This window comes from Apodemus sylvaticus, chromosome 1 (assembly GCF_947179515.1).
Source record: "Apodemus sylvaticus chromosome 1, mApoSyl1.1, whole genome shotgun sequence".
NCBI lineage: Eukaryota > Metazoa > Chordata > Mammalia > Rodentia > Muridae > Apodemus > Apodemus sylvaticus.
The window spans coordinates 96,991,158-97,133,580 of record NC_067472.1 but is presented as its reverse complement, the minus strand read 5'-3'; the positions used below and the strand labels follow the sequence as shown (position 1 = coordinate 97,133,580).

At 44.8% G+C, this 142,423-nt stretch overlaps 2 protein-coding genes and 1 long non-coding RNA gene across 4 annotated transcripts; 2 read left to right on the top strand and 1 right to left on the bottom strand.

Annotated features, from left to right (window-relative positions):
- Positions 1-37,808: 37,808 nt before the first annotated feature.
- LOC127663575 (uncharacterized) lies at positions 37,809-39,495 on the top strand. The gene is made up of 3 exons (XR_007972994.1): positions 37,809-37,908; positions 38,505-38,663; positions 39,337-39,495. It is a non-coding gene; the product is annotated as an uncharacterized LOC127663575 (long non-coding RNA).
- An 18,548-nt stretch (positions 39,496-58,043) lies between these two features.
- Tub (TUB bipartite transcription factor) lies at positions 58,044-80,205 on the top strand. Its single transcript, XM_052155215.1, has 12 exons — positions 58,044-58,159; positions 66,912-66,963; positions 67,307-67,469; positions 69,080-69,223; positions 70,393-70,560; positions 71,515-71,633; positions 72,437-72,634; positions 72,827-72,939; positions 73,571-73,688; positions 75,284-75,382; positions 75,577-75,748; positions 76,145-80,205. The coding sequence occupies exons 1-12, from the start codon at positions 58,122-58,124 to the stop codon at positions 76,276-76,278; spliced, it is 1,518 nt and encodes a 505-aa protein (XP_052011175.1). The 5' UTR covers positions 58,044-58,121; the 3' UTR covers positions 76,279-80,205.
- A 42-nt stretch (positions 80,206-80,247) lies between these two features.
- On the bottom strand, positions 80,248-130,457 carry Ric3 (RIC3 acetylcholine receptor chaperone). 2 transcript variants are annotated; one of them, XM_052155192.1, is made up of 6 exons: positions 130,315-130,457; positions 103,378-103,604; positions 102,331-102,403; positions 99,319-99,412; positions 95,961-96,106; positions 80,248-84,756 (listed from the first exon to the last, which is right to left on the bottom strand). In XM_052155192.1, exons 1-6 carry the CDS (start codon positions 130,436-130,438, stop codon positions 84,317-84,319), a joined length of 1,104 nt encoding a protein of 367 aa, XP_052011152.1. In that variant the 5' UTR covers positions 130,439-130,457; the 3' UTR covers positions 80,248-84,316. The 2 variants fall into 2 exon arrangements, with proteins under 2 accessions (XP_052011152.1, XP_052011161.1); XM_052155201.1 differs by having other exon boundaries at positions 95,961-96,103.
- Between the last annotated feature and the right edge of the window lie 11,966 nt (positions 130,458-142,423).

The window sequence follows — 142,423 nt, the reverse complement described above, 5'->3', positions numbered from 1 at the left end:
GTGTGTGTCTCCACGTGTTTTCTTGGGCTTGTTCATATTGTGACAAAAGGGTTCTCAGGTAGGTAGATACACACCTACATCATGTGGGGATCTCAGGTAGGTAGATACACACCTACATCATGTGGGGTTCTCAGGTAGGTAGATGCACACCTACATCATGTGGGGATCTCTTTTACTCCGTGCTTAGCTTCACTTCTGTTGGCCATGACAGCTTGTGATGCCTTCATCAGACTCAAGGCCTCCCCTCTCATTTGTTGGTGATACTGCAGTCACTAGGGATTGAACCCAGGGCCCTGTTTGTGCCAGGCTAGAGCTATACCACTGAGGTGTGAATACTTCAGTCCTCCCTTTAAGTTTCCTCTGAGTCAGGTCTCACAAGGCTGCCCTCGAGCTCGCTGTGTGGTTCACTGTGCAGGCCTCACATTTCCTTCAGTTTTCCTGTCTCAACTTCCTGAGAAGCTGTGATTGATGTCCTGTGTCACCTGACCAGACTGGGAGCCCTTTCTAGGTGACCCTGATCCCTAGCCCCAGATGCTAAGCAAATGGCCTTGTCTCATGCAGCTCCTTAGAAAGACTGATCATGACACGCGTGACTTCCTGTTTCTGATTTCATGTCATTTCCAAACCCCAAAGTCACTCCATTTGGGGGACTTTTGCTGCTGTTGTTTCCTTTTTATTTTGGCTATTATTAACAATTCTATGATAAACATCCATGTTTGTGTAGAACTTTCCCTCGTGTCTCATGTCTGATTATTTGATTAGCGCAGACACCTTGAAGAAGGGTTGCTAGCTTTAGACTCTGGCTATTGAATTGTTTTCTGTTCTCAGGATCACTTTGAATGCCTTCCCTGATAGCTGTTCACCAGTTTAGCCTTTTAGACTCTGAGTCAAAGTGACATAACTACATGGAATTTTGGTTTTCAGAAGTCAGCATGATCTGGCTGAAAAACCCAGCTCCACTTACTAGCTATGGGACAGATGGTGTGACCCCCCACCTACAAAATAGACAATAGTATCAGTCTTTTAAAACCATTCATTCATTAAATATTTTTTAGCAGTGTCCTAGAAACTGGAGAAACAGCCAACAAAACAGAGCCCCAGTCTCAGTGCTTGCTGATCATTGGGACTGAAATAGAAGTGGACAAATACCAAGCGACTTGTGTAAGTGCACAGAAGAAAAATAAGATCAGAGGCTGATGGCACAGGCAGGTGGAGGACGGAAATGTTCCACCAGGCAGTGTGGGGCAGCCCCTCCTGGCAAGGTGATGCTTCAGCGGCCCTGTGGGGAAGCTGAGAATGAATCCTTTGGTGCATGGAGAAGAGCGTCCCCTAGGGGGCAGCACTGAAAGGTCATGAGGTCAGGATGTGGCTAGAGTGTTGCAGAGCAAGCAGGCAGTGTCCTGCTCATCTTTGTAACAATTCTTTCCCGTTTCTCCCCAAATTCTGTATCTCATGCATCATTCTCAGAGAACCACTGATTTCATTCGATGGTATGTTCTAGAATTTTATATAAATGGCATCACTCAGTATATGCCGTCACACATGCCTTCTTTCACAGAGCCATTCGGTGTTTTTCCTGGTTGCCCGAGTCAGTAGACCATATTGTTTTTACTGCTGAGAAGCTTTTCATTATACCGATATACTGCAGTTTGTCTAGTCACCCACTGGCAGACTTCTGGGTTGCTGTTAGTTTGGGGCTATTATAAATATAGCTTTTGTGACTGTCAAGCACAAGTGTGTATGAGTGTGTGTTTTTATTCTTCATGGGCAAACATTTAGCAGAGGAATGTCTAGATTATATGGTTATCGTACATTTCACTTTTTAAGAAACCTTTCCAAAGTGAGCGAACCATTTGACACTCAGGAGCTGTGGTTGGGAGTGCTAGCTCCTCCACATCCCTAGGACAAGCCAGTACAAGGAAAAAATTTAACTTCAAGTATTCCAATAGGTATGTAGTGGTATGTTGTTGTGACTTTGTTTTGCATTTCCCTAGTAACTAATGACATTAAGACAATTTCTATGTGAGTATCTACCATCTGTATGTCTTTGGGAGGTAGTATATTGTTTAAGGGTTTTCCCTATTTTCAAACTGAGTGTCACCACTTGTTAGAATTTAGGAGACCTTTTGCTATTTTGGCTGTGTCATGTGTGTGTGTGTGTGTGTGTGTGTGTGTGTGTGTGTGTGTGTACCTCAATTGGGCATGAATAAGTTCTCTCCTTCCACCACGTGGGTGCCCAGGATCAAACTCAGGTTGTCTGGAATGGCAGCAGATTCCCTTGCCAACTGAGCCATTGTGTGTGTGTGTGTGTGTGTGTGTGTGTGTGTGTGTATGTGGTGTGTATGTGTATGTGTTCAGACAGGATCTCATGTAGCCTCAGGATCTATGTAGCTGAGGCTGGCCTCCACCTCCTGATCCTCCTGCCTCCACCTCTGATGAACATGTACCATGCCTGCTGGTTTACTGTCCTTCATCGGCAGCATGTCTCTCAACGCCATCACTTCCTTTCCATCCTCTGAGGTGTTTTCTAGAGCAACTCTTTTTACTTGTGGTAAAATCCAGTTTATTAATTTTTTTCCTTAATAGTTAGGGATTGGCCCTAACTATTAAGGACTCATTGACTAACTAAAAGTGAAAAACTGCTAGACCTATTCCCCAGCCCTAGACTACACTGTGTCCTCCCTGTTTGAACCACAGTTCAAAGGTTTGCAGGCCTCCAGGGACCTAAGGCCAATGAAACCACAGTGAAGGGTTTCCCGTGATTTAAATAAATGAGGAATATAAAAGTGTTCCTAGAAATGTCTCCTCCTCTGTGTTAAATTTCGGTCTATCCTACTTTTGAGTGTGCAGTGATTTATTATTATTATTATTTATTTATTTTATATATATGAGTGCACTGTAGCTGTCTTCAGACACACCAGAAGAGGGCATCAGATCTCATTACAGATGGCTGTGAGCCACCATGTAGTTGCTGGGAACTGAACTCAGGACCTCTGGAAGAGCAGTTAGTGTTCTTAACCACTGAGCCATCTCTCTAGCCCATGGTGATGGTTTTTGTTATTTTGTTTTGTTTGTTTGAGACAGGCTATCTCTGTGTAATTGTACTCCCTAGGCAGACCAGACTGACCTTGGCAGTCATCCTGCCTTCCCCTCCTGTGTGCTAGCATTATGGGTGCATGCTGTCATGCCTGGCTATATAGATAGATAGGTTAAGAAACAAAAAACAAACAAACAAGCAAACAAAAACAGATAGAGCTATTACCAGTGGATAAGACACCTGCTACTCTTCCAGAAGACCTGAGTTTGATTCACAGCACCCACTTCAGGAAGGTCACAGCCACCCGTAACTGCAGCCACAGTACTGACACCTTGAGTGGGCTTCCTCAGTCACCTGTATGCATGTGGTATATATACAAATGCACACACAATGCACACATATAAATAAGAAACAATGTTTAAAAGTTCTAAAGAGATCCAATTGCTCCAGTACCACTTTTTTAAAAAAAATTATTTTTTATTTTATGTGCATGAGTATTTTTTTTTCTGCATACATATATGTGTACCACATGTGCCTGGTGCCACTAAGAGCAGAAAAACATATCAGATTCCCTGGAACTGGAATTATAGGTGGTTGTTAGCTTCCAAATGAGAGTCAGGAATTGAACCTGGATACTGTGCAAAAGCAGGCTGTGCTCTAAACTACTGAACCATCCCTCCAGCCCCCATACCACTTCTTAAAAAAGACTCTTCCCGAGTCTACTTTGAGCTTGTATTGAGCAATCAAGGTCAGCATGGTGGTGTTAACCAGCCATTCAGAGGCCTAGAAAGGAGGTCAATCCAGCCCAGGCGTTCAAGGACACCTAGACAGCATGGTGAGTTCTAGTCTTAAAGCGGAGGGAGGGGAGCCAGAGACCAGAGGGCAGTCAGTCACCAGGTCAGGTGTCCTTATCATAAGTTATGTCTAGTCTGGCCTGATGATCTGATTCTTTTTGCTGCTGATAGCACACTGTCTAGATTTCTGTAGCTTTATTAGTTTTTAAGTCAGATTTTTTGAAAAGCTTTAACTTGGTTCTTTATCAAAGCCACATTGAGTTTGATAGGTACTTTTCAATTTCATATTAATCTGGTGCATTTTAAGGTTCAGTGCAAGCAAACAAGTCAGACTAGCTTAAATTTGGGTTGAGATAGTTGGGTTTATAGGACAAGTTGGACATAAGTGACAAACTAACACTTAAACTCTTTGTAGTCCAAGAGTATGTGTTTCTCTGTTTATTCAGACCATCTCCTCTCGGGCGTGTTCTATAGTTTTCAAGGTATAGGCCATAACTCTAGTGAGATTTATCCTTGTTTGTATATTTTCACTCAGTTTTATAGTCTTTTTAAGAACTCCAATTTCCCAGCTCTTGGGACGTCCCACGGCCTCTGGCACAATCCTGATGACCTGAGTCCCATCTCTCAAACCATGTTGAGGTGGAAGGAGAGAGCAGGCTGAAGCTTGATCTTTGACCTCCACATGGCCACCTGGCACACCTACACACAATTAATATGTGTTAAGATCTACTGTCCAGTTCTTTGTTGATTTGTCTAGCAACACGGCTGTAGGATTTTAGCAGTGCTGAGATGCATATAACACAAGATGAGCGATCTCAGAGGTTTCTTTTAGTTCAGAGCCAGACATCAGTTACACCCATCAGTAATCATTATCACTGTCTCTAAACCACAGCATCCTGAAGAGAAACTCTGTCCGTAAGGAGTAAGTCTTCCCTCTGGTCCTTGGTACCGCTAATCTATTTTGGATTTCTATGAGTGCTAAACATTCTATAAAATTGAATAACATGGTATTTTCCCTCATGCCTGGCTTTTCCCCCTTAGTGTAGTGTTTGTGAGGGTAGTCTGTGTTGTTGTGAGTGTGAGAACTTCACTCCTATTTTTGCCAGAACAATATTAGGTTGTATACATATACATTTTGGTTACCTGTTCGTCGGTCTCTGGGGCTTGGGTTGTTCTGGTCTTTTGTCTGCCGTGCAGCACAGGCCTGAACATTGTTCTGCATATGCCCAAGTCTGTTATTTAGAATGTACTTGGTATTTGTTAATTCTTAGCTTTTTTTTTTTTTAGGACCAGAGCTGTCTTCTACTGAAGCTGTACTATTTTTCTATTTCTGCCAGCAACATGTAATGCGTTCCCACTTGTCCATTTTCACAAACTCCTGTCCACTTCTGCATCATTACCACCATTCCAGACTGCTCAAAATGGTATCCAATTATGGCTTCAATTTGTGTTTGAAAAGAGAAATGACATTGGGCTTCAGTAACAACACTTCATGTGCTCCTTGGCCATTCACATATCTTTTTTTATGCATTTTTTATTTTATTTAATCTTTTTTTTCTTTTACACTCCAGATTTTATCCTCCTCCTGGTCCACCCTCTAACTGTTCCACATCCCATACCTCCTCCTCCCTGCCCCTCCCCCCTCCACAAGGATGTCCCCCACCCCCTACCCCCACCCTCCCCACTCCCTAGGGCCTCCAGTCTCTTGAGGGTTAGGTGCATCTTCTCTTACTGAAGCTAGACCCAGGCAGTCCTCCCCTGTATATGTGTTGGGGGCCTCATATCAGCTGTCTGGTTGGTGATTCAGTATCTGAGAGATCTCCAGGGGGCAGGGAAGAGGGTCCAGGTTAATTGAGACTGCTGGTGCTCCTACATGATCGCCCTCCTCCTCAGCTTCTTCCAGCTTTTCCCTAATTCAACCACAGGGGTCAGCAGATTCTGTCCATTGTTTGGGTGTAAATACCTGCATCTGACTCTTTCATGTACTTGTTGGGTCTTTCGGAGGGCAGTCATGATAGGCTGCTTTGTGTGAGCACTCCATAACCTCAGGAATAGTGTCAGGCCTTGAGACCACCCCTTGAGCTGGATCCCAATTTGGGACTGTCGCTGGACCTCCTTTACCACAGGCTCTTCTCCAATTTATTCCTGCACTTCATTCAAACTGGGACAATTTTGGGTCAGAGTTTTGACTGTGGGATGGCAGCCCATCCCGCACTTGATGCCCTGTCTTTCTGCTGGAGGTGGACTCTACAAGTTCCCACTCCCCACTGTTGGGCATTTCATATAAGGTCCCTCCCTTTGATTCCTGAAAGTCTCTCACCTCCCAGGCCTCTGGTACATTCTGGAGGGTCCCCCGGCCTCCTACCTCCCGAGGTTGCCTGCTTCCATTCTTTCTGCTGGCCTTCAGGGCTTCAGTCCTTTTCCCCACCCAATACCTGACCATGTTCGCCTCTTCCCCTCCCTGTCCCCTTTCTCACCCAGATCCCTCCCTCCCTTCCTCCCTCCTGTGGTTGCTTTCTTCTCCCTCCCAAGTGAAACTGAGGCATCTTCACTTGGGCCCTTTGACTTGTTAATGTTTTTGAGTCCCGTGGGTTGTGTCTTGTGTATTCTGTACATTTTTGGCTAGTATCTGCTAATTAGTGAGTCTATACCATGCATGTCCTTTTGGGTCTAGGTTAACTCACTCAGGATGATATTTTCTAGTTCTATCCATTTGCCTGCAAAACTCAGGATGTCCTTGTTCTTAATAGATGAGTAGTTGTGCAAATTGTATAAATGAGCCACATTTTCTGTATCCATTCTTCTGTCTTGGGACATCTGGGTTGTTTCCAGCTTCTGACTATCCCAAATAAGTTCGCGATGAATATAGTGGAACATGTGCCCCATTGACATGGTGGGGCAACATTTGGGTATATTCCCAAGAGTAGTACAGCTGGGTCTTCAGGAAAATCTATTTCTAATTTTCTGAGGAACCTCCAGATTGATTTCCAGAGTGGTTGTACCAGTTTGCAATCCCAGCAGCAATGGAGGAGTGTTCCTCTTTCTCCACATCCTCTCCAGCATGTGTTGTCACCTGAGGTTTTGATCATAGCCATTCTGATGGGTATAATATGGAATCTCAGGGTAGTTTTGATTTGCATTTCCCTGATCACATATCTTAGAGACAAGTCTATCTATTGCCCATTTTTATATCAATTCTTCTTTATATTGTTCAATTGTAGATGCTATTTACATATTCTGGACATTGAACTCTTTCATATGTGTAGTTTACAAATATTTTCCCATTCTGAGCTTGTTTTCCCACTTCCTTGATAGGGTTGTTTAAATGAGTTTTGATGACATTCAATTTATCTATTTTTTATTGTTCCCTTTACCTTTGGTGAATAAGTTAATTTCTGAACTCTCTATTTCCACCTATATGCATATCCTTATGCACACACCTCAGTGATTTGATTATTGTGGCGTTGTGTAATTTTGAATAAAGGATCAGAAAACAGGAACATAGCAAATCCCATGTCTAGGGGTAGCTGGTGCTCCCAAGAGACTAGATCCATGATATGGACAAAAGGACACTAGGCTTCAATCTAGTCATCATATCTTGTTCCTGTGGCAGCTGCCTCATATGCTGTAAATACAACCTAGTGAAAGAAACTCCTTCCACTTTACTGACTTAAAAATCACATGTACTTGTAAAAAGAAACAAGGGGGCTGGAGAGATGGCTCAGTGGGGAAGAGTACTTGCTGGTCTTCAGAGGACCCAAGTTCGGTTCTCAGCATCCATGTCAGGCAGCTCACAACCACCTCTAACTCCAGTTACAGAAGATCCAACCTCTACTGGCACTTACACTCATGTGCAACACACATACACACACACAACACACACAAACTAAAATAAACTAAACTTTTAAACAACAAAGAAACAAAGGCAAAGCAACTCAGCAGTGTATCCAATGGATACACTTCCTCTTCAACCTCAGTTTCCCCATCTATAAACTGGGAGTGGTGACTTTACTGACATGGCTGGGCCACTGTGGGACTCTAGTGAGATGGTGTTTGCCCACCTTGTCAGGTGGGCTCTGGATTAGCAGACAGAGATCATGACTGTCCTCTGTAGGACTAGGCCAGACGGAGCTCGTGATGATCGGAAGCTTAGAGAGGACAAGAGAGCAAGCCTGGCCTCCTCGCTGTGTGTGTTGGTGTGGCTTTCTCTCGGCCCTTGGCTTTCAGAGTACCATTGCTGGTTCTGTTCTCTGTGAAGGAGTTATTGTGGTGCTTGTTTGTTGGTTTTTGTTGTTGGTGGTGGTGGTGGTTGGCTGGTTGGAGTTTTGCTTTTAGACAGGTTCTCATGTATCCCAGTGGACCTGATTACCGTGGTAGCCTTCAGTGTGACCTTGAACTTCTGATCTGTCAGTCTCCAAGTGCTGGGGTCCCAGGAGACCATACTTGGTTTTTGCAGTGCTGGGGATGGAACCTCAGGCTTTGTGCACACTAGACAGTTTGTCTGCCAACTGAGCTTCATGCCCAGAGGAAGTAGTTACATTCTTGTCGTGGAAGTCACACCTCTACACTAAGGCTCACTTTATCAGAAAAGCTGAACACTAATAAGATGTGTACTTCTGTTTTCAAAAATTGAGTTCTTTGTGGCTGGAGAGGTGGCTCAGTAGTTAAGGACACTGGCTGTTCTTCAGAGGGTCCCAGAACTCACATGGTGACTCGTAACCTTCTGTAGTTCCAATTTCAGGGAGTCTGAGATCTTTTTATGGCTTCCACTGAAAGGTTATACTCATGTATACAAACATCCCCCACACCCAATTGACATAGTTGGAAATAAATATTTTATTTTTTTTGTAGGATACTTGAGCCTGACTCCCCACTAACAAGCCCATATGTATTTGGCCAGGAGTCAGTGTGGGGAGAGATGAGAAACCAGATTTCAGAGATGTTTCAACAATGGTTCTGACTTCTGTTTTCTAATGTTTCAGAGAATGTTCCTTTCAGAATATTCACAGCACTCGCACGGAAGTGGTGACCTTGGGAGAACTGTTGGCCTGCTATGAGCTCCCGCAGCCTCATCAGTGCAGCCCAGGACACAGTAATCCTGCCTGCCTACAAGGATGGCTGTGTGGCTTAGAATAATTATTGTGCCTAAGGCTTAATAACTAAATGCAGTCTGACTAGGTCAGGGCCTGGCACTGACTGCAGTTTACCTGTTAGCTGTTGTGATTGTGGCCTGGCATGGCAGGGCCACGATCACCAACATCAGGACTTGTCTCTCCAGTTGACTCTGTAAGGCAGGCGGTTCCCAGATCCAGGGATAGGTGTGATGACTCCAGGAGGCCCCACCACCGGTGCTGCTCAGGAGCTGTTGGAGGCTGGGCAGGAAGGGAGGACCTGAGAAGGCTGGGGACATAGAGAAGGAGAAGGAGGCACTCCAGGACTTGACGCTGTGTGGTGAAGGAAGATCAAGATGCCACCAGTTGGCACCATTTGTGTGAGCAGGGCACAGTTTGGGGGCCTTGAGCACAGAGGAACAAACTCACAGGGACCTCAGGTGTCCGGATCTTCCAGTGCCTGAGCCTTGGATAACAACGTTTAACTCATCAAAGGAAGGATGGGGAAAATTCACAAGCGTGTCAGAACTGAAACAGAACCCCTTCCGCAGGACTTGGACCTAATCGTAGCTTTGAGGGATCTCTACACAGAGACCCAAGGGTAAGCCCAGCTAACCAACTCCACCCATCGCTGCTGCTGGGTCAGAACCCACAGAGAAGCAGAAAGAGACTGAAGCAGCAGCAGAGAGCAGCCCGACCAGGCCGAAGGGCATGTGAGCCGCTGTCTACTTGGTTTATGAATTAGGAAGGTGTGGTGAGAGATCAAGACAGAGTCGGCATTCTGGGGGTTACCTATGGCCCCCCCACCCAGGGCCCTCACTGAGAGTCCATCCTGGATGTGGGCAGGTCGCTAGCTCCATGGACTTGTGGTCACTGAAGCAGAGGGAGCTGGCTGGTTAGGCTGGCATCGTAGCCCTTGTTAGAGGTGGATAAGTGTCCCAGAGGGCACTCGCTAGGATTTGGGTTTGTGTGTGCCCAAGAAGAGATTTGGGCAGAAGCACAGATAGGAACAGAAGAGCAAGTTTATTGGGGGAGAAAGGCACTTGAAGGGTAGCTGAAGAAAGGAGAAAGGCATAGTGGCCCCTTTCCTTCTCTTTCCTTTCTTTCCTTCCTTCCTTTCTCTCTTTCTATTTGTTTGTTTTACAAGACAGGGTTTTTGTGTAGTCCTGAATGTCCTGGAACTCACTTTGTAGAAAAGGCTGGCCTTGAACTCACAGGATGCCTGCCTCTGCATCCTGAGTGCTGTGATTAAAGGTGGACGCCACCACCTCCTGCCTGGCCTGGTAACCTTTTGCAGGTCATTTATATCCCACACACTTCTGCGCATAGGTACTTTGCAGCCCTTGGTGGGGAGCAGTCCAGTCTTTTCCTCTGTCATTGGTCTCTTTCCTATCCTACTTTTTCTCAGGAGTTTGGGAAGAGACATGAGTATCATATGGGAGGCCCAGGGGAGTGAACAGGAAGTTAAAATGGCTCTAACACCACCACGCTGACATGGGACAAGAGCAGTAAGAGGTTGATTTCTACACATGACCAGTGACATCAGGGTTCTGGGATGGTGTTGACAGGGTAACATTGTGGGGACAATAGAACCTTCCTGCGCTATTTATTGTTGGGACTGAGACCAACCGCCTCACTAGAGAACAGTTCAGCACAAACATACTCAGATGCGTCTTCTTGAGCCCCCTTCCCCCTCCGCCCTCCTCGCTCCGGTCTCAGTGTGCTCTGTGGTTGCTGGGTGGTGAGATGGAGCCTGGGAAGGTGGATTGAGACTATGCCTGCGACAGTGCTATCTCAGGACTTACCAGGTGCGGCAGGCCTCCAGAGGCAGGTGATCTGAGACTGCTGCGTTCTAGACGCTTCTCTTCTAGTGGATATTTATCAGGACAGGACCCAGTCCTCTGGGTCAATTAGGGCAAATTGGATTCAATGACAATGGGTCAGTGGGGATCTATCTTTTGCTTCTTTATTTTTTTAATTTATTCACTTTGTTCCCTGCTCACTGCCCACCTCCTGGTCACTCCTTCCCGCAATCCTTCCCCTATCCCCTTCCCCTTCTCCTCTGAGCAGGTGAGGGGCCCCCTGGGAATGCCCCACCCTAGCACATCAGTTCTCTGTAGAACTGGGCACATTCTCTACCACCAAGTCCAGACAAGACAGCCCAGCTAGAAGAATGTATCTCAAGGGCAGTGTCTTAGTCAGGGTTTCTATTCCTGCACAAACATCATGACCAAGAAGCAAGTTGGGGAGGAAAGGGTTTATTCAGCTTACAGTTCTGCATTGCTGTTCATCACCAAAGGAAGTCAGGACTGGAACTCAAGCAGGTCAGGAAGCAGGAGCTGATGCAGAGGCCATGGGGGGATGTTTCTTACCAGCTTGCTTCCCCTGGCTTGCTCACCCTGCTCTCTTATAGAACCCAAGAATACCAGCCCAGGGATGGCACCACCCACAAGGGGCCCTCCCCCCTTGATCACTGATTGAGAAAATGCCCCACAGCTGGATCTCATGGAGGCACTTCCCCAATTGAAACTCCTTTCTCTGTGATAACTCCAGCCTGTGTCAAGTTGACACACAAAACCAGCCAGTACAAGCAGGCAACAGCTTTTGGGATAGCCAGTGGGGATCTAGCTTAAAAGCCAGTGAGTCGAGAGAGATCTGTTTTTTCCTCTATCCTGAATGGTAAGGGTTCTCTTGAAGCCACAGCACCCAATTTGGGGTTCAGCCTCCCTCTGCTATGTCAGGCAGGTATTCTGGTGTCTTAAATGTTGAACAAATAAAATTCTAGGTGTGTGCATTGTGCATTCATGTGGTGTGTGTGTGTGTGTGTGTGTGTGTGTGTGTGTGTGTGTGTATTGTTGGTTTGGGGATGGTGGTCAGCAGGCTTTGGTAACCAACCTGTCAGGGCTATTGCCACAAGAGGCAGATGTCAGATGTGAATCCTGCTGGAGAATTATGTCAGCAGATCAGAACCAATCTAAGATGATAGGCACAGAGTTCAGGTCAGGTGATGAAGTCAGTGCCCAGGGGCATCTTTGCAGTCAGGGAAATCAGGGTGATGGTTGCCCATGATTAACTCCTCACACGTTTCCATTCTGCAGCAAAGACTGGATTCCAGCCTGGCCCTGCTTCTGTACTCCTCTAACACTGTGGGTCAGTGCCACACCATGCCAGGAAGGCCAGGGCTTGCCAGTGGGTCTAAGTCCCTTTCTTCACAGGCTGACATCCTGCATAATAGCTTCCGATCCATCACCAGTAGTCACAGAACAGAGCTGTGAGATTTGGGCTCCCCTGGAAGAGAAGGTTTGTGAGTGTATACACCTGTGCATGCACTGAGTGGACAGCAGTTAGCATAGCTGAGGTATGTGCACACAGGTATGTCTGTGCATCCTTGGAGACAGATGCATGTGCACATGCCACCAGGGTGGCCACATGTGCAAGTGTATATGAGTGGAAATACGTGCCTAGGAAAACAGAAGGGGAGGGAGCAAGGCATAGGACTGGGGAGTGGGACAGTGCAGATACAGTTCCCTTTCCCCGAACCCACAACTGGGTGTGATGAGGGCCTCCTAGCTGGCTTTTCATGGGAGTTTCTGCCTACTGATAATGTCTAAAAATGTGGCCTAGTAAGCAAGGTCCTGCACTCCCAGGGGGGAATCCACCAGAGGGGTCTCATGTAATCAGAAAGCCAAGTCCCCATGTGATCTCAGGGGCCGAAGACCCTTCCCTGCTTGGCAGTCCATCACCAGAAGCTGAGGCCTGGGATCCCACATGTGCTCAGAGGGGCTCTGGGGCAATCCAGGGCCTGCATCAATGTTAGATGAGCCCGTGCTGTGTCTGCATCACCTCGATACCATCTTCCTCAGTCTCACTTTTAGTGTAACGTGAGAACAAGCATACCAAGGCCATGCAGGACTTGTGATCTTATTGCCCAGTGCCACCTACAAGGAGACAGGGGCTGGGGTGGAGAGGCTGGGCAGGCCCCTGCTAGCTGCATGTGTCTCTGATAGGGCTGGGGGTCCAGTGGGGCCCAGCCTCCCAGGACTAATCGGGCCAGCCTGGCATTTTCTTGGCCCCTGGCTCTTGGTGCTAGGTTACACCTCCTCCTCCCACCTCTGGCCACCTCACCTTCCCCTGGTGTCATTTGTCTGTTGATTTGTCCCTGGGGCAGTTCAGCCCCATTCACCCCTATCCCCACCCCTTGTTCTGGGGGTTTCCTGCTGGAGAAGGGATTGGAGGGGCAGCTGCTAGACCAAGAGAGACCCCCTAGAGGAAGAAAGTGGAATAGCAACAGCAACAAACCTTCACAGCAGGTGAGTGCCCCCCTCCCTTCCCCCCCCCCCCCCCAGTCCTATGGGCAAGGGTCAGGACCACAGCTCCTGACACCGGGACTGTTCCCGCTCTAACCCTGATCTTATACCGTGTCTGATGAGATCTCAGTGAGTGTGTTGGGAGTCTGTGGGCACCCTATATCTGTTGGCAGTGTGTACCAAGAGGCTATGTCCTCCAGATGTACTGAATCAGGGCATTATGGCCAGTGTACAAGTGCCTACTTTTGTAAACAGTTTACTGGCACACTGCTAAACCTATGATTTTAGATACTATCAAGGCACCATCACCCTGCAATCGTGGGGCTAATCTCTCTCACAAGTCTAAAATATTATTCCTTGGCCCTTTAAGAAAACCCTTGCAACTCTGAGCTATTCCCCAAGGCTGCCCTGCTTTACCCCACAGTGGCCATTCTCCTGGTGTCTTCCCACAGCTGCCTCCCTCCGCCCTGTGCAATCCCCACCGCCCCACCCGGAACACCCGATATACCCTCTGCTGGGTGTTGCCACTCCTTGGAACATTACCTCAGGGACCAGCCGGCTCTGGTGATGACTTCCCTGAGAAGAAGTGAAAGTGTATAGGAACTGAGCATTGTGGAGCCCAGCAGGGTAACCGAGGGCTGAGGTAGGACCCTTTCCCTGTCCTGGTCCTAGGCTGCAAGGGAGTTTATTCCCAGGACACAGAAGCCAGATAATTTGAAGATGCTTCTCTGGACCCCCAATGTCAATGTCAGTACTTGTAAAGGTGGTCAGACAGGCTGAGATGGGCTCTGGTCACTTCCCGTGGGCCAGACCAGGAGCTGGTACAGCTGAAGTCTTGCTGAGGGAGCAGGGCAGTCAGCAGAATGGAGAACTATTTAGAAGGCTGCAGTATGTCCTGAAAGGGAACCTGGGATCCAGCCCCTCCCTACCTGCTGCTCTGCTGTTTCCATACCATGGGCCCCATGTTATATCCTGTCTTCAAAGCCCAAGCCTTTGGGAGCAAAACAAAATCCATTTCCTAGGCTTTCTGTTTACATTTGAGTTCAGGAATATCATCTTAGACTGGTTCTGATCTTCTGACATAATTCTCCAGCAGAATCTGACATCTGCCTCTTGTGGCAATAGCCCTGACAGCCAAAGCCTGATGATTAGCACCCCCAAACCAACACACACACACACACACACACACACACACACACACACGTTACACGCACGAATGCACACACCTAGAATTTTCTTTGTTCAACATTTAAGACACAAGAATACCTTCCTGACACGGCAGAGGGAGGCTGATTGGGAACATGTTCCTGAACCCCAGTTTGGGTGCTGTGGCTTCAAGAGAACCCTTACCACTCAGGATAGAGAAAAAACAGGGAGGGAAACATCACTTGACTTGAAGCTGCCTTCCTGTTCTGACACCACTAGGTGGCACCCGAGTTACCAGCTCCTTACTGTGTTTCTGATGCCTGCCACCAATCCTCTTACAGCCTGAAAGGCTATGCTCACATGCACTCAGTCCCAGTGGCCTGACCAGCTCTGTCTCCCCTGAGGCTCAGAGGCGATCCTTGGGAGGATCCTTGGGCGGAGATCATCAGGGCCTACCTGTAGTTTTAATTTGCTGCCTGCTCCTCTGTCTTCCCTTAAGAACTGCCAAAGGCATAGGCCTCCTCTGGGCCTCTCAACCAGCCTAGGCCAGGCACAGTGTCGAGAGCAGAAGTCTGTGTCCCGTGTATAAACCACCATTCCTTTCATCTTAGCTGTCTAGCTTCCTTAGTATCCAACAGCCCTGGGGGACTCGGGGCAAAGAACACAGGACACAGGAGTAGCGTTTCCCCCTCTGGCTTGGGTCTGGGTGGTGCCAGCATTCTAGAGGTCCAGATGTGAGATGAGAAGCGCAAAGGCACCACAGGGTGGGCCAGAGAAGGCTGCTTATTTACAGGTACAGTTTTCTGGCCTCTGTCTGGAGGCAGGAGGAAACAGGGATGAGAGGCATCAGCTAGGGGGCATACTAGGGCCTGTCATTTCCACTCCTCCCAGCTGGCCACAGCTCAAACCAATACAAGAGGCTCCCCACCTATAAGTGCCCAGGGGTTCTAGACATCACCTTGGAAGACGGCACTGGTGTCGTGGGCGGGGTGATGGATGCACTTGCTTTGGGCATGGAGGGATAATGCCAGCCGAGATGCTAGACCGAGCAGTAGGGGAAAGGACACTGGGAGTGAGGCCTGATATAGGACTCTTCTTAGAGAGACTAAGGGCGATAGAGAGTCCCTCAGGAGCGGCAGTTTCCAGGAAGAAGGGCGACTAATCCTGTCCACTGCTTCCTGTCATGTTGGCAGAGTTCAGGCCAGCTTGTCCTCTTGAGAGTGGCCCCAGGAAAGAGCCCTTAGTCGACATGGAGGTGCCATTTCCCTGTCTAGAACAGGGCTCCAGGAGAAGACTGGCATCGCTCACCTGGGTAATTACTAGTTTGGGTTCGATTTCCATTCAAAACAGTCATCCCAGCCTGAGCTGGTGTCAGATCTGAAGGCTGATTATTACGAACATTCATCAACAGCCTCTCAGCTCCGAGCAATTACAGCTAACCTGCCATTCCAGGGAAGTCGTGAAAGACTGCAGCCTCTTCCCTGCCCGCCCCATTACTCCCTCCCTGTTTCCCCTCCCCTCCTCTTAGCCAACCTGAGGGAGAGCAGGAAGTGGAAGCTGCCTTATGAGTTCCTGCCACCCTGTTTATAAGGGGCCATGTGCGTGCCAGGCACCTGCTTATCCCAGAATCCCTCTTTACATCACAGAGTCATGCGAATCTGCATGCTATACACTCAGAACTGAGATGAATCTGTGCACTTGGCAGATGGTAGGTAGCTCATCAGCTGGTGATACTTTGTCACCTGATATATTTTCAACAGAGTCAGAGTCCTCTGAGGAGACTCAGACTGTCCCACTCCTTCAGGACCCAGAAAGATGACGTAAGAGAAGCATTTATTTCTCGTGCATAATTAAAGGGATCTCTAGAAAACCCATTAATCAAGCCAGCATGGTAACTCAAATGTCTGTAATCACAGCACCCAAGGGCAAATGCAAGAGGATCAGGATCGCCACAAGTTCAAGGCCAACCTGGTACATACAGTGAGTTCCAAGTTAGGTCGTGCTAGATAGTGAGACACTGTCTCAAAAACCCTCATGCATCAAAATAATTTTAATACTATCTCTGAAAAACAACCAAGACGGAGCGAGGTGGCTCAGCTGGTCAAATTGCTGTGAAACCCAGTGACCTGAGCTGCATGTCCAGGACCTGTGCTGTGGGAGAAGAGACGTGACTCCCCCGAGTGCTCTTCTGGTTTCCACGTGCATGCTGCAGCCCAAGTATGCCCACGAATTAACTAATTGTTTACAATATCAAAACAAAACAAATGCACAAACATCTCCAAGCAGGAAAAGCCCGGGATTAGGCCTTGCTTCCCTAACTCCATTAGCTTCAGACACTGGTTTAAATTTTCACTCTTTAGTCATGGGCACGTTTGTAGTTTTTTCTATTTAAGTGGTACATTTCTTTGTAGAGTGAGTTTTTTAGCATGTCCTTAAATTCTACATGGCCCGGGGCCTTACCACCCTCACTCCCGTCTGGGAACTCACCACTGCTTCCTTCAGCCCTCAAGTCTACCACCCTGAGTAGGGTGGCTCAACTTCTCTTCTGAGTGGGAGCTCTGGGTAGCAAGGATCCAGGGAAACCTTCCTGCCCCACCCCATAGCTGTCTTTGTGTACCCATCCTCCATCCATACATCTGGACCCTGCTTCAGCCTCAAGACCCCTCAAAGAAGGTCTGTAGGTTGCCCTGGTAACTAGAAGACAGACCGTGCTGGTCTTTTGCCCTTCCTGTAAGCATGTCCATCCAGGGCAGTGCAGGCAAGCATACAGCATCCCTGGCACGAGGATCTAAAGCCAACAAAGGTGTCCCGTGTGTGCGCAGAAGTAGAGAAAACTACACTTGCCCGGATTCCTCCCAGGGAGAGGACAGCATATGGCTGACAGAGGACAATGAGGAGGTCTCGTTGTGACAGAGCAGTGAACCACTGGAGTACACATGGATGCACGCTAACCAGCGTTCTGCAGAGGGTAGGTCTTGTTTGTTGAAGGGCTCCCATTGTGGTAAAGAGACTGTCAAAGAAGAACCCCCGTCCACCAGAGAGCCCCCTCTCTGCCATCACCAGGTTGTACTAGATTCATCTAAGGACTGAACAGCATTTCTGAAAGATCACTGTCAATGTGTTGCCAAGATGCTAAGACTTGGGTCATTTGGCCATTCGATGTCAGGCTGCCTGTCTTAGTGAGGGTAGGTGAGCCACAGTCTCAAGTGGCATGTGGGAAGCCTCTGTGTCCTGCCTTCATATTCCATGATCTGCCGTGAGTACCCGCTGTACTGCAGAGCTGACTCATCACCCTCTTGGTGGCAAAAGGTCACCGTGTCCCTTACATGTAGGAGCAGAGCATCATGTTCTGCCTGCCCACTCTGCTACATCCTAAGCGAGTTTCTGAGTCTCAGCTTGTCTGTGAAATCTTGCTAGTACCCTCTGTAGACAGTTGTGCCCCCCACTAAAGAAAGAAATGCAGAATACTGTGACAGCTCAAAGACACAAGTTCTCTGCGACCCTGGAGGACAGAACAGCACCAAAGCTCTTTCCTGGGCTTGAAGACCTTGCAGAGTACAGACCTAGATACTGAGTTATGCAAGTGTGAGGTTTTAGAACTAACTACTGCCCATCCCCTCATGGTCAGGGGAAACCCCTGTGCCTGGGTGGTGTGATCCTGGGAGGTGTGATCCTGGGAGGTGTGATCCTAGAGGTGTGATCCTGGAGGTCTGCAGGTATCTAGCCCCAAGACTCCTTTTGACCATCCTTCCCTAATCCTCCCCAGGGTGTCATGGGCAGAAGCCTCAGTAGCAGCTGAACCTACAGAGCAGCCTCAAGGTGAGAAAGATGAGCACCCCTCCAGGAAACTGGCTTCAGTCGATAAGTTCACCCTTTCTGTGTGGCCTACTTCTCCTGGCTTAACCCTGTGGACTGTAGAAGGGGCCAGGGAGAATTTGAGAAAGTACTGGTCTGAGCTTAGTTCTGGGAGCTTGTTGGTTCTAACTAGAAGTTTCTGTTCTGGTGAGACAGGACAGAAAACATCTGGAATTGGGGGAACATTATGAGAGATGCAATCTCCCCTTTCTGGTACAAGCATTATGTGCTCAGTGGTAGAGGAAGGTGCATAGGGAAAAGCTGAAGCCTTGGCAGGTGCCTTAGTGATTTGCATCATTCACACTCCCCACCTGGAAAAGGCACATAGGCAGTGCAGTGCCTGGAGGCTGGTTCTGGCCTGTCCTCCTGTTTCCAACTTCACATTCTGTCTGTGATACCTAGGGTGAGTGAGAAATCGTCTCAGTTGATGGTCTATGGTGGTTTTGTGTTCTGGAGTGGGTGAGAGCTAATAGAATGGGTCTCACTGTCTGCACCCCTCCCCGGCCATGTTTCTCTAAGACTTCATCTGTCTGCTTTGGGACTACAGACCTGGATCTCTGGAGTCCCATTGTCATGGAATTAGCAACATCTGGCCTCATATCCGGGAATCACCTTTTCACCCTAAATGTGAAGTTAGCCCCCGAAAGATAGATTTCAGACATTTTTTATTAGAAATTCTTAGTTATTCCTAACCCTTGCAGAAATTCAGGATGTGGCATTTATAGGGTGGGTGGGGGAGAATAAGGGGGAAAGGAGTTGGGAGTCAGGGGAGCATTGGGTAAGGGAAAGACAGGAGGCGGTGTCCCTGGGATGGGGCTGAAGATGTGCAGGAGCATCTGAGATGTTGGACAGCAGAGTCTGTCCAGAGGCAGTGGGTGTGTCGGAGCGTTCAGCAGGACACGAGGGTATCTGAAGAGATACATCAGCATCAGACACCTTTCCCAGGTGCCGCTGGAGGATGGAGTTGAGAGGAGTAAATTGGCGGCAGACATTATTCTGATGTTGATCAGCCAGAGAAGAGAGCAGAACCCAGATGTGGTTTGGAGGAGAAGTGGGTAGAGTTCAGAGACACTCAGTAGAGAACATCAGAATGTGCCATGGTAGACAGAAGTGGGTAGGGCAGAGCAGGAAGCCAAGCTGGTGCCAAGGAGGTCTGACTGAGTGGTCAGGCACACAGGACATCAACAAGGGCTCCCTCCAGGAGGAAGTGCTGTGTGGCATCCCGTTGCTGTGTCTGGAAAGCAGGCAAACATAGGGAGAGAGCGTGCAGCCTGCAGGTCTTGCACAGACTGAAGACTGACAAGAGAATCTGGCTCTCAGTGGCTTCGGAAAGGCATGCTGTGTGTACTCCACCCCAGAGTCTGCCCTCCGGCACAGAGCTGCCCACAGAGAGGTCAGCAGTGCCTGCTCCATCTGCCTGTAGACCTTCCAAATGAGGTCTTTTACTTCAGTGCACTTGGTGCAGCCTGGTTTGCCATAGTAACCTACAGACACAGGGACACATGGTTTCTCTGTTGCCATGGAAACCAGCAGTTGGCTATCCCTATGTGACATAGCCCCAAGACCTTGAAAATTTAGTCTGATCTTGAAGAGCTTAGAAGGGATAGGAGACAAAGGGTTTCTGTGTCCCGATTAACCAGTGTTGGTAGCTGTTAGCTTTACTGTGGCCTTGGTGACAAAGGAAGACATAATTGTCAACAGACTCCAGGGCTTTGTGTATAGTCTGATGTCAGGACCATTCCCCAAACTCACTCTGTTCTCTGGCCATCATGGGACTAGGATATCTTTTCTTTCTCTCTGGGTTTGCACTCCTTCACCCAGACAAGAATTTTGTTCCCAGGAGGCACTCCCCGGCCCATGGGATCTCGGCATTCAAAGCAGAACAGGAGACCTGGGCCCCTGAAACGGGGCCATCGAAGAGATAGGTAAGCGCTTGAAAACCCTGCATTTGGCTCAAGGGCCTGCCCTGTGTGAGCGCCACCACTGTCAGCTACACACACTATTCACTGGCCTCACTCCATTTTTTTTACATTCTAATCACTAACCCCCATTCCCCCCACTCATTACTGTTCTGAGTTCTCCCCTTCTCTCTAGATGCCTCTCCCTTAACACACGGGGTCCCCCAGACTCTTACCACAAGCCTGATAGTCTCTAAACACGTGATCAAGGAGGTTCACACTGTAGGATGTGCCCAGCACCTCAGGGATCCTCCACCCCTCAAGTGAGGGCCTCTGCCTCTTCCAGTCACTTCCTTCTGTCCCTCCTGGTGGGCTCCTCTATCCAGCTTCTGCCTCTTCTCCATTACCCCAGCCCAGCTTCACTGCCACAGCCGTCACTGTCCACAGAGTGAGCAACCCTGTAGAAATACCTCTACCCGATCCATCACTTACTCTACTTCCTGAGGCTACTGAAACCAGGACACTGAAGGAGGCCTTGAGTGACCACAGTGTGGCCAGCATGGGTGTGGAGAGTCACCTGTTCTTTTCCTCCTCAGGAGAACATCCCGGAGGAAGTACTGGAAGGAAGGAAGGGAAATCGCTGGGTGAGCTGACTGGGGAGGAGGGAGAGCTGGCTCTGGAGAAGGCCATCCACAGGAGAGACTTGTGGGGAGGTGGGAAGGTGTGGGATGCTTTTTGGTCATGCTGTGGTGTGTGTATGTATGAGGTGGAGTTTAGAGAAGGGTGTGGCCCCTAGGTAAAGTCTATATTACTTTGACTATTGTGAGCTTGATTTGCTCATGTCAGATCTTCTGTGGTCCTTTTGCCCCCTGTTCATCCAAGGAGTGCTGGTGAAAGACCCAGAGGCCAGCTGTTTACCAGCCTTCCCTGGGGCTCTCAGCTGGACCTCTCCAGGGATGAGTTATCATCAGCATTGTAGCCTAGGGCCACCACTGACTGGATCATGATGCTCAAGCTCCCATTCTTCATTGTCCATATCGTAGTCCCCTAGCCCAGGCTGGCCTCTCTACACCTATCTTTTGCAGACAGGAGACAAGTCTTGTCCACGGCTCCTGATCATTTGTAATTTACTGGTGCTGGATTCTTAGGATTCATTTCTTAGACAGAGGGTGGTCAGAAATAACCACCTGCAAAGAAGGGGGCGAGCTCTGTCCATACAAAACAAAAGGGTAGGATTCCCCTCCCCAGCTGAGGAGGGCCTTCCAGGTACACCGTGTACCTGGGGAATCTGCCTACTCTTCCAAGGAAAAAAAGCTAGAGAAATGGCGGCATCTGGGGCTCTCTTTTTCCTCCCTGGATGTTGGTTATAGAACATCGATGGACTGCGAGGTGATAATGCCCTACAAGAGACATTTTATACAGAACCCAGGGCCTCAGGTATGGCCCTGTGGCAAAGATCTCCCATCCACATAGCCTCAGAGCAGGTTAACTGTGTAGCCTTGAGAAAATCTCACGAAGAGCATGGTGCCCCTTGAGCCTGGCCTCTAGGCTCTCGGGGAGGAGAGGAGGGCAAAAGTGTAATAGTGCACCCCAAAGGGACGGCTCTGCTATGATGGCTGATGCAGCCTGCAGGACTCGGCTCATGTGTTTTCTGCAGCTCCTGTATTTTGAGTGATGCAAGCTGACGAGTCTTCTTCCTGCATCTGACACACCATTGACCGCAGGCCTGCCGGTGTCTTTGAGATTCTATATCCAACCCCTTATTTAACAGGAAAAACTGGGGCTTTGGGGCAAGGTCACACTGCAAGTTCGTGGGAGAGTCAGAACTGGAACCCAGCTTTCTACCCAGGGCTCCTTCTAGGCACTGAAGATGAGGGGACAAGACTTACTGTGTGAGAGATTGGGAGTGGCAGTGGCCTTGTGATTGCAATCTTACCTTAGCTTAAGATCCTGGATAAGATATAGATGTCTATACTGGTGTCTGGATTATCAAGGATTCTTGGACATAATATTTTTCTAGGCCAGCTGGGTTCTGGAATTTTGTACGTCTCTGTGATATTAATAACAACAATAAATTTAAATGGTCTAAACAACCCCACTTAATGGCCAGATTGGCCAGACTGGCTCAAAGTAGCACAATATACTGCCTAAAAGAAAAACATTTCAGATATATAGTCACTGAAGTTAAAAGGCAAGGCATGGGAAAATATGCAGAGGACCCAGGTTTCATTCCTGTCACATGAGGACTTACAGCCATCTGTAACTCCATTCCGGAGGACCCAGTGCCCTCTTCTGTGACCCTGCACGCTCCTTGTTTGCTGTCCACTTTTCTGATTATTGCTTCATCTCTGATATGAGAACTTCTGTCTTGGTTTCTTTTCTCCCTTCCCCTTGTTTCTAGTAATCTTGTTAGTGAAAACAGCTTCTGCTTCGGTTTCAGGTTACACCACACCCAAGAACCGAACCTTTCCTTTGCATTTTCCGGTGGATCGCTTCTTGCTTCCTGTGTGTTGACGTTTCCTTCTTAGGATTATAAACATTTGGGATCGTTGTGAGCAGTCAACAAGTTCACTTGTATCATCAGTGTGGACATCCTTGTTGATTCCGGAAGGTGCTGCTTTAAAGTCTACTTAGTCTGTTTTAATCACTGGAGCTTAGTCTTCATTAGTGTTTTCCTGGCATGTTTCTCCATGCTTTTTAGTTTTAACCTCACTAATTTTATACATGAAGTGCTTTTCTTGTAGGGAACAGATAACTGGGTCATCTTTATCCAGCCTAATAAATGTGGCTGTTAATTGGAGTATTTAGACCATTTACATTTATTGTGTTTTTTTATATCATTGAATTCCAACCTACGTTTTTGCTATTAGTACTATATTTGTCTGCCTGTTCTTTAATTTTTTCTTAATTTATCATTGGTGTGTGTGTGTGTGTGTGTGTGTGTAGAGTTTACATGTTCATGCCATGTATATATGTGGAGTCCAGAGAACAAATTTGTGGAGTTTGTTCACTCCTTCCGTCTTTGTGTGAGTTCTAGGATTCAAACTCAGGTCTCTAGGTTTGTACAGTAAGCACCTTTATCTGTTGAGCCATCTTGCTAGATCTAGCCTATTGGTTCCTTTCCTTTCTCTGGTATCAGTTTTTCATTTGAGATAGAGCCTCACTATTCACCTTGGCTGCCTTGGAACTAGCTATGAAGATTGCATTGGCCTGGAACTCACAGACATCCACCAGCCCCTGGCTCTTTAGTGCCAAGATTAAAGGTGTGTAGCACCATACTTATCTGGCACTCAGTTTTTAATGTTTTCTTCAAATTTACTTTAGTTATTTTGTTGTATATACATGTATATGTTTGGGCTTGCATTTGGGACACTGGTGCAAAGGAACCAGCTGGTATTCTGATGAGGGTTACTGTGCTGAGTGTGTAGATTAATTTGGGACTATTGCCATCCTGATATTATTTAGTCATCTGATCCCTAAGTACAGGATGACTTTCTATATATCTGAGGCTTAATTTCTCTCCAAAAGATTAGAGTTTTCTCTTTTTTTAAAAAAAAAAATTGTGTGTGTGTATGTTATATGTATGTTATATGTATATTATATGGTATACACACTCATATGTGAGCAACTGCACACAACCAGAGGAGGATGTTGAATATCCTTCTATGTTGTCTTCTACTTTATCATTTTGAGACAGAGTCTCTCAGTGAACCTGCAGCCAGGACCTTTCACAGCCCTGGGGTTACAGTCATGTGCATGGCCTTACCTAGCCTTTTATGGTTGGAGGATTTGAACTCAGGTCCTCGTGTTTGTACTGCTCTGTTACATACTAAGCCCAGGTTTTCAGTTCTCAATGTATAGCATTGAACTTCTTTTTAAAAACGACTCCTCGGTATTCTGTTTTTTGATGCTGATAAATTGCATTGCTTCATTTTAGGTTGTTTACTGAATGTGTATGAGGATAAAACTGACTTTTTATGTTGAACTTGTGTCCTGAAATTTTTCTGTATGTGTTTATTAATTCTAGAGTATTTTAGAGTGCACAATCAATTTCCTTAAAACAGTGCCATGCCATTTACAAGTAGAAGACAGCTCTCCTCCCTCCTCTCTAGTCCTCTCTTCTCTTTCTCCCTTTCCCTAAGCATCTTGGGTAGAACCTCAAGTGGGTAGTGGATATTTGTCTTAATCTCTGGAGCAGATTTGTTTGTCTTTACTGTCCTGTTAGATGTAGGTGTTTTTCATAGAGTCTCCTTATAAATTAGAAGGTATAAGCAGCATGGGGGCCATGCACTGAATGAACAGTCAACAAAAGTGTCCTTTGGAAAGGAGGAGGACCAAGGCCAGTTGCTCTCAGGGGCCTGGGTGTCCCTGGGCTGTCAGCTCAGGTGTTTTAAATAGATTATCCTCCTTAATAATTATGACATTGTGAAACAGGTGCTAGGCCCCTGTGGATTTGCTGAAGCTAAGGCTCAGAGACTTAGACCTTGAAGTCAGATTTGAGCATGAAGCAAGACCTGAGCCCAGATCTGCTGACTTCTCTGTTTGGTCTTAGGTTCCTTGCAGCCTACCATCTCCATGCTCTCTGAAGCAAACCCTAGACAGGACTCCCCTTTGCACAGCCTCACCCAGGGAAAACCCAGACAGGTTTCCCCATCCTGTGTCCAGTAGGGAAAACTGGAACTTTTATAGTTCAGACCCTGTGATCATTAGGGGGTTGGGGGTGGGGAACGACCAAAAAAACCCGAGCTTTAAAACCCTGGGGTTTTCAATAGCAAGGTAGATTTGGGGATCACTGGCCCAAGTCTGGGGAAAAGACAATAAATACCTATTGGGAAAAGAAGTGGTGGTCTATTGCTACCCAGGCCAACTTCATGACACCTTTCAGAACCATGGTGGCCTCATGTAGTGTATGCATGTTTATGTACATTGTATATATGCATACACATAAATAAAATAGTAGAAAACATATGTTTATTATAGTAAATGTAGATTATCTGAAACAATATAGAACGAAACTACCTATGGAGTTCAGTTCAGAGAACATACATACTGCTCTTAAAAGAGACCCAAGTTCAGTCCCCGCATCCACTTCTGGTAGCTCACTGCTACCTGTAACTCCAGCTCCAGAGGGGTCTGACACCTCATCTGGTATACACACGTACAGGTAATTAAAAATAAAATAAATTTAAACTACCTGTACTCCCAATACTTGGAGGTAAAGCCTGTTGATGGTGATTGCTTTCCATTTTAAACTTGTCACTGGAATATCTATGCTGTACATTAACATGCACAAGGTACAAGCTTCACAGCTTCTGATGGATGTTTGCGGATGTGCACAGTCAGGCTCACACCACCTATACTGATCAGAAGAGCACCAATACCCTAGAACCCCCCCTGACGAGATCTTTTCTGGAAACTTCTCTTTTTTAAAAAAAAATATTTATTTAATTATTTATTTATTACTCCACATTGTATTACCTCCTCCTCCGTCCACCCTCTGACTGTTCTACATCCCATACCTCCTCTTCTCCCCCTGTCTCCACATGGATGTCCCCACTCCCTGCCCCACCTGACCTCTAAACTCCCTGGAGCCTCCAGTCTCTTGAAAGTTAGGTGCATCCCTGACTGAACCCAGACCCAGCAGTCCTCTACTGTCTATGTGTTGGGGACCTCATGTCAGCTGGTGTACGCTACCTGGTTGGTGGTCCAGTGTCTGAGAGAAACTGCTGGTCCTCCTACAGGATTGTCCTTTTCCTCAGCTTCTTTCAGCCTTCCCTAAATCAACAACAGGGGTCAGCTTCTGTCCACTGGTTGGGTGCAAATATCTGTATCTGACTCTTTCAGCTGCTTGTTGGATCTTCCAGAGTGCAGTCATGATAGGTCCCTTTTTGTGAGCATCCCATAGCCTCAGTAATCGTGCCAGGCCTTGGGGCCTCCCCTTGAACTGGATCCCGCTTTGGGCCTGTTGCTGGACCTTCTTTTCCTCTGGCTCCCCTCCATTTCCATCCCTGTATTTCTTTCAGACAGGAACACTTATGGGTCAGAGTTGTGACTGTGGGATGGCCTCTCTCTCCCTCATTTGATGCCCTGTCTTCCTGCTTATAGAGGTGGACTCTATAAGTTCCTTCTCCCTAAGAGGGATTTCTTCTAAGGCCCTTCCCTTCGAGTCTCTCACCCCCCAGGTCCTGTACATTCTGCAGGGTTCTTCCAGCCTCCTGTCTCCCGGGGTTGCCTGTTTCCATTCTTTCTGCTGACCCTCAGGGCTTCAGTCCTTTTCCCTCACCCAATATCAGATCAGATTCCACTCTCCACACACCCCATTCCACCCCCTCGTCCACTTTCCCTCCCATGTCCCTCCCTCCCTCCCCACTTGTGATTGCTTTCTTCTCCCTCCCAAGTGGGACTGAGGTGTCCTCATTTGGGCACTTCAGCTTGTTGGCCTTTTTGAGTTCTGCGGAGTGTATCTCCGGTATTCTATACTTTTTTTTTTTTTTTTTTTTTGGCTAATATCCACTTATTAGTGAGTACATACCAAGCATGCCCTTTTGGGTCTGAGTTACCTCATTCAGGATGATATTTTCTAGTTCCATTCATTTGCCTGTAAACTCAGGATGTCCTTGTTCTTAATAGCTGATAGTATTCCATTGTGTAAATGAACCACATTTTCTGTATTCATTCTTTTGTCATGGGATGTCTAGGTTGTTTCCAGCTTCTGGCTGTCACAAATAAGGCCGCTATGAACATAGTGGAGCATGTGCCTCTGTGGCATGGTGGGGCATCTTTTTGTATATTCCTAAGAGTGGTATAGCTGGGTCTTCAGGATCTATTTCTGATTTTCTGAGGAACCTCTAGATTGATTTCCAGAGTGGTTGTACCAGTTTGCAATCACAGCAGATGGAGGAGTGTTCCTCTTTCTCCACATCCTCTCCAACGTGTGTTGTCACCTGAGGCTTTGATCTTAGCCATTCTGATTGGTGTAAGGTGGAATCTCAGGGTTGTTTTGATTTGCATTTCTCTGATCACTAAGGACTTTGAACATTTCTTTAGGTGCTTCTCAGCCATTCAAGATTCCTCAGTTGTGAAATCTTGGTTTAGTTCTATACCCCATTTTTTAATTGGGTTGTTTTTTTTTTAGTTTTTTTTTATTAACTTCTTGAGTTCTTTATATGTTTTGGATATTAGCCCTCTATCAGATGTGGGGTTAATGAAGATTTTTCCCAATCTGTGAGTTGCCAATTTGTCTTATTAACCATGCCATTTGCCTTACAGAAGTTTTCCAGTTTTATGAGGTCCCATTTATCAATTCTTGATCTTAGAGCATGAGCCATTCGAGTTCTGTTTTGGAAATTTCTCCCATGCCAATGACTTGAAGTCCCACTTTCTCTTCCATTAGATTCAGTGTATCTGGTTTTATGTTGAGGTCCTTGATCCACTTGGAATTGAGCTTTGTTCAAAGTGACAAATATGGGTCTAGTTTTATTTTTCTACATACAGACAGCCAGTTTGACCAGCACCATTTATCGAAGATGCTCTCTTTTTCCCATTGTATATTTTTGTCTTCTTTGTCAAAGATCAAATATCCATAAGTGTGTAGTTTTATTTATGGGTCATCAGTTCTATTCCATTGATCAACCTGTCTATCTCTGCACCAATACCATGCAATTTTTTTTTTATCACGATTGCTCTGTAGTAAAGCATGAGGTCAGGGATGGTGATTCCTCCCAAAGTTCTTTTATTGTTAAGATTTATTTTCACTGTTTTTGGTTTTGCCTTTCCAGATGAATTTGAGAATTGCTCTTTCCATGGTTTTGAAGAATTGTGTTGGGATTTTAATGGGATTGCATTGAATCTATAGATTGCCTTTGGTAGAATGGCCACTTTTACTATATTAATCCTGGCAATCCAGGAGCATGGGAGATCTTTCCATTTTCTGAGATCTTTTTTGATTTCTTTATTGAAACTTGAAGTTATTGTCATACAGGTCTTTCACTTGTTTGGTTAGAGTTACTCCAACATATTTTATATTATTTGTGCTTACTATGAAGGGAGTTGTTTCCCTAATTTCTTTCTCATCCTGTTTATCAGTTGTTTAAAGGAAGGCTACTGATTTATTTGAGTTAATTTTATATCTGCTGAAGCCACTTTGCTGAAGTTGTTTATCAGCTGGAGAATTCTCTGATAGACTACGTATACTATCATATCATCTGCAAATAGTGATACCTTTATTTCTTCTTTGCCAATTTGTATCCCCTTGATCTCTTTTTTGTTATCTTATTGTTCTAGCTAGCAATTTGAGTAGTATATTGAATAGATATGGGGATTGTGGGCATCCTTGTCTTGTCCCTGATTTCAGTGGGATTGCTTCAAGTGTCTGCATATTGCTGTTGGTTTGTAGTAAATTGATTTTATTATGTTTAGGTATGGGCCTTGAATTCCTGATCTCTCCAATACTTTTAACATGAGTGGATGCTGTATTTTGTCAAATGCTTTTTCTGCATCTAAGGAGATGATCATGTGATTTTTCTTTGAGGTTGTTTATATAGTGGATTACATTAATGGATTTTCCCTATGCTAAACCAACCTAGCATCCCTGGGATGAAGTCTACTTAATTGTGGTGAATGATCGTTTTGATGTGTTCTTGGATTCAGTTTGAAAGAATTTTATTATTTTGCATCAATATTCATAAGCAAGATTTGTCTGAAGTTCTCTTTTTTGGTTGAGTCCTTGTATGGTTTAGGTATCAGAGTAATTGTGGCTTCATAGAATGAGTTAGGTAGAGTTCCTTCTCTTTCTATTTTATGAAATAGTTTGAGGATAATTGGTATCAGGTCTTCTTTGAAGTTGTGGTAGAATTCTGCACTAAATCCAATTCAAGAACTCTCAGGTGAGCTGTTGAATTGCTACTGTAAGATCTCTCCAGTTTCTTTACAGGGCACTTAGTGCTATGAACTTTCCTCTCAGCACTGCTTTCATTGCGTCCCATAAGTTTGGGTATGATGTGTCAACATTTTCATTAAATTCCAGGAAGTCTTTAATTTCTTTATTTCTTCCCTGACCATGTTATTATTGAGTAAAGAGTTGTTCAGTTTCCACGTGTATGTGGGCTTTCTGTAGTTTTTGCTGTTATTGAAGACCAGCCTTAGGCCATGGTGACCTGATAGGATGCATGATATTATTTCAATCTTGGATTGTTTTGTGACCAATTATATGGTCGATTTTGGACAAGGTACCATGAGATGCTGAGAAGAAGGTGTTTTGTTTTGTTTTAGGGTGAAATGTTCTGTTATCTGTCAAATCCATTTGGTTCATAACCTCTCTTAGTTTCACTATTATCCTGACTTATAACTCGATATTAATTTCACCCTCTGGTTGACATTCATGCAAATGGGATGATTTACTGTCTTCCCTTTCAAACTGGCTTATTTTGCTCAATAGTGAAATTCATCTGTTAGGCATGTAGTTCTACTGCAGTTCGTTTATTATCCTTATATTCAGGCAGGTGAATGTGGCACAATACAACACCCATTCTGCTAATGGGCATTTGTGGAGTTTGGAGATTATTAGCAGTGCTGCTATGTACATTCTTGTATGTATCTCTTGATTTTCACATATGTTTATGTTTGTCCACATGATATGTACTAGGAGTGGGGTTGCAGAGATGGACTAAGTTCAACTCCAGTGGCTGCTGCCACAGTCCTCCTGAATGCTCCTGCCAGTGTACCTCTCTGCAGGGTGTGAGTCTGGGGGAGACTGTAAGTCCCTGCTGATGCTTTGTCTTTACATTTAGCCATCTCGGTGAATGAACAAAGTGTAGGATTGTGGTGGTCTTACTTTTCAGTCCTCTGGTTAATAACAGTTGAATATTATTCCATTGATGTATTTCTTAACAAATATGTAATGTATGCGGCCAGTTCTTATAGTCCTTCGTTTACTGCAAAGACAGGAAGTGTGAGGAAGCCCAAAGGCTGTTACCATGAAGCCGAAAGATCTCGGCTTAGAAGACTGATTCTGTTTTCCCCTTTGGAGAGTCTGATCACTTAAGAAGCATTTTGTATGCAACTAGGAGAGCTCAAAGGGGAGAGTCCTTTACGGTTGCTCTTGCTAAATGCTTCCCACGTGTCCCAACAGCAGTGCTCATACCTTCACTGTAAGGCAGTTTTATGAGACATTACCCCAGAGTTACTCCATAAGAGGCCAGTGTGAAAAATGGAAGGCTTAGATTCAGAGAGAAGATGGAAGCCTTCCCTGGTGGATTCTTATCTCAGAGCTAGTGTCGGTGCATCCCACCGGGTGGGAACTGTCTCGGGGATGCGCTGGGGAGAGAGATAAGAGCAGGGCACAATGGATCTAATGTAACTTTATTTGTTCTGTGTTGTTTTTTCTTACTGATGTAACTGTTAATTTTTAACAGGTTTAAATCCCCATTAAGTGCTATTTGAAAAAAATCTTGGACATTATGGCTAAAAATATGAAGTCTGAGTTTGTAAGTAGGATTTTTTGTTTGTATGTGCATGCATTCTAGTGAAAAGGTTTTGCCATATAAAGTTTTCATATAATATGTTCTCTAGGAGTATTGTTGAACATATCTTATTTGTAATGGCTGTGTGATGGCTTTGTGGATTTATTGAATGTAAGCATCCCCTTACTTTGGTTATTTCCATAATTCCTAAATCTGTGATGAATATAGTGCATTAATGTCCATGCTTTTATGGTTATTTTCGTACAATGGCTTTAGAGAAAGAAAATTAATGGTTCACAAAGAACGAATGTCTTTAGAGGTCTTTGGCAGTATTTATATTCTAATACTGGCTTCCAAAGGTTATCAGTAGGCTCTCCCTGAAGAGCGGGAAATGGCTCCCTCACAGCATAGCTACCAGATTTGCATATACTCAGATTGTCTGCATCCTACAAGACAGGATTTTTAAATTTTTAACCTAGTAAAATAAAATTATGTTTTTTTTTTTCTTATAAAACATGGTCTCTGGATTTAGAAACAGGATCCAGTGTTTCTAATTTTGGGATACCCACCTCCCTGAAGATGATGGAAAGAGTATTCTCTGATGCTTTTGCCTTTCTGTTTGTTTCCTTTTGTAAATGATGTTTTAACACACCTGTTATTCATGTCAGTGTATAATAGGAAGTAGGGACAGACTTTTGTTCTTTGACAGTGGTGGCAAATTGTTTTCTGAACCATTTGCTAACTACCCAAATTCCTTGAGTATACTTGAAAAACCATCTATGTCACAAGCCACTTATACATTTGTGTGTGTGTGTGTGTGTGTGTGTGTGTGTATACACATACACATGAACACACACTTTGTCCACGGCCTGTCTCTCTGCTACATTGCTGCAGCTGGTTATTCTCATGTTGGAGTTTCCACTCAGTACAGTTTGTGTTGTGCGTAAAGAAAGTGGAAAGTGCACCGTACAGTTAGGGCCAGGGCCTTCATGTCGTGCTTTCACAAACGTTCTCGGGTTGTCTTGGAAATTAGCTTACTCTCCAGATGAGCATGGCGGTAACTCCACTGGTTGTAAGGAAGCCTCTGCTGCGGCTGTTGCTGGAACAGTGAGGTTCTCACGGCAGGTGGGAGGGAAAGAGGCCCTCACTGTCCGCTAGGCTGTTCATGCAGGTGACAAGGGAGCTGGTGAGATTCTTCTCATTGTTTTCACACAGGGCTAAGACATTTTATAGCTATTCTTCACTTAAAGGTCATTTGAGTGTTGTCTTTCTTGCTTTATTTTAACTAGATGTTTCAACTGTGTGGAGAAAGCAATAATTTATGGGGAGCTCTACTGTGGCTATCATCTTCACTGAGCTGTTTGTCAGTTTTAATGGCTTTCGGAGACTTACTAAATGTGTAAATATTAATCAGTTTATCTTCTTTCTATTTACATGGAAATACCTTACAAATTGTGGCATTGGCTAGACCTAACAGGACAATGTTTAGTTGTATCTAAGATACTTTGTCTTGCCTAGTGAATATAATACTGCTCTCGGCTTACTTCCGGCTCCCCTACCTGTGTGTGTGTGTGTCTGTGTGTCTCTGTGTGTCTGTGTGTCTGTCTCTGTGTGTGTGTGTGTCTGTGTGTCTGTCTCTCTGTGTGTGTCTGTGTGTCTGTCTGTGTGTGTGTGTGTCTGTGTGTGTCTGTGTGTCTGTCTGTGTGTGTGTCTATCTGTATGTCTATCTGTCTGTCTCTATCTGTTCTCTTCTCCCCCTGCCCCTTTCTCCAGGATCACACAGTGTAGCCTAGGCTTGCCTAACTCATTGTGTAGCATATTAAGTTTAGAGGTTTATTTATTTTTCTTTGTGAAAAAGTCAGATCTTACACTGCAAGAAACACATATACTATAATGATCACTATGGTGACAGCCATACTCATCATAAAGACTTAGACATTTATAGAAAGTTCATTTCATTAAGATGCCAGTTTCAAAGCCAAGCAGATGTTCATATATGCTCTGTCTCTTCTGTGTCATTTCTGTGCTTGTAAATTCTTTTCTGGTGGCTTCAAGTTCTTTAATGACATTCCACATGTATTTCCATGGATCTGAGCAGATATAAGGTGTGTGTGTGTGTGTGTGTGTGTGTGTGTGTGTGTACGTACATGTATATGTGTGTGCATGTGAAGCAGGAAGTAGCTATGAATATTACCCCATCTATAACTCACAAACTGGGATGCAGGTATTGATCTGTAGCCTTGTGCCTTCCTATCTAAAGCATGTGTCCTTGTGTTCACATCTAGCATTCTATGTGTACACATTCATCTGTGTACCTCAGAAGCTGTGCCAGCATGTATACACAGATAATACCTAAAGCTATCTCTGTCTTGTGTGTACACTGCACACATGCATACAGTGCCTCACACCTTTGTGCACATGCATGAGGACCGCTGTACTGTCTCTGTTCTGCCAGCTCCTGAATAATGACAAAGAGATTTGTGTTTACTCAGGAAAGCTTGGGCCTTCTCTTAGGCTGCTTCCCGACTATCTTGGATAACTTAATTAACCCGTTTATTCTAATCCCTGTTTGCCATGTGGCCCAGTACCTCTCACTAAGTCCTGGTATGTCTGACTTCCTCCATCTCTAGCTGGCAAATCTCCTGCCTCTCAATTCCTCTCCCAGAGACCCTCTCTGCCTGGAAGTCCCGCCTTCCCTATTCTGCCCAGGTATAGGCCATCAGCTCTTTATTAAAGCCAATCAGAGAATGCCTTAAGCAGATGAAGAAGGACAGAGACACGCCTTTACATAGTGTACAAAAAGGTTACCCAACATGGGTGTACGTGTCTATTTGAACACCTTACACATATCTGGCTAAGGAAACGGCAGAGTTACTCAGCAGAGCCTTGGTGCTTGTGTGACCTGCTTTCTGTCATTATAAACAAGCTGTGGAAGGTGAAGTAGAAGCCCTGTAAGCAAGGAGAATCTTCTTGCTAATTGTGGTTCCAGCAATCTGAAGAGGGGCAACCTTGACCTAGAATCCTTGCATCTGAGCAACAGGATTAAAGAGTGGCCTCATCCTCACTGGGCCTTCACTAAGACCAAAGACTTGGGGCTGTGCTCTGTGCCCTAAGGTGAGTCATGACCATAATAAGCCCCGATGCTGAGCTTAAGTCTACTAAAAAATACTGAGGCTAGACTCAGGGAAGCTGACCATTGTTGCTATGGCAATCTGAAATAAGTGTTTGCATTTGGAGCAGCAGGATGTAGAGTACATAGATAACAGGCTGGGGTAAGGTGGAGTTAGTTGTGTGTCTCTGTGTGTGTATCTGTCTGTCTGTCTCTCTCTCTCCTCACCCCCATGGTGTGTGTGTGTGTGTGTGTGTGTGTGTGTGTGTGTGTGTTATATGTGCTGGGAATGGGAAGCATTGTGGGCATGCATGCAGAATATATGGGAAGGTGAAATTAGTATTTCATGGGTAATATATGTTTGTTAAGCTTGTGAGTTCGAGGTACTTGGCATGTTTATTTGGAGTATGTAATCTTGTATATGTGTGTTAGGAAGACTTGGAATGATGACGGTGGTATGTGGGAGACCACTGTCTGCAGGTCAGCTTTCTCTGCTGGGCATATGAAGCATGACACACTATTGTGTAGGATATAGTTTAGGAGCACCAGAAGTGTACATGTACCGAAAGTACACACATGCTATATCCTCCGTAATTCGGTAGGGTTGGGGAAAGAGGGCTACAGACAGTAGGGTGCAGACAGGAAAACTAGTGTATGTATGTGTGTGTATGTCTGTGTCTGTGTGTCTGTGTGTGTGGTATAGTGTGTATAGTATAGTGTTTGAGAGGAAGATGTAAGTGATAGCTCCTTCTATCTCACAAGGTGCACAGATTTCCTCTCAAAGCTGAGGACCCTGAGCCTTACCTGGGTGACACAGAGGGGTCTGTTTGACTTTTTAAAAATAACACACATTAATTGTCCATACTGACAGAGTTCCATGTGATGGCCCCAAGCATGCAGACAGTGTGCACTGTAGCAGCCAAGCCGTGGGTGCTAGAGGGTGAGTGAAGAGGGCTGTCCTCACATGAGGGTGAGCAATGCGTCACATTCAGCTCTTCCGGGTTACTACAGCCGGTTCCTGTGGCCGAAGAGGAAAGCATTCCTGTGCGTTTTCTTTTGTGACAGGGTCTCACTATGTAGTCCTGGCTGGCCTGGATCTCACTGTGTAGACAGACACCTGCCTCTGCCTCTCAAGTGCTGGGATTTATTAAAGATGCATTCCACCACACCTAGCCTTACTCTTATCTTTATTTTATTTTTAAAAGGCTTTTGTATACAATACTGGAAAGTGCAAGGCCATTAAACCTAGATGTTGTTAAGAGTTTGAAACTGTATAAACTTTAAAATGAAATTATAAGTAAAACTCCAACAAGCGCACACGCTCAGCTTCCTCTCTGCTTTAGCTCCATCTGCGTTCTCAGGGCCATGCGCGCCGTGCTGTGTGACGACGGCCGGGCAGCCAGGCTGGGTTGCTCAGTGCCTCTTTCTAACGTTGTGTCTCAGCGTGTCGCAGATCAACCCAGGAGAGAGGTTTCAGAGCAAGGAATCAATCAGCAGCTTCCCACAAAGAATGGACAAGTCCTTTCATTGCACATCTAGACTGGAGAAGGTGATGGGGACGGATGTCACAGTGCAGATTCAATTCTACAGTGCTGTCACATTTGCAGTTGCCACACTGCGAACAGCACTGAGCACTGGAGAATGCCTCTGCAGGGCTGGGAGCTGTCCGCCAGTGCAGCAGGGAAGACGTGCTATTTGTCAGCTCCCTTCCTTCTTGCTTGCTAAATTAAGTGAAAATATCAAGCAACATTTGAGTTAGAGCTAAATCCATTTATCATTTCAGCCACAGGTCAGCAAGGTAAAAATGAGGTGGGATCAACACACACATTGATTTATGGGACAGCTAAGTGTCTGGCTATGTGGGATAGCAGCAAAGAGTATCAGGGTTTCCCCCCTACACACAGCCATCTGTCTGTCGTCTGTATGTATGTGTGTGTTTGTATGTGTGTGTCTGTGTGTGTCTGCGTAGTGTGTATCTGGAAATCAGAGGACAACTTGCAGGAGTCAGTTCTCTTCTGCCGTCATGGGAGTTCTGGGAATTGAACACATGGCATCAGGCTTGCTGGCAAGTACCCTTATCAAACTGAGCCACCTTGCTGACATGAGAATTGGATATTTAATCTGTATTTATAAACTATCCACTGCCCATCATTTATGTCAGCAAAATTATGTAACTTATGTATGTTTGCATGTAAACACCTTCTGGAGAGCTGGATATTAAGTGTCACTATTCGAAGCTGTTCTGTAACATTTTATAAGCCTGGTATTACCCTCACCTTCAATATGCCTCCTTTATGTAGAGCTGATAGAGTGAAGGGGACTAGGGGTCAGGTACCAGTGACAGGCAGCAAGGAGAACAACGTTTCAGATTCCTACAAGCTGTGGCCTGTCACTAAATCATCTGTGACTACCTCCTAGTCACGAGTGAAGGGGCTCACTTGGGGATCTCAGTCATTTAACTAAGTCCCTTTTCTATGCCAGGCGCCATGTGGGAGATACATATAGGGTAAGACAGGTTCAGTGCCTGCAGAGAGCTCACAGCCCAGCAGGAGATAGCAAGCCACTGCCTGTTTCTCTCTTCAGAGTATGCAGGCAGAATAAGACCCAGCTGATGCGGCGGGGCGGGGCGGGGTGATAGGAGTCTGGCCTGGTGGAGCCAGTGTGTGCATTTTATATTAAAAACAAAACACCCCTGGGATCTGAATTGAAAATGTATCAGTCTTCTTTCCAGGGTCCAGGCAGAGTAGTGCCCAAGAACATGGATTATAGGCAAGAGGATGGGGAGAGGAGGAACTCTCAGGGAGCTCTTGGAGAAACAGGCTCTGGAGAGAGATGAGAGAGGGTGTGCAAGGCAAGGGGCGAGGGAGGAAGCAGAGATCTGAGCTGGGTATTTGGAAAGCCGGAGCACAGCTGAGGTGGGGCAGTCTGGAGGAGAGAGCAACAGAAGCGGGAGATGGGATGGGTCCACAGCCTCACCAGCCACAAAGTGGGGGTGAGGGAACCCATGGCTGAGGGAGTCTCACCAGCAAGTGATGTGTTCAGACTGACTTTTTTCAAAGCCGGTATCCCTGGAGCAGGTAGTAGACCTGAGCCTGTGGGGGAGGTGGGAGAGACATGGAGCGCAGGGTCACAGGGCAGAGAAGGGAGCTCACAGGATGAGAGGAGCCTCAGAAGACGCTCCAAGGCCTGATGCAGCAGGGCCAGCTCAGGAGCCTCCGTGGACCTCATTTCTGGGAGGTGTGTCATGGATGGTAGGGCCCTCCATGCCAAAGAACGGATAAGGGGAGAAGGTTAGGGGAGTTCAGAGCCCCGGCGAAGGCTGATGGCTGCCTTAGAGCAGGGCCTGGAGGCCGCAATGGTTAGGCCAGTCCCAGCTCTACTACCAACTTGCTGTGTGACCTTCAGCCAATCTCTGCCTACTCTGAGCCTCAGCTTCTTCTGAAAATAAGGTTGGACTGGACCAATGATGTTCAAGTGACATTTAGAGCCCCCAGGGTCCTCTGAAGGAATCTCTAAGGAGGTGTTGTGTTGGGGAAGGAGATGTGGAACAGCCACTGCTTTCCCCACTCCCAGCTTCATGCAGAGCTGTTCCATTGTTTTTCTTTTGTCCTGCCTAAGAAAGGCTGTACTCCAGCTGTAAACCCCAGGTCAGAGAACCCCAGACACTGTAGCACATAGTGCAGGTGTGCGAATCCCTGTTAGCACAGATACTGATGGAGATGAGAAAGCAGCAAAACACAAAAAGAAAGCCAGCTAGCCTGGCTTCAGATGCGGTGTGAACCTCCAGGCCCATTTCCAGAATGACACTGTCATAGCAATATCCCCCGTTCTGTAGGTCTGTGCTCTGTCGAGGATAAAGGAGTTTGTCTCTTGCCTTGGCTGGTAGGTCACAGCATCTGTATCTGTGGAGTGTCCCATTCCCTGCACAGCGCGGCCCCGCTCCGCTCCTGTGCTCAGGGCAGACTCCGGAAGCAGCCCATCTGACTCCCTATGATTTAACACCTCCACCCCCTTATCTCTGCAAACACGCAGCAGAGGTTCCTGGAACAGGAAACCAAAACTGAGTTTTCAGGCTTGGCCTACGTGTGGGAGGACTCCACAGAAGGTGTCCGTCCTGGCTCTCCTTCAGCCCCATGAAGCTTTCTTCAAGCCTTGCTGATAGATAGGGACCTGGTGGGCGCTGACCAGTGTGTGAGGACCTGTGTTGTGGGATGGGAGGGTGATAGAGAACCTCCCATGATGGAGCAGACAAGCCAATACCTGGCTTACCATCCTCAGGTGTGCTCTCAGATTTGGGGTGGGCTGCAGACCCCTGTCCTTGCCCTGGGGTTCTGTGAGGGAAGGGGAAGATGGAGATCAGCCTGAGGGACAAGGGGTCTGTTACTTGCCTTGTGCCCTTTTAGCCCCAGGTCTTATCCTATTGCCTGGAAGGCAGCTCCATCTTCGTTCTGCTTTCTAGGGAGTCCAGATGTTTATGACCCCGAAGTCCAGGCTCCAAGGTAGTACTTTGGGGAGGCTCCAGGTCCTACCACTTCTCTTGCTTCCTTAGGAATGTCTTAGAGGGAGGGCCCAGAACCAAGCAGTCTCCTTCCTGTTCCCTCATGAGCACCTCAGACGGGGCTCAAAGAGTCACTCCAGGAACCCTGGGAAGACCCTTCCCTGCAGACCCTTCCCATCTTCTTCTGTTCTTTATATCCCAGGACCTCAAGGAGTCTGCCACTGGCTCTCACTTGGCAGGGAGGTTGGATGGGGACAGGGTGACGACTCATGGTGTTTCCTGACAACAGGCCGGGGGACGCAAGCACCAATGTGAAGCTGAAGAGAGTCCTGGAGACAGGGGTCGGTGAGACCGAGTCTGCCCAGGCCACACCAGTGGGCGGGTTGTGGCCCTGGGCCTGGGGAGGGTCGCTGTTTGAGAGGAGGACCCAGCTTTATAAAATGACTCCGTAAGTATGTCTGGGGTGAGTGGGGTCATAGGGCCCCCACTCTCCACATGGGACAAGGGCATGGACTGAGAGACCTTGCAGTGGGGGACTCCAAGGCTTGGGCTCTGGCAGAGGCAGAAACTGACTTTTTTGATCTGGGTCTGTGAAGGTGCTCTCTGGGGCATGTTTCAGATCACTAGCTGAGACATTCCTGATTGGTGCTTGTGTTGCCTGTGTGACAGGGGTGTCTCCAAAGGCTAAGGGCCCTCAGAGCTTAACAGCCCAGCAGAGTGGGCTCATACCCTTTATTCAGCAATCAGGCTCTCCAATGATGGTTTGCACCATGGAAAAACCACTGGGAGAGTTTTTTAAATGCACATTTCCAGTCTTGCTAACAGAGAGCCCAGGAATCCACTTTTCAAAGCTTCTGTAGACCACTCTAGGAGGCTACCTGCCCTGGGTTTGGGGTATTCCTAGTCTGACTCCAGAAGATGCTCTGGTCAGTCGAATGTTTGCATGGGAGACCCAGAGATTCTTCTTGAGGCTCAGGAGAGAGAAAGGTGATGGTTGAAGGAGGAAGGCTGAGCGGAGTCTGGACACCACAGACACGGGGCTGAGTTCACAGAGGTGGTGGCACTCACGGCTTTCCTGAGACCTAGAGGTCCACACAACTTCCCACATTGCTTTTGTCAAGGGATGAGCCTGGAACCTCTTGCAGAAACAAGACAGAGAGAGTTTGGAGAGGACTTCTGGAGTTGAATCTATCGAGGATCACTGGGAAATCTTGGTGGAATTCCTTTCAACATTTTAAGTAACATTTTCTAAGTGCCTAGTTAATTCAAAATGACCTTTGTGAAAGATAAAATAAATGACCTTTAAAGCCCTCATAATTGACATGCAGGCTGCTGTTTGACTGAATTGGCCGGAAGGCTACACACGTTTGCTGTACGTCTCCCCTCGTGGAAGCTGGAGTCAGAGGCAGGCTGGGTTGGTGTATGTCCCGTCTCACAGCCTAGGACTGAGCGTTCATCCCACCTGAGACTGCACATGTCCACGCCTCCTGGCTGGAGAGCTTCTGAAGTGTTCACCCGACCCAGTTTGTTTAGTCAATCCCCGAGGGCTAGGCCTTTGGGTTCCTTCCAACGTCTTGCTATTATAAATATCACAGCTATGAATATCTCTGTACAAATTACTTTCTTAGTGTTTTACTGGGAAGCGTTCCCCCAAGTGGCATCGCTAGGTCAAAGGGCATGAAAAATATTATAGTTCTTGTCACACGTTACTAGACAGTTACTCAGGTATACTGAAGCCATTTGCCATGGCACCAGTTACATGTGACTGTCCCTGTGGCGCTCCGGTATATCAAACCTCATATTTTGGGGAATTGACAGCTATTTTATTTATGGGTTTCCCCTATTTTTTTATATTGGTTAGGAGTAGTGCTATAGAGAATTTATGCATGTGCTAATGTAAGGATACATAAAGTTGGACATTAGAATCATTTGCCTTGTAGCAATTATGACAGTGACCTGATAGGAATCTGTTCTGAGCCAAAGAGCTGGATCAAGACCAACTGGCCATGGTGGTATAGCCCGGTTTTCTCAGCTACTTAAGATGCTAAGGCTGGAGAATCAAACTCACTTGGACAACATATGGAAAGACCCCCAGTTCCCAAACCAAAGCGTGCTGACCTTAGCTGGTACTCAGGTTTCAGTCCTCTCATGAAAGGCCAAGCTCACTCTAAGGCTACGTTTTAAATGCGTGGAGACCAAGTGGTGAATGCAGTTTCCAAACCACCACTGTTTCCTGGCAGAAGACTGACATGGAGGGGAGGGTGGAGAGTCATGTTCCTATGCCTGTCCCCAGCTTGGTGGACTGTGCCTGAGCTCTCCAGGGACCTGCAGAATCCCTCACACAGCTGTGGCCTTCTGGATGCAAGTGTCTACAGCTGTGTCTGTGGAGACTTGGAGTATACTGGTCTCTCCTTGCTAATGACCATCATGTGTCAGTACCAAAAGTTTAGCCAGGGCTTGTCAAATCATTGACTCTGACATTGGGCAGAGAAAACAGTTTGGATAAGGTGGTAGCACTGGCTGGGGTCTGAGCCCTGATGTCTTGGTTGAGGTCTAAGTATGGGATCTATAGGCAAGAGGATTAGGAAAAGCCGGTCTGATTAAGAGCCCAGTGGTGATGACAGGGACGGCTCATCAGAGACAATTTGGCTCAAAACATTGAGACTAAAAGACACAGTAGCTGGGAATGGATGCATGGCATAATGTTGCAGGTGCTGGGGCCTCCTGGAATATCAGGACTGGCAGGTCGGATGAGGGAGGAGAGAAGTCGAGGCAGACATGGCTGGTGGAGTAGGAGGACCTAAAAGAGCGTGGGAGATGAGCAGCTTAACTCCTGGCTACGTGGGACTCAGCAGGCTTCTCACAAATAGACAGATGAGCGCCCTCAAGGGTATTTGAGACAGAGTGGGGCAGCAGAATGATGTGACCAGCGCCAGGGCCTTCTCCAGTTTGAAACCGTGTCTGGGAGCAAGGGGAGGACAAGAGTCAGCGTAGACAGACAGCGGGAGCCCCGCCTCTCAGAGAAATGGTGGAAGCTGGCCACCAGAGCAACCACCACCTAGATGGGCAGAGTTGTCTGCAGAGGGCAGGTTAGGATCAAGGGCATCAGGCTAAGGAGGGAAAAATTATGTTTATATATATATATATATATATATATATATATATTGTCAAACCTTGAACAAAAGAAAATCCTCATTTTTTTTTCCGTCTCTCCTGGCCTGTTGCTTATAGAACCTAGGCTTGGTTGAGGCTGGGCATGGGTGGGGCTGGGCAGAAGAGTTGTGGCAGGCACTTTAGAATGGCAATCAAACAGTTGAGAACTGGTTTGGTACAGCCGTGTAGGTCATAGATTCTGATTCTGACACTGCACTTTATGGTGTGACCTCTGGTTAATGTTTCTGGGTCTGGCATCTGTAACTGAGGAGAATGAGATGAATGCATGGAAATACTCTATAGATCTCTTTCTTTCTTTCTTTTCTTTTCCTTTCTTTCTTTTATTCTTTCTTTTTTTTTTTTTTTTTTTTTTTTTTTTTTTTTTTTTTGAGGCCTGCAGGGTCTTGGTTTATAGCCCAGTATGGCTTCAAATTTGCTCTTCTCCTGCCTCAGTTTTTTGAATGCTGGTATCACAGGTAGGCATGCACCATAAGGCCTGGTTTTCTTGGTCAGTTAATACCAGTTTCTTTCTTTTGCCTGAAAGAAGGTTAGGCTTGACTGAAAGCCCAGGTCAGCCTCCATCTTAGGCAAACAAAACAAAACAAAAACAAAAACAAAGCTGTGACATGAAGTTGGGGAGAGGACATGAAGCACGGAAGGGAAGGGTTTGCATGGTCTGTGGGAGGACCAGAAGCGAGCACAGAACAGACCAGCGTCTGGGTTAATCTAGCCCGGAGGATCAGTGAATTTAGCTGGGTGGATATACACAGCAGAGGAAGGAGCAAAGGCCTGGCAAACGTGAAGTCTCAGTCCTTTCTCTAAAAAGTAGAACTGTGTGTGGGCTAGCCCCTGTGATGGAAAGAGCTGAAAATCATGCAGGCGTGCAGTAGGAGCTCTCTGGGACTGTAGGTACCTCCATCGCCCTACAAATCATATACCTCAGAGCGTCTGATCTGGAGTCTGACAGGCATGGAAGTCTAATCTAATGACTTTCATTTATTAAATCCCATGACCCCTTGATATGCCGTAAGAAATAATCGCAGTCATCTACAGATGAGAAATAATTTAAGGTGACAGAATGAGTCAGTGTCGGAGCTGTGGTTAGGAGACCAAACCAGGCAGCCTGGCTGCAGCTGCTGTCTCCAAAGGACGTGCCCTCTTGTCTGGAGTTCCGGGCACCTCAAACGCCCCTATCCCCAGCAAAGCTCACAGGTATCTCTGCTTCTCTCAGAACTGCTCCGATGGCTTCCTGTGATCTCCCTTCAGATCACAGCATCTCTCGTCCCCTTCTGTTTTCCATTATGCCACTAATTTTTGTCACGGCAGTTTAATTTATTCTTTGACAGGTCCATGCACACATTTAATAACTTCTGATCACACTCATACCTCCTCTCTTACCCTCCTCCCATGCCTACCCCCAACTCTCCATCCCACTTTCTTGTCTTCCTGTCTGTTACTTTGTCACTAGCCTAACCAGGGCCTCCTGCGAGAGTGTGGGTATTGTGCTATCCACTGAGGTATGGACAACTTCCAGTGGCTACATCACTGTGGATAGCGACTTCTTCATCTACAGCAGCCCTTGGTGGTGTTAGCTCTCCTGGTGAGGGGGATGGGGCACAATGAACCCCTCTCCTATCTATGACCAAATATTTCCTGTTTCAGTTTTGTGTGGGGTCTGTGCACAGCAGTTGTGAGTTCCTGGTGTCATGGCTATGTCATGTTCATAAGACAGCATTTCACAGACGTGCCTTCCATCACTCAGCTCCTCCTGCTCCCACTTTACACAAGATCCCTTAGCCATGGAGAGGCTGGTATGGGGAGCCTGTTTAATGCTGAGCTTTCTCTCAGCAGGAATTCGTTTTCAACACCTTGACCAGCCTTGAATCTGTCTTAAACACCATTCGCTGCAAAGAGGCGCTTCTTTGATCAAGGCCGAGGACAACATTAGTCTGTGGATATAAAGAGAATATTTAAGAGAAGTTTGATGTGTTCAATTAACAGCACAAATGTAGCAGAGTTTACCTCAGCAATGAACCTTTGACTGGTCCACTGTACTGGGCATGAGTTCCCTCTACAAAGTAGGCCTCGGATTTAATCAGAGAGGAGTTGGTTACCTCCTCCAATGCTCAGGCCACTATTGCACCAAAAGGCACTGTGCATCTGACATGTTGGTGTGCCGACATACAAGCTGGGAAGATCATTACTGACTTTTTGCCCCAACTACCTCTATAGCAACCTGTGGCACTGAAGGCCAGGCAGCGGGAGGAACCTTTCAGCTGGGTTACGTCATTGTTTTTCTACATTCTGTAACCAAAGTGTATGGTATCTTTAGCAAAAGAGTTCTGTTTTCTTCTTTTTTCTTTCTTTTTTCTCTTTCAGTGTGAGCTGTCTTCAGTCTTTCTTATTTATTTATTTATTTATTTATAACTTATTCTTTGGTTCTTTCTCTTTTTTATCCTTTCTCTCCTCTCCTTTCTCTTTTTCTTTTAATCCTCCTTTTCTTTTCTTTTCTTTTCTTTTCTTTTCTTTTCTTTTCTTTTCTTTTCTTTTCCTTTCTTTTCTTTTCTTTTCTTTTCTTTTCTTTCTTTCTTTCTTTCTTTTTTCCTTCCTTCCTTCCTTCCTTTCTTTCTTTAAAACATTACAGTTCATCAGTCCTCTCCTTGGAAACTTGCACCACAGGGCTGCTGGAGCAGCTTGGCAGGCAGGGGCACTTGTCAAGTTGGGTCTCTGGGATTCACACAAAAATGTAAGGAGCAACCCACTCCAGAAAATCCCGCTCTCCACAAGGGTGCCATGGTGTGAGCATACTTACATCTCTCTTTCTGTCTGTCTCTCTCCATGTGTCTGTCTGTCTGTCTGTCTGTCTCTGTGTCTCTGTGTCTCTTTGTCATTCTGTCTCTTGTTTTTCATGTTTCTGTCTGCCTGTCTCTGTCTACCTCTTTGTGTGTGTCTCTTTGTCTGTCTGTCTGTCTCTCCATGTGTCTATCTGTCTGTCTCTTATACGGAATGAGAACCACATCATCAGAAGTGATGGTGTGACCCATCTTCTTCCTCTGTTTTTTCTTTTGTTTTCCTCTTGTTACCCATCCTCCAGATTGCTTTCTGCTGCACCAATTCCAGCCTCTTCAGTTCCTTGGCCTCCATCTTTCTGCATTTGTCTCTGTTTCCTTGAGATCTTCTGGTACAGGCTGTGTTTGCAAGTCTGCATTTGGACTCACTTTTCTTTGCATAATCAAAGGAATCGTAAGTCACAGTGAAGCCAGTTCTGGATGCAAATACAGCGTGGCATCTGCTGGAGCCATGTGCATTTGGCCACTTTCTCCTGAATTCCCCTTGTAGGTTGTTTGTTGCCTTCCTATAATGATGGTTTGTGTCCTCTAACGTTGGTCATGGACTTCCTGGTCCAGACAGCTACAGAGTCACTCGATGACAGTGATCCTGAGCAACTGGGAAGGCTTTCTCTTTCTTTCTCTTCCTTTCCACTATCCTAGGAATAGTACCCAGGACTTCTTTTGTGCCTGGCAAGCACTCTGCCACCAAGATACAGACTTTTCAGACTCTTTTGCTTCTGTATTTATAGATAAAAGTACTGTAGGCCAGGGGTGGTGGCACACGCATTTAATCTCAGAATTCAGGAGGCAGAGACAAATCTCTCTGAGTTCAAGGGCAAGCCTGGTCTACATAAGGGCTCCAGGACAGACATCCAGGGTTATATAGAAAGTCCTGTCTCTCAAACAAAAGAAAGGAAGAGAAAGGAAGGAAGGAATGGAGGGAGGGAGGGAGGGAGGGAGGGAGGGAGGGAGGGGAGGGAGGGAGGGAGGAAGAAAGGAAGGAAGGAAGAAAGAAAGGAAGGAAGGAAGGAAGGAAGGAAGGAAGGAAGGAAGGAAGGAAGGAAGGAAGAAAGAAAGAAAGAAAGAGAGAGAAAGGAGGAAAGAAAGGGAAAGGAAGGATGGAAGGATGGAAGGAAGGAAGGAAGGAAGGAAGGAAGGAAGGAAGGAAGGAAGGAAGGAAGGGAAAGAAACAGAGAAAACCAGGTAGGCTGGAAAGATGACTCAGGGTTTAATAGCACTAACTGCTCTTCCAGAGAACCCTGGTTCAGTTCCCAGTACCTACATGGTGGCTCACAACCTTCTGTAACTTGGATACGTGATGCACAGATACACATGTAGTCAAAATAGCAACATGCATAACATAAATTAATAAAATAAACTAGGGATGGAAAGAAAGAAAAGATAAAAAAAACAAAGAAAAACAGTGGTACAAATTTGCTGGTGACTGGCACCTACTTTTGGGTCTCAGCAAATAGAGGCAATCAGGTGTCAGTGAGGACAAAGGCTGTTTGGGTGCAGTGTGAGTCTCCTCTCCAATGGTTCACATGTGAGAATGTGGTCTTCAGTTTGGCAGTATTAAGGAGTGGGGCTTTCAGGAAAGGTCTTCAAGTCATCATCGGAAATATGCCATCAGAAGGGCTGAACCTAGGTTCTTGGGGGACAGCTGTCTTCAAAGGAGCACATCAACTAGGCATGGCAGCACTCCCCTATAATTCCAGAACTTGGCAGGAGGATCACAAGTTCAAGGCCAGCATGGGCTAAATAGCAAGACAGTCTGGAAACAGTCCTCTGCCTCTTGAGCATACGTTTCTCACTGCGCCACTTGCCACTACATTGCTGGTCCCACAGTAGGGACCCCACAATGGGTTTGCTTGCATGGTATTCATCTTCCAACTTTCAAAATGATGGGCTTAATAAATTTCTTTAGAAGAATCCAGCTTTGAAATATTTTTGAAAAGTGTCAGAGGTTCAGTTCATTATCGTCATGGCTGGAAGCTTGATGGCCTGCAGGCAGACCCCGGAGTGGGAGCCGGGGACGACATCCTGAGCAGCCGGCAGAGAGACATGCTTTTTCCTTTCTTCTTTTTTCGTTTATTTGAGATAATGTCTTGCTGTGCAACCCAAGATGACTTCGGACTCACAGAAATCCTCTTCTCTCAGCCTCTTGAGTGCTAGGGTTTCAGGCATGTACCACCATGCCTGGCTTCAGATCATGTCATTTCCCAAGCACTAGCAAACCCCTATCATTTCCCATTATTAAGAGATTCAAAGGCTGGGGAGATGGCACAGTGGATAAAACACTTGCCATGTAAGAGTGAAGACTTGAGTTCAAATCCCCAGATCCCTTATAAAGTCAAGTCCATTTGGCACAGGTTATAAACCAGGCACATGTATAGCAAGATGGGAAGCAGAGATAAAATTCCCAGAAACTCATGCACCAGCTACCTTGATGTACACAGCAACAAACAACCAGAGAGGCACTGTCTCAAACAAGGTTGAGGGCAAAGACTGAGACCCAAGCTTGTCCTCTGACTTCCACACATGTGTCATGACATGTGCCATTTGCACACATGCGTGCTCGCACACCCACACCCACACACCCAGTCTCGCACACGCGGCTGACTTCCTTGGCCCTAAATATTTCTTCAAGTCCTCTTTCTTCAATACATCCCCGCCCAAAAGTCTCGCTCTGCCACCCATCCCAGGGTTCTCTTCCTGGGATTTCCTTACCACCCACATTGACGGAACATTACCATATTGAATCCTCGCCTATTCCTTCCTCCGTACCTTCCTGCTGAGCTGGACTGAGACTGCTGCTTGTCCCTGTCTGCATCTATCAATGTCCTTCGTTGACCTTAGCCTTCACAGCCCAGGCCTGGGCTGTGCCCCATTCATTTCTAAATCCTTAGGATAACAGGGCTGAGTATGCAGTGAGCGCCACCAAACAGAAGTCGCTTGTGAGGTCCCTTGATGATTCAGGGGAGGAAAGATCCAAATGTCTTCCCGTGCTACTTTGGGACCTGCTGTAGAAACTGCATCCCAGACAGCTGAGCTCGGAAGGCCCCAAAGGTCACCTGCATCAATCCTTTATCTTTGAAATGTTGGACTGAGGCCCGGAAAGGGGGAAAGCCTGGCCCAAGATTGCTCAGCAGGGAGGAGTTGTGGCAGGAATTCAGACCTCTGGCTAGAAGCCCAGGGATCTTCCTCATCTAACCATTCTATCTTGTCTTCTTTCTCTGCACAAACCTTACCACAGTGGCAAGTTACTTGAACTGAAAAATCAGGCCCTGATCTCATAGTTCTAAATCTTTCTTTGTTCCTCTGCAAATAACAACCATGTATTAATTTAAACTTTTGACATTTTACTAGCATTCTGAGTATGGATGCTGATTAATGATTAAATTCTTATGGGGTAATGAATATTAAAAGCATAATTTTCTAGTTTGTTGTTTTATTATTATTCAATTAATTAGTTAATTAATTTTGTTTTGTTTTTATGTGTATAGATGTTTTGCCCACATATATGTGTATGCACCCTATATGTGCCTGGTGCCCCTGGGAGCAGGAGAGGTCATCAGATCCCTTGGGACTGCAGTTACAGGCTATTTACTTGCCGTATGGGTACAGGAATCAAACCTGGGTCTTCTGGAAGAGCAGCCAGTGCTCTTAACCACTGAGCTATTGTTCCATCCCCGAGGTTTCTTACTTTCATCCATTGACAATCCATGATCCATTTATGTCCATGACCAAAGTGTTTCAGTTATTGTGGCTCTATGCTCTGATAACTGGTGGGACTGGTGTTCCTCTCATTAACCATTATTGTGTCCTTTAGTTCTGACTCCCTTTTACCCCCCTTTCAGATATTATTTTTGGTTGTTAGATGAATTAAGGGCAGGAAAGAGTCAATCCCAGGCTACTTTAATTCAGGTGAGTTAACCATGACTATCAACGTGACAAAGACACCCAATGATTGGGTGAAATGTGTGTGTGTGTGTGTGTGTGTGTGTGTGTATGTGTGTGTGTGTTGCCTGGCAAATGCAATTTAAAGAATAATTTAATTTGGGACAGAATTTAAGAAGGCATACAAGAGACATGGCAGGGACAGCGCAGTGGCAGGGACAGTGCAGTGGCAGGGACAGCGCAGTGGCAGGGACAGCGCAGTGGCAGGGACAGCGCAATGGCAGGGACAGCGCAGTGGCAGGGACAGTGCAGTGGCAGGGACAGCGCAGTGGCAGGGACAGTGCAGTGGCAGGGACAGCGCAGTGGCAGGGACAGTGCAGTGGCAGGAGCAGGAGGCAGCCGGCCACATCCACATTGCCTCTATAGTTAGGGAGCAGAGAGCTATGGCAGTGGGTGCTCAGCCTTTTTTCATTTAGTCAACGGCCCAGCCCATGGCAAGTTGCCGCCCCCACTCATGGCGAGTCTCCTGTTTTCAGTTAAATCTCTCTAGAAAGGCACCTAGCATTGGCCTGTGGCATCCATATGCACCACCGACGTGAACGTGCGAGCAGATGAACACTTCTACAACTCTCTCTCTCTCTCTCTCTCTCTCTCTCTCTCTCTCTCTCTCTCTCTCTCTCTCTCTCTCTGTCTCTCTCTCTCTCTCTCTCTCATCACCAAAGCCGGGCTAAAGAACTCCCAGTACACTCTGGAGCCGCAGAATCCCCTTGGAACTGTTCTTGAGTAGAACAGTCTCGTTAGTAAGAATTATTGTCTTTAAAACAGTTGTTTTAGAAACCTCTCTTGAGTTGTTCACATAAATCTCAATTACACCTGACGGATTTCTTCCTATGGATTCACAACGAGTCTCATTTATATTTTAAAATGTTTCCTTCATAGTCCTACCATTCTAAATGAGATCTTTTTCACTTTGTAATATTTCTCTATATCAGAACAGTATTGGCTGTTTTCTTTTAATCTGACACCTTTGACAAACCCCCATTCTTGTTTTCTCTTTGATTTCTTCAGGTCCTCCTGGGACCCCAATTTCCGTTTGCTGTCACACATATTGTCTGCCTAATACAGTGAGCTAGTGAGTGCTTATCAGCGCTCCCTCAGGAACTTTAGAGAAGTGCAGGTAATTTGGCCCTGTAACCCTTGTAGGTGGTGGGCTATTTCCACTGAACCTCAACCTGGAGCAAGGGGACCCCACCTGGGAGTGTGGGGCTGGCAGGTGGGCTCCAGACTTTTTAAAGAACAGTGAGAAGTGTAGACAGGCCAAGAACCTAGCGTGCATGAAGGCCAGTATGCGCGGGGAGCAGAAACCATCCACTTTGTAGGCACTTTAAAAAAAATGTTGGCCTTGGAGCGTGGAAGTCGGCAAAGGATTTCAAACAGCAGGTGCAAGGATGGATTTGCATTCTGCAAAGATCACTGTCTGCCATGTGAGAACAGACTGCAGGGGGGCCAGAGGGAAAGGGGGTGCAGTTCCTTATATAACAACTCACACAGCCTAGTGGCTTTCCTGTATTAACTCTTCAGCTCCTAGGACACACCAAGGGAGCTCATGGCTGAGTCTGCTTCAAAACCAGCACAGATTATCTTGGGCATGGTGAACAGCATTAAACAGGACCTGATGACGATTGACTGTCAAAGGAAGATGGCAGAGGGGAGGAGATATCAGGTTTTCCACATTTCCGCTGAGCACTGGAATTTTCCTACTGTGTTGTCCATAGCACTTGTCCCCTCTGTTCCTCTCCGTGGGGAGGGCGGAAATTGAGGCCAGTTGCCTGGATGCTTCTTCCCGTTTCCACCTACCTGTTTTATGCATGTGAGGCGCACTGAGGGGCAGCTTGCTGGATCTGAGCTTCCTGCTCTGTCTTCCTACAGCAGTTGATGGCTGAAGGGAGAAATGTTTGTCCTAAACTGTCAGATGGGGACTCATACAACTCTGGCAGGCTAGAGATCTAATCTCCTCCTCATAGGTCCGTTCACCGAGGCCAAGAAATCTGGGCATAGAGGAGGCCAGGAACTCAGGCCTAGAAGTTACATTTCCGGATGTATGAGACACTGGTTGCATTTTCATAGCATGTGCGGATATCAGACAGTGACATTAGCAAATGTCTATGCACCTGCAAGGAGCCAAACGAGGATCCTGAAGTCCACTGGAGTGAAGACAATTAGATTCGGCAAGATAAAAATGAGTGGTAATAGTCCACAGAAATCAGGTGGGCTGACGGAGCTAGAACACAGGGCAGAGCCCCGGGGAGGGGGGGAGCACCAGGGTCATGGAGCAAAGTGTGTCCCAAGCTAGAGGAGAAGGTTCTGACCACAGGGAACAGTTTGAAACCTCTGCAGTTCATTCTGAGGGGACAAAACTCTTCAAACCACCACAAATAGAGAAACCTAGGTGACATCAAAAGAGTGGTCCCTGGATCCCATAAATAGTAGTACCAAGAGGACAAGAAAACTCAGCCTTCTCCCTAACTCTTGCCTGCGTTTGGTACCAGTGTTCCTTCTGTGGAGCATGAGAATTCTATCCTTACTGCAGGCAGAGTTGAGCAAACTCTATCTTTCATCTCCCAACCATCACACTGTAAAAAGTCAAAATGTCTGAGAAAGCCAATTCTGGATAGAGCCTTTGGAATCAGCCTGATTTTCAGGAGGCAGAGAGGATTCCTCAAGGACTAGCTCATGAATGACAAGAGTCATGACAGTTTTCTCCCCTGTGCCCTCAGTATCTATAGGCCTTTTATGTAATGTTCATCCCCCATTCCATAGATGGGAAAACAGAGGCATCAAGGAAACACGGTGCTGCCCTGTGAGACTCAGCATCTTCAACGTCTGGTAGCTTTGGAGTCTAATGTTTATGAATCAGCAGGATTCATAAGGAAGGGGTATGGGCCCCCTGCCCTCTCGGGAAAAATTGCATATCAGGGTATTTGGGGTACTAAATTTAGCAAATAGTTGACATTATATTTCAGAGACTGATTCCTCTACTTAGCTTGTGAATTAAGGAGAAGACTGTTTAAAAATGCATTTCAACCTTTAAATAACCTTGGTTTTCTTAGATAAGGGAGAACAAAAAAACAGGTCAAAAATCCACACTCATGGGCTTTGCAGCAGAAAGGTTATGGAATAAAACGTCCTTTGCTGGAGGATACAAAGGAAATGACACAGCAGAGGCCCCTCCAGATAAATTTTGCCTTATGGACAAATGAGGGCTCCCTCCCTCGATCCCTGATCAGCTTAATTCCCTGTTGTTATCTGCAAATCCAATAATGCCAGTAAAACAAGCACTCCTGGAGTCTGGGCACAGGGGCCTGGACCTCTTATCTTCTATTTGAAACCCCAGCCTCAGTTCCTGGGAGAGCTGGACCAGTCTGTTTAGAGAAGAAAGTGGCAAAGAACCTTAGAACTAGGGACACAGTGCTTCTGCTCTAGGTCTCCTTGCCCACGGGTGCTCAGGCTGTGCCTCAAGGTTGTGTTAGATGAAGAACAGGCACAGTGACTTAGCATCCTTCCTGCACCTCGGTACTTCCAGTAAAATAACCACAGGCTGCACAAGTGAGAGACTCTGCACTCCATTCCCAGCACCCACGTCAAAAGTGGAGTATAGTAGCCTGCACTTATAATCTCAGTGCTGGGGTAGCAGTAGAAGCCTCTCTGGAACTTGCTGGCCAGCCAGTCTCTAGCCTAAAAACAGAGAACCCCAGGTCCCAACAATAGATTAGCTCAAAAAATAAAATACATGACTCCTGAAAAACAACCAGAGGTTGACCTCTGGCCTCTACATGCATAAGTGTGCATACACACGTGTGCACACACACGCAACATCGTTTTAATATTACTGCTGTGCCATATCCCCATGGTGACTCAGAATGCATCAGCCCACATGGTTTCAAATTGCCTTAAAAAAAATACAGTCATTGTGCATAGACAGTGTTTGTTTATCTCCCCAGTCCTGGGACTTGGGATGTTGTCTGCTACGCAGGGATCACTAGGTCTCAGGTGCCAAAAGCTAGGAGCTTCTGCAAGGAGGAACCAAAAGTAATAGAGGATGTGGTCCCTGGGGTGGCATAGCCAATGACACTAGACTGTGCCCTTCTCACGCGGGGCAGTTTTACTTTTAATGAGACCATTAATTGCCAATGTCCCACCACATTAATCTGTTCCTCTGTCTTTAGATGTTTCCCATAAAGGATACTTTGTGATCCATCTGGTGAAGTCAGAATTATTTATTCAATTGAATCCCAATCAATAGACATTCATCCCTACCTCTGCTGATTTCCTCTATTCTAAAATAAAATGTTAATGAATACATTTCTGCGTCAATAGGCATGTTTCCTTTGGCTAGAATTCTGGAACAATTCTGAGTCAAAAACTCAGTCTCTTGCCTGGTTTTCTCCAGAGGATGATAGTTAAGCTTCAGAACTCTCTGCTGCCTGAATTTGGACTTGAACTCTTATTTATTGTGTGCATGGCCTTGAGCAAATTTTATACCCGTTTATTTCTTCACCTGTAAAATGAGGGTCACAGAGTAGTTATCTCAAGTGATGTGGGGAGGATGAGAGGAGCCATATGTAAACCAAGTTGAATGAGTGTGACTCATGAGACATCATAAAACCAATTTATTTTTGTCTCTTTTGGTCTCTTTACATTATCCATGTAGCCTTTCTCCATAGAATTAGATGAAATCCAGTCTTAAGACTAAACCTTTGGGCTTTTATGGCCATTTCAGGCAACTCAGTGTTGTCTGATCTGTCATCTGTCCTATTAGACTAAAAATAGCCATCTGTGTGTGTGATGTGATGCTGGGTTCAAGCCCAGGACCTTGTGCGCGGCAGGGAAGGTTTTACCGTACAATTGCATCCTTTTCGCCCAAAAGACTTCCATTACTTTAAAAACTCCTTTTTGCATCCTGCGGGGAGAGGGCGAGCTTACAAAGAACTATCTGACCCCTCTCCTGGTTTCTCCATGGAAGGAGGGCGATGGAAGGAGAGGGAGTCAGGGCTCTTCTGTGACTGTACTCTGAGGAGCTCCTGTGTTTTTTCCTGGCCTTCCCTCTCCTTAGAGTGCTGTTGGGGGATCCTGGAGACTGTGCTATCACTGATGTCCCTTCTAGCAGGCTCCTCCCTGGAGCTCCTTTTCAAGCTCCTTTCTCAGGCCCCGATAGCTCAGGCTGGCTTCCTCCCTGCTGTCACCACCTCCTACAGTGGAGACTTCTGGGCCTGAACCTAAGCCACTAACACTTGGGTATCCTGGGGTCAGGATGCATCCGAGGAACCACCCCTGTCCCTTTGCCTTGCAAACCTGGGGCATAAGCCAATACTGAGTCCTCACAAGCTCCCTGCCATCAGGGAAGAGGCAGGTTGACACTGTCTCTGTGTATTTGCCATGGATGGTTCTCCAAGACCATCACAGCCACACATTAAACTCCACTGTGGGTCTCTGAAAGCCTTACTCACTGGGTTGAAGATGAAGACAATGGCTTATTCCACACGTTCCAATTATCAGGAGTCACTAGGCCCTAAGGCTTTCTCTGATATTTCTTCTAATCCCCTCCCCCCAGAGCTTCTTCAAAGCATCTCTTGTATGTGCCAAGACGGGTGCTGGCTGGGGCACAGATCCAGGCTCTTCAAAGTCCTGCTTTTCTCTTTTGAGACAAGGTTTATCTGTGTACTGGCTCTGTAGACCAGGCTGTCAAACTCAGAGGTCCACCCACCTCTGCCTCCCAAATGCTGGGATTAAAGACATGGTCACCACCACCTGGTGAACGCATGATCTATTAATTCAGATCTTTGACTGGAACCTGGAGTAGAAGAAATCCATTTTATCATCTGTCTCCCAGATTTGTTTTTATGAACTACACTTCTATGCCTAGCATAGAAGACATTCAGCAAATGACAATCCTGTATGATCCAAACACAGTGGCTCTCTGTTATCACACATTGATATCATAGCTGCTGTATTTGCTCTTTTTAAAAAATGCCTTCAGAGCTTAGAATCTTGAACGCTCTGCTTGTGTGTATGTAATTATTTGCTATTGTGTTCAGAAGTGCCTGGGAAAATAGGCTGTTTCTCTATTAGTTGTTACCCTATATGTTTTCAAAGCCAGCCACACACCTGCTAACCCTCCCTTTCATCACCCACAGTGGAGCTCACAGTCTTTGTGGATCCTCAAGTAGGATAACATGGGGTACTGTCTGATATGTTAACATCTACACCCCAGCTTTGAAAGTACCGGAACATGCTGGGTTGTTCAAAAGGATACCCCACTCACAAACCAGGTCTCATTCCAAGCTCATCACAGACATTTAATATTCCTACAGCAGTTTTCTGTACAATTTATTAGTCTTACATCCCTTTGGTTATCGTGTCCCCAATTATAGCTAACAGCTACTCTTAAGCAGTTCACTCTCAGCTTAGAGCCCTGTGGTAACTCCCCGTTGGCTATAGGATAAAAACCCCAACACACTAGTAGATAATCTAGCTTTACCCAACTTTCCAGGCCCATCTGCTAGCACTGGGACCATTCAGCACACTGGTTAACACCCCAGGGTTCAGGCACACTGCGTGTACTCCTCTGTGTCTGTGACTTTGCTCGTGACACCTAGTTTGGAGTGGATATAATATCTGATATTCATAGCCTCTTGGTAACTATTAACCTCTCCCTTTCCTTTCTTACCTATCAATAAAAAAATCTTTTTCACTCTTCAAGGCCCAAGTCAACCATTACCCGTTTCTGTACATAGAAGACCTTTCTGTGCTCTCCTTCCAATATCATCGGGTGTTCCTCCTCTGGTCTACCCTTGCAAGCTCTTGGTTACTGATATAGTCATCATTTCTCCCTGTTTATACTGCCAGAGTGAAAATTCCCTGAGAGCTGTCTTGCCCCTTCTCCCTGCCACAGCCACCAAACCTTGCATCTGCCTTAGAACCAGTAATATCTAGTAGATGTCTGATTGATTTGAATTGCCTTTGCCACAACTGCAAGACCACAATGCCAAGCCATAAGGCAGGGTTCAGTCTGCGCACATACTCATTTATTATTCATACCCCTTTGCTTCCACAGTTGAAAGAGGTGGCCTTATTCAGTAAACTGTTGGACTAAGCATAGATGGTGTAGGACTCTACATGGCAGTATCAAGGTGCCAGAGTGCAGGCCTTCTTCTCTAGGGGAACTGATCTTGCTGAGGAGAACGGGTATTGGAGTCCTCAAGCTTTGATGGCACACCCCCTTACAGACTGAGATTTTTTTTTAAAAAAAAAAATGTCTAACATATAACAAGAAGAACTTAAATTACCAGCCAATATCCCATGCTAACAGTATTTAGGGCAGTGGTGAGGAAGGCATCTTGGGCTTGCTGTGTAGAAGGGTTTCAGTAGAGGTGACCTTGTTCCTGGGGGTAAGGTTGAGAAGCTTATGACCTTCTTCAAAGTCACTTATATAGCACAACTGTAAAAATGTATAATGTTTAGTCCGTGGCCTGGTATAAAATTCTATATATGGCTTTCTAGAATGTCCCTTTCATTTGGCCACAGGGGTTAACCTAAAAGGTGAACCAGTGATGTCATTCAAGTGGGAAAACCCCTCCACAAGTAGTGAGTTGAGTGTGAACACTACAAACCCTGTAGAACACCCACATCCTACCCTTCTACCTGTTTTTAATATCTCATGTGTAAATACTTACTCATGCAGCAGCAACACGTGTCCTCTCTTTTACACACACACACACACACACACACACACACACAATATGCACTATGCCCTGGCACACAGATCCTTGGCTTCCCATAGCATACAGGTTCTTGGTCCTCCCACATCTCATGTACATACATGTTCTCAGGTACACATATATATACTCATACATGCACTGGCAGTCTTCCTGGCTCTTCTGCATCCCACATGCACACGCAGCTCATAAAAAAAGAGAAGCCAAGGAACGAGTCTAGTTTCTGCACCTCCCTCTACCCCCAGACCTGGCTCCCTCAGGACAGAGCCAGGAGTGTCTGTTTAATGAATTCAATTACTTCAGACTCCAGAGACCTTCCAACTTAATTCTGATTGCATTAAGGTGTCAGATAATTTGGAAAGAAAGGGGAAAAGACAGCCTCAAAGTCTTGACGGGGGAGTCTTCCAGACGCTTGTCATCCTACAGAGGTAGATAACAAATAATTATAACGTTGGCAGAGGTGGTGTGGACAACAGGGGGTTCAGGGGTCAATGCCTCTCACACTCCTTGTATGCAGTCTCTGGAGAAGCTTTACTGCTGTGCTCTGGCTGCCACGGAAGGAGGACCAACTAGCCCTCCTCTGCTGCTCTGAAGGCCAGGTCGCAGCCTTGCACTGCCTGCTGTCGGGGGATTTTCTTTTTCTGGAGGTCCAATGTGACAATAATAGCCCTTAAGAGGTTGATAAATAATCAAAGTTAACAGTGTTTGGGGAGCTAAGACCTCACTCTAGACAGAGAAGGATTTAAGAGTGAACACATGCATATCACGTGTACTACTGGGAAGCAGAGGGTGAAGAACGTGGACTGGGAGCTTGTATGTGAATGCTGACGTCACCAAGGATTACCTGTGCAGCCTCCAGCACCCTGCTTGCCTTCCCCGTGCTTCAGTTCCTCCGATGGAAAACAAACAAACAAACAAACAACAAAAACCCCAAAACCAATGTTAGTGCAGTACCTAGACCAGTCATTAGTGAAGTCATTTAAATCTCACCTAACAAAGCCCAAACTCCTGATAGCTCACCAAGCAGTCCATTTATCATCATCGTATTTGTAGTTTAGGGGACAGACAAGGCTGAGAAGCTGGAATAAGCCCCAGGGGCAGATTCTGGCTTGACTCCGGGGCAGTTGGATGGGACCCACTCTAAGTATGAGGACCATTACCACACTCCTCCCAGTCCTGTCAGATTGCCCCATGGAGGCTCTTCTGGCTATCTGGTGCTGCCGACCCTAGGGTACACCCAAGGAGTGTATAGGGTCTGTGTCCATCTGCATCCCTTCCCTGGTCCCCCACTGCTGGGTACCGGCCTCTCCCTGCTTCCAACTAGCCCTAGTATGCATCGTCCACCCTTCCCTCCCCTCCCTGTTCTTAAGTGTGGGTCCCAGGCACAACCAGGAGCTCATCAGCATTCAAGGTTAGGGGCTCTGGAGATTTTGCTGCCCTCTAAAAGGGCTTTGAGGGATGAGAGCTCCAACACTTTCTTGCACCTTGCCCTTCTGTCAAGCATTTCTCAGACTTCAATCTCTGGGTTAAAACATTTGCTTCTCAAAGCTGTTGTGCCCGCTAATGCTCCGACTTTCTAAGGACCTGGAGTGCAACAGTAAACGGAACTCTTCCCTTGGTTGTGGAAGCATAGATGGGAAGTGTCAGGTCCAAAAGAGGAAACACAAGATCAGGAGGCTGTGGAGGCAGGCACATGAAATGGGAAGTTGAGAATGAATCAGGGAATCAGTCAGTACTCAGACCAGAGGCTCCCTGAGTTGAATCCTGAGACAGTCAAGGACTGAAGGATAGCAGAGGTCCTAGAGGGAGAAACTGGGGCTAGGTGACAGCATCCTTCCAGCAGAGAGTGGGCATCCCGCGCAGTCCGCACCCACGGGCCGGGGTGGGGTCTCCGTCGGGGCGGGGCCAGGGGCGGGGCGGCGGCTGCCACGCAGGGCTCAGCCTGGGGCTCGAGACCAGGATCCTGCGGTGCGGACTGCCTCTCCCGCCTCCAGCGCGCTCCAGCCAGCGCGCTCCCGCGGCCCCGCGCACTCCCGCCGCTTCTCCCTCCGCGCTGCACCGCGCAGACAACCACTCTGGGAGCCCGCGGCCGGGGCCCTGGCGTGCAGAGAGGGCCTCGGCGGGGCCCAGTGGTCGGGCCCGGGAGGATGCAGCCCGGGGCGGCCCGAGAGTTGAGCAGGGTCCCCGCGCCAGCCCCGAGCGGTCCCGGCCACCGGAGCCGCAGCCGCCGCCCCGCCCCCGGGAGACATGACTTCCAAGCCGCATTCCGACTGGATTCCTTACAGGTACGCGGGGCCAGGCTTCACCTTCTCCCGGGCACGTTCGGACTCCCATTCCAACGCTGAGAGCAGGGATGGGGGTGGGGAGGGCGGGAGCGCGCGGCCAGAGCACCTACCAACCCCCGAGTCGAAATGCAGCGTCGGTCGGGGCCATCTGGCCTGGAGGCAGGGTACTGATCCCTTTACATCCTTTCCAACACCGGGAGCGCGGGTTGGAGGTGGCGGGCTTTTCCATCCCAACTTTGAGGGCCTCGAAGCCACCTGCCTTATTCCACCCTCTCTACATCCAAAGGTTCTGAAAATATCTTTAGCCTTGTTGAGTCGGGTGGCACATGGAGAAAGGAACTGCTGTGAGCCAGCCGCTTCCTAGGCCCAGCACCCAGGACGTGCGTCCGGATGGCTTGTGCGCACACATCCCTGCATCTTCACGCTTGCACACACACAGAGCATCTGCGCGCTGAGCCAAATATGCCCCTGCTGTTCAGTTCATATCCCCAAGGCATGGATTCACAGAGATGGTTAGAACCCAGGCCACATGGCAGCTTACATGTACCCAAATATCTCAGTAGACCTTAATTTGGGGGCTGCACAGGGGCATACATTCAATTCTGTGCGTATAGGAATACATCATATCACCTACTCATAAGTACTATTCAGCACCTTTCAGAGATCCAGTAGTAACCTGCTTGTTAGCGGAACTGGCTCACAATACAGAAAATTGCTCTCACACGCTCCTGTGCACCCAAGAGCACTGACCCACCCCCTGTTCCCTGATACTTGGTTGGACAGACCTAAGAGAGGCCCCAGATTTTCTTGTGTGGGTGGTGGGGGAGGGGTGGTCTCCAGTCTCGCACAGGTGCAGGCCTTTCTCCATCCACTCTACTCAATTCTATTACCAGGGAAAAGAGCTCATTGCCATAGCAGCGCCACATCCGTGGCCACTCATTGGCTCTCTAGTTGCCATGGGCTACCGGGCTGTCTCTAAAGCCTCCTGAAGAGGCATGTGTGTAAAAAGGGTGCTGGACTGCCAAGACCCACTTTTTATTGCTGACCCAGGTGCACATTCGTTGGGTTGCAGAATCAGACGCTCAGGACCCATACAGCCTAGGCAAAGATGCTGAGCCCAGTCACTGAAGGAAAGTGATTCTGACAGAGCCCTTCCAAAGAGTCTGCCCAGAGAGAACTCCAATTAGAAACCAGCTCAAACTGCCTGAAGCTTGTCAAAAGTGGGTCTTTCTACCAACAGGCACCTGTCATAGGCCTGTGAATTCAGGGATTTTTCTTGAGAATAATTACTGCCTCTGAGCTCAGCTTCTGTGGGGGTTTTTTGAGTTATTTTCTGTCTTCCCACCAACACACACACACACAGACACATGTAGACAGAGAGTCATACACAGGCTCCTGCAGACATGTGAGCCTACACCTTAATCTCACATGGATAGAGGAGAAAACTCGAATTAGGAACTGGGGCCTAGGTTGTACTAGCCAAAGCCTATGTGCCCTTGACATATCCAGGATGGGGGTGCAGATAGTGTTGGGGCCATTCTGGTATTTTCCTGATTGATGTACAGCCCTACAGAGTATCTCTGGCCATTTGGCTGCCAGCAGAGGCAGAAGACCTATGGACTGAACAGACGACAGTGCTGTGGAAGTATCTTCACGCGGATCAGTTGTTGGGTAGTGGCCAGCCATAGGCTACACCGTGACTGTGGCAATAATGCTGTGCTTAGGTTTTGCAAAATGGAAGGGTTAGCTGGTTTTGGTTCAAGGCTGATTGCACCAGGAACCTGAGGCCTAAAGCAACTTGGCAAAGCTTGTAGAGAAAAAAAAAATCTACCTCAAGCTAAGGAGGGTTTAGTTTGCTCCTGAGAAAAGAGACCTCTGGGAGGTAGGATTGTCTCTGAGAAATCTGTTGCAAGTGCCCAGGGCATTGGTACCGTGAAATGAGTGATTGTCACTAAACTCAGCCCAAGCCTAACCACCCCCCACTCTCCCTCCCACACTCAGCTGAGAGCACAGAATCCTGCCACCCTGAAAGCCCAGCCCTGAAAGCAGCTTGGCACCCTGTGGCCTGCCCTGCTTCCTTTCTCCATTCCTGTCACCTGCCTTCTTGTTCTGTACAGTGAGGAGGGTGGGCTGTCATCAGAAGGAGCCTCCTCTGCCCTGTTCAGTCATTCTGGACATGTATGGAGCCTGGAAAGGCACTGGGTTTGGGAATAGACTTCCTAGTAGGGAAGAACTGCGCTGAGAGGCGATTCAAACGGCCTTTGCATCACTAGGCTGTTGAGTGCATGCAAAGCCACAGGTCTGTCTGGTGGCAGACAACTGGGACAGAAGACAAAGCATATTTCTTGGCAGCTGGGCAGGGGCAGCATGAGGTTTCCCTGATGCCACAGTACATCAGACTGGGATGTGGTGTATTGAGGGGGGGGCAAGACTGATGTGTTAGCTCTAATGAAGGCTCTCCCCCCTCTCTCCCTCCCTCTCTCTCTCCCTTCCTCTCTCCCTCCCTTCCTCTTGCATCCTGCATTCCCTGGGCTCAGCTCATTTTCCTCAAAGCAGTGATAGTTGGTGCTAATCTTCTTAGGGGTAATTTTGGCTCAGTTTCTAATGATCATGGATTAAGCTCACATTCTGACTTAAAAGGGAGCTATTCCATTTATAAAGATCAACAACTAGAGTCATTTTTTCCCATTTCTCTTTACCTGTATTCTTGAAGAGTATTAGATGCCTGTAATGTATGACCCCGCAGTTTTTATAAGTTGTAGGTGGGCAGAGTTCCAAGGAAGGAATGTTGTAGGCCTGTGCAGTTGTCGGTGTGTGTGTGTGTGTGTGTCCATCTGTGTAAGTTTATGTGTACCACCTGCATTCGGGAGCCCATGGAAGCCAGTAGAGGGCGTGAGATCCCACGGAACTGGAGTTACAGGCGGTTGTAAATTGCCATGTGGGTGCTGGGAACTGAACTCAGGTTCTCTGCCAGAGCAGTCAGCACTTTTAAATGCAGAGCCTTCGCTTGAGGCCCATCTTCAGTGTTCTTGCCTGCAATGTCCAGGGTTTCCTTCACCAAATCATGAACCCCTTGGGAGCAGGAACCTCATGTGCTGTCTAGCTGAGCCTCCAGCACTACCCAGCAAAGAGAAAATGCTACCTCTAGAAATCAGAGTGCTGTCAAACCTCAGACAACTTTTAGGGGTTCCTGGACTTCCTGGTCCCATCACAGTGAACCCCTGAAAGGTACAGCTCTGGTCCTAGAGACTCTCCAGCTGCACGGGCCCTCACGGGCCCTCACCACTATCTTGTCCTACTATGCATGTATGTATGTATGTATGCATGTATGTATGTATGTGTATGTGTGTATGTATGTATGTGTGTATGTATGTATGTATATGTGTGTATGTATGTGTGTATGTGTGTGTGTATGTGTGTGTGTATGTATGTATATATGTATGTATGTGTATGTATGTGTGTATGTATGTATGTGTGTGTATGTATGTATGTATGTATGTATATATTCCTGCCAGACATCTTCCATCAGCCCATTATGAATGCAAAGCTCTTCCTTGGGTTAAGTCTAAGCAACACTTTGGGTTTCCTGTCCTTTTGGATCTTGTTGGTACCCCCCCACATCCCCCTCCCCCACTCCTTCAGTTCTGCTGCCAGGGTTAACCTCAGGTGCCTAGTTTTGACAATCTCAAGCAATTCCTTCTGGAAACTACTGTTTTTTTTTTTTTTTGTTTTTTTTATTCTTTGAAGATTACCAGCTGTGGTTACAAAACGTCACTTGCCAGGCTGATATTACTACAGAACCCTATGGTACTTGCTTAAAAGAAGAAAATTGTTTCTGGGGCCTGTCCTCCCAGAGTTCTGAATTACGACGGCCAAGGCCAAGGCCACCGGCAGCTTTAGTTCACCTAGTGTGTTTGGGAACCCCTGGCTGGGAAGGAGGCTGCTGATGGCTCCTCTGCAGAGGCGCAGAGGCGAGAGCTCCTCTCCGTTTATGGAAGTGCCCCCGTTTCCGACCATGTGCCGAGCAGCTGCCAGGCAGTGTGAGCCACCGACATGGACTTCCCTCAGCCTGGCACTTGGCACAGACCTACAGCCTCCTACTCTGGGTTGCTTGTCCTTATAGCCCTTTGCTCTGGTTCCTAGGTTCAGAGCAGCTTCTGCTGTGACTAAAGAGGGCTTGGATACAGATGGCTGAGTCTTGTCCCTACATTGCCCTGTGCCCGTGCCTGTGCCCGTGCTTCTGATAGTAACAGTGGATTATCTGGAGGTTACACAGTGGAATGTAGAATGTAGAGGATGGAAACAGCTTTCCTAATGATAGTGGCCATACTGGGCTTTCCCCAGCATACAGTAGAAGTCCCTAGACTGATCCCTCCAAGGGTGTAAGTGGCTATAGATAGCTTGACTCTATGGGAGTTGAAGTTGCCACCTTTTTGACCCTGGGTAGAGCAGCCAAACTGGGGGTGGGGTGGGAGTGGGAGGCGTGATTCTGAAGACAGGAGCCATGACTGGAACATTCCTTGGCCTTCTAGGTCTGGCTGCCAGGAGGAGGTAACCATAATGAAGGAGCCACCAGGGTCAGCTCGGAGACCCATCCGTCAGTGTCCTGTCTCCATCTGAGCCTCCTGGCGGGGCTGCAGCTGCCAGCCTGGGCTTGGCAGTGATTCCATAATTGGAAGCAGCGTCATTAAAAAGCCATTAATGTCTCCTTGAATGGTTATCATTTAGTGCAGCCTAGAATGGTGCCCATCAGAGAGGCAGGCCTGGGAGGCGCTGTGAGAAAGACAAACCCCAGGAATGGTGTCGCAGTGGAGCTGAAGAGGCAGGACTAGGTGGGTGGGGGCAGGGAGGGAGCTTTGGTTCTGCTGCCCCTTGAGACAACCGTCATTGTTGTCACTGCTCCTCAGTACAAGCTGCTGTGCTGGGGATTCTTTTGTTCTCCACCAGGGAGCTTGTCTGTGCCCAGATGCTTTGTCCTTACTTGAATACCCTTCCAGTACAAGCTTGTCACTGCACTGCGATTGTGATCTTCCCAGGATCCATGCAGCTCTCCTAGAAATCTGGCTTTCTCTTGTGATGTGGATGGGTTATTATGGGACCCCCTCCAAGCGTCTTGCTGGACCTAGAGGGGGCCGTTCCTCTCAGCCACTCCTGCTGCCCACCATCCCTTCTGAACATACCTGACACTGAGTGAAGTGGTGGGTGGCTCTCTGGGCCCTTCTGTATATCTGTGACTTCTAGACTCTCTTGTGCTCACCTTTCTCCGAACGCCACAGTTAAGTTCCTGCTTACAGACATGAGGAGAAAGACCACCAAACCAAATCAGGGCCAAATTATTTAAAGCAAGCTTTAGTCACATACACAGGCTGTCACTCCCTAAGGCAGGGTTCAAGAGATCCGCCTTGGATGCAGAGAAGATAAGGTTTCTGCAGCTCGGGAGTAGGGAGCTTCCAAATGGGGGATTTGGCCGGCAAATAAGTGGGGACTCACAGAAGCAAAACATCAGCATAACCAGGTGGTCATATCAACCTTCTGTAACAAAGGCATGGTTGCAGGGTGGTAATAATGTGTGGTTACAACAACCTCTTGAAACAAAGGCATTTGTAGTTAAGGTTACAGGTGGGGCATAGCCCAATCCTTGAGAAACAGATTTCAGCATAAACAGGAATGAACCTAGTTTGTCTTTAATATAAGATGGCTCATCAGCCCAAGATGGAGGCACGCTGGTTTATCACTACCTATATCTTATCTGCTAGCCAATGGTACTAAAACCTGTGGCTCAGTGTCCCTCTTCCCAACCAGGAAATGTGGAGACAGTGGGAAAGGAAGGACTGTGCTCATGGAAAACAGCCTCTGACCCCAGACACAACCGTATGGAAAGCCCAGGGCTGTGTGACAGGTACTGGAACAGGAAAGCGCCTCCCCATGTGGCACCAGGCCCTGGTCACCACTTCCAGAAACATCTTTTGTTACCAAGATGCCTCGGAGCCTCTTTCAGGAGATGGCTCTGCTGATGTGCACCCTACTTCTCTTAGATGTCTCTAGAGCCTTTCATTGGCACTGAGGAAGGTGTATCCTTTGTTATGCCTAGCTAAGACTAGTACCTGGAATGATACCAGGGGGCTGCCTCTGACCCCAGCGCTGTGCTTGGAAAGCATGTAGCCTGTGGCATACTAGTAAAAGGTAAATATCCTCTCCCACTGTCACAGAGGTGAATACTGACCTGTGGGGATCACACAGGGACTTCTGAGACCAGGATACCAGCACACAGATGCAAGGATCAGAGGCTGCCAACCCCAGCCCGAGCAGCTCTGGATCTCAGACCCTTCAGCTCCTGCTAACAGGGGTCACTGGACAGAGCAAGCATTTTTTCACCCGTATTCTAGAAGCAGCAAGTGAGTGCTGCTGTGGTGGTCAGTGAGGCGTGAGTATCAGTTGCTGGGAGGGCTCCTTCTTTGTGTCACTGGTGTAAGTAGTAGAATGGTGGGAAGCTGTGACCTCCCAGGTCTTTTGAGACCCTTGGTGTTTTGATTTCCTAACACCTCTGCTTTTTCTAGAGACCCAAGAGACATAGGTCTCTAGAGGCGCTACAACACAGGACCGGTGCGCTTTCCATGGCAAATTCAACCACGACAAAGTTTTAGGCAGCTTGTTGAGGCCTTAAGTCCTGGTAATGCATCTAGGGGCACCAGAGGCAGCTGTGCTCTTGGGCAGGCAGGCTATCTGGGGAAGACTGGGGCTTAGAGGCTTGTCTTTGGGCTCTTCTCTCCTGTCTTCTAGCAGCTGAGAGTTTTGTAAATGAGGCCATTTTGCACACACTTCTGCATCACAGTTGGGACTCCTCAGAGATCAGTCCAGGGGTGCCAAGAGAAGGCCTTCTACCCAAGTATCATGTATTTAGGAGATCTGTCAGGTAAAGGGGTGCACAGCAGTCTTGGGTGGCCAGGAAGGCGAGTGGCAGTGGGTGACTAGCTCCACAAGTAGTTTAGGGGGCACATCAGTTCAGCTGTCGGAAGGCAAGCAGGGCTTCACCTCGTTTTTTGGAGTAATTTTGACCTTGTCTTTTGCTGTCTGTCTTAGTTAGGGTTTCTATTGTTGTGAAGAGACATCATGACCAAGGTAACTCTTCTAAAGGGCAACATTTAGCTGGAGCTGGCTTACAGGTTCAGAGGCTCAGTCCATTGTCATCAAAGGCAGGAAACATGGGTCATCAAGGCAGGCATGGCGCTGGAATAGCTGAGAGTTCTACATCTTGTTCAGAAGGCAATCTGAAAAGGCGATTTATCCCACCTCCACAGCGATAAACTTTCTCCAACAAGGCCACACCTACTTCAACTTGACCACACCTATTCCAACAAGACCACACCTCCTAACAGTGACACTTCCTGGACCAAGGATATTCAAACCTCCATACACGTCAAGCATTTTCAAACTATTTACATACTTCCTGTACTGGCCTTTACACAAGCGAGCCTACTTCTTAACACAGGTGTGCACATACATGGAAGCCAGTCATGCACTTCCCTACAGCCCTCCTCAAACCCCATGCACTCACGCCTACCTGAGCATGTGCCCACCTGCTGGGTCTGGTTCAGCTCATCTCTGGCATATAACTATGAGAAGCAGCCTGGGACTTCTGGAACTCAGGTTCCACCGCCACCCCTGGCAACATTCTGCCTTGGCATTTCATAGAATTTGGGCTTGAGATAGCTTGATCTAGCAAGAAAGCTAAGAGATTGAACTACCAGTTCCCTGTTACATATTCTGCCTTCTTTAAGAGGCAGGGAAAGCTTGCATGAAAAGAGGCTGCCTGACCTAAGACTGGTGGGACTCACGGATCTGATGCCCTTGGTACAACCTCCGCTGAGCTAGTGGCTAGCAAGGGCTAACGGGCACTCGCTGGGTGCTGCATTGCCTCTATCCTGCAGGTACTCTCACCTAGCCGTGGCCTTGTCCTGGGGAAACTGGTTGGCATTTTAGCCTCTCCAAATGAGGATGCTGTGTCCTCTTTAGGGGAGCAGGGGCTGTGTCAGTACCACCCCTATCCTTGCCCGGGAGCCAGGAATTTAGGATTGGGGAATGGTCTGCCCCAGAGGACCCAGCTTTTTCTAAGAAGGATAGAGAGGCAGAAGAATCAGATGAGATGATGATAGTGAACTGGTAGAAAAAAGTCCTGGCGTGAAGGCCAGCCTTCTTGGGACTGGCTGGTAGTGACCGATGCCTCTGCTTAGCGTCCTCTGGCTGTCAGTTAGGCCTGGCCCTGCTCAGGGGTCTGAAGGGATTTCATCCCGTTCTTAACCAGGGCCGGGTTAACTCAGAAATTTTCAGGGTAATGGAGGAAGAGAAGATTCTAAAGGGGCCGAAAGATGGCTTGGCTCGCTGTTCTCTGATTTGTTTTGTTGTTGTTGTTGTTTCTCATATGGTCCAGGCCTTGACCTTGAACTCCTGCGCTCCTGTCCCAATCTCCCTAGGGCTGGGATTATAGAAACGGTGATATACCACGCCCAGTCTTGAAGGCTTTGTTTTATTTGTGCGGGTGGTCAGCCCAGGGTCTTTTGTACTCTAGACCAGTGCTCTACCGCTGAATGGCACCCCCCCTTGTTGTCTTGAATTAGCTCCTAGGCGACCACCTCTATTTTTCTCCCATGAATTCTCGGGGAACCATGACAGAGTGTAAAAGGTGGGGCTGGGCTCTGGGCCACGTCCAGGAGCCTCAGTGGGCAGCCCCGGATACCTTTCTCTCCTCCCGCAGTGTCCTAGATGATGAGGGCAGCAACCTGAGGCAGCAGAAGCTCGACCGGCAGGTGAGTGAGGCTGGGGCGGATGGGAAGGCGGACTCTCAGCTAGGCTGTGAGGAGCAGGGAGTCCCTCTTCTTTGGATGGCCCTGTCTGATGGGGTAGAGAATGAACCCTCCTCTCCCTCGCCTGGCCTGTGTTATATTAGCCCTATCCCAGTTCTTGCCTCTTCTGCCAGGCAGGCAGCGAGTCAGAAGATGCCAATAACATGAGTCCTGATCCAGACAGGTCTAGAGACCCTAAAACAACTCCCGGAATCCAGCCGGGTGGCCCTACTGTGGGAACGAACCCCTTCCCCCTAGAGGAGGTAGTGGGCCAGGCCACCTGTGTGCATACCCTGTGCCTCTGCAGCGGGCCCTGTTGGAGCAGAAGCAGAAGAAGAAGCGCCAAGAGCCCTTGATGGTACAGGCCAATGCAGATGGGCGGCCCCGGAGCCGGCGTGCCCGTCAGTCAGAGGAGCAAGCCCCCCTGGTGGAGTCCTACCTCAGCAGCAGTGGCAGCACCAGCTACCAAGGTATACTCTGTCTCTGCCCCAGAGACAGCCAGCCTAGGGAATCCCCTGCATGGGGTGCCATACCCTGGGGTTCCGGATGCTATGGGACTGAGGGTGGGCGGGGCTTAGGGACTCGCCCTGTAGGGTTTGCCCAGGCTGAATGTTGTATCTGGTTCAGGCCAAGTGAGGCTTCCTTGATCTCAGAATCCTGTTTATGTTCAGATTGCCACCTCCTGAGCCAGGTGGTTACCGTGATAACCAAAAGCTCCAAAGTCCAGGTTTCTGACCTGACGCATGTCCCTGAGATTCTGCACCCACCAGCATTCTCTCCCGAGGTGATTTCCTCTCCAGTCTACCTGCCTTACATTGCCTAGGAACTCCTGGGTCACCTGCCTCCTTCCTCTCGGAGCTCTTGCATACTCAGAATGTGTAGCTTCTGACCTGTAGGTCGCTGTTTCTGGCTGAGGACTCCTTCACTTACACGTACACTTACACTTAGTTTTCAGCAGAGCCTAGTCTATGGAAATTCATCTACCCGGGTGTAGTTCTTTTGCACCTGGGTATCCAGGATTTTCTCCTTCTTAGGTTTGGTGCCATTAGGTTTGTGAGAGGGCAGGAGATAGGAGATAGATGGTTTTTGCTGCCCTCTGCTGGTTCTTGGTGTTAATGCAGGGGCTCACTCTCAATAAGGACTTGACATAAGAACTGATACTCTCCGGAGATGTTTGACCAGTTGCCAAGCTCATCTGTGATACACAACCATGAATCTCCTGTGGCTCTGGGTGCTGAGTGAGCATCCAGGTGTGGTCTCCGTTCCCACGGAGCTTCTGGTTTAGGCGGGAGGGAATGTCGGCAGGTGGTTACAATTACAAATAGGCCGTGTGAGGAGAGCAGGGTCCTGGCTCTCATTGGAGCTTCCAGAAAATCTGAAGTAAGACGCAGTCAGACAGGAAGTCCAGTACAGGCGAGGACCCCGTAACATGAATGGAGTGAGGCTCATACAGGGCAGTAGGCCACCCTGGTGCAGCTGGATGCAGCTGGGTGGCAGAGTGTGGTGAGGTTGAGGAAGGACATGGGGAAGCCTGCCGGGGGGAGGCTGCTGGTCTTAGGAGCCTTCGGAAACTCTTCATAGATTTTGAGCAGATTGGGGTCTCACTGTGTGGAGAACATGGAGGACACCAGCTGTGCCTTCCCTGCTGGTGCACCTAGATCTTTGTTTTACAGAGCCCTTCCTCCCTCACAGTGGATCCCATGAGCTCAGCACCCAAGGCCTCAGCAAGCAGGCTTTCTAGAGTGCCTGTCTTGGCTGCAGTCTCTTTCAGAAGATGCGGGCTTTATGTCCTTCCCATCCTCCATGGCACAGCCTTACCACACACACACACACACACACACACACACACACACTGTACATGCCCAGGCTCAGAACAGTTGGCAGAACCCAGAGCTTTGGTTCCTAGCTGTCAACTTCAGTGTAGTGGGCAGAGGGCCCACCCTTGACCGTTGTCTGCTTGAAATGACCAGGTTGATGCTGTGAGTCCCACACAAGGGCTGAGGTGGGAACTGTGGTCAAGTGGGAGCTCTGATCTCACCCAACACCCATTGTTTTCTTTCTTGGGTTCTCTCCTGAGCAGTTCAGGAGGCCGACTCGCTTGCCAGTGTACAGCTGGGAGCCACCCGCCCACCAGCACCAGCCTCAGCCAAGAAAACCAAGGCAGCAGCTGCATCCGGGGGCCAGGGTGGGGCCCCTCGGAAGGAGAAGAAGGGGAAGCATAAAGGTTAGTTAGCCTGACTTCTCCTCACACCTCCCAGAGGCCTGACCTCACTAGGGGGCTGGGGGCGCAGAGCTTATCCTCCTGACTTCAGGATGATACAGTGTGAGCAGTCTCATTGAATGTGACCCTGGGATGCCCATCAGTGGGCCTTGCCTAGTTCGTGAGTACCTTGGCTAGTTTGTGGGTGTGGAAGGCCTCGCTAAACTGCCAGGAAGTGAAATATAGCTAAGCTATGGCCCAGGATCACCCATTTTCTCCCCACCTACCTCAGCTTGAGCTCCATCCATCCAGGATCCAGCCAGCTCCCTTTGGCAGAAGCTTTCTGCTCCCCATCCTGTAGATTTCTCCTGACTTCCCTTCCTGTCCCCAGGATTCTTAGACCCACAGATTAGTATGTTCCCTCTGATCCTCAGTCTAACAGGTCCCCAGATAGCAATGATGGTGATGGTGGCCACTTCTCCAAGTCCTGTTTCCTGGCTACTGTTCATAGCCATTGGTTTCTAGGCTACTGTGTCATAGTTGGACAGTGGGGTGTCAGGATTCCTGGGCTTTGGGAGCTGGCTCTAACACTAAGCAAAGCTCATCCAGGCAGAGGCTGCCACCTATGTGCCAGGCCTTGTCTCTGCTACTAAAGCTGTGGCCTCTTGGGCAGGAAATGTAAAGAAGCCAGGCTCTGTAAGATGATGACAGGGCACGTGGGATGGGAGACCACGTGCTGGGGAAGATGACTATGTGTCGACCACAGTCTGAGGGAGGGCCCTATTTTTAATGAAGTATGTGAGCATACTGTACGCGTGTGAGTGTGTAAAGAGAACTCCAGCATGTGTAATGTGTAACTGGCTGTGTCCAGGAAAGACTGCTGCCTTCAACTATGGTTTGGATTGATCTTGTTTTCTGTCTTGTTCTTTCCACTGTGCAGTTGATTTTGTAGATAGTTGCTGTCTGTCTTAAGGATGTGGAGTATTTCCAACCAACCCCTGGGCAGTTACCTGGGGGAGAGAACGGAGGAAACGAAGCCCATGTCCTTTTACAGTTTACCAGTTATTAACAGGATGACAGCAGTCATTAGTTTTACAGAAGGTCCTGTCGTCCATCCTTTCCCCTTCATGGTCACCTGAGAATCCAGGCTTTCTTCTCCCTCTGGATGTAACTCAGGAGTATCTGGCCTGCAGGCACCAGCGGGCCAGCAACTCTGGCAGAAGACAAGTCTGAGGCCCAAGGCCCAGTGCAGATCTTGACTGTGGGACAGTCAGACCACGACAAGGATGCGGGGGAGACAGCAGCCGGCGGGGGCGCACAGCCCAGTGGGCAGGACCTCCGTGCCACGATGCAGAGGAAGGGTGAGCCCCATGGGGGCCCAGCTGGAACCAAAGCTCAGTCCCAGGCTCTCTTCTCCAGGAACACAGCCTCCTTATGTCTGGTCCAGCCCTTCCCTGGATGTGGGGGAGGAGCACTGTTGGAATCTGATGAGGTTAGGGCCAGAACCCCTGATAAGGCCAAGTTAAGAGAAAGACGTATGAACTGGGGTAGCCTGCCAGCAGCCTGTCCTGCCTTCAGCTCCCACGAGGGCCAGGTTTGCATGTAGATTTCTTTTTCCTTTCGCCGTTTTGGAAAGAAGCTGTCCATTTGTCTGATGGGAAGCAGAGCAGATCCTCCCTGGAAACTCACTACCCAATTTCTCTGTCATGAGCCCTAACCCAACAGAATCCTGGGTATAGTCTTGCAGGTCCACACCCATTATAAAGAACCTACTAGAAGACTGCTTCATGGGGAAAGAAGTCACTCAGAGTGGCATTCTGGGTCAGGCAGGACAGCTGGGATAGGCTCAGGGCAAGCTAGGAAAGGCAGAGTCAGCCCCACCCACAGGCTGAGTGAAGGTGTTAGTAAGAGACTGAGCCCAAGTCTGTAGCCTTTGCCATCCATGGCCTTAAGTCAGAAGTGGAGCATTCCTGTGCAGGCTCACCTTAGCTCAGGCTTTGAAAGATAGGGATGATGTATCTACAAGTGAAGAAGAGACATGAGGTAGGGGCTGAGCTAAAGTGGGGTGGTGGGGATGTATCCCTAGGAGAATCATGATGAGCTCCACCCAGTTCATGTGTGCACCAGAGAACCCATGTCCTTGTATGTGTCTGGATGCGTGGGAGTACTTCCATGTGAGGGTATGTGCACATGGCCCCGTGAATGTCTGGATGTTGGTGAGTCGGTGGCTGAGTGTACACCTACACGGGATCACCTGTACTCTCGCTGTAAAGCCTGCTGGTGTACTCATCCCTGCTGTTCTCTGCTTACCGCAGGCATCTCCAGCAGCATGAGCTTTGATGAGGAAGAGGATGAGGATGAAAACAGCTCTAGCTCCTCCCAGCTCAACAGCAACACCCGCCCTAGTTCTGCCACTAGCCGGAAGTCCGTCAGGGTGAGTGCGGAGGAGCCTTCATGCCCTACCGGGGCTGCCGTCCGCAGTTAGCTCTGCCTGTGGCTGGCACTCCAGCTTGTTTTCTGTTGTGATGAACACTGACCAGAAGCATCGTGGAGAGGAAAGGGTTCCTTGGCTTGCACTGTCAGGTCACAGTCCGTCATCAAGGGAGCTCAAGCAGAACCCAGGCGGGAACACTGACTGCTACTAGCTCACTTCCAGGTTCAAGCTCTGTTAGCTTTCTGATACAGCCCGACCCTACCCACCTAAGGGTGGTGCCACCCACAGTGGGCAGGACCCTCTCACATCAAAGCCATCTGTCATAAACACGGCCACAGGCCAGTTTGATCTGGGCATGCACACCTTTCGGCACCCTCCCCCCACCCCCAGCTCTGCTGTGTCAAGTCAATAACCTAGGCCACGAGGTAGTTCATGTCTGCGACGACATCATAAGGTGCTGGCTTTCCTAGGGCTTGGTGTCTATATAAAGCTTATCTAGCTGTGTTCTTCTGCTTCTCTGCTGTACTTCCTGTCTCTTCAGCAAGGTCAAGGGGCTAGGGTATGGGAAGAGCTGGCTTGGGCAGGATGACCTCCTGACAACCTGCCCTTGTCCCTGACTCTACCTCAGGAACTACTGAGGAAAGGGATAGGCTAGAAGATGAAGAGAGCTGTACACCCTGGAGCAGGATGGCCGCATCCACATCCCAGGGATCCTGACCTGATCCTCTTCTCCCCCTCACTGAACCAGGAGGCAGACTTTTGTCCTAGACCACCAATCACAAGCATAGTGTCCCTTTCCATAGGAGGCAGCCTCAGCACCCAGCCCAGCAGCCCCAGAGCCCCCAGTGGACATTGAGGTCCAGGATCTAGAGGAGTTTGCACTGAGGCCAGCCCCACAGGGGATCACCATCAAATGCCGCATTACTCGGGACAAGAAGGGGATGGACAGGGGCATGTACCCCACCTACTTCCTGCACCTAGACCGTGAGGACGGCAAGAAGGTGAGGTCCTCTGGGCATGCTAAAGACTGGAACATGAGGGAAACTCAGCTCTGAGACTGACCTCTTGGTTCTCCAGAGAAATAAGCATTCTGTGTGGACTTAGGGGCTTGCCAGTGCTTGTGTGTGTCCATCAGGGGAGGGTGCGAGGGACAGAGGCTGGATCTGTAATGTTATTTTGTTTTACTCTTTAAGGTGTTCCTCCTGGCGGGCAGGAAGAGAAAGAAGAGTAAAACTTCCAATTACCTCATCTCTGTGGACCCAACAGACTTGTCTCGGGGAGGCGATAGCTATATCGGGAAATTGCGGTACCAGTGTTCTCCCAGGAAGGCGAGGGAGGGAGGGGACTGGCAAGTCTTCTGAGATCTCTGAAGGAGTCTGCCCAGCCTTGAAGAGTCAGGACTAGGCTGCTCCAGGGTGTTGGGTAATAGGCCCAGCATGAGTGCCAGGTCAAGCCAGGATGTTGCCAGCGATACAGGCCACAGTGGAAGGGTGCCTTGGGTCCCTGGTCACAGCCAAGGGGCAGGCCTGCCAGGAAGCTTTGAGGTGAGATGGGGAGGTCCTGAGTGAGGTCTCATTGAGGAAGAACAAGTAAAGACATGAGAAACTTAAGCTGGATACACTGTAGGCAGGACAGACAGACATTCTCTGTGAGGTGCAGAATATTCCCAGGCCTCCTAGATACCACTTTGCTCACTTTCTAGAAAAAAGTAGTGCTATTGTCCCCTCCAAGGAACCCATGAACACCGACTCCCTGGGTTTTCTTCACTGACATGAAAGTCAACCCTTTGAGTTAACAGCTTGTGGAATACTTCCACTGTGTCCCCAGGTCTGCCCTGGCCCATCCCTTGAATGTTCTGCAGGCTCCTTGTAAGAGAAGGGGCTATCCTGTGCCATGGGAAGAGGTATGTAAGCCTGTTGGGTGTGTCTTTCCTTCAGGTCCAACCTGATGGGCACCAAGTTCACCGTTTATGACAATGGCGTCAACCCTCAGAAGGCGTCATCTTCTACACTGGAAACTGGAACCTTGCGCCAGGAGCTGGCAGCGGTGTGCTATGTGAGTCCTCAGTTCCTAGGCAGATGTGAACCCAGGCCAAGGTGCCTGACTTACCTTGATGGGCAGTCAAGGCTGTGTCTAAAAGGGCTGTCTTCTGTAGAGTGACCGTGTGGGACAGGGTTCAGCAGGCCTCAGTAGGCTAAGTGCCTAGAGAGCTCTGGGAACCATCCTTGCAGCCTGACCCAGGAGGCTCCTGAACAGAAGGAAGTAGAGGCCTGGGTTCCTTTCTGTTCTTCAACCACACCTTGCTGTTGTAGCTGCACCGCCAGCTACTGCATGGATCTGAGGCCTTTCAGAATTGTTTCAGAATGGAGATAGGTTCCTCCTGGTGGGCAGGAAGAGAAAGAAGTGTAAAACTTCCAATTACCTCATATCTGTGGACCCAACAGACTTGTCTCAGGGAGGCGATAGCTATATCAGGAAATTGCGGTACCAGTGTTCTCCCAGGAAGGCGAGGGAGGGTGGGGACTGGCAAGTCTTCTGAGATCTCTGAAGGAGTCTGCCCAGCCTTGAAGAGTCAGGACTAGGCTGCTCCCGGGTGTTGGGTAATAGGCCCAGCATGAGTGCCAGGTCAAACCAGGATGTTGCCAGCGATGGTCTGGACCAGAGCTTGGAGATGCAGCACTTGCTAACACTATCCCAACAAGAACAAGACTGGGGTATACATATAAGAGCAGTCTCTGTTTCTTCATTTTTAAAAGTAAAGGAAGGTGCCCCGGGGACACTTCTTAGGGACAATTAAGACTCCTCAGTTATTTGGGATGATCCCATAGTGCCACCTGCTGGTCATTTTTAAAGAAGCAGCCTGATACCATCTAAGTTTGTGGTACTGTTGGAGCGACTTAGGACATGGTAAATAGAAACAGTAAAAGCCTATGGCATTTAAATCTTTAGTGAGAGACAAGCCATAAAACAGATATAAATGAAACAGGTATGTTCTTGATCAATATTCAGAATTAAAAATCAAGTAGAGATACAGGTATATGTGAAGATGTATGTGAACCTGTGGGAATGACGACAGAGAGGGTCTTGCCAAGGTAATTCTTGAAAAAAGATCAGAAGTGAAAATCAGCTGTATACATGTCTGTGGAGAGCAGAGTGCTTGCAGAAGAGAGTTAAGATAGCAAGAAAACTAAGGAGTGGGGACCAAATCACACAAGGCCCTGAGAGCAGAACACCAGTTCCAACGGGGAGGGGGTGGCATCCTTTATCACAGCAAGGGTGCTGTGTTGAGAAGAGATGGGTGGGGAGAGACCAGGGCAGAAACAAGGAGTCGCGTTAGTGACTGTCTGGTGGTCTTAGATGCTGGTGTAACATGAACGGATAGTCGACAGGAACTGCGGCTAGTTTAGGAATCAGGTGTGTGAGTGATGCTTGTGTGACTCTAGTACACTTGAGTAAGCACACTGTACACACTCTGACCCGAACTGCTACTGACTGGAACAGGCTGTGCTGTGCTAGATTTACAGGTGACTATTAGACCATCAAATGTAGATGCTGCAGACGTTTTATTCCTCATCTTTACCTCCCTGGTTCAGTCTCTCCATGGGTAAACACTTCCAGGTAGCCAGTGCTGAATTCTCTTGTTTTCCCAGGAGACAAATGTCCTAGGCTTCAAGGGACCGCGGAAGATGAGTGTGATCGTCCCGGGCATGAACATGGTTCATGAGAGAGTCTGTATCCGCCCCCGCAATGTGAGTCTCTTCTAATGCTTTCCTAGGCTTCAGCCTCTGTATGAGCTTCTAGGAAGTCCATCAAGGTGTAATTTTAGAAACCCCAGCAGTCCAGGGAACCTTGGGAAGCCTCATTCCTGGGAAAGATCCCTTTTGGGGTGGTTATGATGCCAAGTCTTGGGTCTAGCTCAAGTGAGCTCCCCACACCCCACCAGGAACACGAGACCCTGTTAGCACGCTGGCAGAACAAGAACACGGAGAGCATTATTGAGCTGCAGAACAAGACGCCGGTCTGGAATGATGACACACAGTCCTATGTGCTTAACTTCCACGGGCGCGTCACACAGGCTTCTGTGAAGAACTTCCAGATCATCCATGGCAACGACCGTGAGTGTTGCTGCTCCTGTTTCTGATGCTGTACGCATGGTGCCCAGCCCTCTCCCCACAACCCCAGATCTGGTCCATACCAGCCAGTGATGGGATATGGGTATATGGTTCTTTTATTAGAAAGTTCTAACTGCAGTGATCAGAGCCCTGCCCCCAGCTTCTCTGTGCCCAGCGAGTCTGAGGCTTGGGAACATCCTTTAAATGGATGTCTTTCCTCCCCATGCCCTGCTGCCTGTGTGCATCGCCCCCTTCACCCTCTTGCTCTTTACGCTTCTCATGAACCTTTGTTTTTTCATCCTGTGGCTCTCTTTGGCGTTTCTGCTTTTCCCTTCTCTCATGTGGCCTGTGTCTCACCTGGTCTCCTGTCTCCACCATTACTGCTTGTGCACGCCACAGCGGACTACATCGTCATGCAGTTTGGCCGCGTAGCAGAAGATGTGTTCACCATGGATTACAACTACCCACTGTGTGCACTGCAGGCCTTTGCTATTGCTCTGTCCAGCTTTGACAGCAAGCTGGCCTGCGAGTAGAGGCCCCCACTGCCTTTAGGGTGGCCCAGTCTGGAGTGGAGCTTGCCTGCCTGCCAAGACAACCCTGCCTACCCTCTGTTCACAGGCCCTCAGTGGGCTTTCTGGCCTTACCAACCAGAAACTAGCTGTTCTGCCTCTGCTGCTGAAGCAGGACAGCAAATGGGTATGACAGGAAAAGTATTTCTGTGCCCCAAGGTCAACACACATACCCAATCCTGGGTCAGTCCCCTGCCGCAGTTGTGTTTACCACACTGGAAGGCCTCTTCAGCTGGGGGTACAGAGGGAGAGGAAGCACAGCGGGGCTGCTGTGGCTCAGCCATCCACTCAGCCAACAAGCCAGAGGACAATGGCTGTCCCGGGAAGTAGGGGTACAGTGAGTGTGTGTGTAGGGCACTTGGGCTTTATATAGCAAAGGCTCTGGTGGTCAGCAGAAAGCACTCCCACTTCAGAAGGGCCCATTAAGCCCAAAGGGGATTAGGGGTGGTAGGGATAGGTATGTGGCAGGACCCTGGTAGGATTGCAGGGGCCTGGCTGTGTGTATTAGCTGGTGGCTTAGAATGTTAGCTCATTTGTTGCTTCAGATTTGCCCAGTGCTTACACAAGCAAGAACCCAGCTCTCAAGGCCAAATATCTGAGTGGATGGGGATTCTAGGAGTCATCCAGTAGACTCCCTACATCAGGGCTCTGAGCAGCCCCAGCACAACACCTATCACACACACACACACACACACATACACACACACGGATTTAGGTCACCATTTGAGTGATGGTGTGCTTCAGGAAGAATGTCCTCTCTGGGAAGACATAGTTCCCATTGTTGCCAGCATCCCATGAGGTGAGGGCTATATGCCATTCCTAGGGGATGGAGCAGGGGGAGGGGAGCAGAGGATATTTTAGGGCCACGAGAGCTCAGAGGTGGTAGTACTCCGTATGGTTCACCAAGAGCAGTGCTGTTCCGAGTTCAGGACACTTGTCTCTTGGTTACCTTGCTGGTTTAATGGCAGAGTTGAGAACCTTAAGTTCCTTTGTTCCTACTGTTGCCTGGAAACTACTCTGACCTTCTGGAGTCTATTCTGCATGTCCTTTCTCTTCCCAATTCCAGAGATGAAGACCCTCAGAGTTAATGTATAAGGTTGGAACCTTTCCGTAGGGAATCAGGCAGTTCCCTGTTGAAAATTGTCTGAGTTTTTGTAAACCATTCTGATCTCATGTGGCCTGTGCCTGGCTCCTCAATGAGGACTTTGAGCTGTGCGCAGCACTCAGCAGGATCACTGCACACTTCGTGTGTGTGACTCGCAGCCCGAGGGTTCTGGGGCAGGGCCTGGACATCCCCTCCACTTGGACGGCACCAGTCATCTGGTGGGCTTGGGAACGCCAAGCTCTTGCCCATGTGCCATTTGTGAGAAGCTTCTTGCCTAGATGGAGATGAGAAACCAGTGGGAAGCAAAGAGCATCTAGACATTGTTGCTGTGCTTTGAAATAGGCTTGGAAAGGCTAAGTAGAAATTTAAAAAGTAGAGTCACGTAGAGTCAGGCTTTCAATATGTGAGTCATGCTTTGACTATGAGGCTCTGCAGGTCAGGAGGCTGTATTGATGTAAATGGAAGTAGTACTTAAAAAAAGACCTAGATTTCCTAGGTTGGACACTCTAAGCAAGGCACACCTGCTGCAGCAGGGTTGGACACACCTGAGCCATACATCTCCATCAGAGAATCCTGTGAGGTAGCCTTTGTTTACAGTCTAGTTTCTAGAGGGCAGTAGGACTTCCATGCTGGGGCTGGCCTATCTCCTGATGAAAGATTACAGTGCCATCTCCTTCCCATAGTTCTGTGTCTGCCCTCCTTCCCTCCCTCCCTCCCTGACTTTATAGGCAGCAATCTCCTGACATTAGAGTTGATAGAAACCAAGTCTTTAGTCTGGCCAGGCTGTTTCTCTGGGTTGACAGGTTTAAGGTTGAGCAGGCTGATTTCTGGCATCTGGTGAGTGGAGGGGACCCTGGTGGTAAGAGTGGAACTGGAAGCACAATGGAAAACTCTTGGGCTCGGCTCTCTGCTTTACCACACAAAAAGGGGGGTCTTGGCAATTGGCTATTTGAATGTAAAATTGGTAGAACCAGGAAGTAGGCTGAACTCTATAGCCCACTGTGGAGAGGAGCAGCCTCAGCACAAACCCTCTGTTGGGTACCGAGTGACGAGCCCCACCTCACAGGTCAGATCTTAAGACTCCACTCCTGGTGATTACGCCTTTCCTTGACCACTGGTCCTGTGAACACAGGCCCACGGACTCCAGAGACCAAGGCTCAGGGACCACCTGGGTTCAGCCTCTGCCACAGTAACATTTCTTACCCCTCACACACTCTTCTCGTTGGTCCTTGGCTGGGTAGCAAGTCGATGAGAAGAGCAGTCTAGTCTAAGAGTACGGGGCAGCTGGAACCTTAGGCAGCTCCTCTGTATGCTAATGGCTCCACACCCTAAAACTCTCCACCCTCTGCTCCAAAACAGTTCCCCTGCAGAGTGGTGATGTTAGCTTCCCCAACTCCTCTCTAAGTCTAGCTTTTTCTGTCCTTCTGGCTCCAAGGTGCTCTGTGTCCGTTCATGTGTATGTGTGTGTGTGTGTGTGTGTCCAGAGGAAAGGGCAATCTGCAAACAATGAACAGAAGTTAAAGATCACATCAAAGTAAGGAAAGAATAAGGAGGCAGTGGTGACCACTGTGGATGGTGGCCCTTCGCTCCATGCTTTCTCCCATGGTTCTGAGCAGGGAAGTGTAGTGTCAGGTCACTGGAGGAGGAGCTGAGATGTGCATCCTTTTAAATGAACATGGTGTAAGTGATGGTGCCTTAACAATCTTGACACTAAGGTGAAACAAGCGAGTAAGGTGCATGGGAAGACAGGCATCGGAAGCCAAGGTGTGTGTAACAGGCTGGAAGAGAACTTCTGGTAATCCTACCTTCTTCAGTGACAAAGCAACAATGCTGTAAAGTGGGTTCATTTGGTTTTTCTTCTCCTTTTCTTTCTCCTTTCTGGAAATGGCAGGTCTGTTTGCCTCAAAACGTTATGTAGAAGTAGTTCTAAGTTTAACAAGCAATAGAGATGACTGCTTAGACAGGGTCTGCTCTGCAAGCACAACACCCGTCTCATAGATGGACAGCCTGGTTTCCCTTCTCGGCAGTCCTGGCCTCCCCTTCTCTGTATTCCTTGCCCCAGCTATAATACCCTCATGGGATTTCAGGATGCCAGGTGCCATCAAAGCATGTGCTGCCCAGCACTGTGACTGGGGCCCAACTGCCCTGCAGAGTTGGGACCTTATACTGCCCTAGGCCCTGGTGTGTGGACCTGCATTAGACTCCAGAGCAGGCTATGGGAGAGATTGCTACTTCAGTTTACAGCCACCTGCCCTCCTTCACTCCAGCTTGCAATCTTCTGTCATTTCAAGATCTTAAGATGTTCTGGGATGGGGCTGAGTTTTCAGCACGGAGGTGAGTTGATCTAGGAGCATTTGAGCAAACTATGTAATCTCTGTATGTTTCCTTCCCCACAAGATACAGGCCTGTCAGAGCTTGCTGTAGGAGTTAGGGTAAGTTAAAGTTAGTCCTGGCTCTCGTCACTACCTTTCCTAGCTCATCACTGTGCCTTCTTTCTTTCCTAAGAAAGACACTGCACCCCTCTCCTCTGTTCTACTCCTCCCCCACTGAGGGTCCAGGCAGAGCGGGAGACGAGGCTGAAATGTAGTGTTCTGTAGAGCATCTCAGTAGCATAGGAGGAGAAGCCCAGCTCCAGCCTCCTGGACCCCATACTGGTGACCGGCTTGGTGAGGACAGGCAAAATTTCTCTAGCTGAGAGCACACTTAGCCAGTTTTCACGCCTAGAACATGTATGTCAATTTGCACATGATTGTCTTTTCCTATTTTGGAGTGGTCAGACATTTTATTTTTGTTCAAAATTATCTGGAGTTTTAGACAAACTTGCAAAACTGTGCTTTTATTAAGTGACTTTTTGAATAAACTTTTTTGGTATTCTGAAGCAAATGTATTTATTTATTGGTATGTGCAATGACAAACTTGGTATTTTCCCATAATGACATTATGTATGTTGTAGAATTTAGTGTTTGTCTAAGTACAGACATGTATCAACAAATTAAACTTGAACTGTTTGACTGCTGTGTCCTTGTTTTTCATAGATAGAAGAACATGTCTCTCCTAGAATGTTCTCCATTCCATTCCTTTCTAGGTGCTTCAAAGGGTCAGGTGGGTAAGAGTGACAAAGGACCCAGAGCATGTTGAGAACCAGTGACACACAGGTCAACACTGCCTGTGGGGCCACATCTACAGCACGGGGGAAAAACAGGGTCATTCAGATCACTGAAGGAACTGGCTGATAGTTCTTAAGTATGCTTGGTGGGCACTGCCCTTGTGGGCAGAACTTGGGCTGTAGTACTCAAGGGTGGGAAAGCCCCAGCCGTGTGTCTGTAGGCCTTCTTGAAGCTGGGTCTATTTAAACAGAACTCTTACATGTGTGGGAACCTTTTTCTGTCTGGATTTGAAGCCAACATGATGAAAGCCAGTCGTTCTTAAAAGGAGTCATCACAAAGTTACACGAACCCCACAGGGTGACTCTGGACCATTCTTGGCATGCAGAGTGGCCATGGGGTGGGGGAGATCAGGTTGGGTAGCCCAGCAGCATGAGATTCCAGACAGTAATAGTGCTAAGCACCTACCACTGCACACTTCACTCTGGGGCTGACACAGACACAACAGTCCTGTGAGGCGGACATGATTCCTGTCCATCCACAAGGAAAGTAGTACCCTTTGAAGTAAAGGAATGGCCTGTTTTCTTGATACTAGAAAGTATTTTATACACACTAATGGTTAAGGAGGTTGGTTTGTATCCTTCCTGATCACTGCCCAATAGGTGACACATAAAATGTTCTTTGCAGATACAAATTGTCTAAATAAGGGGGATTTAAGAGCAGGTCTATAATTGGGTTCTACTCAGCTAAGTGTTTTGATGTGGGTCAAAAGCATTCCCTACCTGAACATGGCCTGGTCCCTATAGCGACTGCATTTGTGAAGACCATATACAGGGTGTTCTACAAGGGAAAGAGGTTTTGTTTGTTTAGTCATCGGGCTGAAGAAAAATCCTAAATTATGTAGAACACATGCTAAGGAAAATCTTGTTTTACACCTATTACCTCTGGTGTTTACTCTTGAGTGCCAACATAAGGGGCTTAGAATCACCATGGAAACATACTTGCCTATGAAGGTGTTTACAAGAAAGTTAGTTGAGGAAGACCCATCCTTACTGTGGACAGCATCATACCTTTGGCTGGGGTCCCAGGCTGAATAAAAGGGGCAAAGCAAGCCAAGTGCTATCATTCATCGCTGCTCCCTGTGAGCCAGTCCACTGCAGCCTGCTCCCTGAAGGACTGCCCTTAACTATATGCTGCTCCTGAATTGTTACCTTCCACATAGCATTGAGAACATTTAATTATGCCCTGAGTATTAGTTAGGTTCCTCTTTTCAGAGTGTCTGAGTGCAGACCATAAATTATTTTATTACCTAAGTCTGAATACAGAGAACAGTTCTCACAAGCCATTATTTCTAGAGGTTGAGTCCATCTCTCCCCCACAGTATACCTCCTAGGCTCAGGCCCTGAGATAATGAGGCACAGCCTTGTGTTCCTATATAACCAAGTTAGATCTTCTGGCAGGCAGATCACCCACCCGACTTACCAAGCATGTTCCTAGGTGATGTGCAGTGGCTTCTTAGGCCAGCTACTGCTATGGTGCCCAGAGGTCACTGGGGACCTGATGGCAAGGCCTTAATGAAGCCCTTAATACTGAAAGATGAAGATCTCAACGAAATCAAGTCCTTTGATGTTGGTCACCCTGGGTTAAATATACATGTAAAATCATATCAAAAGACACAATTCTGGAAAATAAACCAAAAAGCCTATATTCCAAATTACTAATAGGTACTTCCAAGTTTCTGGTACATACAAACAAATATATTCCCATATGTAAACTAACATCTAGAGTGGCAGGAACCACCAAGGATTGGTCCTTTGTGCAGGAACTATTTCCATTTAACAGAATTGGCTCTAAACCCCTTTTACCCGATTATCCATCTACACATCCATTGTTCTTGCTAACCTACTCTTTCTGCCCAAATGTCCTTTCTCTTCCTTGCCATGTTCTTGGCTTGCCACAAAATGTCTTCTGAAATTTATTGGTACTTTGGCAAAAACATTGCTGTTTTTTTATGTTCTTATAGTTTAGGGTCCACACTGTAATTAGTAAAACAGCTACCACATGATATGTTGTTATGCATGAGCTCACACAATGAACACACCACCCTGTGTGCACTGACTACCTCATTTACAGCTTACAGTCCTGTAAGACCTGCATTTTCATTACCCTCACTTTACAGATGCCCAAACTAGCTCGGGCTGCCTAAGGAGCCAATCTAAAATTCCACAGCCTGAGTTGCAGGGAAGTCTGCCTGAAGAATTCAGTCTCAAGCCTTCCTATGGTCCACAGTGAAGCTGTCAGACTTGCACATTAAACAAATTCTCCACAGTACAAATTCAGTCTTCTTAGTACTCAGCACAGGGCTGTTGTCTAATAAATTAATGAGAAGGAAACAAGTTCTTATCTAATAACAGAATTATATCCTATGAACAAAAAGTAGAACTAGTGACACAGGGCTATCTTAAATCAACTTATGGTGGGTGCCAGAACCATCTAGAAAACAATCTGCCCTACATTGCTTTTTACACTTAGCTGTGTGAAGACCATGTTCAGTACATGTTCAACTGCATTCTGCACAGTTTCAATCAAACATTCTACACAGCGATTGATAAACAGTACAGCATGTTTTAGAATCATTCTTAAGGGTCTTCTCTAGGCCAACTAGCATGTAAACCTTCCTAGTAGCTGACAGTATCGTAGTGTAGCCTCAGACCTTGGTGACAGCCAGTACAGTATGCTCCTGAGTACTCCAAACTATCTCTGGCATCATAGTCATGTCAGGTGCAATAGAACTCTAAAGATTACAGTTTCACAGAATCCTTAAATTTTGAGTCTCCCATTTCATGATTGGGAATGTTGCTGGAGACACATGACCTTTCAACTTTCAATTCATGTAACTGAACTGATACACCCTTGTTAGAATTCTTAGGTTCCATCTTGTCTCACAAAGACATGGTTTCCTGGCCACCTGAGCTCCTCGTGGAAGGACCACACACTTAAGCAGTCCTTAGTTTCAACAGCCTCAAACTTCAGCTCTGTGGGGCACAAACTAATGCTTCAAATATCCACTAGCCACAGAAGACATTCAAAGGTGCATCTCGATTTGGCAGTTCTGTTCAACAGAATAAGGACAAAGGAAGCTAAGGATCGAGAAAATATACAAGGGAAGTGGTTTCCAAATTGGCCTGTGAGTTCATGGCCTGCTGCTCTAGAGGAGTCAGGGTATCTCAGAAGGCTATGAGAAGAGATTGCAGCTCAGTCAGCTATCTTGCTGTACTCTGGGCCCCTAGTCTAGAACCAAGCATGCTCTTCTCAGGGGACCACTAACCAGCTGAAGGCCCAAAGAATAAGGCATTGGGGAATCTAAAATCTTCATTCTTAAAACTTAAGACTTCAATATCTGCTAACCCAGTTCTCACAGTCATCCTATCCTAACAAATCCATTCAATAAATCATTCATAGTAAATCATCTGTTGCTCCTATAAGGAGGGGTTTGTCTAGGTGGCACCACCTGCAAACACAAACAACCAAACACAATTACTGAATGGGTTAGTGTCTCTGATAGGGAAAGGCAAGAAGAGAAAGGTGATTCTGTCCTGTGTTCACACTAATGGCTACTTTACAAAGTGACAGGTGTGCAAGCACCAGGAAGGATTAACTGTATCCATGGTAGTAGCCCAAGAGCTATGACACTGAACACAGAGAAGGATGCAGAGGGCACAGGTCCATGGATGAAACTGAGGAAAGGTGCCATGGGAACAGAGTAATGGATACTTTCCCAAGCAGGCTGCTTTCATTCAAAACCCTGGGGGTTGCGCTTCCTCAACATGCTACCCATGTGGGTGTTATCAGTGCTGATCCCCAGCCCTTCATTTGTAAAGTCTTGGGGCAAATTTTCCTTGGTGGTTTCCTCTTGCTCACTGTAGCCATCTGCACTGAAACCAGCATTCTCTGCCAAGACAGCAGGATCCTCCTCTTCATGAAAACAGCAGGAACATGATTCTGGTTTAGGATCACACAGGGTAACAGAATTATCTTTCTGGTCTCCAGGGTCAGTGGGCAAATGATCCCAGCTCAAATGCTCTGATCCTTCCTCTTCTGACTCTCCCATTTGTTCAGCTAGTTCTTCAGCAGAGGGCTCTTTTGGATCAGGGTAATCCACCAGAATTGTTTCTTGCCTATGCTTGATACCATCCGAAAGGTCATACATTGGATAAGTCTCTTCTGGGTAACCTAGAGAAGAAAGTAGCACAAAGTCTTAAAAAGAGCATCTCTGAAAATAAATACTGTCAGGATCAGAGAGGATTCTCTGGCAACAGCCATCCTATCCTAACAAATCCATTCAATAAATCTCTAAGATGGTCCTAATAGTCGTCAAGTTTCACTTGAACAAATTCTGAGCAGTCTGGCTGACTGTCTCAGTGCTCTGTGAAATACAAACCAAGGCAGAGGAAAATCCTTTGTAAGTAAGGTGCTTGGGGTAGAGGTAAATCTCACCCCCTCGTGTTTCTGAAGCATTGATGAAGATTATGCAAACAGCCTGAGCCTTCAGCATTACAGATGGAGAGGGCTTAGCTTAAGGCTAGTATTTACAATTTCTATTTGGAACTAGTTCCAAATCTTCTAGTGGGGGTGGGGGTGGGGCTGGGGCTGGGAAAAGTAATGTTAAGCTCTTTGAAAAATAAACCATAGTGAGTGCTTTCTACTTATCAAAACAACCAAAATAGTCTGTAACTGTCAGAAGCAGGAGCAAGTTAGCAAGACATGACCAAGACCCCACAGGGCAACAACTGTATTTTCAGAGAGAGAACTCCCATTGTTGGCATCTTCATTTTAACAAAATGGAACAAAAGGAAAAAACAACAAACAGGTAAGCAAAATGAGTAACACTGCACCAAACCTCAGCTACACTAATGAGAAAGAGGCTGTGCTGCCAAGTAAGGAATGAGCTAAGCTAAGTCTGTGTGCCAGGCCAGGCCGAGCCGGAGCAGCAGATGGACCATGTGGGAGCTCATATGGCAGTGCTGGCAGCTGCCGTGCTCACTACACAGTGGAGAACTGCAGAATCCAAAATCTATTTGCACGGTGATAATAACTGCATACTCAGCTCCAAAAGACATCACTTTTGCCATCAATTGTAAAAAAACAACAATCTTTTGGAACATGTGAGGTATCTAGAGACATTTTTACAACATTATAAAAGTATTCAAATTTATAAAAGTATTACAACATTTATAAAAGTTTTGTTATATTTTTCCTACTATTTTTAATTATAAACAAGTTTTAGAAGAAAACACAATTCACCCAGAATCCTACCACTGATAATCTGGTTACCTCTGGCTTTTAAAATCATATATGCATAGTATTTCCTGCTTTTTCAATAAAGAAGGATTATGTTGTTTAATAAAGAAGGAATATGTACTGTTGTTCTATACATTTTCCTTTAGTATGTGTCATTGGTATTTCTCTGTGTCATGCAGCACATGTGATTTATCATTCTTACATAAGGCATCTGAGCAACTTCCTTCCAACTTGTCTCCATTGTAAACTATGTGGTGTGAGGAACTCTGTATTAACCCAGACCACCTACCCCAATTCCTCAAGATGGCCTTCTAGAAATATGGAGAGTAGGCTAAAGAGAACAGGCATTTTAAAAGACTTTGCATCCTCACCAAGTGACTCTTCAGGAGAGTCATACCACATTTCAGTTCTCCCAGTGATGTAAAAACTCCCTCTTAGCAAACCCTTCCAGCACTGGCTGAGGCCTTCACTCCCAGGATAACTGAACAGAGTGCTGGGTAAAACAAGAGTGCAGCTACCACTATGGTTTGAGCCTCCCTTTCCAAAACCCTTGTTGAAGCTCAGGTCTCAAAGTTATATATTAACGGTATTTTGAAGGTAGATCTTTAGGAGGGGATTAAATCAGAATGTAGGATTAAATCTGAAGGTAGTTTTCACATGGTGGTATTCATGACTCTGTAAGAAGAAAAATAAAAGACATCAAGTTTGCTCTGTCTGGCCATGTGACCTCTCCCATACAATGACCTAGCAAGAAGTCTCTGACCAGATGCTGAGTGGATGCTAACACCACTCCCAGAATATCAACTAAATAAACCTCTATGCTTTATGAGTGACCTCATCTGGTATTCAGTTATAGCAATAGAAAAATGAACAGTGATAATTACCCGGGGCTTGCTACTGGGATCTCAACCACTGACTTCTCAAGAGAAGCCCATTTGCTTGTCTTCAATCTATACAGAACAAAGCTTAACTTTGCATTTTGATGATTGCTTGCTTTGGTGTCAGAGGGAAAGCAATTAGACTCTAGCTCTAGGCCCAACCTAGCTGCCCTAGGATTCAGTCATCCTGGCCTCCAAGGCCCAAGGTATCAGGCCAAGCTAGCACAAAGTCCCAGGGCAGCCCTATGACCCTAGTTATGCCTACACTAGCAATCTCTATACCAGTCCTTACAGAAACAGGGTTCAGGCCTACCCAGCAACAAACGAGCTTTAGATTTCAGACCAATCCTGAAATAGTTAGGAAACCCAGCCACAGTGTCTATGTCTGTACAGAATCAAGGTACATCTAGAATCAGAAACCAAGTTGTTAGATGTAGACATGGGATCCAAACTTATCTACTGATGGTGCAGACCTGAGGCTAATTTCCACAGTCTGGTGGATTCAGGACCCATGTTCATTTCAGTAGATGTGAGTACTAGACAACACATAGCACCCAAGTTTCTAGATCACCTCTGGATCCCATAGTTCCAGGACCTAAAGGAATGTCCACAAGATTTTCTAATGAGAATAGGTCCTCAGACTGTCCCAACACCAGGCCAGACCTTTTAGGCTCATGTTTCCTAGCCCATGTCAATACTTAGCCTCTGCAAACTCAGTTTTTTTTATAGCTCATTTCAACTCTAGGTCATCCCGCCCCCCCAGCCTGGGGGGCTTTCCAAGCTTTAAACAAGCCACTTAAAAATATAAACAAAACAACAACAAAATCTAACCATAAAGAAAGACTAAAATAGAGGAAAAGAACAAAGAATCTACCAAAGAACCAGATTAAAAAAATACCAAAATAACAGTCAGAGGCTAGTGAGCCAGCTCCATGGGGTAAAAGCACTTACCTTACCACCAAGCCTAGCAACCTGGGGTTCCATCCCCAGGACCAACATAGTGGAAAGACAGACCCAATTTTGACAGGGTGTCTGACCCCCACATGCACACTATGATGCATACCCACATGTATATGAACACACATACAAACACAAACATAAAAAAATAAATGTAATAAAAATCTTAAATGATACTAGTAAGTCCTAACCTATCAATTGTTACATGGAATATAAATGGGTTAAATTCTCTAATCCACATAATGGTGAAGAGATTTTAAAAATAAAAAGGCCCAACTCTATGCTAGCTATGAGACATTTATTTCAGCTCTAAGGGTATTCATAGAGTGAAGGAGAAAGAATAGAAAAAAAGATATCCCATATAAATTGAAAACTTAAAAGCAATATTTATATGTAAGTAAAACTAATGTTAAATCCACAGCTATCACTAATGACCCACCTGAATGCTGAAGTGGCTCATGTCATATGACTTTACTTAATACTTTAAAACACCTTTAAGACATATAAGCAAAGAACAAAGATTCATTGCTTCTATGAAAACACAGCAATTCAAAACATGAGAACCAAAATAAGCAAATTATACAGCAGCCACTAATAAAATAGTCAACACAGGAAATAATATTTAACATGTCAACTTTATCCCTAGTGACATTCAAGAGGATACGGAGCAAACAGAAAGCCGAGCTACTGTAAACAGAAAGGCATGATCACAAGATGAAAAATGTATACCCACAAATAAAGATCACAAGAGCAAGATGATATGTCTGAAAATCAAATCTATATATTAGAAGTTTACATTGAAGAATTCTGTAAGATTTAATTAACAAGATAAAAATTACAAAGAAATGAAAATTCTGAGAAATTGTGGAGGTTGATCAATGTACCTGATTTTTAATTGCTAGACAGACCATGAAATCAAAGAGAAACACATCAAAGCATTAATAAAAAAAAAAAAAGGATGAAAGAAAACATCTACTCACTGAAGGAAGGTTCACAAATCGCTGGGCAAAATCAGCATAAAAACAGATTCATATCTACACAGACAGAACCAGTGGCTGTAACCAAATTCAGATTTTTAAATATAAGATGAAAATAAATTCCAGGCTACCTACTGAGAAAAGCGATCAGACCAAAACAATATCTCTTATTTTCAATCAAATGAAAAGTACAGAATGAAGAAGGATTTTCGGAATTTTTTTAATGCATGAGTGTTTTCTCTGCACATATGTCTGTGTGTTAGGCGCATGCCCAGTGCCCAAGGCAGCTAGAAGGATCTCTTAAACTGGAGTGACAGATGGCTGTGAGTAACCATGTGGGTTCTAGAGACTGAACCCAGGAACTCTGGAAGAGCAATCAATGCTCTTTCCCACTGAGTTGAGTCTCTAGCGCCAGATTTTCAGATTTTTAAGGAAAGGCATGGTTGTGAATATTCTAGCAAGATGAAAATTCCATATACATATCCCAGTATTCTGAATTTATGGTACTTTTACATAGAGTAAAAATGTTTTACGTGAATGTCTCATTTATACATCACTTCAATGAAATGCCTAAGATAACTAGCTCCTAAGAGAAAGGTTTATTGTGACTGAAGGGTCTAGAGATTCGAGCTCAAGATTGGGCAGCCCAATGCTTTAGGCCTCTGGTAAGAGCAGCACCTTACAACAGAAGCAAGTGGCAGAGCCAAATTGCTTACAAAGGCCAGAAAGTAAAACGGAAGTGATTGGGGGTGCCACACAAAGTCACCTCTGAGGGCACCCACAAAAAGAGCTAAGGACCTTCCTGGAGGCCCCACTTCCTAAAGGTCCACATCCCAGTAGCAGCAGTTTAGGGACTAATCTTTTAACATGTAAACATCAAAAACATAGCAGGATATTGTCTAAACAAATACAAAAATTTATCAAAAGTTATATTTCAGCAACTGTGAAGCCAGATGTAAGAAAGTGGTGGCAGGCTTGGTGCTCAAGCCTGTGATCCTGGCTACCTGATGCAAGGTACAAGGCCAGATTTCAAGGCAATATATGGAGACCCTGTCGCAAAGCAAGCCTTTAAATGGACTGCAGATGGAGTTCAGTGGTAAAGAACTTCCCTAATATGCAAGTTATGTTCAAAGACCCTAAGTCCAATTCCTTGTAGTGAGGGGGAAGTAAGTCATATACAGATGTCTATGCCTAAATCCCAGCACTCAGCAGGCAACGGCAAGGGAACCAAGACTTCAAGGCCAGCCTGGGAAATATGGTAACAGTTTGCCTCTGAAAAAGAAAGCAGGAAGGAGAGGTTTAGGGAGGAAAAATAGGGGAAAGGGTGACTTATCAATGTAAAATAATCAATCATTGGTAATATGCAAGAAATCTAATATAATACTTGAAACAGAAAAAGCATATGTCATTATAAATTAGTACCACAGCTAAAACTCTGTGTGATCTCAACACAACCTATAAGGCAGGTAGAAAATGATGGGGAAAGAAGTAATACTGAGAATAAGGTTGTAAATACAAATTTACAAGCTAGAAGAACAAAGAAATTTCTTTTATTGATGATTAGTGAGATTGAACTTCTTTTAATCGGTCTTGCAGCTGGCCATTTTTTCTTTTGTAAACTATTCAACTATGAGCATTTCAGTGACCCCTGCATTAGTCATACAACTTTTTATATATTAAGCCTATCAACTTGTTTTTATCCATATTTGCTATAGATATTTTCCAGTCCAGTGTTATCTTTTAACTCTTATACTATCTTAACTACAAAAGGTGAAGGTTTTATTTATGAAAAGCTATCCTATTAACATTTCTGTTATAATTTGTTACTTTCAATAAATTAATCTTTTTATCTTGAGATAATTATAGGTTGACATGTAGTTATAAGAATCACAGAAATCTCAGGTTATTCTGATTTCTTCCAATAGTGGTGTGAAGAAAAATATAGCTTAATATCATAATCAAGATACCTATAGTAACAGAACAGGTGCTGGGAGGTGACTCAATGGAAAGGCCTGGAATTAAATCCCCAGTGCCCACATATTTAACAGCTGGGCATGAAAGACCTGCCTGTTTCTGCTTGGGACGCAGAGACAGGATCCTCAAGACAAGCTAGACTAGTGAAATTAGCAAGCTCGAGGTTTAAACAAGAGTTCCTGCCTTAATATATAAGGTAGTTGTCAATTAAAAAAAATCTGAGCTCAACCTGCCACCTGCACACACATGTGAATGTGCATACATACACAGGTACCCCCATACACATGCATGTATTAAACGTACATAAAAAGAAAGTAAAGCAGAGATTGCATCCATCCCCAAAGCTGCTTCATGATATTACCTTTCATGAGCACACACCCCCTTCTCTGTCCTACTGGCGTGTCATCCGTTAACCCCCAGCAACTACTAGTCTGTTACCTATCTCCATAACTTTGGCATCTGAAGATAATACATATAGAATATTAACTTTTAAAATAATCTTCTAACCTTTGCTCAGCAAAATTCTCTGCATGTACCAATAATCCATTCCCTCTTATTACTTTGTGGTATACTATGGAATACATGTATCACCATTTAACCCATTCACCTGCTAAAGGGCAGATTCTGGATAGATAAGACTGCTTATGGATATTCATGTACAAGTTCTACATGTACCTGTCTTAATTTCTTGGGGATAAATATCAAGGCTACCACTGCTGTAATGCACAGAATTAGCATGCTTAGGGTTTTAAACAAACTACCACATCATTTTCCAAAACATCCTCTTGAGGATTGAATATGAAATGCCCCTTCCAGGCTATATTTTGAGTGCTTGGTTCCCAGTTGAGAGCTCTATTTTGGGAGGCCGTGGAGGAGGTGAAGCCTAGCTGGGGAGCATTGATTGCTGGGGATGGATCCTTGGCTGTATAGTATCCCTGGCCAATTCCCTGTTTCTGGCCCTTCTTTGTTATGAAATGGGATATTCCACTAAGTCTTCCCCACCATCAGCAAAGCAGGTGATTTGCTCACAGAGACAGAAAAGTAACTAATACATATACATTCTATTTATGTCACTAGCAAGGTATGCATGATAGTTTCCTTCATCTCAATCTGGTGCTGTTATTTCTTATTTTGATCTTTCTAAAAGGTATGGAGAAGTATCCTATTCTAATTTATTTTTTGTTTGAGATAGTGTCTGACTATGTAACCCTCTTGCCTGGAATTTTCTATATAGACCAGTCTGGCCCTGAACTCACTGAGATTCATCCACCTGTCTCTGCCTCTGCTCAGGTTAAAGGTGTGCACTACTATACCCAGTTATCTTATTCTAATATTAATTTGTATTTTCTTAGAGAAAATAATGTTGAACATGCTTTAATGTGCATATTTGCAATCTGTATATCCTTTTTGCTGAAATGTCTGTTTATATCTTTTGCAAATCTTTAAGCCCTACAAAACAAGTGGTACACAGTAATTCCAAGGAAGGGAAAGGGGGCTCACTGAGCTCCTTGAGTTAATAGAAAACAGACAGAAAAGTTCAGAGAAGGAAGGGAAGTTAGAATTTGCTAAGATCTACAGTTTCTTAGGTACTCTAATGAGTACTGAGATGGGAAGGAACATGATATAAGGACATCCTAAGAGCAGTTGTGTTCTGCTATCCAGAGGAGACTTACAATACACCAGGTGCAAACTGGCCTTACTAGGGCTAAATCAGCCCTTGAGTATAATCCAGAGCCAACCTAACAATGAGGCCAAAACACAGGTCTGTGAAACGATCAAAGTGATAAGCCTCTGTGTAGATGATTAGGAAATGAAGTGAGAGGAAGGAAAGATTATTAGCATCAGGACAGAAAAGTGCACACTCCCTTTGTGTCATAGGCATTAAATAAGTAGGGAAGATTATGAGCAACATTTTTCGAACAACATTTGGATGAAAATTTTAAAACTACTTTCAAAGCAAATTTAAGAAAATATTAAAGAAACTGAATTTATTTTTGTAATTCTAAATGATCTCTCTCTCTCTCTCTCTCTCTCTCTCTCTCTCTCTCTCTCTCTCTCTCTCTCTGTTGACACCGATAAACTCCACTAATGATTATGGATTAACAGCAATTCTACAAAAACTCTTCTGGAAAAGACTGCAACCCCAGGACATTTTATAAGGCTATGACCAAAATTACTCTGAAATAAAGTCCAAACTCAGTATAGGATAAAAGAAAATAACTACTAAGTAGCCTTTATAAAAACAAACATTAAAAGATAATCCTTCACAAACAAATACAGAGACCCACAATCAGACATTACACAGAGAGTCCTTGGAACACACAGCTCTAAATGGGATGTCTCCATCAAATCCATTCTCCTAAAGCTCAGAGAATCCCAAGGAAGGAGAGGCAGAAAAAGTAAGAGCCAGAGAGGATAGCTGGAGGACAGTAGGAGAACACGGGGCTCTGAATCAACTCAGCAAGGCTCACGTGAACTCAGACACTAAAGCAGTGAGCACAGCCAATACGGGTCTGCCCCAGGTTCTCTGCATAGATATTACAGCTTCCAGTTTAGTATTGTCATAGGATTCCTGTGTGTGAACAAATGGGTCTGATTATTGTGCCTTGTCTTGGGCTCTTTTCCTTCTATGGGCTTGCCTTGTGCAACTTTAATGTGATGGTTTTTGTTTTATCTCCTATTTTATTTTGTTATATTTTTGTTGTTATCTCGTAGAAGCCTGCTTTTTTGTAATCAGGAACAGAAAGGGGGTGGATCTGAATGGGAAGGGAGGTGTGAAGGAATTGGGAAGAGTAGAGGGAAGGGAAACTGTAATCAGAACATATTGTATGAGGAAAGGGTATTTTTAATAAAAGGGGAAATCCTTTGTAAACTGAGTCTAGTTATATATTATCATGTTATATCAAGCAGGTTTTAACCTAAAAAGTAGGTTTTAAGACATGAATGTTTTATATCTAGCTATTTTATACCAAAAAAAAAAAAAAAACCCAAAACAAATGTAAGGCTCTTTTTCTTTAATTGTTATGTGTGTGTGTTAGGACCTAGATAAAATGTTAAGGTCTAGGTAACAGTTACATGGATAGCCTTCCATTATAAAGAAACTTTCTCCTAGGTTTCTGCTGTTAGTAGGAAACTTTCTAAGCCAAGATTAATTACAAATTCTGTTATCTTCTGTGTCCTTTGGAACTAATCATGAGAGAAACCAGTAGAAATGCTTTGTGTAAGTTACCTACAATAAGAACCAACTACCTAACAGCACTTACTGCACCTATATATAAGCCTTTATGGTATTTAAGCCTTTTTAAGTTGTCCCTGGGATAAACCCATCCTGGTGGACAAGTTAGGACATGAATACTAGACAAGGCAAGTCCCCCTGCCACAGTTGAATACCCCAACCAATGGGAGCTGGAAAAATGTACAACAAAGGCATGTTCCTAAGGAAATATTCTATTCCTAAATCCTGATTGGGGAAATAACTTGGCACAGATGTTTGTGGATTTGGGGCTTTAAAACCCTATAGGATCTTAACTCTGGGTCATGGTGCTGTTCCCACATCTGGACCATGGTCCTGGTCAACCAGTCCTGGAGCACATGCTCAGTAAACTATCCCTGTGTGACTGAGATTAGTGTTCATGTGGTTTGTGAAGTGATTCCTAGAGCCCAACATGTGCATTCCTAAATATACAACTACAACCTGCTTGATCTATGCTACATATATGGTGTGTGTGTGTGTATTTTTGTGTATTCTCTTTAAGATATCTTTGCTTAATCCAGATGTTTTAATCTAGAAGTTATATGGCTTTAGTGCTTACATTTATTTATATTTACATACACATACATACACACACACACACACACACACACACACACACACACACACACACGGTCAACTGATTTGCAACTGGTGTGATGAAGTTATTAATTAAATCAAATTAATAGAGAGTGATACAGTATTGAGATATGCAAAAGCATATTTAAGTCCTAATGCCTTATCATCTATAAAGATTAACTCAAGGAAGGAGTTGGAAGGAGAAAAGAGAGGGAAGAAAATGATGTAATTATATTTTAATTTCAAATAAATCTTTTTAAAAAATTCTTAAAATAGGCCTAAATGTAAGCACTAAAGCCATATAACTTCTAGATTAAAACATCTGGATTAAGCAAAGATATCTTAAAGAGAATACACAAAAATGTGATTCAAAAGAAAAATGATAAGTGTGATTTCAAAAATTTAAGACTTCTCTTAGAAAAATGCTATTAAGCAAATGAACAGGCAAGTTGCAGGCATAAGAAATACATGTAAAGTACCTAAGTGATAAAGTACGTGTGTCCAAGACGCATGAGAACTCCTGCTGCTGCTCGCAGGTGAGGCACACATACATATCACCAGTAGCAGGGAGGCTGAGCCACTGAATCATGAGCCAAGGCTAGCTCGGGTGCTGGACAGTGAGCGTTAGGCCATCCAGGGACACTGTATCACAACCCCCCCTCAAAACAAGACCACCCTGAACAATGAATACATATGTTACACCTTAATAAAAACACATTCAACCCAATATTCAAAAACGATGATTTGAACAGACTCTTCAACAAAGATATACAGTTTGCAAATAGCACATGAAACAATATGTTCAGCATCATAGTCACTGGGGAAATGCAAACTTGAGTTATGATTGCAATACCACTGTAAACTCATCAGAATGGCTAACATTTACAAAGATAGTGCATTAGCAAGAATATGGGAAAACTGACTCTCACAAGTGGCTGATGGAAATGCACAGCCACTTTAAAGTGTCTAATAAATTTAAACATGCATCCACTATAAAACCTGAAATCCCACTCTAAACACATACTGAAAGAGAAGCACAGTGTGTCCAAAAAAGCCTTTCATACAAATTTTACAGTAGCTTGGATCCTACAGTTCAAAGCTAAAAAGAGCCCAATGTTACTCAACTACTGAGTGGACTAACAAATTGAGGTATATTTATATAATCCTACCCAGCAATTTCAGAAAGAACTTGTGCTACACTCTCAACACCATACATGAATCTCAAAAGCATTCCTCTAAACACAAGTCAGCCATCACAGTGCATCTGCAATAAATTCATTTATACACAAAAAGCCAAACTAAGGGGTAGAAAGCAGCTCAGGCGCTACCAGAGGCAGGATGGTAGGAGTTCCTAGGGTGACGAAATTGTCCTATTCTGACACTATAGTGTGATTATCACTGCACATTTAAATTAGGTAAACATTATAGAGATGTCATGTCTCTATATAAAATTTGTTTTTAAGAAAACTGGAAAGATCTCCTTTCTGGGTGACAGCTAAAGAAAGCAAGGAGGCATTTTACCTTCCCAGTCCTCCATGTATGGGGCTTCCTCAGCTTCCTTCTCTGGAGATGTGTCAATGAACTTGCCTTCTTTCATGACCCTGGTGATTTCTCGGAGCTGATGCAGTAATCGTTTCTCTTGGTCAGAAGTCACCGTCTGTGCTCTGCTGAGAAACGGACAGTCCAGTCATTTAGTGGTTAGCACTCCTAGGTAACAGGGAGAAACTTCACCATGATCTGTTTGGATCCTCAAAGAGGAGGTCTAACAACAGCTGATTTCTGGGTGTCATGGTCGTAACCAGAGATGTTAGTTCAATGTTGGGTTTTATAAGTGGGGAACCTAATCTCCAGAATATTTCAATCAAGTATCTGCTTGAAGTTCCAAGATGAATCACCATGGAAACGAGATCCCAGTGGTTTTACCCTCACACCCCAGCAGCCTGATTCCCCAGTCTCTTGCAATTTCTCTGCAACTCTTATATTTATTCCCTTCACTATGAGACACTTTGTCTGAAGCAAGTCATCTAAGAAAAATATTCTAGGCCATTAGACTCAACCATAGAAAAATACTAGACTGAAACCACAGGGCTTTTTCCATTTGTACAAGAGTAAGGATACAGTCTGAAGTTTAAGACGTAGATAATTCATAACACTCAACCATGTAAACCAGAGAAACTGGGGAACTGAGATCCACAAACTGAAATTTACACGTGGTAATTGGTGTCTTTTCCTTTTCCTCTTCTCCTTTATTTTGGAATTCCTACTAAGCAAATACTACCAATGAGTCCATAGCCCATCACAGAACTCAATTTCCACAGTTTAGAAACCTCCTCAGACTACCAATGGAGCTGTGGTTCTGGAAAACACCTGCAAGCACAGCACGAGGCTTGAGGATAACCGCACAGCTGAGAGGAACACTGTATCACACAGAAAAGCAGTGACCTAGACAGAAAACAGAAACCACGCAGTGGAGGGCTTAAGAGAACTACTCTTCACCCCCTTATAGCCCACAGCCTCCATTAGCAGTACCTCATGCACCAGTAATGGAGGCTCTCTCCACTCTGCTCAGGGGAAGTGTTTGCTGTGTCCTTCTTTGTGTTCAGACTAAGAGTTCACCTAACAGGAAAAATAGGTTTCTTCTTCCAACATTAAGATTGTAAAGTACCCTGCCCAGTTATCCAACTTCCTCTAATAAAAGTGACCCATTGGAGAAGCATCAACTGACAAAATTTCAAACTAAAACATCCTTTTTACTTGGAAACAGTGTGTCTGCGCTGCCCATTCAACACAGAGGGAAGGATCCACATTAGCACATCTTCAGAAGTTACTACAATGAATGTTTCTATGGAATTCTCACTGTCAGGGAGGTCATGTACGTATACGGCAGCATGGCCACAGCCTCGTGGTCTTTAACGCCTCTGTGCCTGTCTGCCTGGTTCTCACTTCCTCACCATCTGCTTTCGTCTACCTCTGAAATATGACCTATTCTATATCATTTACCAAACCTTACAAAAATCATCAGGACTGTTCTACTCCTGAGTACCTTCCAGTTTGTTCCTTTTGATTTCTCATACTGTAGAGTGTCCTTCTGGAACTTCCTGCATTAGTCACAGACACAGCTGCCTTCCTCCCATTTCTGCAATCATTTCTTTTAGTTCTAACAATGCCCATCCCCCCCCCCACACACACACTAAAGCCTGGCCATCATGAAGGTATAATCTTTGGACTCCGGTGTCTCCATTCTTGTAGTCATGCTCCAGGGAAGCTGTCCCAGCATCACAGGTTAAGCTATTACCCTAAATGGAAGATGTCCTAACCTTGTTCTTAATCTTTACTTTTTACCCACATGTCCATGCTGCCCAATTATTTCATCAGCAGTTCTACTTGCAACTTTATTATCACATTAAATTTCAAATTAACCTTAAATTCAATCCCTCAAAACCAAGGTCCACATGGCCAAGAGTCGAGAAAAGGCACACGGTCAAGCAGAGCTGGATAATGAATAGGTTGCATATGGTAGATTCCACAATGCTAGAAAAAACATAAGATCACAGGTGGAAAACAGTGGCAGCTGACTTTTAACTAAAGAAAGTATCACATCCAAATCCAAGAGCTAAACTAAATACAGAGAGAACGAACAGAAAGGCAAGGGTAAGGCTAACAACAGAACACAATCGCCTCAGGGACTTGGTGATCTCATCTTTCCCTGTGACAAATACCCAGTCCTTTATTCTGTTCCCAAGGCCCACATTTCCTGTTGCTGTTATATATTATACATGAATATTCTTAACCATATTCAAAGCTCTGTCCCAGTTTACTATCTCAAAATCCTTACTTCTTTCTCTTCTGCTATGTTTTGTCTTAGTTAATGCTGGAATCTCTTATGAAGTACTCTAAATCTCCAGGCATCTTTGTACCCTTCTTTTCCTTCCATGTTATTTAGTTAGTTTTTCTTTGTGGGCACAGTCTCTCTCTCAGCTCATACTACAGTTTAGGGTACAAACACTCATCCCTTTATCTCCCTTCTCGGTTAGTCAAGTGGCAATCTTCCTATTCCGTCTTCCTGACTGCCATGATTGGTTCATTGATAGCTGCGTGATCCAAGCTGGACCAACTGTACTTTCTTACCAACTGGCTCTTTTCAGATCCTTGGCAGGATCTTTTCAGATCCTTTTCAGATCCAGTATGGCAGAATAGAGATGTACCTTCCTAAAGGTTTAATTTGGCCCCTGGCACCTACTTTGCATGCTGAATTCTATACTCAGAGAACACAAAACACAAAACACAAATGCCTGCTGTGATAACAGTTGCTTTTTTTGAGATTTTTTTTAAATGTGTATGAGTGTTCTCCTGGATGTATGTCTGTGCACCACATATATGAAGTACCCACAGAGGCAAAAAAGAGTGCAATGGATCCCCTGCCTGGAATTGGTGTTAGAGACAATTGTGAGCTGCCATGTAGGTGCTAAAAATTGAGCTCCGGTTCTCAGAGAGAGCAAGTGCTCTTAACCACTGAGTCATTTCTTCAGGCTCTTGCTTTTTTTTTTTCTTATTTGATATCAAAAAAATACAATGTTCAATAACCAAATTTTATTTAAAATTTATATTAGACAACTAGAAGATCCTTCTCAAAACTAAGTTATTTGACCCAACAAGATTTATAAATTTCACAAACTCTTAAAATAATTTGTACCACATTTAACACTGAAAACAAGTTTCTCAATGATATGAAAATGAAATGTTAATTGAGAAAGAATACATATACTGTACCTAAGCTGACAATTACATAAGATAAAAACATGCAGTCTATACATCAATAGTCAAAGTGTAGATAATCTATAAATATGAAATTGTCTGAGTCCTATTTGGTGAAACTTACCTCTCACCATTAGGTCCTACTCTGTTGATTAATTTTTCCATGGCTTCCTCTGTCTCTTTTAGCTTTTCTTGTAGTTGAACAAGCTCATAGTTGGCTGAAAAGACAAGCACCAGTCTAAGAACCGTCATGGCAACTCCCCAAGCCCTTCCGAGAAATGGCTAGCTCAAATGATCTATGGTAATCCAGGCTTATTCAGAGACTCAAGAGAACACACAGGGCTTCTCTAACTAATACAGTCAGCACAAAAAAGGTACAGAGGTCTGGCCAACAGGCCCAATGGATACACATTCATTTAGGGAATGATAAATCACTCCCTCTTCCACACAGTAATCTAGCAGAGCCAACTAAAGAAAACATCTGGGGCTGGAGAGATGGCTCAGCAGTTAAGAGTGCTGACTGCTCTTCAGAAGGTCCTGAGTTCAAATCCCAGCAACTACATGGTGGCTCACAAACATCCATAATGAGATCTGACTCCCTCTTCTGGAGTGTCTGAAGACAACTACAGTGTATTTACATATAATAAATAAACACATCTTTTTTTTAAAAAAGACTTAAAATAGAAAGAAAGAAAAGAAAACATCCAGCACTGAAAACACCCTGCAAAGTCACTCCAGAGTAAATGCTGAAGGTAGACAATGGTTTGTGATCCAAACAATGTTCCTGGATAGGATACCAAGCCTACACAAGATTACAAATAAAGGATCAGGACTCTTAGGTGATCCTGTCTGCCTGTACTTAAGGTCTGGAAGTATCTAGGAATTAAGTGTGTCAGTGTTCCATTTCTGTAAAAGAAAATTCCAAACTATGGTTGAGACCTCAATGCCCAAATTAACCCTAGTTGTCTAAAAAAATAAAGAATAGACCATGCTAGAGTGTAAGTCTGTCCCCTAGATGCTATTTTCTTAAATAGCATCAGTATCAGTAGAAAGTACACACACAACACTGAAACACTAAGTCAGATACTAAAAACACAACAATAAATAAATACTCAAAATAAGAAGTGAATGTTCAGGCCACAGGAAAAGGAAATGCTGCTCAGTCTATAAATGGCCTAGATTTTATACATCTCTGAGTAGGCCTGGCCATTCTGGAACTCACCCTGTAGGCCAGGCTGGCCTTGAACACAGATTTGCCTGCCTCTGCCACCAAGTACTGGGATTAAAAGCATGTGCCACCACTGCCTGGGTGTAAAAAATCCTTTTCATTCAATGAATACCTGTGAAGTGGGTACAAATGTCACTGTGTGACACTAAGGTTATTATTATTTTTGCATGATTTATAATAAATGATAAAACTGACTTACTGGTATTAGTATTGTTATAAACAGAAGTCCATTTGGCCATTTGATTTACTTCTATCTGGCTCTGACAAGAGGAAGGTCTTAACAATATTTTTTTTAAATTTTATTTATTACCAGTGTTTTGTTTATTTTTGTTTAGGTCAGAGGACAAGTTTCAGGAGTCAGTTCTGGCCTTCTACTCTATGGAGGCAGGGTATCTCTTGTTTCTTCTGCACTTCATACTGTGTTAGCTGGTCTGAAGGCTTCTAGACGATTCTCCTGACTGCCTCCACACCATCAAAGGGATGCTGGGATCACGGAAACATGCTACATCTTGGCTTTTCAAATGGGTTCTGGGAACCAAATTCGGCAAGCACTTTCACCCTCCGAGTCCTCCTATCAGTTCAAGATTTCCTTCTATGATTTTTTTAAATTACTGATAGATGCTACCATTACTAACTACCTCATAATGAGACATAGCAGTTTTCTTCAGAGAGTCCTTGACTATTTAGGATTTCCAAAAGGGCTGTGAAATATGATTGAGGATTTACTACCACAAAGAACCAGAGTAATTCAAAAGGAGATACTGCCTAGAGTAGCTGCTTCTGAGCCCCATCCTCATGTCATTCTATCAATGCCTTTCTTCAAAAAATTTTAATAGGAAAAATATTTTTTAATTTTAAAACTTAAGAAAATAAAAGCAAACAAGAAATCTTTGATGGGTGAAGTGATACAGGTATTTAATTCCAGAGGCAGGAAGAGCAGGCTTCCTCCAGGAGGCAGAGGCAGGCAGACCTCTGTGAGTTTGTGCTACACAGTTGTACCAGTACAAACTCAAGAGTTCATGTTTGCATAAGTTTTACAAGCCATCCAGACATGATTCCTATAATGCTTTTGACAAATACCTTCTTTCTAGGTAATGCCTTCTTCTTTAAAAAAAAAAAAAAAGATTTATTTATTTATTTATTATATGTAAGTACACTGTAGCTGTCCTCAGACACACCAGAAGAGGGCATCAGATCTCATTTTAGATGGTTGTGAGCCACCATGTGGTTGTTGGGATTTAATCTTAGGACCTTCGGAAGAGCAGTCAGTGCTCTTAACCACTGAGCCATCTCTCCAGCCCCTAGGTAATGCCTTCTTACAAGTTATTTTTCTATGTGTGAAGCTTATGTGCATGTGATCCAGGCAAGTTAGTGTGCAGGTGTTAGGGGATCTAAGGATTCCAGTGTCCTCTTACCAGCACTGGAGTTACAGTACTGGCTTTTTACAGGAGTGCTGAAGATTTTAACTTAGGTCTTCATGCTTAGCAAGTGCTTTACCCCACAGATTACTTTTCCCAGAATCATTCTAATCTATAAATTCTTAAAACAAAGGACTGTGACAGCACAGAGTAATCTGGTTGGGCTCAAGACTCCAGAGGGTCAAGAGCTAATAGTGGAATGTGACAATGATGCAATTTCTCCCTCAGTTTTCCTCTGTGAAATAAACATATTTGCTCCAAATATTTTGCAGTCTGTAAGTAAGAAGTAACTAAGACAAATGTTGACGGTTAATTTCCACACTGAACTAGCAGCCTTGTGCTAAAGCACAAGCAGCATTGGCCCTTTAAGGTCCAACATGCATACACAACATTTGAGAAATGCCTCTGGGACATACCCACAGACTCCTCCCCTGGTTGTATCCCACTGCAACTCACTGCCACTGAAGACAGGACAGGAGGGAGCACTTACTAATCTTCCTGTGGGTGTTTCCGGGTGGGGCAGTGGAGCAGTTCCGATCGTCCGTAGTTTTCCCCTTTGAAAGCTGAGGATGAAGGAGGCACAGCACATCAACAGCAGCTCAGAACCTCAAAGTCACGGAACACCTCATGTTAAATGAAAAAACAAAAGAAGCTGGGAGACAAAAATTAAGTCAGAAATCAAACCAAGTATAACATTTGAGAAATGTCTTTTTTTAAAGGCACTGAAAGAGTCAAGATGGTAAAAAAATGATTGAAGCAAAGATCAAAGCACGAAAACAAAGTTCTGTCAGTCACCTGCTATACCCATGTCATCCAGTGGCAGGTGATGCAGGCCCCTGGGGACATTCTCCTCTCCACTCAGACTGCCTGCGGAATTCCTGGGCGAGAAGAAACTAAACTCCCTTCACTTTACTGAGGCATGAATGCAAGGTGAGGCTTCTATACCTCAACATACAGAATAAGCCTATAACCTACAAAACTTGCCTAGAAGTGGAACTTATTTGGGGGTCTCCCTTAAAAGACCCAGCATGACTTCCCACAGTCAGAAAATGTTGGGCTTAGTGTCTGGACAGGACAGAATTACAGAAATGACACCAGGCACGGTATCTCACACCCTGGCACCATTAAATACGGCCTCACAGTGGCTACTTGAAAACCTTGGTGCCCATCCTATGAACAAGCAGCTTCTTGGAGCATCTTAATGACCTATCAGCTTGCAAAGATGCCTAGGCTTTTGTTCTTTTTCTTTGAATTATAGTGCTGATTGGATTATGAACTAGAAGATCTAAGTTCAAATCTTTGACTTAAATTTTAATTGTAAACCTATTCTAAGATTTCTTTCTGTAAAACTGAGATGATGGTAATCTTAACAAGTCTACAAGAAGACAATGAGGCTTTCAAAGAAATGATGGATTTGAAAAGGTTGTGTGACCCTTGCAGGGATTTACCAGAGGCAATGACTTTATTACAATAACATTAGATTTTCACTGCTATAAGATATACATATATCTCATACATATAAGACAATTTCACTTACCTTAAACAAAATGTACAGTATGTACAAAAAAATCCCAAAGCCATAGATTGGAATGATCTGGCCCATCAGTCCTCTTCCACTGCCCCCTCCGCCAGCTCCTCCACCTGCTCCCTTGGCCTTTGCAAAGGCCTCTGCAAGGTGAGACCTCTGGAAACGAGCCCCTGGTGTCTGACCATCTGAGGGTGCCGAGTGGTGATGCATCATAGGTGGAAATCGGCCCAATTTTCCTGAGAAAATTAATTGTTTTTATCTCTTCCGTTTTAAATATGCATTGAAGTTCAAATAATAGAAGCAACTTAAACATGTTTAGGAAAAACCCCAGGAATTTAATTAGAAAGATGGCTTCACAAGGATACAATGTGATAAACTCTATTTGCTCACTAAACACATTTCCTTTTCCTTCTGGATCCATAGCTAAACTACATTTTCCAGCCTCCTGTAGAGTTAAATGTGGCCCTGTGACAGAGTTCTAGACAAAGGAACTTGGCCTATAAAGCTTCCAATAGACTCAACTACATGATCATTTTCCTTCTGTAGGATGAATACTAATGTCCAGGGAGACCTTGAAAGTCATATGTTGGAAATGGCAGAGCCTCCATTAGCCTTGGTTCCTCACTGTGGCACAGGCCTCCACTGCTGCTACCCTGATAACTTGGAGCCATCTGCTCCTGTTTGTGTAAGCGAGAAACAAGCTTCTATGGTGTGGGGGCCATTATATACATTGGAGTCTATCGGTTACAGTGGTTAGCCACCCCTATCTAATACAAAAGGAAATGTAATGTTCTCAGGAGAGAACAGAACCAGAAACTGGAAAGCCATCAGGATTCAGGCTGGCTACTTTCACAATCTAACTCAAACTCTCTCCTCTCTATGGGACTATAGCCTTTTCCCTTTGTTTCTTTGCTCACATCTTCAATCTCCTTCTTCAGATAACTTCTCTAATTTCTTCATGCCTATAGTGGAAGACAGTCATTCCAAACCTCTCAATTTGCAACTCCTTCAAGAAAATAGCTACGACTGGCCCTAATTCCAAATTCCTTGGAGGAAGATTGAGTACACAGCTCGGGGAGCAGGCAAGCATCCCTTTTTGAATTAGCTACAGCTCAGCCTCCAGGATTCAGAGTAGAAACAGGGTCAAAGGCCCAACCTTGGAAGAACTGAGAGAAGAGGAGGTTTATCATCCATTGTTTTGCATTTTAAAACTGCACTAAGAGCAGCCAAGAGTTAATACAACAAACACAATGGGAGACAAAGTCTTCAAAGGGCCATAGGCAGAAATGTGCTTGAAAAACCAGTGGGGAAACACTCTAAATAACACTTCTTCTATTCCTTCTCCTCTTTCTTCTTCCTTTTCTCCTCTTCCTCTATGTATGTATGTATGTATGTATGTATGTATGTATGTATGTATGTATGTATATATACTCTACATATTCATCTACATGCATAAAATGCTGGGAATGGAACTCAGAACCTTTGGGAGGGAAGCCAGTGCTCATAACTACTGAACCATCTCTAATAGGGGTAACACACTAAAGTATAGACCACCAGAGAACAGAAAGACTTTAAAGAAATTCTAAAAGTACAAATTTGCTGGATTTGACTTCAACAAAATTAAGGATTTCCATTCAATACAGAAGACCATAAACAGAATCAGGAAGAATGAAATCAAGGAAAAAACTCTGACATGTAAAACTGATAAAGGACCATATATCTAGAAAATAGAAGAACCTGCCACTTAATGACATCACATAAAATTCACAGCAAAAGGAACCAAAGACATGAAGAAGGAACTTACAGAAGGAGAAGCTTAAGTGGCTGCCAACACATAAAATGATGAAACTCAAAGTAAGACAGTTACAGGTCAGTGGTGAGTTATCAGTACTAATGGGTATGCAAACTACAACAATAACCAAATGCTCAATTAGTGAGATAGGACTTTCTACCCAAGAGGATGGTGGAAAGTAGCAAAAGTGGGTCAAGGTATGGGAAAGCAAGAATTTTTGTTCACTGAAGTAAGAGTGCAAACACACAGCCACCCTGCTAAATGGCTTGCCTGTCCTCTGAGATATTATATATAGGCTGGATGATTCATTGGTCCCCGTCTGGTGGTTAAATCTGGGAGAAATTGTCAAGTATGTACAAGTATGTAGGTAGGCTGACTTACACACTACAGATCTGTGATGATATGCTCACTGTGATGATGTAGCAATGTACTTCAAGCAACTGACCTCCATAACTGGAAATGAAAAACTGAAATTGAATTGATGTATTTTATACAGACTTCATGTTTTTAGAAATTACATTGCAAGAAGAGTCTACAGACAGACTGGTAGCACATACCTATCAATACAGGACTTGGAGGATGAGGCAGAGGATTGTGGGTAAGGCTGACCTGGGCAACATAGCAAGATCCTGTCTCAAGAGTGGGAAAGGGAACTGAGGATATGCAACAGCTCATTGGTAAAGAGCTGGTCTGCTGTACCCAAAGCTCTAGATTAAATCCCCAGCACTGAAACAAGCAAACAGAGACAAGATAGAAAGGCAGAGCAAAGGAAGGAGACAGGAAGGCAAAGGATGCCTCAAAGACTCCCAGTCTGCTTTGCCTTTCTTGCTAGCTGAGAGTCAGGAACTTTGACTAAACTAAAAAAAAAAAAAAAACCACTATGAAGATGGCCTGCATAGAAAAAATATTTACTCTTCTAAGAGATTTCTCAAATAAGAGTGTTAAACAAGCTAATGAGCTATGGTCATATATCCCTTTAATTCCAGCACCAGGGAGGTAGAAGAAAGAGGAGGAGGAGGAATTCAAAGTCATCCTTGGGTAAATAACTAGCTTGGGTTACAGGAATTACAGTCTCAAAAACAAACAAAAAAGCAAAATAAAATTGGGGGACAGAAAGAGAGATAGTGATAGACAGAAGGCAGAACTAATAATCGTGCTTAAGTCCCAAACTTTAAATTATCTTTAACACTGTTCCTTTCTCATCTCTGAACTTTATTTTTCTGAGAAAATCTTACAAGCAGGTTTGTGGAGCACACTTATAATAAAAGCACATTCCTCAACCCTTACTATACAGTAAGAACTATTTTGACCTTTTTTTGACCTATGCCTTCATCTTAAAAGTACTCTTTTCTTATCTGTAAATATGCACCACTTACCTAATAAGACACCTTTGAATAAAAATCCTTTAGACAAAAAGTCAGGGCTAGGGATGCAGTTCATTTGGCAAAGCAGCTTCTACCATGCACAAGGCTCCAAGGCAGATCCCTAGTACTAGTCCCCCCCAAATGTGTGTCAAAGTATTTTTGCTTAATCTTTTAAACTTAGATATCAATAACATCATTTGAATAATGTAACTTTAAAAGCCACAAAACAAAAACCACACAGACACACAGAGCTAAGGCACTTAAACGTTGACTATCTTAAAAAGTCCACCTACACACTGGGCTTATAAGTATCTTTTCTTAGTAGATGCCCTTTTGCTTTATAAGATCCTGGCTACACCCAGTGTGAGAGTATCTATGTTGGAGCTTCTCGGGCTCAACACCCAATAGCAGCAATATGGCATTGCCATTTCTTGCTATGAATGGCAATATCATGTAAGTTGAGCACACATATAATTACTTTGCATTTCTTTCAAGCAAATACAAAAGTATAAAGGCTTAAAATAAAGTGATCAGAGAAAGTGCATGTGACCCGAGAAAGAGAAGGGCATGTGGCTTGAGGCTCAGGAGGTAAAGTGCTTGCTTTGTAAGCTTGAGGGCTGGAGTTTGATCCCCAAAACCTATATTTAAAAGCCAGGCATGGTGATATGCATTTGTAATCCTAGTGATAGGGAAGTGACAGGAGAGTCCCTGGAACTTCATGGCCAGCCAGCTAAGCCTACTTGGCATATTCTAGGTCAGTCAAGTATCTTATCTCAGAGAGAAGGAAAGAGGGATAGACAGACAGATAGATAGATAGATAGATAGATAGATAGATAGATAGATAGATAGATAGATAGATAGATAAAGCGAGTCCAAAGAAAGACAGCTGAGGCTTCCAATGCCCTCTAAATATGTATCCACACACTCCACACACATGTGCACAGGCATACTCAAATATATATATGGCCTAAAAAAAAAAATCTTTGTACTTGAAAAACAGACCATGAAGTGCTATGAACTGAGAGCTATCTTTAAGTGGACTCTGTCCTTAGGTGGAAGGAAGGGAAACAAGGAAGTTAGATCATTAGCTACAGGGCATGGATGCTGCCTTCTGCTATCCTTTGTTACCGGTGATTCCTTTCAATAATCTTCCTTCCCCTCTCAATACTGACTTTGGGTGCCATGGAAGCTATGGAAGAAACCCTTCATCTCCGGAGTGGGTCAACCCAAGAAAGGTGCCTTACATCTGTAATTCCGAAATCTGAGAGGCCAAGGCAGAAAGATTGCCATGAGCTTGAGAGCAGCCTGGATACCATAGTGAGTTCCAGGCCAACCTGTACTATAAAGTGACTGCCTAGCCACTGAGATTTACCCTCCCCCACCCCCACCCCAGAGCCCATGGCAAAGAAGTAAGGAGATAATTGACACCACATAGTTTCCTCTGGCCTTTCATACTTGCTGTGACATGGGAGCCCCACCTCCCAGCCCTCTTCCTTGCTCTTTTGTTTCTCTGTCTCTCTGCCTCTATTTCTATCTCTGCCCCCTCCCTCTCTTTCATGTGCATACATACACAACTAAGTTTAAAATGATATCAAACACAAAAATGATCTTAAATGCTTCCATTAACCTCTTGTCCCAATAATTTTATGAGCTATGTCTGTTCCTTAAAGGTTTGAAAAATATTTTGTTTTACTAGATCCTAGCACTTTTAATAAACTATACTTCTTGGTTAAGTTTTAATTTTTATATTTAAAAATATCAGTTTTATAAATGTATTCTTTCTTAAAATATTATATACATTTCATCAAAACATATAAAAGTAGCTCAAAGGTTATGTAATTTTTCTCTACATTTTTTCAAATTACTTCATTACTAATTCTGAGTATTTACATTGTCTTTAGCTTTCCCAGGAGTTTTCTATCAGGAAAAAAAAAAAAAAAACAGCTCTTGTATATATTTGCTAAATCCTTAACTCTAATTTTTAGCTTTCAGGATTTTTGTCTTTCTTAGACTTACTATATGTACATAATTTCTACCAATTAGTATTTTATTTACTTATTTTTTTTATTCATTCTAATATAGCATTAGCATTCAAGGATTTGAATTGCTGTGTTAAGAACCTTTAGCTACTTATCAAAATGAAATTTTGTTGCTTAGATGCTTTAAATTTGAATATATTATTTTATTGCTTTTTATTCATTATAAGATTTCAAACAATACAGGAATATGTAACAAAATTCTCTTCTCAATTGGCTACCATACCTGTAGCCAATTCTCCAATGTTACCTAGTAACCTGTTCTTTCAAATATTTTTTAAATAATTATTAATTTATTTTCTGTATATGAGTACATTGTAGCTATCTTCAGACACATCAGAAGAGGGCATCAGATCCCATTTCAGAGCCCATCTGCTATGTTTGATATTAAATGCTTCTGCTAATTACATGGTGATAGTCTTGGGCCTATCTTTCCTTTTTTACAGCTCTGGCATTCACCTCTGGCTCTTGAACCTCACTGCTAACTTGCTGTAATGCCTCTCTGCTGTTTCTTCCAAATCCTACTTTCTCTTTTATTGGGTCCTGTATTCAACTACTAGATTAATTCCGCTCAAGTACCTGTCTCATTAAGTCAGTTTCCTAATATAAGATCCAGGGTATATGCACAGTAGTATGCAAAGTCTTCCAGTCTCTACCACCCTTTCCTTAACTCCTGTTACTACTTAATGGTGCCAGCCTCACCTGGCCGTGTTTCTGTGTTCTTAGTCTTTCATTTCCTTCAGCAGTTGACCCCATTTGATGGGTTGCGAGCCACCATGTGGTTGCTGGAAATTGAACTCATGATATCATGTCTGGAAGAGCAGTGTTCTTAACCACTTAGCCATCTCTCCAGTGCCCTCTTTCAAATATTTTTAAACATATCAATACATATTACATTTTTGAAGGATCAAATGTCCTTTTTTATTTTCACATCCTTGCCTGCATGTGTTAAGTATTTCTCTATGAGAGATTTCAAGTTGTATTCCTGGGTCAAGGAGTATGACATGTTTAAATTTAACAAGTATTCTCTAATTTCACTCCATAAAAGACTATATGGGTTTACACACAGCAGTATGTATCCATACACATTCTCCTAGATCCTGGATGATCTTGATAAATAATCAATATTTTAATTTATAGTTTGATCTCCTGTATTTAGGCAGACCAGCTTTCCTTTCTTATAAACTGTTTTTTTTTCTCTTGCTATCCTTTTAATCCTTTTACTGTTGTTTCAAATTTTTCTTGTGCTAATTCAATACAAAATAAAATTTGTAGACATTTTACTTTTAAATTAAACTGAGATTTTTCTCTTAAATTTGTATAGGTAAACTATAGCATGCCAAAGCACAATAAAATGTTTTTTTCTGACTGGTGTGAGGTGAAATCTCAAGGTTGTTTTGATTTGCATTTCCCTAATGATTAATGATGTTGAATATTTCTTAAGGTGTTTCTCAGCCCTCCGAAGTTCTTCATGTGAAAAATCTTTGCTTAGTTCGGTACCCCACTTTTTAATGGGGTTATTTGGTTCTCTGGGTTCTACCTTCTTGAGTTCTCTGTATATATTAGATATTAGCCATCTGTCAGATTTAGGGTTGGTGAAGATCCTTTCCCAATCTGTTGGTTGACGTTTTGTCCTTTTGACAGTGTCCTTTGCCTTACAGAAACTTTGTAGTTTTATGAGGTCCCATTTGTCAATTCTTGATCTTAGAGCATAAGCTATTGGTGTTCTATTCAGGAACTTTTCCCCTGTGCCCATGTCCTCAAGGGCCTTCCCAAGTTTCTTTTCTATTAGTTTCAGTGTGTCAGGTTTTATGTGGAGGTCCTTGATCCATTTGGAGTTGAGTTTAGTACAAGGAGATAAGAATGGATCGATTCACATTCTTCTGTATGCTGACCTCCAATTGAACCAGCACCATTTGTTGAAAAGACTATCTTTTTTCCACTGGATGCTTTCAGCTCCTTTGTCAAAGATCAAGTGACCATATAGGTGTGTGGGTTCATTTCTGGGTCTTCAATCCTATTCCATTGATCCGCTTGCCTGACATTGTACCAACACCATGCAGTTTTTATCACAATTACTCTGTAGTAAAGTTTGAGGTCTGGGATACTGAATCCCCCTGAAGTTATTTTACTGTTGAGAAAAGTTTTAGCTATCCTGGGTTTTTTGTTATTCCAGATGAATTTGAGAATTGCTCTTTCTAGCTCTATGAAGAACTGGGTTGGGATTTTGAACCCTGAGATTTCACCTCACAGCAGTCAGAATGGCTAAGGTCAAAAACTTAGGAGACAGCAGGTGCTGGCGAGGATGTGAAGAGGAACACTCCTCCACTGCTGGTGGGATTGTAAGACAGTGCAACCACTTTGGAAATCATTCTGGCGGTTCCTCAGAAAACTGGGCATGGCACTTCCGGAGGACCCTGCTATACCACTCCTGGGCATATACCCAGAGGATTCCCCAGCATGTAATAAGGACACATGCTCCACTATGTTCATAGCAGCCCTATTTGTAGTAGCCAGAAGCTGGAAACAACCCAGGTGTCCCTCAACAAAGGAATGGATACAAAAAATGTGGTATATTTTACACAATGGAGTACTATTCAGCTATTAGAAACAATGAATTCATGAAATTTGTAGACAAATGGATGGAGCTGGAGAACATCATACTAAGTGAGGTAACCCAGTCTCAAACGATCAGTCATGATATGCACTCACTGATAAGTGGATAATAAACCTAGAAACTTGGAATACCGAAGAAATAATCCACATATTAAATGATGTCCAAAAAGACCAGAGGAGTGGCTCTTGGTTCTGGAAAGACTCAATGCAACAGTATAGGGGAATTCCAGAACAGGGGAGTGGGAAGGAGTTGATGGAGGAACAGGGGGAGGGAAGTGGGCTTATGGGAATTGCGGGGAGTGGGGACCCAGAAAATGGGAAATCATTTGAAATGTAAATAAAGAATACATCGAATAAAAAAGAAGGCAAAAAAAAGTTTTTTTCTGTAGACTAAAACTACTAATATATTATTATATATGATATTTTACTATTATATTAGTTATCCATCCAAATATCCTTGTTATTTATTTAAAGCTAAGAAAACTATTATTATGATTTTAACTTTCTATATTGATAATGGTTTTCATTTAGTTAAAAATGTCTATCCCAAAATTATTTAAAAAAATGTTAAGATATATTTTTTAAAAAGCAGTCTTTCTCTTGATACAAATAAAATTGATTTCATGTATGTAGCAACATATTTTTAAACTTTTTTTACTGTTCTAACAGGCCTTTAAAAGTGACATAAAATTTAAATCAGATGAGATAAAACTATTGCTTTACATTATTTTAAACTGCAGACTAATGATGCTGTTAAGATCTCTTGGCCATGAAGACTTATTAGACATGTACTTTGTTCAAGAGTCTACTGAGGAAGAAAGGAAAGGAGCCATAGAAAATAGAAATGAAGTTCCCTCGTGGAACATGTTGATAAAGATAAAGGGCACCATGTTCAACAAAGACAGACAACAAACAAGGTTATCACCATGGTTTCCATTCCTACAGAGATTCCACCTTTAAACACTACGATATAAACATTTCAAAAAGAAGAAAGTGCCAGTAAATAGGGTCAACTGCTAAAGGAAATGAAAGACTAAGAACACAGAAACACGGCCAGGTGAGGCTGGCACCATTAAGTAGTAACAGGAGTTAAGGAAAGGGTGGTAGAGACTGGAAGACTTTGCATACTACTGTGCATATACCCTGGATCTTATATTAGGAAACTGACTTAATGAGAAAAGTACTTGAGCGGAATTAATCTAGCAGTTGAATACAGGACCCAATAAAAGAGAAAGTAGGATTTGGAAGAAACAGCAGAGAGGCATTACAGTAAGTTAGCAGTGAGGTTCAAGAGCCAGAGGTGAATGCCAGAGCTGTAAAAAAGGAAAGATAGGCCCAAGACTATCACCATGTAATTAGCAGAAGCATTTAATATCAAACATAGCAGAGATTGGGAAAGATTTAGCTTCCTAGGAGAAGATAATGAAGGACTGAGGACTCATGGTTAGGGGGAAGCTGAGCTCACTTGCATCCAGACATTGGTGAAATACAGCTAGAAATGTTATTTGACTGCAGTCAGATTGAGCAGTAACTCTGCTCAACCCAAGTGGCAAAGTTGGAAAACTGGATGAATTCTTCTCAACCTCCCAAAGCCTGGAGGAACATGTATCCTCACACATATGGGAATGGGGCAAAGGGGAGACTGAATGATCAAAGACAAAAGCAAACCAATGTCATAAAAGTCAGAGGACAGAAAAGGCCACTGAAAGGATTGGAAGAATAAACTGATTAAAAGCTGGGTGTGGATATACCTATAATCTCAGCACTCACAGAGGCAGGGGATCGAGAGTCCCAGGGAGTCTGACCTGCCACTGTGGGTGAGCTGTGCAGTGAGACTGTTTCAAAAAACAAAAACAAAACAAAAAACCCACATGGTTAAAGACTAGTTTCAGATTTGTTTTCAGGTACGGCATATGTTTGAGATGGAACACCACATGATATTCTGACTACTGGCCATTTTAGACAGTAACAGAAACCAAAGTATAGCAGTCTACTTCCTTTATACATGGTCTCACTTTCCATAAGTCCAGTTACCACAGACAGCCATGATCTAAAATATTAATTGGAAAATTCCAAAATAAGCAATTCAGAAGTTAAAAAATACATACCATTCTGAGTAGTATGATAAACACTATGCTACCTCCCCTCATCCAGCCTAGTACATAAATGATCCCTATATCTATAGCACCCATGAGGAATAGCTAATCAGTTAGTATCCCTCAGTTATCAGGGTGGCTATGGCACCACTGCTCAAGTGACCCTTACTTTACTGAGTAATGGCCACAAATCCGAAGGGTAATAATGCTACCAGTTCTACTGTAGCATTGTTACAACTGTTCTTCTTTATTATTAGTTCCTAGTATGTATTTACTATACCTAATTTATAAATTAAATTCCTCATAACTATGTATATTCAGGAAAAATATATATACATAAACATATCTGGAAGGAGAAGGAGTGGAAGAAGGGGGTAGCCTTTTAACAAATGTGTAAAGAGAGCCACATCATATTCCATAGTCATGTATAAAAATAAAGAAAATGGACCTGTATTTCACATTATTCTAAAATTAACCTGAAGTAGATGAAAGACCTAAATATAATAGGTAAAAGATTTTAATTAGAGATATAAGTCTTTATGACCCTGGATTAGGTATATATATATCACCACATATAAAATATAAAACCAAAATAATAAAAAGAAAGTGATTTTGACATAAACTTTGCCTATAAAAGACACCATCAAGGAAATGAATATAACCCACTGAATGGGAGAAAGACTTACCAATCATTTAGCTGATAAGAGCTAGTATCCAAATTACTCCTAAATTCTTAACATTCAATAGTAAAAGACAACCTAATGCAAAACAGGCAAAAGGTCTGAGTGGAGACATCTCTATAGAACTCCACAAGTTCCTTAATCCTTGAGTCATCTCTCCTTCTTCTGTACATAGAGTTCAGGAGAGACTTATGGGGGTAAGAACAGAGCAGGAGTTTCAAAACCAACACGGAGTGAGTCCTGAGGAGGCAAGAACTGAACACACGTCCGTTAGAACCGACCCAAAAGGTTATTGCTAAAATTTATTTTAGAATGAAAAAGGTTACTCATGACATCACAGAGCCATTGAAAAACTAGATAATGCTGTTTTGAAAAGTAGAGAAATAATTTGGAGCATATAGGCTAGATGGTAAAAACAACTTGTATAACCCAATAGGGATTCTTCATTCTAACAGTTCATGTGTTCACTCCTGAACATTTTACAGCATGCCTGGCACCATGTCAGACACAGACTGAAGTTAAACAAGGCTAAGCCCCAGCCCTAACACATTTTCTGATAAGCAGCTACTGCAGCAGGGTCCCACTGCCTCAACCAAGTCAGGCTTTTCTCAGTTCTCTTACTTAGTTTTTCCGCAACCCAAGAAAGTAGCTATCAGCTATCACACATTAGTCGCTCAATGAATATTAACGTGAACTCTCAAACTGTCCTACTTTGATCTGTATAGGGCATTACTCTCCCAGGCTGCCTGGTCAATTCAACTTAGCCCTTCCCTGACTCTTGAATAGTTAATTCCTCCAAGATTCTGTCTCAACCCCTCTTTCTTTTCCTTTTGCAAATGTGTTCATTCTTAAGGAATTCATTGTAGTCTCCAAAATATATAGCTATGATCCTGACTTTTCCCTTAAGTTTTTTGTCTTATCCCCAACATCAACTGTTTCTTTTGTATGTTTATCACCTCAAAGCTGAAAATGAAATTCATTTTCACCTTACACACCCAGCCTTTGAAGATTCATTCTCTCAAACCTTGGCTTTGACCTAAAACCTCTAAAACCAAGGATGTACTTGAGTCAATAGACTGGGATCAGAACACGGAAGATGAAGGGATTCTTCTCTTTATACAGATAAATGGCCTCCACAGGGAAGCCTCACCTTCCAGAGCTTGGTAAACCAAGTTTCTCACAACAGAATAACTTCAAATGTTTTAAAAGTCAGCAACAATATAACACGTGGAAACTACTACTTAGAGTGATTTTTAAGAGAAATATATAAATATTCAGGTATGCAAAAGTATGAATGACACATCACATGTTCACACCTAGCACCCAGGGCTCCTGCTCTAACTCTCGGAGTTCTGTGTTCATACAGTCATTTCTCTCAACAATGGGAATATGCCCTGAAACTGCAGTGCTAGCCACTCGGCTGTGTGAACATCAAAGTATATACACAAATTAAGATGTGATGCCATCACTGAGCAATGTAATCTTATGGGAACATACTTTATGCAGCCACCATGGGCTCAACTTCTTGCATTCCCCTTCCATTTAATTCATTTGGTTTCTACTACTTTGTTTTCTGCTATTTGGCCAGCTCTGTCTCTCTTTCTGTCTCTCTGTCTGTCTCTGTCTCTCTGTCTGTCTTTGCCCCCCCTCTCTCCCCCCCCATCTCACCAATTTACCTAACAAGTTATTATCTATCCAGGTTGGCTGGTACAGGTCTCATGCACACAGTGTATATAATACCAACATATCAACACCTAATACATGACTGCATTAGTGTGCTTTTACATTTCATTGACATAATCATGGTTTGTAATGATTAAGTAATCATTAAACACGTAATTCTCGGGCTTGAGAGATGGTTGAGTAAGTGATCAAACCATGATCAAGAGCATTTGCTTCTCTTGCAGGGGACTTGGGTTTGGTTCCCAGCACTCCCAAGGCAGCTCATAAATCTCTAACTCCAGTTCTAGGAGATCAAGCACCCTTTTCTGGCCCATTGCAAACACTCACATACATAAAATAACTCTTATAAATATACATACAATATTGCCTTGAATGCTTGAACCTTTATAACATGAACAAATGGTAGTAGCAGTGGTTCAACACGTACTTAATGACACTGAACTGTTACCTAAATTTGTTTAAATTATAAGTTTTGTTCCACATACAGTCTACCACATTTTTTAGTCAGATTTATGTCTTTCATTTTAATATTAATCATTTTTGCTCTAAATATATAACCTTAGCTGGTTGCCATAAATTTCATTTCTTCTTGTCTTAAATATTTTACACATCTCAAAGTGCAAGCATTACTCTCAGAACATAACAGCCAATGCTGTGTTTTACTCAGTACTACCTGGCTGTCACTGAGATGGCTCCTCCCCTCTTCTGAGTTCTTCTTGCTTTGGTTCCAGGCTTCATATCACCTGAACCATTTTAACACTTCTTAGCCACAGTGCTTGCTACTGAAGACAAACAGTTTGGCATTAAGGACACTGGCCTTTTCCCATATTCTTCCCATTTCTAACCCTGAGCAAACTCACTGACTGCTACTGTCCAAACCCTTTACCAAGGCTTTGGACAGTAGCAGTCAGTGAGTTTGCTCAGGGTTAGAAATCAGCGCTGTGAAGCAGAACCTAAAGGCCTGACCACCGAAGACCATTACTGTGTTCTGGATCCTAAATACCTCCCAAAGGCCAGTGTGTTAAAAACCTTGGTATCAAGGGTTCTGCTTTTAGGAACTGATGGGACCTTTAAGGGGGCCTAATGGCAGGTCTTCAGGTCACTGGAGGTGTGCCTTTAAAGGTGATTGTGAGAACCCAGGTCCCCGCTCACTCTTTGGCTTTCTGGATCCTAATGTTAAGAGGTTTTGCCCTTCATATGTTCCTGCCTCATCACAGTCCCAAAACAAGCAGGCCAAACCAATCCAGAAGCTCCAAAACCAAAAGCCAAAAATAAACCTTTTTCTTATAAGCTGACTGTCTCCAATATTTCTTTTAATTTTTTAAAAATATGGCATCGTGCTACTATACTATACCCATACTACTCAATTCCCCACCTCTGTTTTGTTTGTTTTGTTTTACGTTTTTAATCTAAGAGTGATCAATACCTTGGCCCAGTAATGTAGCCATGGTGATATGTATAGCTTAGTTTGCCAATACTACTGACCAGCATCTTAAATAAACTTTCAGTTTATCTACCTATTCTCCAGATAAAGACTATTTAGATAACTCCCAATCTTTTAGTACTGCAAAGTTTTATGTTATGAATAGGATTTGTGGATCTTTTTAAAGATTTGCTTTAATGGGGTTTGTGGATGGCTTAGCTGTAAGAACACTTACCAAACAAGAAAGAGGGTCTGAGTTTGGATCCTTAGAACCCACCTAAAGCTGGACTCAACAGCCTGTGATTGTAATACCAGTAATCCTTTGATAAGATGGGAACCCAGCTACAGAGACCATGTCTCAAAGAAGACACCTCAAGTCCTCTGACCTGCACACATATGAGTGTGAGTGTGTGTGTGTGTGTATGTATGTATGTGTGTGTGTGTACATATGTATGTGTATGTGTACATATGCTACACACATGCATCACACACAAATAAAAGAAATGGATGAGGGCCAGTAATGGATCAGGGTACAAAGTCCTTGCTGACAGACCTGATGCTTGAGTTTTGATCCTCAGGATCCACATAGTGAAAGGAAATAACTGGCTCCTGTATTGTGGTACATACCTTCTTACTCACCCCTCCAAATAAAATATATAATAAAAATCTGTAAAGAAGCAGATGAGGCTATGCAGGTGGTGCACGCCTTTAATCCCAGTACTTGGGGAGGCAGAGGCAGGTGGATTTCTGAGTTTGAGGCCAGCCTGGTCTACAAAGTGAGTTCCAGTACAGCCAGGGGCTACACAGAAAAACCCTGTCTTGAAAAAAAAAAAAAAACCAAAAAAAAAAAGAAAGAAAAAAAGAAAAAGAAAAGAAAAAAAAATCTGAATAAAAATACTAAAGACATTAAAATTTATATTTTCCCAATGCAGAAAGTATCTGTGTAACAACTTCTGAAAGTACTTAAATATTCAATAAAATGTAACTTAACTCAATCCAAACAATTGAAAGCTTTGCCCATATTTAGGCTTATTTGATCATTAAGTTTTCCTTTGGCATATCACTTAGATTTCACTAAAACTTTAATGGCTTTCCAGGGTGAGTTTTACTTTTGCTTGTTAATAACCACCCTACTGTTTGCTGCTCATGAGACAAACAAACTCTTACACTATTAACAAAAGAGCTTTCTAAGAGTAGCATTAACCATCTGTAGCATTTCATTCTTGAACAAATAAATCAATAAAGAACTGGATGTGTTTATATTTCTCATTAGAGAAGTTCATGAAAGGTCTTAATGGGCAAACAAATCAATAAAGAACTAGATGTGTTTGTATGTCTCCTAACCACAATTTAAGAGCGGTCTTAATAGCCAGGTCCTTAAGATGCAGAAGCTTCTCCATGAACACCGCAGTTGTAACAACATTACTTAACTCAACATGACTTAATGTGCTCGGACTGATTCTTCCTCACCAGTCTCCTGCAAAGCTCCCATCTCCTATATCTTTCAGTGCAGATATCTGATGTTTGATAAGAAGAATAGACATGATAAGACATCCGTCTCCATACATTTATATACCACCACACAAGGTAAGGTATATGGTATGTGCCAGATAACACATATGGAAGCATTCTGTAGCTCAGAGAAACCAAACTCAGTGAGCTCTGCACCACTCAAAACCATAGTAGCAGAGACTGAGCTATTATTCCAGGGAATGTGTTTCCTGGGAAGTGGCCAGTAAGGAATTGCCCCTTTTAAGGACTAAAGTGAGGGGCTCATCAGACAACATAGCAGGCACATTCAGATATGTGACTGCCACAGCAGCAAAGGCTCCCAGCCAGTGCAGGGGGCAGACAAGACTCTGCCAACTCCAGTTCTAGCATCTTAGAGGATTCAACTACTTTGACATCATTCAAAGTCTGATTCAGCTAACACTACAGAGAGTGTCAGTTTGATCCAGTGTGATGTTAATGTTCCACAAAAGGTATTTACAAGGTAAACAGAGGGTCACTACTGTGACCAAGAAGAAATGTACACCCTCCTGGTGGCTGCACAACAGGAGGAGGAGCTATGTAGTACAAGCTCAGGAAAACAGGGTTGAGCAGTTCCGTTGTTTGATTGTTTGGTTTGTTTTTTGTTTTTAAACAGGGACTCAATTTCACAGCATGAAATCCTAAGAGGAAAGCTCTTAGGCTGGACATTTCAAAAAGTCTCAGCAGGCAGGAAAACAAGATGGAAAAGTAAATATAACTATAAAGTGAAGTCAGCAAATAAGGCCTTGTAAAAGGTCAGAAGGACAAACACAGAAGCAATCAGCATGAATGACTCAGACTTCCAAAAGCTGGGCAAGGAGGCAAGTCAAGACCTGCAAAAAACACCAGCAAAAGAAACAGCATTCTTAGTGAGGTTTAGAGCAGAAACGGAGCTTGCTTGGTGATAGAGTGATTCATAGAAAGCAAAATTTCTTGGCCCTTGCTTTCTATGCATTCTATCAACAGGGTCAACCTTCAGGTTAAGTGGATGATTAATACTACTTAAGGGGGAAATTGCAGATGAAGGTTCATTCAATTCTATTCAAGTAATTTCTTTCTCTTTCTTTCCTTCTTTCTCTCTCTCTTTCTTTCTTTCTTTCTCTCTCCCTCACTCTCTTTCTCTGTCTCTCTCCCTCTCTCTCTCCTTCCTTCCTTCCTTCTCTTTCTTTCTTTTTCTTTCTTTCTTTTATTAGATATTTTCTTTATGTACATCTCAAATGTTATCCCCTTTCCTCCTTTCCCCTCTGAAAACCCCCATCCCATTCCCCCTCCCCCTGCTCACCCTTCCACCCACTTCCACTTCCCTGACCTAGCATTCCCCTATACTGAGGCATCGAGCCTTCTCAGGACCAAGGGCCTTTCCTCCCTTTGATGTCCAACAAGGCCATCCTCTGCTACATATGCAGCTGTAGCCATGGGTTCCTCCATATGTACTCTTTGGTTGGTGGTTTAGTCCCTGAGAGCTCTGGGAGCACTGGGAGTACTGGTTGGTTCATATAATTATTCCTCCTATGGGGCTGCAAGCTCCTTCAGCTCCTCTGGTACTTTTTCTAGATCCTCCATTGAGGCCCTTGTGCTCAGTCCAATGGTGGGCTGAGAGCATCCACTTCTGTATTTGTCAGGCTCTGGCAGAGCCTCTCAGGAGACAGCTATATCAGGCTCCTGTCAGCAAGTGCTTGTTGGCATCCACAATAGTGTCTAGGTTTGGTGACTGTATATGAGATGGATCTCCAGGTAGGGGGCAGTCTCTGGATGGACTTTCCTTCAGTCTCTGTTCCTCACTTTGTCTCTGTATCTCCTCCCATGGATATTTTGTTCCCTCTTCTAAGAAGAACCAAAATGTCCATACTTTGGTCTTTCTTCTTCTTGAGCTTCCTTTGGTCTGTGAATTGTATCTTAGGTATTCTGAGCTTCTGGGCTAATATCCACTTCTCAGTGAGTATATACCATGTGTGTTCTTTTATTATTGGTTTACCTCACTCAGGATGATATTTTCTAGTTCCATCCATTTGCCTAAGAATGCCATGAATTCATTGTTTTTAATAGCTGAGTAGTATTCTATTGTGTAAATGTACCACATTTCCTATATCCATTCCTCTGTTGAGGGACATCTGGGTTCTTTCCATCTTCTGGCTATTACAAATAAGGCCAATTCTTCATAGAGTTAGAAAGAGCAATTCTCAAATTAATCTGGAATAACAAAAAGCCCAGATAGTGAAAACTATACTCAACAATAAAAGAACTCTGGTGAAATCAGCATCCCAGACCTCAAGCAGTACTACAGAGTAACAGTGATGAAAACTGCATGGTATTGGTACAGTGACAGGCAGGTGGATCAATGGAATAGAACTGAAGACCCAGAAATGAACCCACACACCTATGGTCACTTAATCTTTGACAAAGAAGCTAAAACCATCCAATGGAAAAAAGATAGCCTTTTCACCAAATGGTGATGGTTCAACTGGAGGTTAGCATACAGAAGGATGCAAATTGATCCATTCTTATCTCCTTGTACAAAGTTCAAGTGCAAGTGGATCAAGGACCTCTACATAAAACCAGACACACTGAACCTAATAGAAAAGAAAGTGGGGAAGAGCCTAGAGGACATGGACACAGAGGAAATTTTCCTGAACAGAACACCAATAGCTTATGCTCTAAGATCAAGAATTGGCAAATGGGACCTCATAAAATTACAAAGCTTCTGTAAGGCAAAGGACACTGTCAATAGGACAAAAGGGCAACCAACAAATTGGGAAAAGATCTTTACCAACCCTACATCTGACAGAGGGCTAATATCCAATATATACAAAGAACTCAAGAAGTTAGACTCCAGAGAACCAAATAACCCTATTAAAAATGGGGTACAGGACTAAACAAAGAATTCTCAACTGAGGAATACCAAATGGCTGGCAAGCACCTAAAGAAATGTTCAACATCCTTAGTCATCAGGGAAATGAAAATCAAAACAACCCTGAGATTCCACCTCACAACAGTCACAATGGCTAAGATCAAAAACTCAGGGGACAGCAGGTGCTGGCAAGGATGTGGAGAAAGAGGAACACTCCTCCACTCCTGGTGGGATTGTAAGCTGGTACAACCATTCTGGAAATCAGTTTGGTAGTTCCTCAGAAAATTGGACATAGTACTACCTGAGGACCCGGCTATACCACTCCCAGGCATATACACAGAAGATGCTCCAACATGTAATAAGGACACATGCTCCACTATGTTCATAGCTGCCTTATTTATAATAGCCAGAAGCTGGAAAGAACCCAGATGTCCATCAAGTAATTTCTACCAATAGAATTGGGAAATAAAGGCATTGAACTAAAGTAAATTTTATGAATTAAACAAAATGAAGTCTAAAATAATCAAGATAATTATTGCTGCACTTTGCAGAATGTAGAATGGATTCTACCACTAGAGAGAAGCAGGCATGATGCAGCTCTCCAACAGATTCTGAAAAGAATTTTTCCAGCAGGTCGCTTGGGGAATCGAAGAAAAGAGCCTGATCATTTGAAGAAAAGAGAACTGTACACCCATATCAAAAAAAGCACAGAAATATGTAAATAAATCTACCCATAATCCTATAGTCCAGATATGACAACTGTTAAAATGTGTACATATTTGTAATGAATACATATTTTTATTTTCATGTATCATACAACATCCTAATCTCACTTATAGCTCTTCATAAAGATAATTTACAAGTTCCATAGTAGTTAAACACATGGAGGCAAGAGCAATTATGTAAAGAATGGCACAACTGGGCTAGAGAAATGGCTTAGCCACTCAAGGCTAGGCTCACAACCAACAAAATAAGAATGACACAGTTGGCAGTGGAGGTTATAGCTCACAAACTCTAACATGGAGACCACGCATGCAGCATGCACTAATTCACTCTGTCTTCAATGTGTGCATAAATACTTACTGTCCACAGCTAGCTACACAGCGATGAGGAGTAAACCCCTGCCTTGACTGGACCTCACTTCTAAGTGGGTAAAAGAGACAATAAACATAATGATAAACACTAAGAAGAAAAATAAAGAGGAAAGAGTAGAGATTCTGATTTGGGAAGCTAAGACTTTAACAGAAGTAGCCAGAGGTCTATAGCCACACTTCACCCTGAACCCTCCAGAGAAGATAAGAGATTCATCTCAGTGAAGACATGAAGAGGAAGGAAGAGGTATGAGGATAGACCAAGGAAGAGCCTGTCAGGCAGAGGGAACCACACGTATAAGGACCTTGAGGAGAGAGGATGTTCAGTGTGTTCAAGAAATAGCCAGGAGATGCTGGGCATGGTGGCGCACTCCTTTAATCCCAGCATTTGGGAGGCAGAGGCAGGTGGATTTCTGAGTTGGAGGCCAGCCTGGTCTACAGAGTGAGTTCCAGGGCAGCCAGGACTACACAGAGAAACCCTGTCTTGAAAAACCAAACCAAACAAACAAACAACAACAAAAGAAATAGCCAGGAGATGGCCAGTGTGACCAAAACAACATGGGAGACAATGACAAGCAGAAGGGACTAGGAGAAAGGCTTCCAAAAGGCTTCAGGTCACAAAGACTCAGGAAGGGAGAGCTTGAACAAGATCATTATGGTTACTGCACAGAGAACAGACTGAAGAGGAGGGAGCAAGCAAGCCGAGGAAGGCGGAGCAAGCAAGCCGAGGAAGGCGGAGCATAGCCATCCAAAGACTAATAAATGCATGAAAGCCTTCACACGAACATGTTTCTTCAAGGTTAAAAGTAGTTTCTAATAACTGATACATTTTTTTAATAACTCAAAGGCTCCAGCACAGAGGCACACTGATCACAGTCAAGCATAAAGCATGGTAGTACAGACACTGCATTATTCTACTTTTTTTTGCATGTGCTTGAAGCATTTTAACAACTTTTTGTTTCAAGTTAAATGATAGAGACACTGAATTCAACAAGGAATTACTTTTAAAAAAATATCCAAGAAGCTAAAGTACCAGGACAAATTTAAACAGCAAGATTACAACAGGAAAAAAAACTACTAAGTCCTATATTGGGTTCCAAAATGCCAAGTGAACAGTACAAAATGGACAAAACCTACATGAGTGTTACAAGATATAAACAACCTGGAGTTTTAATACACCACTGCAAAGTCAGTGGTGAGACTGACAAAGACTTACAGCAAATTCAGTCCTAATGTGTAAGAAGGAAAATGAAGGAAGAGGATTGTTTCAGCACAGGCTGTTTATACCTGCTACTATCTGCAGTTCTGGAAGCCCATTCCAATGCAGCCTGTGTTCAGCCACCTCCAACTACATTGGAGTGGATAAGGGAGCTAGAGATGCCATAGCAAGAAGAAATAAAATGCTAAAGAAACAAGTAATAAAATCGAGTAGTCTTTCTTCTTCCTTCTCCATTCCCATTGAGGAAAAGATATTACCACCTAAGGCTGAGAACAGTTCAAAATGCTTCCCGTTCTTGTCACATCTATATACAAACATCCCTTGTGAAGGCTTTATTCCTCCCTCACAATGATGACAGCCTTCCTCATCCTGGTGACATGTTTTCCTTTGAGACCAGGATATCTAGCACTTCTTTTCTCCTCAAAGCACCAAAAGTAACTTAATTCAGGACATTAAGGCAAAAGGCTAGCTTTTCTGGAAAAACAGAGTTGTGGTTAGGCCTAGGTAACAGGGGAAGCCCCTCTGTTCCTGGGGCAGTAGGATGTGAGCATGCAATGCCTTGAGGTGCCCCAGCCATTTCTCATAAGCAGAGATGGGAGATAGAAGTGGGTGAGTCACTGTGAGAAGGACGCAGTACAAAGCTGAGTTCTGATGAGACAATCTACAGCTCAAACCTCCCTGGACGCCAGCTCTAACAAGCTTTTCATTTACACAGTACAAATAAATCCCTTCCTGTCAGACTAGTCAGGCCACATCTCTCACTTACAAATGTGCTAACTAATGACCTCAAGGACACTGACTTAGTGACGCTTGTGGTGTCACACTTATCTGTGACAGCAACCTCCTGCTGAAGAAGATTCTCCATGTAGCCTCTGCACACACCACTCTCATTCTAAAACTGACAGTCTGTCTTCTTCTATAACTCATGATGATTAGGATAAAATCCAGATTCTTCGATTATAGCAGAGAAATATTTCCACAATATTTCCAAATGATATCAATATCTTTGGTTTCAGATCTCAAAACTCATACCTTTTTCAACACTCTATGTTTTCTCTACCTAAAATTTCCTTCCACTGGATGGTTAATGACCTCAACCTGCATATCATTCTTTAATTACAGGGTCTTAAGGGAGAGGTCAGGAGATGAGAAGATAGAAAAGATAAGCTGGGGTTAGGAGTCTTGCATACGTGATGTTTTATGTCAAGGAAGCTTATTAAGAAACACAATATCTATATACAATTTTTCCTGAAAGGGAATTGGGGACAATGTCACCAAAACTTATACAATGACACAAAGCCATCGGGAAGCTAATCAAGCAATTTGGGACAAACATGTAACCCCTTAGGATAGGAAGAGTTGGGTTCCCAGGATCTTAAAGCACAGCTATTATGGTTCTGCCAAGTATATTCCTGGTTTAGAGAAAGTGCTATATTCCTTCTCAGGGCCTCAGGGGAATCTCAGATCAGATTCTAGTTCTTAAAAGTAAAAATATAAAATGAAAGAGAGGGGGAGGGTCTTTAGAGTTGCTTCTTCCTTTCAGCCAAAGAATGCAAGGTTGATTTAATATCTATAAACCAATTAATATAAATACCATATGAATAGAATTAAAAGCAAACCACACAATCATCTTGACAGTAAAAAAGCATTTGGTAAAAATTAATAACCAATCCATGATCAAAACAGTCAACAAACTATAAACATAAGGAAATTTTCTTAGCCTGATAAAAGACAGCTTAAATCACCCCTACCAACACTGTATTTAGAGATATAAAAAAATGTCTTCTTAAGATCAGCAACGAGATAAAATACTAGATTTTATCCTGTCTATTCTATACCTGTACTAGAGACTCCGGTTAACCAAGAAAAAAGGAACAAAATGTAAATCAGAACAAAAAGTAAAACTATGTCATTTGAAGAGAGCATGATTATGTTCAAAAAGCTAATAAACAAGTTCAGCAAGTAGCAGAAACAGGATCAATACATAAGCATCATGTATCCATGGTCTAGCAAAGAACAACCTCAAAATAAAACTATTAATTCAATTCACAATATAGCATAAAAAGAAAATAGGGGCCATTTAGCAAAGTAAGGCTTAAATACTGAAAACTAAAACTTCTTCAAAAGAAAAAAAGATTTAGATAAATAAAAATCCCATGTTCACAGATAGAAAGGTCAACACTGGTGAGGCAGCAATAGTCTCAGAACTGACTAAATACAATCTTGCAAAGTCCCAGCTAACTGTCTGTTGTTACTGTTTCCTTTCAGGAACCAATGAAATTGTCATAAAATTAACACAGAAATGCTAGTCACAGGACACAGAAAATCCTAAACTGTTTACAAATGCAAAAACTTAAGAGAATTGCAATGTCATGGTTTCAAAAGAACCATGCATAGCCTACTGGAACAGAACGAAGAATACAAGCATGAATTCAAGTTTATAGCTAACTGAGTTTTCACAAGGGTGTCAAAACCAATTCAGTGTCAAAGAGTGGGCTTTTCAATAAATGGTGCTAGAACAGCTATATACCCCATATGGAGTTGGACTATTTCCTCTTATCATATGCCAAAAAAATAACTTCAAAGGCCCAAAGATGTAAATACAGGATTATAAATAAAAGACTTGCACACATAGGAATAAATCTTTATATGCAACAATGATTTTGTCTTAGATATATCTGACCCTAAGAGCAACAAAAGAAAAAAACTGAAATTCATCAAAATTTAAATTTTTCTTCTTTTTAAGAAAGTAAGTGCAACACCCTGAATGGGAGAGGATAATGCACTAGTAAGTGGAGTGGACATCAACATGTCAACTCAACAACAAAAGGACGAGGTCCCTATTCTTAAAAGGTAAAAGACTTAAACATATATTTCTCTACAGAAGATATGCAAAAAGCAAACACATGAATGCACATTCTTAATGCAATCAATCAACAAAGAGATCAAAATAGAACCACCAGGAGATGCCACTTTTGACTCATTAGGATGGCTGTCATCAGGACAGGTAATCAATGCCCTGAAAAAAAATTTAGCCCTCTGTATGTACACTAGTTGCAAAGAGACATGATTTATTTGGGACTTACTGACAGAAGTTTGGTGGTCAAGACAGCAAAAATCCTAGTGACTCTCCATTATCTGGGTCAGAAGAAGGGGACTTTTTTACAAAAAGACTTATTTATTTTATATATGTGAGTACACTGTCGCTGTCTTCAGACACGCCAGAAGAGGGCAACAGATACCACTATAGATGTTTTTGAGCCACCATATGGTTGCTAGGAATTGAACTCAGGAACTCTGGAAGAGCAATCTGTGCTCTTAACCAATGAGCCATCATCTCTTCAGTCCAGAAGGGGGCTTTTTAAAAATTGGATGCTTTCTCTATTTACAGTTCAAATGTTATCCTGTATCCTGGTTCCACCTCCCCTAGAAGCTCCCTATCCCCTTCGCTTCCCCTGCTTCTATGAGGGTGTCCCCCCACCCACCCACACCTGCCTCCCCGCCCTCACATTCTCCTACACTGGGGCATCAATCCTTCACAGGACCAAGGGCCTCTTCTCCCATTCATGCCCAACAAAGCCATCCTCTGCTACACATGCTGCTGGAGCCATGGGTCCTCCATGTGTACTCTTTGGTTGGTTGTTTAGTCCCTGGGAGCTCTGTGGGGGGGGGGAGGGGGGTCTGGTTGCTTGATATTGTTGTTCTTCTCATGGAGTTGCAAACTCCTTAGCTCCTTCAGCCTTTCCCCTAAGTCCTCATTGGGGACCCCGTGCTCAGTCCAATGGTTGGCTGCAAGCATCCGCCTCTGTATGTCAGGCTCTGGCAGAGCCTCTCAGGGGACAGCCATATCAGGCTCCTGTCAGCAAGCACTTGTTGGCCTCTACAATAGTGTCTGGGTTTGGTGACTATATATGGGATGGATTCCCAGGTGGGGCAGTCTCTAGATGGCCTTTCCTTCAAACTCTGCTCCACATTTTGTCTTTGTATATCCTCACATGACTATTTTGTTTTCCCTTTATTAGGACATAATGTTTTCTCCAAATTCAGGAACACACCATGCTTGTCTCAAGCTAATGCCAGAGATGGCAGGCACATTTGCAAGTGCACCAGACTCTGCTCATAGAGTCCCACACTCTAAAGGTTTTCTCGACAAGGTCTGCCAGGAAGTGCACTAGGCTCAAGGGTAATCATGTGGTTATGGACACAGTCATTTCAACCTTGACACTGTAATTGGTAAGATGTAGAGAAATCAAAACGTTATATACTGTTGGTAGGCTTGTAAAGTAGAAAAGTTGCTTTGTTAACTATCTGCCAGTTTATCAAAAAGTGAAATGTAACTATGTATGACTAGAATATCATGCTTAGCTCCAATCATAAATGTACCACACAGAAATCTTTAAATAAATGGCAGCATTATTCCTAAGAGCTAAAAGGCAAAACAACCCAGATGTCCATCAAAGAGATGAGAAAAATGCAACCTATCAACAGGGTAGTATTCAGCCATTAAAAGGGATGAAGCACAAGCTAGGAGATAAATAAGTCTTGAGACTTTACGCTACTTTAAAGCTGGTTAGGAAGGGCATAGGAGAGCCTACAGACACAGAAGATGACTGGATGCCCTCACTAAAGATGGAGAAATGAGGAGAGTGGTGACAACTTAAAGGCTCAGACTACCTTTGGGAGATGAAATGTTCTAAAAATTATTGGGTGGATGGCTACACAACTGTAGATATGCAAAAAAAAAAAAAAAAAAAAAAAAAAAAAAAAAAAACCCGGGGCAGTAGTGGCGCATGCCTGTAATCCCAGCACTCTGGGAGGCAGAGGCAGGTGGATTTCTGAGTTCGAGGCCAGCCTGGTCTACAGAGTAAATTCCAGGACAGCCAGAGCTATACAGAGAAACCCTGTCTCCAAAAAACAAAACAAAAAAAACAAAACAAAACAAAACAAAACAAAAAAAAAAAAACCCAACGGACTTGTGTGCTTAAATAAACAAATTACATGTACATGTTCCATGTATTAGATCTGGGGGAGGGGAGAAGAACTCCTCTATAAAAGCTTTGTTGGGTTGTAAGAACAGACTGTTGAATACGCACATCTTCAATGGTCCCAGTGTAGGCCTCAATGAATACCAGTAACTACCACTTTAGTACTCACCTGGTAGCTTATCTGTTTTCCTCTACTAAACCTGGAGTTCTCCTAGGCAGGGATTTGACTCCTGCTCCTTGGAATTCGGTGTCTATACGCTGTGTATGACATGTGACAGGATGTACTATTAACTGTCAGTCAAGACCACCCTTAAGTGACCCTGGGGGAAGCTTTACCTCAGGCAGGGTCAGCAGGGTCAGCAGGCAAAGTCTAAGGGTACATCAGAGCGAGAACTCCACTGATGAGAGGGAAGCAAGAGGTGAGCATACCAGCAATGAAGAAAACAAACAGGGCTCAGTGTTCCCTCAAGGTGGGAACACTGGCCTCTCAACCTGGCCTCTCAATGGATGGAGTCACGCCTACAATGCACTCTATTCTCTCTAGCGCACTCAGAAGAGAGGCATCTTCCACTCACATTCAGCAGCACTTCTTCAAGATAAAAGATAAAAAAAGATAAAAGGTGGTTTTAGAACTCTTCTCTGATTAGGATAATCTTGGATTTTACTCTTCTTCAAGATAAAAATCACAAATAGGAAAAAAATGAGCAAACCTTTTTGAATGTTGTAATGATAGAAGTGCAGCTTTCCAAGCACAGCTCATCAAACACATTCTGCAGGCAGAATAATGTGCTCAGCCCGCCTTGAGCCCCTAGAGCGTGGCGCTTTGCATTTAGAGTATTTTTAATCTCTAATGCTCCGGAGGATGGAAGGACAGCCAATATGCACACATTCAAAGAGGATTACAGTTCAAAGGGAGCTGTCCAGCAACCAACAGGCTGAAATCAGAGGAGCTGGTTCACAAACTGCTCACAGGCTCAAGGACATTACAGGGATTATTCACAAGACAAAGTCACCAGCAGAACTTTGTGAAGAACAGCAAATTGTTCCCGTCCCTTCTCCCAGTATTCAGGCCCATGCATGTACAGATTCTGTAAAAACTGCCAGAATGCAGCAGTCAAAGGGGCTGATCTTGAAACATTCTAATGCCAAAAAAAACAAGAAAAAACAGCCATGAGAACAGTAATTTGTTTATCTCTACCTCAGGAACAAAAAATGTTTCAAATTATTCAGTGAACTCTTCAAGGTTTTGTTGTTTTGAGACTGAATCTGACTATGTAGCCCTAGCTGGCCTGGAATCCATTAAGCAGACCAGGCTGGCTTTGGATTTAGTGATCCTCCTGACTCTAGAATGGTAGCGCTATAGGGGTGTGTACCGCCCCAGCTCAAGTTGTACTCTAAGAGGCAACAAGAGGCTGAACCAGTGAGCGCCCAAAACCATGATGAAATTCCACTACCAACTAAGATTCCTGCAGATGCATGGCAGAAAGGGGAAAACTACTAACTCTAACCACTAACGCAAACCACTGCGGGCCTGGGAGGCCACGACCAACCGCAAACTCCGCGGCTGCCCAGTCAGCGCTCACCTTCCGGGCCCGGTGGCGGCTCCGGTCGCTTCCCGCGGGACAAAAAGGCCTTGGGCAGCAGCAGCGACACGGCCAGGACGAGCCCCGAGGCCAGCGCCACTCTCTGCACTGTGGAATACGCCATGGCTGCGTACTGCGGGGCCCAGGAGTCCGAACCGGAAACGGAACCGGAACCGCAACGCACAAGCTGGCTCACACCCGACCGCGGGCTGCACGGACGGCGGCGCGCGAGGGACAAGATGAGAGCGCCCTCCACTCTGCCAAAGAGCCCCAGGGCGGTGCGGTGTTAAGCCAACAGCAAGCGTCTATTTCCTAACTCGCCTGCATCCAGCTGCCACCCAGGCCCAGGCACCTTAGCACCTAAACCTGGCAGATTTGCATTTCTATTCATTCCTGCTCAAGACCCAACCCTAAACCCTCTCCTCCTTTATGGAAGGAACTCAGTTTCCTAACTCTATCCATGCACTTCCCTTCCACACTCTATCTACAGCCAGGGGTCATAAAAACTAATCTCAGGACTATTGAGCTCTCACCACAGCTTAAAGCCTTCCAGAACCTGCCATAACCTTCGGAACAACATCAAACTTCTTTCTCTGTTTGCCATTCCTCAAGACCATGCATGATCTACTCTTACCAATGTTCTTTAGAAACTGGATGACACATTATTTGCAACCAATTTTCTTGTTTCAAGTGGCCTTTTTAAAAAATTAGATATTTTCTTTATTTACATGTGAAATATTTTTCCCTTTTCTCCTTTCCCCTCTGAAAACCCCCTATCCCATCCCCTCTCCCCCTGCTCACCCTCCCACCCACTCCCACTTCCCTGACATGGCATTCCCCTATACTGGGGCATTGAGCCTTCTCAGGACCAAGGTCCTTTCCTCCCTTTGATGTCCAATAAGGCCATCCTCTGCTACATATGTAGTTGGAGCCTTGGGACCCTCCCTGTGTCCTCTTTGGTTGGTGGGTTAGTCCCTGGGAGCTCTGGGAGTACTGGTTGGTTCATATTGTTGTTCCTCCTATGGGGCTACAAGCTCCTTCAGCTCCTTTGGTACTTTCTCTAGATCCTCCATTGAGGCCCTTGTGCTCAGTCCAATGGTGGGCTGAGAGCATCCACTTCTGTATTTGTCAGGCTCTGGCAGAGCCTCTCAGGAGACAGCTATATCAGGCTCCTGTCAGCAAGTGCTTGTTGGCATCCACAATAGTGTCTAGGTTTGGTGACTGTATATGAGATGGATCTCCAGGTGGGGCAGTCTCTGGAAGGCCTTTCCTCCAGTCTCTGTTCCATACTTTGCCTCTGTATCTCAGCCCATGGATATTTTGTTTCCCCTTCTAAGAAGGACCAAAGTGTCCATACTTTGGTCTTCCTTCTTCTTGAGCTTCCTTTGGTCTGTGAATTGTATTTTGGGTATTCTGAGCTTCTGGGCCAATATCTACTTATCAGTGAGTGCACACCATGTGTGTTCTTTTGTGATTGGGTTACCTCACCCAGGATGATATTTTCTAGTTTCATCATTTGCCTGAGAATTTCATGAATTCATAGTTTTTAATAGCTAAGTAGTACTCCATTGTGTAAATGTACCACATTTTCTGTATCCATTCCTCTGTGGAGAGACATCTGGGTTCTTTCCAGCTTCTGGCTATTATGAATAGGGCTGCTATGAACACGGTGGAGCATGTGTCCTTACTTTTATTCATTCTGTTTCCTCTACCTGGAAAATTCCTGTCGTCATCCTCATCTGTCAAAAGCTCACCAGAAGAAACAGCTTAGAACAACTATCGTTAATAACGCTTTCAGCCAGACTCCTCACCTGTTACAAAACTTTGGCTCCGTGCCACCTGTTTCTCTTCCTTTAACAAATGTTCTTTTAGTTTTAATATACTCATCAAACTCTGAAGTTAGCATTATGGAGTGTGATGGACCAAATGGGTTCCACTGAGAAACATGTTGGTATAACAAAATTCTGGACTTCACAGTTAGCTCAACTGCAAAAAGGAATCAGGAAAGTTTCTGCTGAGGTAAAATTTGAGCTCTTAACTTAATAGGCAGGCAGGTGAGGGGGGCTAGGGGCTATTCCAGAAAAAGAAGCATGGAAAGCTAAGGGAGGGGAATTCAAAGCTTCCTGCCATGTTCTATAATGTACTATCAGTAATTTATTTTAGCTGGACATTCAGTTGGTGACCAGACATAAAATGGTGAGACTGTGGATCTCAAAACTAGATTTTGAAAAGTGTAAGAAGAACTTTCAGTTAAACATGGAGGGTGGAAAATGTATATTTGTCTTTGCTTCCCATGGACACCTCCTGAAATGAAAACGTGCACACACCTACAAGACTAAAGAGAATGATAGAAAACGGGATTTTCAGATGAGAAGGATGGCCGGGCGGTGGTGGCGCATGCCTTTAATCCCAGCACTTGGGAGGCAGAGGCAGGCGGATTTCTGAGTTTGAGGCCAGCCTTGTCTACAGAGTGAGTTCCAGGACAGCCAGGGCTACACAGAGAAACCCTGTCTTGAAAACAAACAAACAAAACAAAACAAACAGATGAGAAGGATGAAAACTCTGTAAGGTACTTAGCAATATCATCCAACAGAAACATAATGTCAGGCTTTCTAATACTCACATTAAAAGGGTTAAAATAAAGAAGTGAAATCAATTTAAATACGTTTTATAAAATTTGGTGTATCCAAAATATTATTTCAAATTGTGTGGTACTGGCCAGTCACATTTTAGTGACCCAGTAGCCACATGTACTATCAGCTACCAATTGGGTAGTGAAGGTATACAACATAAAAAGTTAATTGGTTACAAAAGGAAAGCCTCTATGAAGCAAACTAATTTGTTCTCAAGAACCTATAAATTCTAGTAATTAGAAGCACTTGGCACCCTTGAAAGTCAGGATATGGCATGCAGTAGCTATCCAAGCTAAGCATAGTAATGCACACCCTCAATCCCAGCTCTTGGGAGGCAGTGGCAGGTGGATCTCTGTGAGTTCAAGGCCAGCCTGGTCTACACAATGAGTCCTAGGACAACCAGAACTACATAGAGACCCTGTTTCCAACAATGAACAAATCAAAAGAGAAGTAAATATCCTTCTGATATCTTTCCTACAGAGATTTATTGATGCTGGAACCCTTCAGACAGCCTTACCATGTGTGTCCTCCATGCCACTAAAGGCTGTTAAGTCCCTACAATGTTCTCAGAGTGGCACAATTAGCCCTCGTTACCTTTCTATTGCTGGGATAAACTCCAGCAAGACTAAAAATCAACCTGGACTAAGAAGCAGTTTATTTGGCTTACAGTCTCCAGTCCACCATCAAAGGAAGCCTAAGCAGTCCCTGAAGCAGAAACCATAGAAGAAGGCTGGTTTGTCCCTCCAGCGTGCTCAGCTACTCTTCTTATAACCCTAGGCCATATGCCCAGGGGTGGCACTGCCCACAATGGCTGGGCTCTTCTACATCAACCAGCAATGAAGAAAATGCTCCCGTGGACACACCCACAGGAAAATCTGATGGAGGCAATTCTGTAATTGAGGTTCCTCCCTCCCGGGTGAAACTAACCCACTCAATTGATGGTCCTAGAAAATTAAATGAAGGAAGTACTATTTTATAACCATTTGAGAGATGAGGAAAAACAAGGCACAAAAAGCTTAAGAAAGTTACCAACTACTACCTGGAATACATTTGAATCTGTGATTTGAACCCAGGGATACTTATCCTAAAACTGCCAGTTTTAGTCTCTGCAGATGTTGGACCATAGAAGCTCCGAGCTCATGGATAACAGGGGACAAGTTAGGAAGCAATTACTGAGGGAAATATGGCCACAAAGAGGTAACAGAGGAATCTGATATACTCTCCCAAATTCTAGCATGTGTGACTGTCAGGCGTTGATTCTATACTACAAAAATGTTCAGAACAGAAACAGAATGAAGTTGGTAAGAAGAGTGTGAGTTCAAGTTTTGAGTTTGATGTTCCATGAAATACATACAAAATATCTAAAACATATGCACAGCTTAGAAGAGATGTGTAGGTTGAAGTCAACTGGTAACATAATTAGTAGTAATTAAGTCAGGGAGAAGAAAACACTAGCAAGCATGTTTGTGGAAAGTAGGGGAGTAACAATGGAAATCTAGATCACAATGCTATATCAGAGTTCCCATGGGTGGACATAGATGGGTAAATGAAAATAATGACCCACAGGTTAAAGTCTTGAGTGACAGAAGATTTGAAGGTAATATGTATAGAGATATAGCAAACAACTAGACATAAGTACTTTTAAGGGTGTGTGTGTGTGTGTGTGTGTGTGTGTGTGTGTGTGTACAGGTGTGCAGGCTGTGAAGGGGTATAATCAAATGCACGTGGAGACCAAGAAGACAACCATAGGAAATTTCAAGTGTCAGAGGAACATCATTCACATTATATTTTGGGCAAGGTCTCTCACTGGCCTTCGCAGTCACTAAGTAGATTTGTCTAGGAAAGGTAGCTACCTAACAAGCCCTAGGGATCCACCTATTTCCACATCCCAGCTCTGGGCTGAACCCAAGGGCCACCAGGCCTGATTGTTTATATGTTTGTTTTTATATTTGTTGTGTTTTAAACAATTTCTGGTAATTGATCCTGGTTCTTCGTGCTTGTAAGAGAAAGTACTTTACTGACTGAGTCATTTCCCATGCCCCTGGAACTATATTTTTGTTGTTGTTAGTGGTGGTGGTAATGATTTGTTTGTTTATAAAGCAATAGCTATTTGAAAGCACCAAGGAAGGTTGAGTTGTACACCTATTACATTCTTAGGCTTCAAGCCATGGGAAGACAAATAGATCTTCTTTATGGAAAAAAATGCCAAGCAGCAGCCAAGAGGAAATAGTCAAGTATTCATCAGAACAAGAAAGTTAGAAGTACAGAAAAAAAAAGAGGAAGGTGGGTAAGAGATGGAACATGTCATAGTAATATGGGGATGGAGGACCATGTGAAGATGAATGAACTGGTGGCTTAAATTTCAGCCACAGTAAAGGGATCATGATCATGTTAGACCAGGGAAATGAAAAGTGAAAACACAAAGTTATAGTCTAGAGTATCTATTACTGGGTCAGCCAGTCTGAAGCACAGTCCTGAAAGGGACAGCAGCCTACTCAGTGGCTGGAGATGATTGACGGCTGCAGTGAAGTCTTGACTAGCTAGCTGGCCTCTGGGGTGACTTATGGCCTCCTGGATCCAGAAGTATAGTGTAATAGATCCCTCTAGAAAAATGCCTCAAAGCAAGGTTTTTAAATGTAGTGTTGGGAACTGAGAGCACAAGTCTGCTGGCTATACTGATCAGGGAAGCAGAGCTGGAAAGTCAAGTCCATTCTGTGTATGGTCTGCACGGAAAGAAGTTAATAAAACCATAGTAGCAAGTAGGAGTACCTGGGGTTGAGGAAGGCCTGCATTCACTCTTTGGTTTTCAAAGACAGGATCCTACATAGCCTAGGCTAACCTAAAACTTGATATGTAGCTGAGGCTGTCCTTGGACTTCCAATCCTCCCACGTCCACATCCAATTCAGTGCTGGATTGCAGGTATGCATCACCATATCTGGAGAAAATAAATATATTTGTGTGTTTAGTGGGAAATGTCAGGAAAAGGATGGTGGAAAGTCTAGAAGTAAGGGGAACTAATATTAAAGCAAAGTCCAGACCTGAAGGAGACATGAGGGCCACACAAGGACTTGGCGGTGGAGCTAGTGTAGAGGAAAAGGAGTGGGGGTGAGCTTGAGCACATGTTAAAGTAATGGTGTAGGGACAGTAGAGCAAGGAAGTGTGTTTCCTAATGCAGCAGCACTCCTGGCAAAAGGCTGAATTCGGACCATTAATTAAGGGAAAGGGTCTAGAAAAGACTTTTGAGTGTAGAAAATCATTCCAGCTTGGCAAAGGGACATGAAGATAACTAGAGACCATAAATAACTATGGATTGTTTGTTCTTTCCCTGGAAACAAACAGCATCTCTCTACCAGTACAGTCTGGGCTAGTATTGGCATCCCTGTAGCATCCTTTGAGATAGGCAGCCCCCAAGAGACCCATAGACTAAAGGTAGGCAGGAGAGAAGAGGGGAAACTAAGAGACACTCAGTTATTAGACTAAAGAGACAATTAAGGTCCTCCACAGGGGATGGGCATTCCCTGTTGGTGACCTTGGTCGTGGGGTCCTGAAAAAGAGGTGACCCTGGTGATTAGCAGCTGTGTTAGGTCCATGAAATTGATCCTGAAGTTGAAATGTCTTTAATATAAAAATGCTTACAGAGTTTTTACAGGGAGAAAGGAGGTGGTGGGAATTATAAATCGAGTATTTACTCATATGTAACTGTGAAGTAGTTGGATTAAAGTGACAGCTGTTTCTTTATTTCCTGCACATGGGGCCTCCCTGAAATGCAGGTGCACACAGGACTGAAGGGAAAAGAGAGGCCAGAGAACTCTCATGGAAAGATTGTAGGAGGGAGATTTCAACTAAGATGTGAAAATAAGACCTGGGAAAAACCAGCAAGAAGAAAATAAGGAAACAGCTGAGAAAGAAGACAACAGATTCCCTTTATTTAGGCTCCCTCCTGTCCACAGGCTCCCAGGTCCCAACTGCCTCACGCCAGGGTCCAGTGAGATCTCTGGGCCCTCTTCTCTTTCCATTGGATGCCACATCCTTCCCACAGCATTGGGCGCCCCTTTAAGGACCTGTATAACTCATCCGTTTGCCTTCTCTGTGAGTCAGCATGAGCTGTCTCTTCACTGCAATTCAGAATGCTCATTGCGATTCAGAATGCTCATTGGCCCAATTTCCCTCACCTACCCCTCCCTTCCAATCTTCTCTCAAATACAGGCCTGACACCAATATGAACAACTTCTGGAAGGTTCTCATGGACTCTGGCTCATGCTGACTCTTCTCTTTGGATGGAGGATACTATTCCTCTAGGGATTGTTAGGATTTCTCGTCTACATAGGAGCCTCAGAGTCACAAGGTTGCATCTTCTCCCATAGCATGGCTGAGCAAGAACTGACTTTCAAAGAGGGTTTCTTAGAGCCCTAGACTATTGATTTCACAGACATACACTGATGGGTTTTTTCTTCTTTGAAATGGGGCTTCACTATGCAGCTGGTCTAGAACTCAATGTTTAGACCAGGATGGTCTTGAAAACCACAAATATCTGGCTGCCTCTGCCTCTTAAGTGCTAGGAGTAAAAGCGTGAGCCAACACACCTGGCTTGATTTTTCTTTTTTTAATACAGTGTCTGGCAACTGTGGGCTTTGAACCTAAACTTATGATCTGCCTAAAAAATACTTTAAAGAAGAGCACATAAGGAATGATAGTAGTTCCACTGCGGAGAGTTATAGTCCTTACTACAGACAAGGAATTGGTATAGCCATTAAAGAAATGATATCCGAGAAGCCAGAACATGAAGGAGAAGGAGAAGGGGGAGGATTCTAACTACAAAGTCTCTGAAGAAGAAAATTAAAAAACAAACAAAAACCACCACCAACAACAACAACAAACAAGCCCACGGGTGGGGTAGAGAAGACAGTGTACTGGACTCGCACTTTGAGAGCCGGAGTAAAGAGAAGGATGCCAAGCACCTGACAGTTGTAGGTACCCAGAGGCACTGCATATCGTTTCTCAATGCTATCCAGCCACACTGAGAATCTGCTGTTCTCACTGCAGGACCCAACAAAGTCCATCTCCTGATTCCTGTTAGCACCAGGATGCAGATGCCCAACTGTTCCCTACTTGGATTTTTGTTTGAAACATATTATAAGTTCTATCAGCAAAAGGAAGGCCGATTGTGCTGAATCTCAGTGGCAGCAAAGCTGGGACATCTCGTGCTGACAGCAGGCACAGGGCAGCTTCCAGACAGGCCCAGTAGAGGCCACACAGGTCTGGGATCAGTCAGCAGAGCTTCCCAGGAGACCAGTTCTGTAGTCCAGCACCCGGAGGCCATCCAAGCTCTAGAGAACCACTGAGTTTCTCATCTGTAAAATGGAAACTGTGGGCTTCCCTCCCACTGGGCTTGAGGGAACTTGCACGTGCGTGACAGAAACAGCCATAGTGGCTGCCCCTCGAAGGCAAGTCTAAAGAAAAGACTTTTGGGAGAAAGAGTCTAGAAGGCCCAGCTTCCCTCCCCAGTGGGTCAGGGTAGGCAAAAGTAAGGAGGATGAAGATGGAGGTGTCCTGCTTGTTAATGGGTAAGGGGACAATGACCTCTCTGCTTCCAAAGAGAAGACTCAGCCAAATACTTTCTTTCTGCCCCAAATAAGGAGAAATAGTCTTTGGCGCCAATTAATTAAGCAAACTAATAGAAATTCCCCGCTTAAGTCACACTTTGCATATCCATAATCTCCAAACTACATTTTCTGTATACTTTACCCCTGGGTAAAAATGGGTGAGCATTTAAATGTTTCCTCACATAATCTCGCTAAAGCACACTCTTACCTATAAATATTCATGCCACTGCCAAAACATTTGCAAGCTTTCCCCAAAGGTGAAGTGTGTAGAATGTACTTTGTCTTCTGGGTATAAATATTACCCAATACATTTTGGTTAATATGAATACACTAATTATTCCTGTAACCCTTTTAAAAAGGGTCATCTTCCTGATGTGAATTTTTAAAAAATGTAATTACAGTAATTGGATACTTAATCTAATTAAAATTTGCTTTATCTTTAATGGAAATTTTTCTAAAGAGGCATAACGACAATTGGCTTTTTGATAATGACTGTTTTCTTTCTGCAAGGGGATAAGGTTGCTGAAAGCTAGAGAAGCAGGCAAGTCCTTGTGAGCCAGTGCCCTGGCTCCTGGGCAGAGCAGAGCCAGCCCTTCTCATAACTCAGTACGTAAGGGGTGAATGTGGCTTTAGTACATAAGAGTGAGGGAAAGGATAGAGGGGAACTGGTTTTTCTATTCCAACAAATGAGCTGCCCTCCTTCCTATGAAGAAGGCTACGGCTATTCTGGACCTGTGATTGGTCCATGGTGGTCATATGACCATAGCCCTATCCTAGAAGGTCATGGACTTGCTTGATTGCTGGGCTCTCTTGGGTAGATGCTGGAGAAACAGTACCATGCTGCTTCGGTAATTATAGTGTTAGAAGGAGTTGTATAATCATTGTAGGTGTGGTCTGTCCTTGAAGTAGTCTACACACAGTTTCTGATTATGGAGTAGGGGATTCTTGGGTCTTTCAACATAGGTCATTCTCTTGCCTGGGAAGACCAAGTAAGACTGGGAAGTAAGCTGGGTCATCACCCTTAGACCAGCTCTCAGTGAGGGAAAGAGCAAATGTTCTTACGTCGTGGGAGAAAAGTCTGAGGTTCATGCACACATTCTTTCTGTGGCAACCCAGTAAGGCTGAGATCTACCTTTTCCTGCTGTAGCCACCTCCCTCCCTCCCTCACACACACACACACACACACACACACACACACACACACACACACACACACACAGCTCCTAACCTCACTCCTGCTCACTTTCCTACTCCCTCACTACCTGTTTTGTCAAAACAGTTTTGAGATCATCTTCCAAATAAAGCAGTGTAGCTGAATCATTGCCTCAGAGCTGGCTTTGGGGAGCCCACACAAAGATAGATACAATCAACGTTCCACACAACCTTTTCCTCCACCAGGTGGAGCAGGCCTGCCTGAAGAAGAGAACAGGAAGGCAGCTTGCACTGCAGAATGCAGGAGCAGAGAGCCCAAGCACTCAGGTGCTGAGTTCCACCTCAGCCTCCAACACTCTGCCTATCCCCTTTCCCTACTAGGCTGCCCCTCACCCCCACCCCTTCCACCCCCACACTCCCAGCTCCACCCCACCCCATCCCTTCGCCACTCGACCAATACATCCCTCCCATTTTGGGGTCATTGTTAAGTTTGTCTGAGTTTCACCTTCATCTCTAGCCACTCAAAATTTTGTGCAAAGAGTTAAGTTTTTCTGCAGAGCAATTTAACTAGAACATGCCTCCATTAAATACTACTGGTACTCTTAGGTGGATGTTATCTTTTACTTAATGCCTGATCTGTTTCCAGAGGGGTCTATGGATCAAGCACCTAAATAAAGCCTAGAAAAGATCCACAATAAGTCAGTTCTGTTCTACCTCTTCCTTTTCGTCTTTGTCATAACATGAGCTGCTTGATATCTAGCTACTTTCTCCCAGCTAGAGATATTTATAAAAATAACTGTGGCTGTGCTGTCTTCTTATTGCTAACAATAGACAATTAAATGTCATGCTAGTTTACTTAAGGGGTTTTAATGCAATTAGGTCACAAGGATCTGAGAGACAAAGCACCCAGTGTGAGTGAACCAGTCAGGTTCATTCCTGGAAGATCCTGCCTGGCTCCAAGGACTTATTAGGGATGGCACCTTAGTTACATTACATTTTTATTCGCCCCGTTAAAAACGTTTAAAATTATGCTTTAGGCCTGCATTGATATAAAGATTTAAAAAGTTAATATTTATGTAGTAGCATAGTTTTTGACCTAAAAATTTATATTTTTCTTCTGACTTAAAAAAAAAAAAGAATTCTTGTTAGAGTCCAGCATGTCTAGTGGTTTGAGATGCTCTGCCTGGTTAAATGCATAGCCAATGTTTGGTCACAGCTTCTACTCCAGGGAGTCCAGCATGTAGAGAAGTAATATGGTTCACAGTTCATGTTGTCACAGTGTGGTGTGTTTGTGTGTGTGTGTGTGTGTGTGTATGTGTGTGTGTGCGTGTGATATGTAGTGGGGGGGTATGTGGTGTGTGTATGTGTGTGTGTGTGTGTGTGGTATGTGGTGTGGGGGGTATGTGGGGTGTGTGTGTGTGTATGTGGTGTGTGGGGGTATGTGGTGTGTGTGGGGGTATGTGGTATGTGTGTGAGTGTGTGTGATATGTGGTATGGGGGGTATGTGGTGTGTGTGTGTTTCTGTGTGTGTGTGTGGTATGTGGTGTGGGGGGTATGTGGTGTGTGGGGGGGGATATGTGGTGTGTGGGGGGTATGTGGTGTGTGTGTGAGTGTGTGTGGTATGTGGTGTGGGGGGTATGTGGTGTGTGTGGGGGTATGTGGTGTGGGGGGTTATGTGGTGTGTGTGTTGGGTATGTGGTGTGTGTGTGTGAGTGTGTGTGGTATGTGGTGGGGGTATGTGGTATGTGTGTGTGTGTATGGTATGTGGTGTGTGTGTGGGGGTATATGGGGTGTGTGTGTGTGGTATTGGTGTGGGGGGTATGTGGTGTGTGTGTGGGGGTATGTGGTATGTAGTGGGGGGTATGTGGTGTGTGTGTGGTATGTGGTGTGTGTGTGGGGGGTATGTGGTGTGTGTATGGGGTATGTAGTGGGGGGGTATGTGGTGTGTGTGTGTGAGTGTGTGTGGTATGTGGTGTGGGGGGGTATGTGGTGTGTGTGTGTGGTATGTGGTGTGTGTGGGGGTATGTGGTGTGTGTGTGGTATGTGGTGTGTGTGGGGGTATGTGGTGTGTGGGGGGGTATGTGGTGTGTGTGTGTGTGTGTGTGTGTGGTATGTGGTGTGTGTGGGGGTATGTGGTGTGTGTGTGTGTGGTATGTGGTGTGTGTGGGGGTATGTGGTGTGTGTGTGTGTGTGTGTGTGTGTGTGTGGTATGTGGTGTGTGTGGGGGTATGTGGTGTGTGTGTGTGTGTGTGTGGTATGTGGTGTGTGAGTGTGTGTGCATGTGGGTGTGTTATGTACCTGGAGTATATGCTGTTTGTATCTATGCACATGCTTGTGTGTGAGGCCAGAGCAGTTGGATGTCTTCCCCCATCACTCTCTGTTTGGTGAGGCAGGATCTTTCTCTGTACCACTCTCTGATTTGGCTTAGAGTGGAAAGCCAGCAAGGCGCAGGGATTCTCCGGTCCTCACCTCCCCAGCACTCGGATCAAAGGCACAAACAATTCTAGGGGACCGGACACAGGCCTCCTGCTTACACTGCAAAGCCCTTTGCTGGTTGAGATATTTCCCCAGCCCCATAGTTTTTAATTTTGTCAAGCATCATAGGAGTTAAAAGTAGGCATTTTAAGAAAAGATTCCAGCAGATGCTTCCACGTTCTAGGACTACAGGAAGCTTCCTGGGGCGGTGGGGAAGCAGTCCCAAGAATTTTCTGGTTCCGCAC

Bases quoted from the DNA above. Each gene is read 5' to 3' on its own strand.
- Tub (XM_052155215.1), top strand. From the start codon at position 58,122: ATGACTTCCAAGCCGCATTCCGACTGGATTCCTTACAG. The intron at 72,940-73,570 runs GTACCAGTGTTC...TCTTTCCTTCAG, and splicing joins AGCTATATCGGGAAATTGCG to GTCCAACCTGATGGGCACCA. The intron at 75,383-75,576 runs GTGAGTCTCTTC...ACACCCCACCAG, and splicing joins TCTGTATCCGCCCCCGCAAT to GAACACGAGACCCTGTTAGC.
- Ric3 (XM_052155192.1), bottom strand. From the start codon at position 130,438: ATGGCGTATTCCACAGTGCAGAGAGTGGCGCTGGCCTCGGGGCTCGTC. The intron at 96,107-99,318 runs GTAAGTTTCACC...TCCGTTTCTCAG, and splicing joins GTAGGACCTAATGGTGAGAG to CAGAGCACAGACGGTGACTT. The intron at 84,757-95,960 runs GTAAAATGCCTC...TTTCTTCTCTAG, and splicing joins ATACATGGAGGACTGGGAAG to GTTACCCAGAAGAGACTTAT.